Genomic DNA, 111009 nt, shown 5'->3' with positions numbered 1-111009 from the left:
TGCAGAAAACACTTACTAGCCTATTTTTAATATGCTTCAATGAAATGCTGAAAGTTTATTTCAAATTATTTGCGTATCAGTTGCCACATTGTTATTTGAATAAGGTAGGGTGGGCTATTCTTTCAGGTAGTTCAATAGAAATTGTAATGCAAAGCTGCAATAAGATATTCTAGGTGTTTAAATGTTCTTGCGCTGAAAAAGTCCATCCATCCATCTTCTGCTGCTTATCTAGGGCAGAAGTCTAAACAAAGAAGTTGGGACTTCACTCTCCCCAGCCACCTTCTACCTTTGGCATTCCCAAACCAGCTGTGGGACATGATCTCTCTGTAGGTCTCTCACAGACCACCAATCTAAATGCACTTATGCTCAAATACAATGTTTTTCTTTATGAGCAAACTGTTGTTTAGCACAAAAGTCCAACAAACCAAGACCACTTGATCAAGCCTTCTTTGCCAGTCACACTCCACAGGTCACACTGTCATTGCTCACATGAGTGCTGAAGTCCTCGAGCAGGACAGTAGAGTCCCAAGCAGAGATGCCTTCAAGCATGCTGCCCATGCACAAGTCATGGAAAGTGCTGTTTAGAGTCAGAGTCACACGTGTGCACCATTTCTCAAAGGCATAGAAACATTGTCAATGGTCGTAGGGAAGATGTGTCATCGTGCTTGTATTGTCCTTTTTCCCCACTTTACTGGGAATCCTTAACTGCTTTCTGGAAACTTAAACTTGGTTGCTGTATAACCTGTGATTGTTCTCAGAGCTCGTATTTGTCACCTTTAGCCTCTTTACCTATATGCAAAAACAAGAGAATAATATTTAACTTTGAAATTCACTTTAACCTTTCAGGTTCATCTGACACAATCATCAATACATTTTGGAGTGTTGCCAAATCAAAACTAGGACAGGGATTTCTGCTGCCATGGGGAATTTTGGTGTCTGAACATCCAAAGCAATGGGAAAAGAGGAAAGAAAGTACATCTTTGTTACATTATAAACCTTTACATCTCAGGACACAATAACAAAATCATCTGTTTCCCACCAGATTCTAAAATTATTGAGATGCCAGATGCTGCTAATCAAATACACTTATTAACTGACCTTCAGCAGTGTTGCTGTCCATCACTAATGGGTGTAAGGATATGTCTAAATAATTTGAAGTCCAGCACATGGTGAGGAAGGTTATTCAAAAGTGGAAAATATTCAAGACCGTTCCCAGTATTCCCATTAATGGAAATCCCAGGAACTTCACCCCAAGGTCAGACTCTGCAAGTGCAAAAAAGCAAAAAGACTCTACAGACCTCAGTTAGCGTGCAAATTTTAAAGGTCATGACATTACAATTACAAAAAGCCCAAACAAGTGTGTTTTGTTTGGAAGGGTTGCCGGGAGAAACCGAACATGGCAGCACAGCTTATTTTTAGTCAACGTTGCATCTGAACGATGTCATGTTGACAGACAAGTCCAAAGTGGAGACGTTTGGCCGTAACGCACAGCACCAGATCTGGAGAAAATCAAACACCTCACACTGTCGGCACGGAGGTGGGAGTGAGGAGTTGAGCTCTGGCAGTCATTAAGTGCAAGGCAAGGCAAGGCAAGTTTATTTGTATAGCACAATTCAACAACAAGGTGATTCAAAGTGCTTTACAGAGACATTAGAAACAAGAACAAATAAAAAGCATGATTTAAAATTGAATAAAACAAGCAAATAAACTAACTAACTAATTAACAAACAAACAAACAACAGTATATAAAATCAAAACAGATAAAATCAGTAGTTAAATGTAAGTTTTGAAATTTAAGCTTAAAGTGTGGATTTGGTGCTTTATTCAAATGCAGCTGAGAACAGGTGAGTCTTCAACCTGGATTTAAATAAACTGAGTGTTTCAGCTGATCTGAGGCTTTCTGGGAGTTTGTTCCAGATATAAGGAGCATAAAAGCTGAATGCAGCTTCTCCGTGTCTGGTTCTGACTCTGGGAACTGATAAAAGACCGGATCCAGATGACCTGAGGGATCTGGATGGTTCATATTGGGTCAGGAGGTCATTGATGTATTTTGGTCCTAAACCATTCAGAGCTTTATAGACCAGCATCAGAACTTTAAAGTCTATCCTCTGACGGACAGGCAGCCAGTGTAAAGACCTCAGAGCTGGACTGATGTGGTCCACTTTTTTGGTCTTAGTGAGGACTCGAGCAGCAGAGTTCTGAATGAGCTGTAGTTGTCTGACTGATTTTTTAGGTAGACCTGTAAAGATGCTGTTACAGTAATCAAGCCTACTAAAGATGAATGCATGGACTCGTTTTTCCAGGTCCTGTTGAGACATCAGATCTTTTATCCTTGATATATTCTTGAGGTGATAGTAAGCTGACTTTGTTATTGTCTTAATGTGTTTTTCTAAGTTTAGGTCTGCATCCATCACTACACCCAAATTTCTCGCCTGGTTTGTGGTTTTTAGATGTATAGATTGAAGTTCTCTGGTGACCTGTAATCGTTTTTCTTTGGCGCCAAAGACTATTACCTCAGTTTTGTTTTTGTTTAGCTGGAGAAAATTGTGGGACAACCAGTCATTGATTTCCTCAATGCATTTACCAAGAGCCTGTACAGGGCCTCGGTCTCCTGGTGACATTGTGATATATATTTGTGTGTCATCTGCATAGCTGTGATAGTTTATTTTGTTGTTGTTTATAATCTGTGCCAGTGGGAGCATGTAGATGTTAAACAGAAGGGGTCCCAAGATGGAACCTTGGGGAACTCCACATGTGATACTTGTCTGCTCGGATGTGAAGTTACCTATTGATACAAAGTATTTCCTGTTTTCTAAGTATGTTTTGAACCAGTTTAGTACAGTTCCTGAAAGACCTGTCCAGTTCTCCAGTCGTTTGAGTAATATGTTGTGGTCAACTGTATCAAATGCTGCACTGAGATCCAGTAAAACTAGGACTGACATTTTTCCACTGTCTGTATTCAGACATATGTCATTAAACACTTTGGTCAGAGCGGTTTCAGTGCTGTGGTTCTGTCTAAAACCTGACTGGAAGGCATCGTAGCAATTATTCTGTTTTAAGAAGTAACTGAGCTGTTGAGAAACTGCTTTTTCAATGATCTTACTTAAAAACGGGAGATTTGAGATCGGCCTGTAGTTGTTCATTTGTGTCTTGTCAAGATTGTCCTTTTTCAGTATAGGTTTGATTACAGCAGTTTTTAGTGGTTCTGGAAACACACCTGATAATAAAGAAAAGTTGACGATCTGTAACAGGTCTGACTCTAAAGTCTTTGAGACCTTTTTGAAAAAACGTGTTGGCAGGACATCTAAACAGCAGGAGGAGGAGTTCAGTTGACCTAAGATGTCCTCCAGGTCTTTGCTGTTAATAGGTTGTAACTGTTTCATGGTGTTTAAACAGTTTTTCGGTGGACACAGTACATATCCTGGATCTGCTGTTGATGTACCAATTGCTTGTCTAATTTTTTGGATTTTTTCAGTGAAGAATTTGGCAAAGTCATTGCAGGCCATGGTCGAATGAAGTTCAGCTGCCACTGACACAGGAGGGTTTGTTAGCCTGTCAACTGTAGAAAATAAGACCCGAGCATTATGGCTGTTTTTAGTGATGATGTCAGAGAAGTAGGACCTCCTTGCATTCCTCAGTTGTAAATTATAATTGTGAAGTTTCTCTTTATAGATGTCATAATGAACCTGGAGGTTTGTTTTTCTCCATCTGCGCTCAGCTTTCCTACACTCTCTTTTTTCATTTTTCACCAGTGTGGAGTTTCTCCATGGAGACTTTTTCCTTCCAGAGATAACCTTCACCTTAATGGGAGCAATAGTGTCCATTACATTTAACATGTTAGCATTGAAGCTATTGACGAGCTCATTGACTGACCATCTGGGCAGGTCAGGTGTTAATGGGAAGACCTGGTTAAAAATTGCACTACTGTGTTCAGTTATACACCGTTTTGTGATCACTGTTGTTGATATATTTGTGTGGGCTGAGATTTTACTTTCAAAGAAAACACAGTAATGATCAGACAGGCCCACATCAGACACAGTAACCTTTGAAATGCTCAGGCCTTTGGAGATCAGTAGGTCAAGAGTGACCTACTGTGCACCGTGAAGTCCTCTGCATAACAAAGCATGTTAGAGTCAAATGTCAAGCCTTCTGTCTCACAGTGAAGGTTTGACCCAAACTGGGTCACACAACAAGTTAATGATCCCAAGCACAGCAGCAAATGTCCAACAGAATAGCTGAAAAATGAAGAAAGTTGCTGCAACGGCCCCAATCAAAGTCCAGACTGTAACCGACTGAAGTGCTAAGAGAGCTGAACTGAAGCAAACTTCAAATTCCTCCACAGCAATGTGAAAGACTGATCAAGTCACGCAGGAAACAACTATTTCAAGTTTGTGCTGCTAAAGAGTTTCTACAAGCGACTGAATCCAGGGGTCGTCTATGATTTTCACCTGCTGCTTCTGCAGTTTGTCTTGAACAAATGTTGAATCTGCTCAGGACGAGATGTTTGTTTATTTGACCAATCAAATTAATCAAAGATCTCTGTGGATTGTTTTTGTGGCTGATTATGCTTAATTATTGTTTTTAATGTAAAAGAAAATTGTTTTGCCACTCTAGTGTTACTTTTTGACATCTGATCTGAGTCATCCCTCTCATACATGAATCTGTCAAAAGAGCCAATTTTAGCTTTCTTTATTATTTTTTACACAAATCATGATTATTGAAACCATGCAAAAGCAATAATTGTGCATGCTTTGTGTTTCAGTGAACTAACTCTTTACTTTCTAATTTTCTGAAGAATTTTCAAGACAAACATCAGTTTGTAGAAGAATGTGAGTCAATGATACAAGAGTCTGATGTTTTCACTGAAGCTACTTAAATTTTCCAGAAGTTAAAATTTGTTCACAAAACATTGTTTTATGTTTTTATTCACAACACAAAATATTGTTAAGGCTAACATTCATACAGCATATCTCAGACAAGTTGGTATGAGAAGGGCTTTCTCCCTCATGATTGTGTGTATGATGCAGAACAGCTGCTGTTTTACACATTTACAACCACACACGTGTCAGCGTTTCGATGTTTTTCCCTCATGGACGACGAGTTTCATCCAGAGGAAGAAAAAAAAAGCAAAGTGGAGGGAGACGAGAAGCCATAATAACATGAATGTCGTGGATGTCTCTGTTTCATGATCCTCCAGCTTCAGCTCACTTTACATTTCATAAACACAAAGCCTATTAAGTATTTGACTTGATTTTCCCTTTAAAGAAGACTTTGAAGGGTACTTGCTGGGCTTTATGGATGCTTTGTAGTTTGAAGGTGTTAGGCAACCATGCTGCTGTTTTGATCCATGTTGTCTTTATCTTTCTGCCAGCTCCTGCCTTTGATGTGAAATCCTTCCAGGAAATCTAGTCCCCCTCCTTCTTTGACGTCTAATCCTTCTGTGACGTCAAAATGATAAAAAACAAAAGCAGAAGCTATTTATTTCCCATCATAATTGTATAATATTTCTTAGAATACAAAGGTTCTATGTGACGATGTATGTCATTTTAAATAAAAGGAAAAAACCTCCAGTTATTTTCTGAGGGCACTGGCTTGAGTTTATCCAACATTATTATCCCATTTTGACTTGAATCAAAGTGATGAGGGTTTACTTCTGTGATTAATCTGCTTTTTTTCCACCCATGAACCATTTTATGCTGAATTGTTGAGATTTTGTGCTTCAACGTGTTTTCCTCACTTTCACCCTGAAGCATATCTGGGTGAGATTCTGTTAAACACGTTATTGTCTTATTGTATTCCTTATTTGCATGTGTGTTTGCTTTGAGCTATACAAAAAGTGACTGACTTCAAGAACATTTACGCTGATGTTTTCAGAGTAAAGTGCATACAAGCCTGGGACTGAACTGCCAAAGCATCTGCCTCTGCCACCTCCTGCAGATGGAGGATGAATGCATGTAACTCACTGGGGCTGAGCCCAGTCAGGCCTCATGGCTTAGCCTCTGAGCCCCATCCTTCAGGCCTGGCTCCAGGCTGAGGTCAGTGTTGCAGATCCGGGAAAGGTTCTTGGTGTCCTCTTCACTTAGTCTGATCCCTAAAGGAGGACCAATTTGCTTTGCCCCTAACAACATATTTCTTGAGATCACATGAGCATAAATCCCTCCGGGGCAGTAAGGTGATGATTCACACTAGTGATGTGTCGGTCGCGAATGAAACGGCTCTTAGAGCCGACTCTTTGAAGTGAACGACGCGAGCCGGCTCCTTATTGGGAGCCGTGGGTTTTGTTTTTTTTTCTTTCTCTCACCCTCTCTCGCACTTTTTTCCCGCTTCACTCTGCACGCGAGCCTTGTGCTTTACACTGGGCAGGGGGGCGGTAGTTACACTCTCAGTAGCACAGGAACAGAGCGGGAGGAAGAGACAGAAAGAAAGCCAGGGACAACAACGCCACATTAGAAAGGTATAGTAATCATCCACAACTACTTTCAGTTTTGGATGATAAAGGATTCAGAAAGTTTATTCATGCAGGCCCATATGACAGAGAATATGCATCTTCTTTTTGTTTTCATATTTTAACTTATATTTAATTGTGTTGTGGTTTGCAGTGTTTTGTGTTGTTTCACTTTAAATTTGTTTAAAAGGAAAAAGCTGAAAATTTAAATAGTTAAAAGTTGAAATGCAAATAGTTGGTTTTTGTATTATATGATTTATTTATTACATTTTATGTGGAGTGAATAAATAAAAGTATATTTACGGTGGCCCCTAGAGACAAAGCACGTAAAAACTTCAAAACACTAGAGGTGCTAGAGGCAGTGTTGAGCTTTAGTGGCTACACAAGCCAGCAAGTGCCAACGACCGGATTTGATGTGTGGTAATAACAGGTAAATGAACCTTTTTTATTATTATTATTTGAATATATATGAGTGCTTGTGTATAAATACACAAACAATACACATATGCTTTCAATTGTGTAATTTAAGTGATCTAGTAGCTCTGCTTTGGAAGTTCAGTTAATGCTAGAAATGTGTTTTGGAGTTTGTACGTGCTTTGTCTCTAGGGGCCACCGCATATATTTATATATGAACATATATACATAAAACCACTTCTTTCTTTTTTTTACATTAGTAATTCCTTTTGTGCATAATTTTATATTATTGTTAATAATAAATTAATTAAAGCAACAAAACAGACGTAATGCTCCTCCTGAACACCTGCAATGTGAGACCCTAGTTGGAGAGGCCCAGACCCAGTACAGACCCGGAGCAGACTCAGGATACACCCAGGGTCAGACCTCTTCATTGTTTTGGAAGCATCCCAAGCACCAAATCATTTTTTGTTTGGGGGTGGGCAACCTTCTGGATTGGCTGGGAGGAATGGATGTGGATGACTAAAAAAACAAGAGTATTAACCAAAGATTAGGTCCAAACATTCCCAGTTTATCTTTTAATTTGTTTTATTTCAGCTTATCAATCTCAAAAAGGACACTGAAACAAACACACACTGAGCATCATCTCTTCATTCAGACAAAATCTCTTCACATACTTTCTGTTAGAGTTAGAGTTAGAGAGATGGCACAGTCTGAAAAAACAGCCAACTAGCAGACGACAGCAACAAGTTCTGTAAACATCAATAACCTCTGAAATAAAGCAGGGGGGCAGAAATGCACAGCTGAGGGGGAAAGGAAATGGAGATGGATTAGGAGCAGACTGAGGACATAAACAAATATGACAAGACTGGAGAGCAGGATTAATGTGTGTAGTGATGGTGGATAAGAAAACTTTGAGTTATTGAAGAATTCCGTGCGAGTAAGCATCTGGAATTTCCTTAAACTACGTCACAGGACAGTCTATGTGATGTTTGATGGAGTTATAATAAGGTCATGAATACATATTGTTCTGGTTGGATTTAACGTAAATGCACAGTGTTTATAACATTTTGTCAGCAAAGAGGTGAAAAAGCCTTGATGTGCACCAGAACTGGTGGGCAGATGTTCTCGTGCAGCTGTCTGTGAGGGCAGAAAAGCTTTGGGAGGATCCTGCTCACCAAACTGAACTGACCCCACAAACACAGACTAAACCCTGTATTTCAAATAATAGTAGTTTTAACTGCCTTTTAACATAAAAAAAAAAAAACACCTTTCGATGTCAAATATTTCTGATACCTAGATGAACTGTTTAGATCACCAACAGAGCCTTGGCCAGGGGTCTCAAACATTCAATTCAATTCAATTCAGTTTTATTTACACAGCACCAAATCCCAACAACAGTCGCCTTAAGGCGCTTTATATTGTAAGGTAGACCCTACAATCATACATACAGAGAAAAAAACAAAATCATATGACCCCCTATGAGCAGCACTTTGGTGACAGTGGGAAGGAAAAACTCCCTTTTAACAGGAAGAAACCTCTGGCAGCACCAGGCTCAGGGAGGGGCGGGGCCATCTGCTGTGATTGGTTGGGGTGAGAGAAGGAAGACAGGATAAAGACATGCTGTGGAAGAGAGACAGAGGTTAATAACAGATATGATTCAATGCAGAGAGGTCTATTAATACATAGTGAGTGAGAAAGGTGACTGGAAAGGAAAAACTCAATGCATCATGGGAATCCCCCGGCAGCCTACGTCTATTGCAGCATAACTAAGGGAGGATTCAGGGTCACCTGGTCCAGCCCTAACTATATGGTTTAGCAAAAAGGAAAGTTTTAAGCCTAATCTTAAAAGTAGAGATAGTGTCTGTCTCCAAATCCAAACTGGAAGCTGGTTCCACAGAAGAGGGGCCTGAAAACTGAAGGCTCTGCCTCCCATTCTACTTTTAAATACTCTAGGAACAACAAGTAGGCCTGCAGAGCGAGAGCGAAGTGCTCTAATGGGGTGATACAGTAAGATGGGGCCTGATTATCCAAGACCTTGTATGTGAGGAGCAGGATTTTGAATTCTGGATTTAACAGGAAGCCAAAACAGGAGAAATCTGCTCTCTCTTTCTAGTCCCTGTCAGGACTCTTGCTGCAGCATTTTGGATTAGCTGAAGGCTTTTCAGGGAGTTTTTAGGGCATATTGATAATAATGAATTACAGCATGTGACATGTGGCGCAGAATCAGTCCACCAAAGTATCCAGTTTGGCCCACAAGATGACTGTAATTGAAATTGAAGAGTGGAAGGTCATTATTTTTTGGAGTTTGGGGTAATAATCAGATCAAAGCTGGATCACCATCGGTTTTAAAGCAACACAGAAGAGAAGTAACACAGACATTAATAGCAGCACTTATCAAGGAACACAGGAGAACTGAGATGTTACCACAGAAATGAGGCGTGAGGAACTGAAACCAATAAAAATCAACTTGAACCAAAACACAAAACTACAAAAGTGAGAGTCATGGCTAGAACAACCATAAACCAAAAGCAGGGGTCAAACACTTCATATTATTACCAGAAATAAAACTCACAGTCTGCTAAAAATGTAAGGAAACCAAAACCAGAATCCAAAGTTCAATAAACAGAAAAACTTCAAACACTAGAATAACAATAAAACCCAAATAGAAATCAAATATACTGACTGAGAATTCTAAAAGCCCTCAAAAGCACTAAATCCTGACTGAGGCAGGTATGTTGTTTCTTAGCCATGTAAAGAACAGGCTCGAGCAGGTTATACAAATATCAGCTTCAAAGTACTGCAGAAACTATCATTTTATAGCCTGCCTAATGAAAAGGTTTTACACTACACAGGGGACATGAATGGTGTGATCCATCCTATTGCTAAATTTAATATCCATAATTTTTATGTTTCTGGCTATGTTTTTTGGTGTTTTAAACTCATTTGGAATCTGGAATCACTTGCATCTGGAAATTGTTTGAAAAACCAAGAATTCATTGATTATCTGGACTGCAAGATGCAGCTTTCTTAATTCAGATCATTCTGATCCAGATTAAATCCCTGGTGATGAGGAATATCTTTTATATTCTCCAGTCCCTGGCAGTTTTATTGGTCCCTAGTCTCCTCCTGTTGTCAGTTATGGGTATCACATGTAACAGTGCTCACCTTTCTTTGTATGAGAACTAGCAAAACATCCTCACGATAAACTTAGATCCTAAATTTAGAGCTCAGACTTTTGGCATGGAGCGGTTTGTTTCTTAATTATCTGACAGTTATTGTAAATTAATCTTTCCTTTTAATTTCCTTTTAATTCTTTCTGATGGATTCCTTTACAAAGCTCACACAGTTATGCCCACATATTACTCCGCAATGCATTCTGCTTATTTACACATTTTCACTGGGATACAACCTTCAACAAGTTTAAGATAAGATGAGATAAAATGTAGTTTATGTATCCCAAAATGTACCCAAAGTTGGATTTTTAAAAAATTTGTTACAGAAGCTAAATAGAAAGTATGGAGCTAAATAAAAATGAACCAAAATATGAAAAAAATAAGGTAAAATCTAATCTGAAAATCAAGATAAATTAAGTCAAAATTTAAACAAATATATTACTAAAGCAGAATTATCTCACATTCAACAGAACAGCGAAACAATATTAAAATGGCTGAGTGTAGTAAAAACAGGGTACCAAATATTAGATAACATTAAAGTGGATTAGCAAAATAGTGTATCATGCTATTATTTATTACTATTATTGTCTGTGAAGGTTCTCAGTCATCCAGGTCATCGTAGTCTAAGGAGCTTGGAAAGAAGCAATCTTAAGCAACTTAAAGAAGTCCAGACGCTTTTCTTTCCAAGCTATTACTATTATTATTTGTATTTATAAAGCACCATATGACTATTGCTTGTTCTAAACAGTAGAAGCATTTTAAGAAAATATATAAAATATGTGGAAGGTTTTTCTTTCTGTGATTCATTCATTCATAATTTGAACCACTGTACAGCTTTCAGCTATAATCCAGCTTTTGTGTTTTTAGGTTTTAGCTGCCACATCAGTGTTAGCTAAAGTCTTTGTTAGTGGGGAAAATTACAGTTTACTTTTTATCTTCTACAACAAACTGCGCTATTTATACACCTAAATGCTTGCAGGGTCCATTTTTAACCCACTAAGATAAAAAATAGAGCACAGAAGAGGCTCCTTTAATGCGACATGTTTCGCAATGTATCATGGGAAACATAGGAGGACGTTCCCAGTCGTGCTTCTGCTGCTGGTGTCAAATCTTGCTTCGTGTATGGGCTCTGTGTATGTAAAAGACAGCTGACACAGCGCCTAAACTCTCGCGAAATTGGCAACAAATCTGACCAAAATGCTGAGGCTTGGCTATTTCCGGGTCATGGAGAGGCCGTGGTGGACAGGACGAAAGGCGGAGTGATTACTAGAGAGGCTTTGCTGGCAAGTGAGTCACTATCCAGCTGTTGCTAATCACCTCAGTGCATGTCTGCAGAAGCTAACCGCAGCTAACTAGCTTGGTACTGCCCGACAGCCCCCTTCCCCGGTCACATGAGACGAATTTGACCGAAGAGAGGATGGCGGAGCGGGATATGCCGCCGGGAGATCTTCCTCTGCGGTCTTCTCCAGAAAGTTCCGACAAACAAAACTCCTCCGATGAAAACGGACACACTGACAGCCCGGACGAAACTCTCTCCCCGACCTCAGTGATTTACTTCAAGGAGGCTTTAAACTCGTCCAACCTGCGCTTCGCAAAGGCTGGATCGCTGCCGCCCGCTCCGCTTCGACAGTATGACTTCCAGATTGAACGAATCGAATCGAGGCGACGAAGTAAGTGCTGACCAACTTCAAAAAGTACACCTTTCCCTGACAGCTAACACTAGCTTCCTAATACACTGAGAATACCAACTGTAACGCTGCAGTTTGTGCTGCTAGCATTGTTGGCTAACTTTCCAGCGTCCGTAAACAAACACCTTGCTGACACATGAACTCAGTAAAGTACCAGGAGTTATCGGAGCTAAAGCTGGGGAGAGGATAAGCTACATCACATGATTGTTGATTCTCAGCCTCAGATTTCTGTCTGCAAAGTAAAAGCCGCTGTGTGTTCTTCTGTGTTGTTTCTCGGCTAATGTGTCAACATGTGTCATGTGTTTTGACAGGCTTGGTTGACTCACCTTGCTGCTGGTTATTATTGTTGTTGTTGTATAGATTTATCATTTATCTGATTTGGAGCTGCAGAAAGTGACCTCCTGGCTCCTTTCCTAACCACTTGAAAAAAAAAAGTAGAATTCCTAAGGAGTTTTTAAGGAAAATAAGATCGCTCAGAGAATCCAGCTGCCCTTACACCAGGCTGTTTAATACTGTGACAGTGAGTGTTGTTTACATGGGTCTGCTGTGTTGAAACTATGCCTCAAAGATGTACTGCAGATGGCTCATCTTTGATACCTCCTCTAGTGTCTTTGTGTCGTCTTTCATGCAATTAATACAGAAGAAAACTATCACTTCCTTCCCAATGTCCGAATTAAATAATAAAAAGGATGAAAACTTTCCAAATCCTTCCATCCAACTTCTGATACTTATCTGGGTCTGGGTCACGGGTGCAGTAGCCTTCTTTCTCCCCAGCAACCTCCTTTAGCTGTTCTGGGGGGCATTGAGACATCCCCAAGCTAAATGAGAGACATAATCTCTCCATTATCCCCCTTGGTCGCCTCTCAGTGGGACGTGCCCCGAATACCTCAACTTTGAACCTTTTCTGAATGACCAAGCTCCTAACCCCCTCTCTAAGGGAGAGCTAAGGCACCTTTTCAATCGCTATCTAAAGCTGGTGGTTATAGGTCAGGGGGGGATGTAGCTCTACCAGTAAATTCACAGCTACGCTTTCACGTTCATATCCACAACACTGGTGATGTTGCATCAGTCCATCTTTCAACGTCCTGCTTTGTTCCACCCTCACTCATTAACAAGACGATCGAGATATTTGAGCTCCTCCACTGGAAGGTACATCCCATCCCCAACCCGGAGTGGGTATTCCACTCTTTGTTAATATTTATTAACAAACATGATGAGCATCACTTAAGGCTCATGTTGATGATTTAATTTTGTGTGCTGTGGTGAGCTTCTGGGTGGTGTTGTGTACTTTCCTTTCATAAAGGGATTGTCCAGTGTGTCCTCTGTTAAAAGAGGTAATAAAGGAAGCACTCAGACACCTTTCTTTAGTATTTACAGGAACTCTTAAAAGGAGTGGATGTATGTCTTATAGCTCTTATTCTGGCTGCAGATACTTTAGGGTCACTTAATTCAGTTAGAAACCTTCCTGAGGTATTGAGTCTTTGACTGATCCTGTCGTTGGTCGTGACAGAGTTAACCTGTTGTTAAAATACCTGTTTGCTTTCACATCTTCATTCTCTATCAGCACACAGGTCTCTGTGGCATTTAAGATATATAGATCCTTTTTACTTTTAGTTTCCAAAGCTCTTGCAGAGAGACCTTAAATAAATGTAGGCAATAGGTCAGTAATGTCTGTCCATAACGTTACAGTATAAAACTTGAGTAACATCCTATTCTTAATTCATAGGCTTTAATACTATGTTGGCCCACCCTTTGCAGCTATGAAAGCTGGAACTCTTCTAAGGTTTTCCACAAGGTTTAGGAGTGTTTATGGGGATTTTTGATGGTGGTCTCACAGTCTCCCCTCTAATTCATCCCAAAGGTGTCCTATCAGGTTGAGGTCAGGACTCAGTGCAGGCCAGTCAAGTTCTTCTACACCAAACTCTCTCATTCATGTCTTTGTGGACCTTGCATTGTGCAGTGGTGTGCATTCATGTTGGAACAGGAAAGGGCGTTCCCCAAACTGTTCCCAAAATGCTGAGAGCATGAAGTTTTCCTAAATGTCTCGGTATGCTGAAGCGCTAAGAGTTCCTTTGGGCCAAGTCCAGCTTCTGAAAAACAGCCCCCGGCATAATCATAGTAAGTAAAAGTAAGTAAGTAAAATTTTATTTATATAGCACATTTCTAGATAGAGATCACAAAGTGCTTTACAAGATATAACAGATTAAAAAGACAAAATACAAACAAAGTTAGCAAAAGGCAGTTTTAAAAAGATGTGTTTTTAGCTGTTTTTTAAAAGTAATCAATGAATCAGCGGATCGTAAGTCCTGAGGAAGGGAATTCCACAGTCTGGCGGCCACAGTAGCAAAAGCTCTATCACCCCTAGTTTTCAGTCTCGTATACTGAATGACAAGTAGGCCCTGACTACTCGACCTCAGAGACCTACTAGGGGCATAGGGCTGTAAAAGTTCAATGATATATGGTGGTGCTTGTTGTTGAAGAGCCTTGAAAGTTAAAACCAAAATCTTAAACTGGACTCTAAATTCAACAGGAAGCCAATGTAACTGCATGAGCAACGGTGTTATATGTGAAAATTTAGAAGCTTTCGTCAAAAGTCTTGCTGCAGCATTCTGAACGATCTGCAGACGCTCCAAAGAACCTTTATTTAAACAAGTAAACAGGGAATTGCAATAGTCCAGTCGTGAAGAGATAAAAGCATGAATAACAATCTCCAGTTCGGTATAGGATATAATAGAGCTCAATTTAGAAATATTTCTTAAATGATAAAAGCAAGACCGAACAAGAGATTTAACATGACTATCTAACGTAAGAGCAGGATCAAGGATAATCCCTAAGTTCCTGACAGATGGTTTTACAAACGTTGAAAGAGGACCAAGAGCATTTATTATACTGGGTATATGTCTATCTGGGGCACATAAGAGGACTTCGGTTTTACTTTCATTTAGTTGGAGGAAGTTTTCAGCCATCCAGCCTTTAATGGTTTCCAAGCACACATTTAAAAGCCGCAGCTTAGAAGCCTCTTCCGGTTTAAAAGATATATAGAGTTGGATATCGTCTGCATAACAATGGTAACAAATATCCTCAAAAGGGCTCAAAATGTGCTGAAGAGGGAGTAAATAAACTAAAAACAGTAATGGCCCTAGCACAGAGCCTTGTGGCACACCAAAAGACAGGGACGCAGAAGATGATCTATACTTAGAAACTGCCACAGAAGAATATCGTTCAGAGAGATACGAGGAGAACCATTTCAATGCAGTCCCAGAGACACCAACCCAGTGTTTCAGCCTGTTAAGTAAAATATAGTGGTCAACAGTATCAAAGGCCGCCGTAAGATCCAACATTAAGAGAACAGAACATTTACCTGCATCGCTTTGTAACAAAATGTCATTAGAAACTCTAAGAAGGGCTGTTTCAGTGGAATGAACTTTACGAAAGCCAGATTGAAATTTGTCGAAAATACTATATTTATCTAAAATAGAAACACCTCTAAACTTTACACTTGGCCCATTACAGTCAGACAAGTACCACTTTCCTGGCAACCGCCAAACCCAGACTCATCCATCGCAATGCCAGACGGAGAAGTGTGATTCACCACTCCAGAGAAAATGTGCCCAATCCACTAGAGTCTAGTAGTATCCTTTATACCACCGCATCTTACATCACTCGGTGATATAAGGCTTGGATGCAGCTGCTCAGGGATGTAAACACATTCCACGAAGCTCTGTGTGCACTGCTCTTGATCTAATCTGAAGGAACGTGAAGTTTGAGGTCCTACCGATTAACTCTGGAGAAAGTTGGCGACCTCTGTGCACTATGTGCCTTAGCATCTTTAAGCTGCCCCCAAAATACCAATGCAACATGGTAGAGAGGTTCAGTTTGGTTACGCTGTAGTCACCTGTGATCAGATGGCTGTCAATCGAAGTAGAAAGCGTATAAAATAATCGTCCCCATAAAGTTGTTACAATATGGAAACTAAGCTGTTTACTGTACATGCTATAAACATGTTTGTTTCTGCTGTAAAACTGAAGGTTTTAACACATCTGTGAGGATTGACTCACTTTTCTAGCCTCATGTGAACATTAAAGCAACTGCAGTTTTTGACTGTATTATACTGAACACATGGTGTTACTTTCTAAGAGAAAACAGAGGTTCGTTTCAGACAAACAAAGCAATCGATTAAAAAAAAAAAAAGTGAAAACTTTCTCAATTAAATTTGTCACATGTTTATTTTTGTTGTCCTCTGATGGCACGGAGTGTCATCCTCTAAAGATGATCTGATTGTCAATATCCAGCTCGATGTTTAAGGTGTTAGGCCCAGGGAAGCTGTACCAGAATGGGTGGGGGATTTAAAAAAATAGATGGCCCCCGCTTACATCTGGGACCTTTGGCCTTATTGCCCTTCATGCTCACTGCTGCTGCTGTTTTTCTGCTGCAGCCAGCTGACAGGCCTGTGTTCGAGACTGGGAGGAGGGGGGATGTTGTTGATGCTTCAGAGAGACACAGGCCCTCTGCTGCATCATTAGCCTTGGTTGGTTACTCCGGGGACCCCCCTCCCCCCCTTATTTTAGCTTCTTTTTTTTTACGCATGCACCATCTGCTCACGTGACAATGTGTTGCTGTACCCAGCGCTGCCGTCAGCCATCTTGGTCAACACCCACCCAGTGCATTCACTGCGGTGCGCAGGCAGTCCAATCACAGAGAACCGGTGCTAAGCTGACCGGAGGAGGGCTGTGATTTTTCAGCACGGTGCTCTCTGTTGCATTTTAAATCCCCAGTCGGCACAAAAGGCGATAACAAGAGGCTGAAGAGGAGGAGGCGGTGGAGGAGTAGAAGGCACAGACAGCAGCCTGTTTCACTCAGTTGTAGCAAGGAGGAGAGGAGGATGCATGCATAAAGAGGAGGAGCACCCTTTCTAACACCTGCTGAAGGCTGCTGTGGGCCTTTCCCGTCTTGTCCTTTTTGTTTCTTCCTCTGATTCTCTTTTCATCTTTCATCCTCTTGTTTTTCTGGCCTTCTCTGGCTGTTGGAACGCAAAGCTCCTGCATCTTTTGTACCTCCCCCCTCCCTTTCCCCCTTCGGTGGTGTTGGTTTTGCCTCGCACAAGCTGAGTCATCATGTCTGATCTGACGCCTCAGAGCGAAACCCCGACTCCCACCACAGACAAGATCACCCAGGCTGCCAGGGAGACCATTTATCTGTGCAACTTTCGCGTCTCTGTCGATGGCGAGTGGCTGTGCCTCCGCGAGCTCAACGACATCTCGCTCACGCCAGACCCCGAGCCGGTCCATGAAGGTAACGTGACAGATTAGCTCAGCGTTTGAGGAAGTGTTTGTGAGCACATTACGTTATGTGTTAGGGCGTGGTGGTGTGCATCGCGGACACCAGAAGCAACATATTTCACCTGGTGAACGGTGTGAGCTGTGTCACGACGGGTTTGATTTCATCGAGGGTTACGCAGCAGGATGACGCCACTTATAAATAAGCCAGGGGCGGACAACAAAGCAGCCAGGTCCTGCTGGGAGGCTTCAAGTACTTGGTAGCTGTTGCTCCTTACAGAAGATCCCAGTTGCACAGAACAAACATGTTTGTGTGCTGATGATTTTCATTTAGTTTCTCCCACTGACAAAGCGGAGTGCAGCCAATTATAGATTTGGCAGCAAACACAAGCCTGCCTGACTGTAAACAGATATCTATAACTGTGTGCTCTGTTTTTATTGTTTTTAAAACTGCCACACCTACTCTCAGCACGAGCAGGCCAGCTGGCAGGCACTCGTAGGCAGTTCAGTTGGCAAATGAAGCGCTGCAGCTTTCAGCCTACACCGCTGAAGAGTCCACTTTAATGACATTACAGAAGCCCATTAACAGACAACAGAAACATCTGCTTTAGGCTTTAGTTCTCTCTCCTCTTCACTCACTTTGCATAGGTTTCTGAGGTTCTTGTTATTGATAACGACAACATGCACAATTTTGTTGCTTAAATCTATCATAGCACTGGTAGTGTCAAACCTTTTTATGGGAGACGTGGCAGTTTTTAATGTTCATACAGTTTATCCACATGGCTTAATTTAACAAGCTGGGTAATCATTTCCATCCTGTTGAACATTTTCTCAATCAGACTGATTCAGATCCACAGGGACAGATACAGGACATCTTATATTTTAAACATATGCACATAATATTTTTATTGTATAATAACTGTTCATGATATGTTTATTATTATTATTATTGTTAGTAGTATTATAGTTACTATAGACTGTATAAAAAGATGGATGTAGCCAGCGTGACGTCACATATTGGTTGGCGAGATCCTGCCATGGGATTCCACCACCGCTCTTGGTGGTTTTAAAAACTGGAGGTAACAAGTGAGGGCTGGGTCTGAAGCTGAGGGACACTGCACACTTATCAGCCACACAATAGAGCATGCTCTGCTTTATCCACCTTTTTAAGTCTTAATTGTAACATTAAAACAAATGAGCTTCATGTTGTATTTACTAAGACCTGAAACTTGTGATATATCCCATAAGGTTGTTAGAGAAAGAAAGATAAAGGAAGGTTGTTTTCCTACAGACACGTACAGAGTCAAAGACCTTATTACAGCCGCTGGTATCGCCCCCTGCTGGCTGCATTAGGAAGAATGCAGCTTTAAGGAGCTAAAGCGTCGGCGTCACTTTTCAGAGGTGGAAGCTTATGGATCTGTAGTTTCCACTGAAAGCGTTATAAAAGTTCTTCTTCTTCTTCTTCCTCTTCTTCCTCTTCTTCTTCTTAACGATAAATGACAAAGCTTGGCTCTTTGTCATTTATCGTTGGAAGGAAAACACCAGATAGAGATGGTGGAGAAAATGGTTTTAATCAAGCAGACCAGTACCCACTATAAAATACCCAGATAAGTCAGGCCATCCTCCTGAACCAGCTCAGTATTTCTCAGTGTCTCGTTGTTTAGTTGCCTAAATTTTTTCCCCCCAGTTTTCTACAATTTTCTATTTTACTTTCAGCATTAACATTATAATACAAATTTATACAGTTTTAATACCAGCATGCTGAGGATCTCTGCTAATTTGTTTACATTTTGCGTTAGAGAGAATAAGATGAACATGCTGCACTGCAAATGTAAACTTTAAATGTGTAACTGTATTAATAATGTAAACAAATCTGCAGGGCAGCATAGAGCACCTCCACTAAAAACCTCTCTGTGTTAAATGCTGACATAAATAATAGATCAGGCGTGCAGAACGAGTGGACTGTATTAAACTTTCACATTCTCTTAATTGAGACTATTTCTCTTGCAGACACATTTTATAGTTTTATATTAAAACTGTATATAATCTTCAGATTTACAAGGTTTTTCACAGTAAGTCCTGGAGTTTGTCTTCTTTTAGCTATTTGTAATGATGGAGTCTTTGTTGTCTTGCTGTGTATTCTTTATTTCACCTTCCTGGAAACTGACTTTTTTAAAATTTCTGTTTAAGAAATACAGAGCTGACTTTCAAACGAGTTTAGTTCCTGATTTATTTGTGCTGTTAAATTCTGAAGGTGAGAATTATAAGTCTGTTTCCTTTTCTCCGTCTTTTAGATCCCAAGGATCCCATCGCAATCGAGAGGCTTAACTTGATGAACATGGCCAAACTGAGCATCAAGGGCCTGATCGAGTCTGCGCTCAACCTGGGACGCACGCTTGACTCTGACTATGCACCTCTGCAGCAGTTCTTTGTCGTGATGGAGCACTGTCTGAAACACGGGCTGAAAAGTAAAAACTGCATTCGTGTTGTCTTTTATAACTCCTTACAGTTTTTGACAGTGAGATGTGAGAGATTAAAATGTACAGCTGACATAGCTGTAAGGAATATTTAGTCTTAAACTCCTGCTTTAGTTTCCTTTTAACTGTATTGAGGCCAGTGTGTTTTTGCTCTTTCTGTATGCACGCTCTCAGTCTGTCCGTCTCATCGTTGTCTGTCAATCTTCAGCTAAGAAGACCTTCCTGGGGCAGAACAAGTCCTTCTGGGGACCATTGGAGTTGGTTGAGAAGCTGACGCCTGAGGCAGGAGAGATCACTGCCAGCGTAAAAGACCTGCCCGGGCTCAAGTGAGTTTGTTCAAAGTTTCCTACAAAAAAAGGCTCTTCTGCTTGGATTTTAATTATGTCATCTGAGCTTTAAACAATGCCAGAACGTGGCTGGAGCTTCTTTGCTAGCTGCCTTAATCTTGTAAAGGCTGTTAGTGTGTGCAAATCTCACTCTTCCCATGTTTGATACCAGAACTCCTCTAGGAAGAGGACGCGCCTGGTTACGACTGGCCTTGATGCAGAAGAAGCTCTCAGACTATATGAAGACCATCATCAACAGAAAGGACCTGCTCAGGTGTGTTTGGATCGTAATATTCACAGAGGCGAAGACTTTATGTGAACAGATGAATGTGGTGTCTCTTGTTGACCACTGCAGTCACAACATCTATCAGTTGGCAGTACAGTCATTAATTATAACAAATGATTATGATTTATCAGGTAATTGCATTAAACTTCTCCAGAAGGCAAAAACACCACAGATATGAAGGAAAGGTTCAGTTCACTGACTTTACTTAGCAGATGAGGAGGCGAGCAGGCAGCTTGCAGCACAATCTTCATTCACCTGTATGTTTAAGCTGCCACACTCCTGATAATGCACAACTTTAACCTTTAATAACGAAGCAAACCTGGTTGCTTAGAGCAGTTATCACCTCGATCAAAGCTGGCTGTGGTCAAACTCAGTCACGGACAGACAGGTGTTGAGGCCCAGACAGCAGCTTGTATTACTGGCTGTGCTGTTTTATGTAAACGCTACTACATAAATCTACATGTAGATTCTGTCTTCTTAGTTTCCCTCCAATGTCACCATTATAATCCCGTGTTCAGTTTACCGCCTGGTCAGCTGGCTCAGGAGGATGAGAGTCCGGCTCCAAAGCGGTGGGTCAGGAGTTTGCGGTGCACTTGCTGCTCATCTTATATCAGCCAGTGGAGCAGTCAGATAGTTCACCTGACCCTGAAATAATAGCAGCTGGTCAAAGTCTTTTTTAAGAAGGATGCTTCAGTGCTTCCTTCATATGATCTCCTATCCAGAGGATGCAGTGAAGCATCCTTTATGAAAGGAGACAATGTTGTCCCACAGTTCATACCACACTCTGTCTGCATGACATGGATCATGTAAATCCTCATTTTAGTGCATTCATTATTTTTATGCCATTTGTTAAAGGTTTTGAATTTTCAACAACAAGCTTTTGAACCTGCAGGTTCAACTTTGAACTTTACACTGTGGTAAAAAAATCTTATAAAGTCTTATCAAGGTGTTTTATCTTGATGAGCTCCCTAAATCCAGATTGCGAGCTGTTTTAATCAAAGTGTGTTTAAGGTGTGTAATCAGTCAGTTTGTATTAGTAATGCCTGTTCTTGGACTTTGGCATCAGCTGGGTCTGGTTCCATCCCTCAGCCCCTGACCCCACCATGTAGCCTGTCTCAAGTGGCCATCTGAGGATCTGCAGTTTTTGTTTTGGTTTGGGGTTTTTGGTTTGTTTGTTTTTGGCTCCGGTAGTATTATATACAAACCTAAAACCCTTCCGCCTGACGTTGTAGCCCTTTCTGTCTCTTCTCTGTAGTGAATTTTACGAGCCAAACGCGTTGATGATGGAGGAGGAAGGCGCCGTCATCGCCGGGCTTCTGGTTGGATTAAATGTCATCGATGCCAATCTGTGTATGAAGGGAGAGGACTTGGACTCGCAGGTTAGTCTGCTTTCACCTTCACCTCTAACTCCACTTAGAGCAGCTCAAACTAAATGAGAAGTAAGGCAGAGGAAAAGTCATCACACTCCCTGGTGTGGCATCGTTTTCTCTCAGCCCATGTAGAACAAGCGCGTCAAATTCAGTTTCACTGATCGCATCAAAGGCCAGACATGGACTTTATGACATGTGTAAAATAGCTTGTTATTTTCTGCAATAACGCCAACAACCTGACATGATACAAGTTCATGTTAAAGGGAAATAATCCATCATTTTATTTGTAAATGTCTAAAGTGGCCTCTTTCAATGATTGAAGCATGTGGTGTGTACTGGCTAGAAAGAGTAAACGAATAAATGTTTGGGAGATCTGTTTATGTTTTCATTTTTCTGAAAGACAAAAAATGTTTCATGCATTAGAATATCATTTTAAAATCACCAAATACCTGTGTGGTATCGGTCTTAAAAATCTGGTCTGTGTCGGCCGGGTTTGGTCCAGATTTGGCAGATGTGGTGCAGACAGTGTCTACACTGTGGTGTGGTTATTTAGAATTATTGAATGAAGTTTGTTTGGCATTCAACTTTTGGCCAGATGGCATTTATATATCTGTATATTTGAACTCTCACTAATGAGTTGTTGTTTCGTTTTTTTCCTACAGTCAGTACTTTCCCTTAAAAATGCCAACAAAAGCCTTTCGTTAAACCAGGCGTGGGGAACTCCAGGTCTCCTGCAGGTTTTAGATCTCACCCTGGGTCAACACACCTGAATCAAATGATTAGTTCCTTACCAGACCTCTGGAGAACTTCAAGACATGTTGAGGAGGTCATTTAGCCATTTGAATCATCTGTGATGGATCAAGGACACAGCTAAAACCTGCAGGACACCGGCCCTCGAGGCCTGGAGTTCCCCACCCTGAGTTAAACCATCTGTTCAGATCATTTAAATATGAAGTACAGCGATGTTTCCTTTACACAGCAGCAGCACAACTGAATTAAGAGCAATGTAAAGGGGCGCAGCGATTTGGGCTCTGAGGCCTGTGTCCCCGCTCTGCTTCATAAACATTAAAATGTTGAGCAGTGCAGCTTCAGGTTGTTCTTGTTTCAGCAGCTCACAGCTTGTCAGTCAGGATGTTCAGCTCTCAGGTTGGGAGTCCAGAGTGACTGTGAGGAATGTTGCAGCTCTTTGTTCATATCCGCCTGAGCTTGGAGACTAAAATATTTCAGCCTGCAGACTCTACACACATACTTTGAATTGTTTTACATACGAGGATGGCTCCTGTCATTTGTTTTTTGCCTTTTTCTTAAAACATCTGCAGGTTGGGGTGATCGATTTCTCCATGTACCTAAAAGACGGTGGACACAGCAGCAAGAGCGTGGAGGGGTGAGTCCTGGCTCCTCTAGTCCCATCAGCAGTAGCTGTGGGCCTGTAATCGGAGCGTGTGTTTTGTTTTTGCTTCACTCCTACCTCTGTCGACTGACAGCCATTTGTCTTGAACTTAATTGACAGAAAGTGTTCTTTTATTTGGACGGCTGGATTGAGCCCCAGCCTTCGGACCATATTTTTCCAATGTGTGGCCTTTAAACTTGAATATTGAAAAAGATTTCCGTTCCATGCCTGAAACACATTTTAGCCTCAACAGTTTAAAAATACTGCACTAGAATGAGATTTTCTGTCAGATTTCTATTGTTTTGTTTGTGTTGCTGTGTGTTTGTGTGCCTGACGGCTAACTGCACGTTTCTCTTTGTGCGTTTTCAGGGACGGTCAGATCACAGCGATTCTCGATCAGAAGAACTACGTGGAGGAGCTGAACAGACATTTAAGGTTTGTCGGGGTGGTGCGCTCACTTTGCTCTCCTCACCTTGTCGAGCTCGGTGACTCACCTGCTTTCTGCCTGTTTACAGCGCGTCGGTAAATAACCTGCAGGCCAAAGTGGACGCTCTGGAAAAGTCCAACACGAAGCTGACAGAAGAGGCGAGTCTCACAGTGATCATCTTCAAAAACTGTCTTTAAATGTCAGCCTTACATGTTTTTAGCCCGGCTGCAGGGACTTCCTGTTTACCAAGCTGCTTTGTTGATTTCTGTCCTTGCAGCTCGCAGTGGCGAATAACAGGATCATCACTTTACAAGAAGACGTGGAGAGAGTAAAGGAGGAGAGCTCGTATCAGCTGGAGTCCAGAAAGGTGAACACTGCTTATCTGCCAGTTTATGCAGCAGCTGACTCGAGCATTTGGAAATTTGTAGTAAAAGCAAGCGTTCCTTTTTTCTTCAGGCATTAAGAAGTGATTCAGCAGCAGACGGACAAGCGCTGGGGGAAACACGCAAGCAGCTCAAAGAGGAAACTTTGCTTCGACTGGTGCGTTTCAGCTGTTTGACAGTCTTTGTGTAGCTTTAAGTCGTTGAAGCGTTGATACCAGCGAGAGATTATACATGTAGCCGTGTCATCTGCTGACAAAGTTTGTAGTTAATAGTAACAAATGTGCTTGGCCTGTTTAGTGTTTTCATTTTTAGCTGCCATTTACACAGAAATACAACAAAGCTTATGTGGAGAAAGACAGTCAGCCCAGTCCAAATTCAGTCCATTTAGCTTAGAGTTTAATTATGACATTCCTGCTTATATTTTTCTAACTGACAAAGTCTGACTTGTGTGCAGGATGTGGAGAAGGAGCTGGAGGTGCAGATCGGGATGAAGCAGGAGATGGAGCTGTCCATGAAGATGCTGGAGAAAGACGTCTGTGAGAAGCAGGACGCTCTGGTGGAGCTCAGACAGCAGCTGGAAGACCTTCGTGCCATCAACCAACAGCTAATGCACAAGTCACAGGTGAGGCGGTGCTTCTCATGTCTGATTATGAGGACACTGCTTTTAAAAGGCTCACATCCACTTTTGTCTCTCAGGGCTTCACTCGTAGATTTCAGCTTTTCCCAGAAACTTGTAGGTGTTTAATTTCACTATTAGCTCTCTGTGAAATGATAAAGCATCACTTCCTGTCTAGAATAACTTGCAGTCAGCAGTAGATACTGACTGACAGTAAGAACTTGGCTTTTTTTTTTTTTCAGTTAAGGCAGAAAAGAGGAGGCCACTTCAATGAGAAAGTTCAAAGGTCTGCTTAACTGTAAGAAGACTGAAACTGTTCCACAAAGCAAGAATAAAATGGACGATAGCAATTAGTTTACTGGAACACATTGAAAATATTAGGCGGAAAAAGTTTTCAACCTGGCCTCAGATTAAAAGGTGCACAGGTGATCTTCACTTTTGCTCTGAGTTTAGTCTCTTAATTTGGATTTCTTGCCGTCTGATCAACTAGGGATGGTCGCATTTATCAGATATTTCATCCGTCCACCTGTCCTTCCTTTTTCGGACCCCTATCCTGGTCTTCACAGCCGCCTAATCCCAATCCTCCACCTGCTGTTCTAGGGATGACGAGCAGGTGGAGGATTAGATCCCCAAAAATATCTTTTCACACAAATCCGAGTGTATATGGAGGAAAGACATCAGTTGACTAGTTTGGATCATCTTCTGCAGAGTGCCGATGCCAGCTCGAAACAGAAGAGTGAGATCATCGTTCGCATGGAGGAGAAAATGAACCAAATGTCAGGGACCATAAAACAGCTGGAGACCAGGTGAGGCTAGTTTATTATTACAGCACGATATGTATTTGGTGCTTCCAGATGACATTTCTTATGTTCATGGATCCATTTTCTCTCTCTTCACTTTCTTTTTCTTTAATTTTTTCCATCATTTGTTCGTCTGTTGTTTTGAAAAAAAATCAGTGACAAACATTTGGCGAAGCAGGCCCGGAGCCTGAACTCTGCAGCGGGGAAGCTGCTGCAGCTGCAGCAGTAGCTGCCTGCTTTCACGAGTCTGAAAACAAACATACAACCCTGCCTAATATAGAAATAACCAAACTAGGATGTTATCTTTTCTGTACGATGCTCCCTTGTTGTTACAAAATAAAAACCATCTTCTTACAACCTCCTGCAGCGGCGCTCCAGCATCAGCTTTTAGTGTGGACTGAATGGATCCTTTAGCAGCCCCTTAATCCTCGTGTTTTCTGCCAGATGTGTTCGCCACATCAGATTTCTACTTCAGATTTCCGTTTCTAAAAACTGCCCCGGTAATGCTTTAGTCAGACATAAGATGAGTAGAGGTGCCTGATGGACTGATGTGCCAATAAACCCATGCTGAATACTTGACAGTTGCTGTAATGTGATTCGTCCTCAAACCTGAGGCTGTCAGATATTCTCAACTGACAGAGAGAAGTGGCGTGTGGCGCCAGATATCAGAGGGGTTTGTTGAAGTCGAACGTCCAGCGCAGAAGAAGGAAGGGGCAAAATTAATGAATAATTTAAAATTGTATGTGAACATAAGTTTGGTGTCAACTGTAGTAATCATTAGGCTAATAAAACGCTAAACAAACAGAGTCTGCTTCATGGTCTTTGGTCACAGTGTCCCAGGTTGCTCTTACATTTTAGTTTGAGTTGATCTCTCTTCCCAGCCACGTTTCCCTTCATCACATTTTTATTTTTCCATGAGTTTATGTTAACCCGCTCACCCCAAACCAGATGCAAGCAGGCGGAGAAGGAGAGGGACCTGGCTTTAGAGGCGAACCGGCTCTTCAAGCAGGACTTTGGAGACAAAATCGAGAGTCTGCAGGTGGAGGTGGAGCAGCTGAGGAAGCAAAGGTAAAGTCTGGCGCCTCACTACTCCTGCTCCATCTGAAACACTGAGATGACCAAAACAAAGAGGAAGAGGACAAATCGCTTCCTTATTACTAAAACAGATTCTGAAGTACGATTTCACTACCTCATCTACACGAGGCGTTTTGTAGAAGCTGTGAGCCGTGGCAGTTGGCAAATCCACATTTTGAATTTATGCTGAAAATGAACATTTTTTCTTAATGTGGCCCTAATACTCCTTTCTATTTTATCACTCTTTCTTTGTTAAAACAGTCAGACTCTCACTCTGTGGTCTCAGTGCTCTCATTGAGATCTTTTAGAAGTTCATCACAGACTTGTGCGAGCACATTTGTAACCATAGAAACGTACAAATACTAACGATATGTAGCCCATCAAACCACATCGATACAGAGAGTGGTTTCTAGAAAGTTTTGAGTAGCGACGTTTCACACAGATTTCAGTTACACAGGATGTATAACATGCAGGTTCTACCTGACGAAGGGACAAACACAGGTCAGAGGCCTGGCAGGAAACTGCTGGATGCACAGCTGTTAATCAAAGCTGCCATCAGAAGAATCTTATTTCTACTGTAACATTGGGCTTTCCTACCTCTTGGAGGTTCCCCTTTACCATAAACGTTGTTCCTTTTTCTCCTCCAGATATGTTTATTAATTACTGTCGTCACTGAACTATACGTTTCTATTCTTTGGCTTATTTTGCTGTTTCAGGTCTAATCTGGAGCGTGAGCTGAGAAAAGGTCGCGATCGAAAGAGCGAGCATCACCTCAGTGCCTCCTCGGTACCTCAGTCCAGCACTCCGCGGACCGACAGGAGACAACCAGGGGATGTACCAACAGTACGTGGATTCTCACATTAACGATATGTCCGACGAACAGCTGTCAGCTGTGGTTTGGTGGCTTATGACTGTGTTCTTAACAGCAACTCCCAGAATCCCCGTCAGTGAAGGAGAAAGACCAGTTCCAGAGTGGCCTGGAGGACAATACCAGCCTGTAGGTATCTCAGAGTTTCAAAAAATAGTGAAATTTATGGAAAAATAATTCACTTTTTCATGTCCCGTCTTTAACTTTGAAGGTCCCTGTCGCACCACGAGGATGAGCAGGTGAGATTTGACTTTTTACCTGTGTGAAAGTTTGGCCTTTTAATAAGTGGATGCTGAAGCAGTCAGCATGTACTGATGGCAGTGTGTCTTTGCACTGTTCAGAGACTCATGCATTTATTTCTTTTTGTTGTTCTTCCTCAGGAGTCGTTCTTGGAGATCAGCGAGCCTTCCATGTGTACGATGTGTGAGCAGGCCGACTCCCTCCTCAAGACAAAGGTACAAATTACTGAGGATCATTTTGAACTTGAGTTATCAAGAATATTTTTCTGTTTGGCATTGAAAGTTTACAGCTTCTTTAAATAGTTGACTCCTGTTTTTCTTGGGTTGAACTTCCTAAAGCTGTTACGGCTGTTCCAAAACTTATTTTCTGTATCAAAAAAAATATCAAACATATGCAAATAGTCTGGTTCAAATCCTGATTGTAGGGGATCCATTCCCATCTCATCCGTTTCCAGGCTGAGCACAGGTGGTGGAACTCCTCTTGTCCCCACACTTTTTAAGGACTGCCCACATCAAAGATCAGCATGATCATCTCAAAGGGCAAAGTGATTATTAAGACTACAGATGGTCAGCATTTTGGATCAGTGGTCAGTAAACTGCCCCGATCTCAAACCAATCAATGATTTATGGTCAGGCTTTAGAAGGCTGAAGCGGAGTCTTTGATTGGCCGGTTCTGGCCCTCAGGGTGGGTGCTGAATGGGGAGCTAACGTGGACTGCACCAAAGCCCAATATGAGATGAATATGATCTGTGAGTCATGCAAAGCTACTCTCATAGAACCAAAAAGTAAAAATAAGGCGCTGTAAATGAGCAGAATGGAGGAGAACTCGTGTCCCCAGCTGTGGTTTCCTTTAATGGAGTTTTTCTTCTTCTCTGCAGAAACAGTGTAAGAACTGCAGCGGCGTTTTCTGTGAGAGCTGCGTGTCCAAAGAGCTGCCTTTACCTTCCTCCATTCTCCCAGAGACTGTCTGCACCGCCTGCTACTCGCTGTTACTCCAACAATACGCTTCATCACCAACATGAACCCACAATCATCACACACAGCAGAGACGCGCGAGTGTAACAATGGCACCTAAAAACCAAAAAATCCCAACTTCCTGAGACATCCTAAGAATCACGGGGTCTGTGAGCTATTTAAATCAGTCGTGTGTGTGTGTGTGTGTGTGTGTGTTTGTTTCCTTAAAATAAAAACAGCTGACGCCATTTATCTTCCTTTTCTGGTTCGTGTTGGTGATTTAGGCTTCTGTCGGCACTTTTAAGCTAAACTTGCTCTCCCTCACATGGCTGGATTTAAACAAATAAATAAAAGAATCATCTCGTTTATGGACACTAAGTGATGAAAAGTTTAACTGACATTTTTATCCCCAGTGTTAACAGATAAAAAAGGAAAAACTGGAATTCAAGGCTCGGTGTTTCGATTCAGAGATCAGGATAAGGAGTTACTCGTACCTTTATGCACTTTTGTGATTAAACTGGCGTCACGTTCAGGGAAAATCCTGACAAACTCGGTCAACAAAATGACCAAATGCTGTCATGTTGTGTGTCATTACTTCCTTAAAGACGGTTTTAAATAAAAAATAAAAATTCATGCAATATATATTAAAAAAAAAGTTAGTGTTTATTTCCAGAGTGGAGCGGATTCTGGGAATTATAAACTGGAATGAAAAATCAGATCACTAAAAATCCACAACGATGTTGTGAGACTTAGAAGCAGTTATGATTATTCCCTGCTTTCAGAGATAAAAGATGAAAACGCTGGTATCTATTGTCTCTATTTGCTTAAATATGACTGTTAGAGTATTAGCATAAATAACCAAATCCACCATAAGAGGTCAACATGCCAATTTGAGTTTACAGTGTTGTGTGCTGGAAACTTGGACATTGATTCAAAGTCATTCACAATAAAAATCAGTATCACCATTAAATTCTTCATCTAAGAAACTCAGCTTCATAGAAGCTGAGTTTGTCTCTTGTCTTAATATTGGTAAAGCTTTAAAAATTGGAGACCAATTTAAAGCCGTTCATGGAGACTCAACCTCAACAAGTCGGTGAAAACGGCAAGATCAGAGTTTTGATCGAAGGTTTGCACATTTCAGTCCCGGTGCTCTGTTCAGGAACAGCTGCTCCCGTCAGCGCGGGGAGCTTTAGATGCAGTGTTTCATTTTTGCAACGTTGTGTTAGTCGGCACTCGTTTCCCTTCTTTATGCTAAGCTCAGCTAGTTTCATGTAATGAGAAATAATAAATGTATTTTGCAAATGATCACCTGATTCTTAAGGTCACAAAGCTGCTTTTTCTTTCCTGCTGTTGTGTATTAGAAGTGTCATTAACAAAAAGGCTTAAAATCAGTCATGTAGCATGAAGTCACATCTGAGTCTGGTGTGTTTTAAACTGTAGCAGGTGAATCATACATTTTTAGACCGAAGGCTTTTTGCTCTGGATAAACTGAATGTGTTTCAGCACTTTTGATGCACGGCTCTGCCTGGCTGAGGTAAAGTGAAGACAGGTTTATAACTTATGTTCTGTTGATTTAAAAACTAAATCTTTATTTTTTTTGTGGCTGATGATGATTAACAGGTGAAGTGGAACAGCTTCTTGGCTTACAATAAACATGAGCATTTACAAGTGTTCGCCTCTTTCTTTCATTTTAAAGTGGAGATGCAAACCTCCAGAATAAAATCAAAAAAGCATTACAGGAATATTACATTTGATTAAATAAAGACCGACTGCTTTGTCTTTGACACCAGGAATGTTTATTCGATGTCCACGTGAGGCTGGAAAATAAATATGGGAATCCTGTGTGTCAACGTTCACCTGCAGAAGAGGGAAAAACAAAACGCGCTCAGTCAAGGCAGCTTAAGTTTTTCTCTGGGTTACACTCAGTAATACGTGTTTAACCTCTTTATATTTTCTAATATTAGTTTTACATGTAAAATCAGTCGATCCGTCCATGAATAAGAAACAAGAAGAGGGAAGGATCGTTGTACGGACCTCAGAGCAGTTTGTCTACGACACATTTGCATCCTTTCCTCTCCAAGACTTTGAGACCAAATATTTTCTCAGAAAAAGGAAACGGCACTCTGTTGGACTCTAGTAATTATTGGTTTACACAAATAGGGCCACTCCACTGTTTTATGCATAACTTGGTCTCTTTTAAAAGTAAATTAACTGATGGTAGATGTGTTTCCTACCTGCCGTCACCGTCTGCAACAGAGTTGAGAAATAACTCGATGTATCGCTCGCCTGAAAGAGAAGAACCAAACAAAGTCAATATGCCACCGATCAGTAAGCAGCAAAGACACGCTTTAGACATTTAGGCCAATATTATTTGGATCACAGAAAAATATATAAAGAGCAGAGAAGACTCAAATTATTCTTGTTTTTCTGATTTACGACGTTATCACAGACATTCAGGAGAGAGAAAAGGGGGGCATGGGGTGTACTAGACCACATTAATTTCAATACTTTCGTAACATTTTTCATATTGAAAGAGAAATAATATCAAATACTGTGTTAATTAATTATTGTAATATTTAAACATGTAAAAAGAAAAGCTTTTTTTCACAATTCCATAAAAATGCACGAGGGCCATTAAGCTCGCTGACCTGAGGGTTGTTGGTTTGGACGCTGAATTATTATTAATATAACATCTGTTTTCAGCAGCACAAAAACTTGCCTCCTATTAACGTCAGAAGGTTTTCCAAGAAGACTGAGTAAAGATAACGTTTTTATGCCTTAGTTTAGATTGCATCTATATCTTATTTCATTCAAGTTTGACATTTGACTCGAGATCATTTCCAGAGTTTTGCATTTAAAAATGTTTTAAATGTAATTTTAATACGAGGCGTACGATCAAAGAGTTTATTTCGCGGTTTTGACAGATGTTGTATGCAGTTAAACTTTAAAACATTCAAGTTTCTAAAATGGAAATCAATGAGAAGTTCATTCTGAACTCATCTTTTGAAAATGTATTGTGGCTCATTTATAAGACAAAAGTATTTCTTATCCGATTACTCAATTAGTTGATAAATTACTCGATTACTAAATCTATCGACAGCTGCTGCCCTGGTAAAGAGTTGAACTAAAAGCAAAAATAAACAACGCTGTGAAAAGCTCACCAACGGGCTCACCTATGTTCATCCTGTCTTTGGACATGGCGGCCACGGCGTCTCTGTGGCAGTGGAAGTAAACGTCAGCCTCTCCGCTCGGCCTGCCGTCGGGACCGCATTCGATCAGGATCTTACACACGGCCAGAGGACAGAAGAACTGCGAGAGAGAAACACCGACACGTGAAATCACCAAACTCAGCTTCATTGTCTCAACACGTGAACAGCTTTACCTTCACTATGTCTTCCCCAGAAGCCTGGAAAGGAAGTCCCCTCACGTGGATGTAGTGTAGCGGTACGGTGGAGCTCTGAAGGTGAAGTGACGGAGGAGGCGAAGCAGGTGATCTGTTTTCAGGGGCTAAAACAGGACCCATTACACTGCTGTCTGTTAACCAGGCTCATGTATCATTTGGGCTTGAACTTCCATAAATGGCTGAAATATCATCAAATATTCACTGGAGCTATTAAAGCTTGAAATGTATGTCAGAACATTCACATTACACATGCTGGGAAAGGAATGTGACAGTGACACTGAAATACATTTAATCTATACCCCCCTCCCCCGATGAGTCTTTATCAAGGTAGCAGAATTAACACGCCAGAGGGACGGGCCACTACCAGCACCTGTTGCACCGTATTGAACCCATAGAGGGCGCCAACTGTGTTGTATATGTCAGGTCATTTAAATGCTTTCTACCCTATAAAGCAGCGGTCTCCAGCATTTTTTGCGCCACAGACCGGTTTATGCCCGAAAATATTTTCACGGACCGGCCTTTAAGGTGTCGCGGATAAATACAACAAAATAAAACTAGTACCGGTACCGAAAAAAAAGATTTATTCATAACACACGTGAACAGACCCAGGAAAACCGAGTTAACGATAAAAACGATAACAAAATAACGCTGGAAACCGATAAAAACCCTGAAAACCATACATTTCACACCTGAGCCTCTACTCTCGCGGCCCGGTACCGGTCCGAGGCCCGGGGGTTGGGGACCGCTGCTGTAAAGAACAAGAAAGTCTTTTTTAAAATATGGCTTCTAACATTGAATTGGCACGTGTAAGAGTTGTCCACATGAAGAGTTTTAACTCCTCTCTGTGTTACCTGTTCGTTACATCCTAAACTTGTCTTATCACATCTTAAGTGTAATTTATTTTCCCATAAATGTATCCGTCTACCAAATGCCGACTGATCGACAAGTAGGCTGGGATTGGGAAAGGAGCTAGAGCAGAGTTCACTGGGAAACACTGGTCAAACTAACACGTGTACACAGGCAGACGCATTTCCAGAACCATAAAACACGCTTTATTCCCACCAGAGATTTGAGGAGAGGATGTGAGGCGAGAGGGTGTTTGGCTAAATGAGACACCGAAGCCTTTGAGCCTCTTTTCAAAACAATGTTAAATATGATATTTTGCAGAGCCACATCACAAATGTTTTGTTGTAGCCACTCCTGCTGTGCTTCTTTTTATTTGTTTTATGTTTATATTCATATTTTAAGTGTAAGATTTGCACGTTTTTCCAATTCCAATTAAAATTCCTCACCACTCCTCCGGTCCACTGACTGAGGCCCGGACTGAGACGGAAATGGACTCGTTCTCTTCCTCCAGGTCGAGTGAATCTCATCTCTTCTGCTGGGAAACACCTCGATGTATCTGCAGATATTAGAAACAGCACAACAAGCAACAAACATGACAAAAAATAAAAGAGTGCACTTCTTGGTCACCAGAGAAACATCCAGGTGAATTCGAGAGTCAGTGAAGCTTCCCACCTGCTCCCTATGATCTCTCGGTCCCTCTGCAGCGCTTCATCAGCTGCTTCCTGAGACGTGAACTGCACATAAGCCACTCCAGACTTTCTTCCCCTGGAGTCTGTGACCATGGTGATCCCGTTCGCCATTATCTCCAAACCTGTGAAACACAGCTTGTTAAGATAAAGTAGTTATAATTCTTTTCCCCTTGCATACTTTCACCTTTTCAAAAGGCTCAGTGCCAGTTTTCTAACTGAAAGCCGTGTGCTCAGCTGCTCATGTTGGGAGGTGAAACAAATGAATCCTACGAATGTGATTTACCAAGTTTACCAAATCATGCATGAATTTATTAAAAAATAAATAAATAAGCAGGACACTGCCAAGACTGTAAGTGATAACATTTTATTTAGCCACAGACGATGAGAATTTTACTTTAGTTTTCTTGTCTTCAGACTAATAAGAAACCAAAATCATTACCAAGCTCTACTTAAATTCAATAGCTAACGTTTATTTGGGGTTTTTTGCAACTAAATCTACTGAGTTTACACTGACAAGAGTCCCATACTGTAGCAACACAGTGTACCTGAAAAGAAGTGGACAATGTCATCCTCAGTGCAAGTGAAGGGGAGCCCTCTGAGCAGCACCACGCCATCAGCTCCTAGAGGCTGGGTGGCTTTCTTCAGGATGACTTCAGCGTCACCGTTTGTCACTTCATACACTGAGACAGGACAGGAGAATGTGTTCTTGTGAGTTAAGTAAACATGACTGCTTCTTATTTATTATAAATAAATGTCTGTTGTCAGGACCCTGAAACTGAGTTTCCCTTCAAACCATCAGTCTTTGTCAAGGACTTCCTGTTTGGAACAAACCTTCAACATATCGTGGGCCGAGGTACTGCCGGTGCTTCTCCAGTGCTTTGCTGACGTCCTCCTCGTGCTCCATCTCGATGAAGGCTCGTCCTGACGGCCTCCCCAGCCTGTCCAAAGTCAAGTGGATGCCTTTCACCCCATCACGTATCCTACACTCTGGTACATGGTAATTGCAAAAAATAATAATCTCATTTAATTTATTCATATACTGTGTAGTTACAAAGTAAAGGTGTGCCACTCCTCAGACTCCCACCTGAGAAGAACTGCAGAAGGTCCTGAGTGGTGCAGGACCATGGGAGACCTTTCACCTGCACGATGTAAACCTCCCTGGACTCTGGTTTTGATTCAGGATGATAGGCCGGCAGAGGTGGGTAGTCATCCTCATAGGTTCCTCCTGTCTGGAAGATGTAGAGTCAATTAAATCAATATATCAGTGTGAAATGATCATACATGCTCGTTTTATCCACTGATACAATTTTAACTGTATGTGATTTTATATTGTAAAGGACTTTGTCACTTCTGTATTTGCATCTTTCTGGTCACTGCTAGGTTAGGTCCTACCTGCACCAGGATCAACTGTATTATATGAAAGAGATGCTGCAGTGAAAAAAAATTAAAGGAACCTTTTTGAGAAAGAAACGGTGGTGAAAGAAACAGTGGTGAAAGAAACAGTGGTGAAAGAAACAGTGGTGGTAGACGTCATTTGGATGAGTGAAAAAACGTATCTCCCAATGAAAACTCTACGTTAAGATGACCAGAATCAGTCTTTTGGGGTTCTGTACATACAGTTTTTATACCCCTTTTAGTGAAAGGGAAATGAAAGTTAATTTAGATAATGCTTCAGGATAGCTGCCCAAATAAGTGCCTGGATGTGTTTCAATGACAACGACATGCTGCTAGAAGGACCATGTAGTCATCAATTCAAGTTGATGCTGCTCTTCAGTAACACCTGTCAAATCCCACAATTATAGCAGCTTTATAGTGACTAGGAGTCGGAAAGCAGCCACGATAGCTCAGGTAGAATAATTGTATGTACTGTAGAAGGCAGGTGGTAAACCTCAGAACCAGCTCAGGTCAACTGACCATAGCCAGACCACAGAGACATAGCTCACATTAGAAATTACTTATTCTTTTTTTCTGACAGTCATTTCCTCCACTGCTCTCCTACGCCGGAACTAAGGAACCCCCACACTAGCCCCTGCCAGAGTGGGTTTGGTACAAGTGCTTTCCTTTACATGAACAGGGATATTTCTGTCCTGGAGTTTCGCATATAAGGGACACATTTCTAGATGAAAGTTCATAAAAAGCACGAATTTAAGTGTCTGATGCTCCCCAAACAAAACATACGCCCGTGGCGTTAATAAACTCTTCTAGAAGCATCTTCAGAGCAGTTTTAAAGTATCTTCTCGGTCTTTAACCGTCTCTAGTTGCCTCTGTGACCCAAACACATGCTAAACCACGCGGGGCTGCTCTGAGACTAACCTTAGTACAGAAGCGGCTCTGGCTGCTTCTAACTGCGGGCTGCAGCTCGCACAGTCTCTGGAAACAGGCTGTCCGGGCCGCCGAAGTCAAAGTTCGCTGCTGAGTGAAGCCGCACATGCGTGAAGCTGTCGGTACCGTTAGCTGTCTGACTGCGACACACCGCCGCAGTAAAAACCACAGAGATTTACCGCTGCAGGACATCGTAGCCGAACCAAGCCGGAAGTCAGGTCAATAACAGACAGTCTGTTCTGCAAAAGAAATGAGGCGCCCGAACGGTGTGAGACCGGGTTTCTCTTAATGTAGTCGGTTAGCTTAGCTAACTACCGGCTTAGCATCACGATAACCTGTAAATGAACACACTCACGTGGGTCGGTGACAGTCAAGGGCAGAGCTCGAGAACGTGAAACTGATAGTTAACAGTTTCACATTCTCAATATCCGGTTTGGATTTTCGCAATAAAGGTCTATTTCAAGGGCAGGACGCTGCTCTTTCGTCATAATTCTATTGTATGGTTAAAAAAATCTTCAGCTTTGGTTTACTTTTTCTTAGTTTCAATATGGTATCTGACAGGAGAACCTTTTTTTAAGATAAGATAAGATAAGATAACTCTTTATTGTCATTGCACAGTCATACATAGTACAGTAGTACAATGAAATTGGAAAAACTGTCCTACGTCGGCACTACATATAACACAACACGACACGATATGACACATCACAACGTAACAAACAACACAACACAGTATATTAACTTAGTATAAAAAAGAAGAATAAGTGTATTTGTATTGCACACTGTTATTATTGCACATTAATTATTATTGCACCTTGTTATAAATATAAATATTATTGTTATTATTGTTATTGTTTAGAAATCACAATAGAAATTACGACATGAATGCAGCTTTTCAGAAAGCAGTTGACTTGGCCATGTGGACATCTCAAGTCTTTATTTTATTATTTGTGTTAGTGGATTTTATAAGTTTAATAATCTGGCTAATAACTGTTACAACTGTTGTTGTGTTTTTATTATTTTTTTCAAAATGTATTTTTTTTAAATTAAATGTTATTCATATAGCACTAATGCACAACGAAATCACCTTAAAGCACTTCATGCTTTATGTTAATGACGTTAAAAATAATAGAGAGAAACAACCATAAACCCCCCCTATTAGCAATACTTGGTGAAGGTGGGGAGGATAAGCACACTTTTATCAGGAAGAAAACTCTGGCAGAACCAGGTTTTGGTCAGTTGTGATGCAGCAGTAAAAATTTTAAAATATTAAAATAATATTTGTCATCATTCATGACTGAATTATAGAAAAACAAGTGCAAGGGATGATTAACATATTAGTAAGACCTGCTGTGATGTATGGTTAGGAGATGGTGGCACAACTGAGTGGCAGAGTTGAAAATGCTCAGGTCAAATAATCTAGAGACCACAGAGGAGATTCAAGGATGTAGTGAGAACATGCAGAGGGCTGGCGTCACACAGAGGAGGATGCCAAGGAGAGGATGAGATGGAGGCAAGTGACCCACTGTCGTGTCCCCTAAAGGGAGCAGCCCAGATAAGAAGAACAAAACATCCTTGATAATTAAGCAGATCTGATATCTTTTAAATGTCTAATTGCTTGCTTATGTATGTATGTATTTATTTAACTTTATTTTTAGATTCTTTCACATGGATTGGTTGTGATGGGTGCAAACTGCTAAAGACTGTGTGACAACAGATTCATCAGTAGTTATACAAATGTGCCACAAAAAGAGAAGCTGAATTTTTCACATTTATATTTGTCATTATACATGAATATTGCTGTGGTTATTTAAAGACAGTTCATTTCCGCCTTAGATATTAAATAAGAGTTTGTTGATCAGAGAAGCAGACTGGGCTTCTTTTGTTTTAGTGGGCCAAAATGGACGGGATGTTATTGTGAACTACTGCAAACTTGATGATCTTAGCAACTTCTGCCTTGCAGCGCTTCCTCTCTCACATAGTATTTAACCCACACTGCCATCTAGAGGTCTGGGTCGTTGTGGGTATTATGAAGGGCCTCATTCACGAGTATGTGCGTAAAAATCTTCTCACTCTGTGGAGATAATGAGGAAGTAGTGGTTAGTCGTGGTTTTTGGTATTTTCATATCTTCTAAACAATCTGCTTCGAACCTTCTGTCGTTCAGCACTTCTTCTTTTTTTAATGTAATGGTTTTTCATTCTTTTCTCTCACTTCTTTTTCATTTAGTTATTTATGCTTTAAAGGTTTGTCTAAATAAGTTAAACAATTACAAACTAGAGGGAACTAAAGCTATTAGCAGAATGTAAAGAAACCTATGACTTTATGCCCAAAGCATCAGTGTACTGTGTGGAAGAGATGCTAGCTGAAGCTGAATTATACCTGAGCTGCACTTTTGCATAATACAATTTGCTACCACCAGGTGGTGCAGTGTGTTAATGTAACATTATTTAACCAGGTAAGTCATTGAGTGCACATTTAAAAGGTAAAAGAAAGCAGCTCATGTTTAAAGCACATGACAACTTACTTTTTTAAGGTGTCCCCTATGGTCCAACATTTAATGAAATTCTGCAGATGGAAAGTATTATATGCAAAATAAAAGTGTTTATAACCTTCCAAAATTAACCAGTGGCATCAACTAAATGCGTAGAAGCTGCGTCATTGATATTAAATCCGCTTTTCTTTCTTTAGAGATCGAATAAGTTTTTATATTATATTTATGTTACAATAAATTAATTCTAAAACTTCATCATCATCATTTTATAGGTAACTTTGATGTGAAAATTCTTATTTTTATAATCTATTTTAAAATAGCTAAGAAGGTGATAATTTTCCTTTTTATGTAAAAACCTGAAATAAAAGGGTCTCTATATGTAGACAAGGCTGCATATGAAATAATGTATAAGTTATTATACTTTATGTCCTTAAAACTTTACTGAATTTATTTACAGCTCAGCATGCCAGATCAGATCATAATTTAGAAATATTGTGACATGGAGAAACACCGATTTCATCAGTTACAGAGAAAATTAGGACATGTAGATATGTCATTTCGTCACTTGACTACATTTTTGTCTTTCAATATCTCCACAACCAAAGTTATTTAGTTATTGAACAAACTTGCAAAGGTCGAATTCATAGATAGATAGATAGATAGATAGATAGATAGATAGATAGATAGATAGATAGATAGATAGATAGATAGATAGATAGATAGATAGATAGATAGATAGATAGATAGAATTTTATTTTGAATATGCAAATATAACTGAAATAACAAGAAAAAAAAACTTAACAAACATCAAGTTATCATGTATATATCTATGTCTTCAGAATGTGTGTGCTCGAAAAGGAGTAGGATGCAGTTTAGTAAGATGAAGTTTACACTTCATGCATTTAAAGTAACTACTTTCATCGGGAAAGTGTTACTTTGGGGTGTTTTTTCATGTTTTAAAAGAACATGTAATCTTGTTCTGCAGCTGCTAACAGATAGATCAAAGCCAACATCAGAGTAGAGGTAAATAATAATAATAAAATAATATAATATAGTATATATAATATTACAATTGCATTTATAGCCCACTTGATAAAGTTCCAAGAGCCCAGTTTCTTTTTTTAGTATTTGTAATGTTTCAAATGACGTAAATGTTATCTGAAGTCCTCTCCGTTACAGCCTTTCTGTGGCAGAATAAAAATAAAGCTTTTTTTCTTTTAAAGTAAAATAAATAAATAAAGACCGGAGTCACGTGACCGCCTCCGTTGATGTCTTGCAGCAGCATCCTCTGCTGCGCGCTCCTGCCTGCGACAGCACAGCCGCGGTGTGGTCGCTCTGAACGCACGTTAACGGAAAGGAAAAAAAACACTCCACACGTCGGGAAGGCCTCCGCCACACTCTACACCCTGTTGCAGTCACAGCGGCGTCGGATATAAGCACAGACACGCACGTTTTTCTGATCCTAGTCGCTCTTTTTTTACATTTAAAAGCCCTTTTAAAAGACAGTCCTCGTAATGGCGACAGCTGCGGTGTCTGCCCCAACTGGCAGCGGCCCCAGCCCCGGGCCGGGAACGGAGCTGGTCCGCGGGCAGGCCTTCGACGTCGGGCCTCGGTACAGCAACCTCTCCTACATCGGCGAAGGCGCCTACGGGATGGTGTGGTAAGTTGTAGCCGAAGTGTCTCGGGCTGACACTTTTTGATTTTAGCCCGACGTAAACGGCGGCTAACCCGCATCTTTTCCGTTTCTAACTGTCATGTTTCGTCTGGCTAGCAAGGAACAGCGAGAAGCCGATGTTGCTTAAAGGAAGACGGCAGTTAAATCCCGGCCGGTGGTCGCTGACTTCATGGCATTATACTAGCCTGGAAGTGCATTTTATGTGTCTACTTTTAGCTGTTATCAATGCTGAACAGGGTGGACGATATCTGAGGTATCGATCGCTTCAGGCGGACAGAGGCGTTTCCAGGATTTCTTTTAAAGTGGGGTCCGCATAGGGGGCCCGCGTGGAATCGGAACATTTGATCAGAAATAAATGCAGAGTAGAAAAAGTCACTGGGTGTGATTTTTCAGGCTCGTGTGAAGCTCTGTGCACATGGAAAGTGATCGTGCTTAAAGGTTTAAGGCTGTTTTTACTAAATAGCTGTTTCGCAAAGAGATGGAAAAAAACTGTTTAGATTCTTCACTCGGCTAAAGATCGTTATCCTGTTTAACTAGACAGATGCTGGAAACATGTTTTATATTCTTAAAGTTCCTAAAGTAAAAGGAAACTCATACATTACAATGTCACATCAAGAATATGGATTCATTGTTGTGTTTATCAGTTTAATATTGCAGCCATTAGCGACTTAATTGTTTGTACTTTATGTGTACTAACACAGTGTCATTTACTGTTATAATTGTGGAGAAACCGAGGCTTTAAAATAACTGGATTGAATAACAATTAGACTCAATCAAAAATGCTAATTCCATTTATTCCAGTGGACAGAAATACAAAAGTGTCTGCTTTAAAACAACCCTCAAGTCACTAAAACGACCCATCAGTGTCAGTTATGCCTCCCATTATCTTTATTTTAATATTTATATTTATGTTTGTCACCGGTTTTCCTATAGCTATAGCAGATATTCTAAAAATGCATAGTTTGTTTTTGCAAACCCTCATTAACTATACTAACTTTGTGTGTTAGCTCTCTGCCTGAGGCTTCTGCAGCAGTGCTACTCTGGGTCTGTTAGCCATGGTTCACTGCACAATGTAGTGATTAGAAGTGGAAAATTACAATAAACTCAAACCTTGAATGTAAAAAAAAAAAAAAGGACTCCACTTAAAGGTACCTGGAGTCATGTACTCATGATGCTCTGAGAGCATAACTATTGATTTCTTAATATGAGTAATGTCACCTTAGTGTTTCAGCTGTAAACAGGTTTTTAATTTCTTTCCATTCAAAAGTAGTTGAGTAGAAGCAGAGAGTAGCGTGGCGTCGAAAAAATAATGTAACAGAAAATAAGAATGTCTCTTCAGTTTCTGTAACATGCTGCGTGTAGTCATTCAGTGACATGTGCAGTAATTTAATCAACTCTAGTTTCTATATGTGTCTTCATGTCTTCAGGTTTATTTCTGCCACATTTACTTAAACATTTACAGAAATGCAGTTTTAATCTACTACATTCTAGGTGCTAATAATGTAATTTGCACCCCACATGATTTATCTTGAAGCCTTGGGTTCTTAATATTTTAAAGATTGTAATATAAACCCAATAACAGCTTTCATGTATACATGAAAGCACCCAGACACATTTAAATAATCTCCAGCTGCATTATTAAAGTGATCATCAATGATTATGATTTGATATTAATTCTGCATTTGCTTTGTTAATGTTGCTTTGAAATGTAAAGTTTGTTTTGGTGCTGTGTTAGTACTCTCAGGCTGCTTAAGTGAGACTTTCACTTAAGTAAAGAGTCTAAATACATGCGTTGCAAAAACACTGGGTAAAAAAATATGTTCAGTCTCATGTGCAGCACCACATTCCCTGTAATATCATCTTAATTATTGCACGGGGCTTCACATGAGCCTGAAAGTCATACCTAATGTTTTCTAGGCCAGTTTTCTCAATCAAATATTCAGATTTCCTGTGCCACCTCATTTAAAGCATCCTGGAAATACCGCTAGTGTGTGGGCTTTATAGTGAGCTGACATTACCTCATTAAATTTTTCTTTCTTTCTTTTTCTTTTTGTTCCTACATGAGGTTAGTCCTCTGTTTAAGTTGCTTGGTGTTGCATAAAATGCCTGGAAAATGTATTGTGGGAGTATCTCAAGGGGTTTTCCTTGTAGCTGATGGCAGATTACAAGCAGTATATGAAGGAATGTGAAGGAAAGATAGACCACAGAAGCATTATTTTCTATCCACTTTCTACCTAATGGTATGCGATCAGTAGTGCAGTAGAGTGTAAACTCAAATTATTCACCATTTTATTTGTGGTTTCTCTTAGTAGTGTACATTCCCACACAGGAATGGCAATCAAAGGTAACTTAGTTTTGTCCACATTTCTTGGTGTATTAAATCAAACCCTACCCTCTACTTTGAAAAACACTTCTTGCATGTGTTTCTTTAGCCTGAGGAGCTGCTTCTGACCTTAAATGTGCACACTGTACTGCATTACATAATATATTGTCCTTGTGTCAAACAGCAGCAGTGTAGTTCTTTTGTCTTCTGTAGTTAGAGAGAGGAGCAGGCTTTTCTGAGAACAGGCTTTGACACACAGTCTGCCCACGGTGTAGATGCACAGCAGGTTGTTTTAGCACCTTTTCGTCTGCAAACTGGAAAACCCACCGAAAGCACACAGCTACAGTTGTACGAGCAAAGAAATGACTCGTAGCTCAAGTCAAGCCGAATTGAAGTACATTTTTCCATGTGAGGATGTTCACTTGTAAAGAGGCCTCTGTGCTTTTACAGTAATGCTTCAAAGTACGTGTTGCAGTCTGCAAAGATAGCATTATTGCAGAGCTGAGCTCACATTAAAATTACTTTCAGAAGTTCACCTGCTTGGACAACTTTAGAAACACTATTGCATGAAAATATTACCGCTGATATCCAGCTAGCTTTTATTTGTATGTTTGCAACACTTCAGTTTTAACCACACACTGTGGTCAGGAGAGCTAACACAACTGAAAACCAATGATGATGCTTTGTCTTGCTCACCGCTTCAGCAGTTTCTTTATGTTAATTGTAACACGTGTTTGCAAGGTTTTACTGCAGTTTACAGCAACCTAATGTTCTACATGGATACATCACAGAAATGGAGGTAACGGCCGCAAGGACACAATTATACACTGTATCTTCAACTAGGCCGCAAACATCAAGTTGTGAGAGGTGCTCAAGCAGCTGAAAGAACGCCACAGCATGTGTCAGCAAAGTGATGTCACTTTTGCTATGTGCTGTCGTTCACAAAGGTGACAAAGTTTTTTTTGTGTTTTGTTTTTTTTTTTTTTTTTTTTAAACCAATGTTTTAGTGAGATAGTATAGAAGCTCAGGGTAAACGGAGGGAGATGTTCCCACAGTTTGGAAAGATGAGACTTTGTGGAAAAACCTTCTTTGCTTCCGGTTTTGACAACTTCTCCTTCTACATCACAGCTGCCTGAGTGGCATACTGTTTTTTTTTTTTGTTGTTGTTTTTTGAAGAATACTGCAATGGCTACTTGCGCTACAACTCATCAATGTGATTGTGTGACGATTATACTGGTGGCACATGAAGAGACCAATGCATCGAGTGTACTGGTGCCTTAATAGTTCAGTGGTGAGCCTATGGGCAACTTTGCAGACCATCGTCCGCATGTTGTAGCTGTTTTACCAGGGGGAAGTGTCGCAAGCAGCCAGGCTGTGGGCTATTCTTGCATAAGCAAGAGTAGCCCACAGTTGCAGAGGACCCTGAACTTATAACGTTGCAAAGAGCTGAGGTGAAGCAAGAACATTTAATGTTTGGAACAGGGATCCAGCCCAGTTTTGAACAATTTAGCATTTTACTTATGCACAACATCATTCATGGCGACCTTCATGCTGTCTTTATGGAAAGCGAGGACTGCACACAAGCATGTTTGCATAGGTTGCAAACACCTCTGTGTAATCAAACCTACGCAAACTGACAACCAGTGTGCCATAAATTCACCATAATGTCTCTCACACTGAGCTGTTGTTTATTATTTTGATTACAAATACCAGCGCAATAAATAAATATTATTGGATTTATTTATTTGCCACATTGATTTCACACAGTTTGTAAAGCAGCATACCTTAACCCTGTTGTTGTCTTAAATATGAAGGAATGACTTCCAGTCTCTTCCCCACAGTAAGGACTAGAGCTTGGTCGTTTAACAGTGTTAGTGGATCGGTTCTTGGTATCAGCGTGGCTTAGGGTACGCTATCTATAGTGTGTCGGTTTGACACTGACAAAAGTTAAATGCAGTGCATCCCTGTCCATCTTATTACATGCTATCTTGTTTTATGAACTGTTGTGCTAACTATTGCGCTAATTGATGAACTGTGTTAAATGGAGGATTACTACCAAACAGAGCAGTTATGCTTTTTGAGATCTCTATCACTGTAACGTAATTTCCAGGAAGGCGGATTTAGGTAGAACTGTAAAATGTACATATCAGTGCTCTAGGCGTCGTCTTGGCAAGCAGTTTATGTTAATTTACTACAAGTGATGACTTGCTTAAAGTTTTGCTTCTAAGATTTGGATCTCATCACTGTGGCCTTTCCACACCTTCCCTGTCCATCACACTGCCAACTGGGTGAAAGGTTTGAACTTTTCTTTAATGAACTTTGTTTCCGTCACCGAAATGTGGCCTCTGTCAGTGTGGTCTCTGCAGGTGCCACTTCCAGTAACCATCAAAGTTCATATTTTCCTCCAGAATTGGGTTCTTATTGATGTTAATGATGATGATGATCTTCTGTCTGTCTGGAGCTTTGTCATCAGTATTTAATGGCTGTAGCTGTAATAGTATTCTTTTAAGGGCCTTTTCAGAGAAAGCATGTTGTGACCAGTTTCAGGAATGTTTCAGTCCATTTGATGAATGATGATGAATCTGGGCAAGTTTGAACAAAACCTTTCAGGTCGAAAGGGAAACTCGAGGGATTTTTGCTTCGTTCAAAACTCTAATTTCTTTTGTTAGGGTTTTTTTTTTTTTAATTTCCAGTGATAGAAAAATCTCTTGGCTGATCAAAAAAATCACAGGTTTTAAAATGTATGGCCATTAGGTGTTATTTTAAATGTTTTACAATAGAACTTGTGCATTATTTGTTTTTCTTAAAAATATTAAATAGATGTAACAATTCTAATCTTGTTGCAGATTTTCCTACAGAGAAAAATTAATGTGCAAAGCTTTTCACTTCATAATTTATACTTTTAGGAATTTCGAATGCTCTTTTATTTTCTTCTGACTCAAATTTTTAAATTCTACCCTTGGACCCAGTCAACCTTAAGCACTGTGCGGAGAGTAAAGGTACAGCTTTAGAGTGGTATATGTTGCAAAGATGTTTTAATGTCAGTCATCTTGCTACTCTGTGGAGTTCCCCAAGGTTCTCTTTTGGGGACAGTTCTCTGCCCACTTCCCATCTGATCTATTGCTTTTTTAAAGTTAGAGCATGTCCTTCCACTTCTATGCTGATGATTCCCAAATCTACCTGCCCCTCACGCAAAATAAAGTGCTTGTTAAAAAGTTAGAAAGTCTTAGTGACATCAAAACTTTGACGACCATTTTAATGAGAGTAAAACCAAGGACATGATTCTTGGAGCTATTTCTTGTATTTGTTCATAATTGGACTGGATCCTTATCTATTATAAATAATCCTGTAAATCCTGAAAATTGACTTAAAATCGGGTAAAGAGATTAAATCCACTGTAAAATCAATAAACTCTTTCCAGTTTATGCTTATTTCTATGGCCAAGTCCTTCTTATTTTGAGAGAGTTACATCTGCTTTTATTGCAACTTGACTTGACTATTGTTACACCCCGTTGGATTGGATCATGCTTCCCTTTTGGATCTTTAATTGGTCCAAAATGACGCTGCTCGCTTATATACGATAAAGCATGTCCCATGTTCTGGCCTCTCTTCACTGTCCTCCTGTGCTTTTTAGGATATTATTGCATGTTTTTTTTTAAATCCCTTAATGGATTGTCACCACCAACAACTGCACATCTCTTAACACCTTACGTCCCGTCAGCATCACTGAGAACGGCTGACCAGTTATCCCCCATATCCTGAAGATTACACTGAAGAACGGGAGGGTCATGTCATAGCTTCTAAACTGTGAGTTGCCTCTCCATATTAGGCTGACCTTGCAATTTTTTAAGTACACTTCAAAACTTATTCTTTGTCCCACAATGACATTGGCAGGTATTTGGACAGCTGAGCTGTGTCATCTTGGTTTTCAGTGTGTCTGAACGCTCTGCTGGAGACACACTCAGCTATAGTCCAGACACTCTTGCTACTTCTAGAGGTGGTTTTTATTGTTCCGGACTGTACCGACCGCTTCCCGTAGCTTTATTAGCCATATGTTTCAGGGTGCGTTGAGCTTCAGATTTCAGCACTAGCACTGGCCCAAACTGTGCACACTAAGTGTCAGAGGATCTAATGACTTTGTAATAGCAACAACAATAGAGAAACGGATACATGTATGGTGTAAGCACCTGATGTTGTCACCATTAACATCTTTTTGCTTTGCTCCTTGTATTTGTGCTCTTGTCACAGTAAAGCAGACTGTATGGGCCTGAAGGAGTGACACAGATGCCGTCCCATGATGGCTTCTTCAGTTTCGCTTATATTCACAAATCGGTGATCCTTTCGCAGTCCTTACTCAGGTTCAGGTTGAAGCCCAGTTGTTTCACTGACTCTGGTAGCGTTACTGTATTTTTGGCTGTGTGTGCTTCCGAGTCAGAGGCGGTTGGAGCGAGTGCTGTGCGAGCCTCAGCCTCCTTGCACTCCTCTTTCTGCGTTCTTTTTGAGACCTGTGGTTTTCAGCCAGTTGGGCATGTAGCTTTGATGTGCAGCAGCCAGCGAAAGTGTTGCAGGGTGTACTTCAGACATCCCTCAGTTTGCATCTGAAATATTTTTAAATACCATCAGTCAGTTCTTTGTCAGGCTGCGCTGCTGTATGGTGGTGTTGGGCTGCAGTCAGCTGGCCTTTATGAGTCAGTAAAGCAGGATGCACTGTTCTGTTGTTGCATTTTCTATAGAGATTAAACATGAGTAAAAGCCACAGATGCACAGTGATACACTGATTGCTTGTGTGATTTCTTTTTTTTTTTTTAAAGATTATGAAGAACTATGTTTCTACAGCTCTACTGGGTTTAACTCCTTTGGATTATTTAAACCAAATTCACATTGAGCATTTAACTGTCACCATCTTGCTGTTTTGAAACCAGACATGACAAGCTACAGGTTGATCTGACTATTTTGTTATTGACAGTTATATACCAAATCGGTATACACGTTATTTCTCCTTTTTGGCTTTAATAATGATCGTGCTTCAGGTTTTATTCACTGTTACCCAAAATGAGTGACTGAGCCCATAAAGTAATCAGAAAAGTGTTTACGGAGGTTCTATAAGATCAGATATCGCTGATGTAAGCTTCTGCTTAAAGAGCGTATTTTTGGACCAAGAATCCCACTTCTCTTTCTGGTCGCCCACTGTACAGCAGGATATTCGTTTTCTGTGAATTCTCATTAAATGCACATTTTGTTTATTTTTCTACAAAAACCCTGAAACATGATGCAGATTCTTTGTAACCTAAGTTGGTAGGCTGCATGAAGACATTTGCTTACCAGTCGACTGTGAGGTATGTCTGTGTCATTTTCAGAGCAGGCCTATTTTTGCTTTCAACAACCTCTTGTTGGTGCCTGTTGAGGCTGGAAAGCCCTGACATGAGCAGATGTACAACCACAGATTGGTGGTACACTGAGCCTCTTAACACTGTATGCTTACACAATCACAAGATACTGTATCACCCTCTGTGATAATATTCAGAAGCTGCCATGGCAAACTCTGCCTTTTTCAACCCGCCCACATGAGCAGTTAGATCATGGGGGAATGCTGCTGAAGTGGCTCGTGTTTATAAAAAGTTTTACATCTGAAAAGATGGGTGATAGTTGGTCAGATTCCACTTTTTTTTGTTCATATCACACTGGAACAAGGAAAACGGCAGGAGGGGATAAGTCGTATGCTTTTATATTAGCTAGTATGCAGTGGGGATCGCTTAGTGAAGCCTGTTTTAGGAAAGAGACTCTGTTTAATGGCCACCAGAGGATTACTCCTGTGGCTGCAAAAAGACTTGTAGTCCTACAGAAGGCTGCAGAAAAACAGCAGCCAGACACCATGTCTATAAATGGATTCTGGTTAAATACATGGGTTCATTCACTCATTTCAGGTCATATTGAATAAAATATTAAAGTCCATTTTGTAAATTTTGATCACTCTAAGTGTCAGATTATTCAGAATATGCTGAAAATGCTCAACTCAAGGCTTCAGAACTGGACTTGACTAACCAGTGGGTGACGTCACGGTGTCGGCGTTTATCTTTTATACGGTTTGTGGTAAAAACAAAGCAGCACACTGAAACTGCTCCAGTGCTATTCGAAAAGAGCTTTTTTTGTGTTGATGGCTATATAAACAAATAAAGGGAAGAAATTAAATAAATTAACCACATTAAAGCGCACTTGCGCAGACATGTATAATAGAAAAGAAAGACATGAACATGACTCCAGATTCGGATTATAGTTAATTACAACTAAATAAAAACGTAAAGTTAATTGTGAAGAAAATAGTTCTTTAGTTTGTCACACAAAAAGCATCAGAATGCTTTGGGATAATATTTGGTTTATTAAACTGACAAATACATGGAACTAAATTTTTCGCACTCACCAAACAGGTGGTCCGATGCTTGGCTGCTCCAGTCTGCATGCCAAATATCATCGGGCAAGATAGTAACCCAAGGTTGCTCTGCGATCCATCCGGTGTGTGCAAATGTTAGATAGAAAACACATACATGCATGGAAAAAACATGAAAAATGTGGTTAGCACAACAAGTGTATTCAAATCATAATTCTGATTGTAAAAGCTGCCAGACAGGATTTATAAAAAAAAAAAAAAAAAAAAAAAAAGAGCTCCTGTGTGAATGAGGTAAGTTGTATAAAGTGTTTTGAGTGCCCAGTTAGAGTAGAAAAGCCCTATATAAGAACCCGCTGGACTAATAAGCACCTCTGATATCTGGCATCTCATAATGTGAACCTGGCTATCATTTGAGCTTTGGTATTGTGTAGAAATACAAAGTTGTGTTATCACAGCAAACTCTTTGGTATCACTGACATCCAGCATGGGAAACACTTGTTGCTTGTAAACATTTCATCCTAAATTTATTTGTCATTCTTGTCCTCTGGTGATTCTGACTCCGTCTCGAGTCCTTGACCTGCCTGATTCTTAGCCACCGCCGATGCTCTGCTTCGTCCTCTCGAAATGCCACTGTGGTGCCCATCTCCATGGCAACTCCTCTGCTTCTGACATCAGTACCACCACTCCACAGCCAATGAGAGAGGGGGGGAGAGAATGAGAGCCTTGACACTCTGAAATCCTGTTGTGCAATTCAGAAGGAGATGTAATTTGGGTAATTTGGGTGGCTGCGCCTGCCAAGACGAGCATGACGACTTCTGGTTCAGAAGGGCTGTAAAACATTCAGGCGCTGCTCTGCTGCGTTGATGTTAATATCTGTGTTGATCATCAGGACTTAGAGGTGCATGTTGTTGCTGCTTTTACTGTTGCATCCGCATTTCTCAGAAACCACAGTGCTGAGCTTACATTAGGACTTGTAACCTAATGAGAAAAAGGCAGATATCGAGTTCATGCACAGTGAAATATGCAGAATTAGCTTTGATTCTATCACCTGCCCTCATTTTTATGTCAAGGTATGCTTACGAAAGTTCAACTTGCCTTAAAATACATACACACACACACACACACACACACACACACACACACACACACACACACACACACACACACACACACACACACCAGTGTTATAATGAATACTTTTTTTTTTTTTGGGCTTGACAAGCAAAGTTTTGCTGAAGGAAGGATGTTTATCACAATGAACAGTGGAAGATTCTTTTTTTTTTTTCTCAAGAAAAGTTGCATGTTTTCATTCAGAGATTTTAAAACACGCCTGTCTTTGAATTACCTTAGGTTAGCACCCTTTCGGCTGAATAGTCTAAATTATCTGCATGAGTTACAAATCACAAGTGTGCTTCAATAAACAAACAAAATGTAATTGCCCTAAAATAAACACTTGTGACAAACTAAGATATATTTTTTGTTAATCGTTCCGTATATGAAGTGACATAAAGAACTAGAAATCCATGAAAATGACTCTGCTAAGCCCCAGAAATATTTAATTTAAAAGCACAAAATTGCAACATTTTAAAAGCTACGGTCAGAGTATTTGCTGTTTTTAGGACTTCATTATAGTCTTCACTCCCACAGTGGAAAAATACCTTTTTACAATTTTCAGTGTGACATCTTACTTTGGTTCATTTATCAGTTTTTAAACCAAAAGACTGAGTTTTCTAACCAATAAGTCACAGTAAAGTCCAGATTCTCTGAAAGAAGTCTAAAGGATTCCAACTTTCTAATTACAGTTCATCATTATGAAATCTAAATGCGCTTTAAATAACTATGAAGCCACTGACAAAATCCTTGTGTTGGTCAGGTTGAGTTCTGAATTCTAGAGACTGCCGATGCTTTCATTTGCACAATTTGTTGTCTATGAAAAATGTCTCCCTTGAGCTCTTGTATTAATTGGTTTCCCTCATTCAGAGATGCGAGAGAGTGCTTCATTTAAATGAAAGACTTTGAATTGATGCAAAAAAAAAAAAAAACAGCATCTGAATCTGAGGTTCAAGTGTTTGGTCAAAGCCTTGGAACTGGAAGGTATGCTGTGGCTAAATAGGAGAGAAGCAGCAGGCCTATGGTCAGAAATTAAAACATGAGTGCTATCTGTAGGAGAGTTCCTATATTAAGCATTTATATCAGTGGTTCTTAGCAGATGCCTAAAAATGGGCTGCAGGGAAAAGTTTCAGTGAGTCACATGTGTACAGTTTTTTGTTTTGCTGTTGTGCTTTTCTCTGACTTGACCTCTGTAAATTACTTGATGCATGCTCAATCATCCAGGTGAGTAAATCCCCAAAAGTTGATTCTGTTCATCTGGAAGTAGCGTTTTCAGCGGGAGAAATGTTTTGTGACTCATCCAGGTGACTTCTTCAGTCTCAGCTGACTGCAGGTTTCCCCAATCCTATAAACAGTACATTTGCATAATGACTGAAACCAGCCCACTGAAGGAACAATGGGCTGGGTGGGCTGGGAGGTCAGTTCCTTAATCTTAATTATGGAAGTTTTCATGACCATTGATCAACACCCACTGATCAAAGCTACTTTATCAAAGATCACCATTCACAGAGAGTTGGGGAACGGCTGCAATCACAGCATTGTAAGATGGTGACAGATGTACCCTTAGGCCCCCTCCTCGATTCAGAGACTGTCTTTCCCTTTTCACGTAAATGGCCTCCTTGACTCCGCCCTCAAACCAGCGTTCCTCCCTGTCCAGGATGTTACATCCTCATCCTTGAAAGAGTGTCCACTGGCCTGTAGGTGTAAATAGTCTGCAGAGTCCTGGCCTGACGAGGTAGCTCTTCTGTGCTGTGACATCCACTTCGGCAGAGGTTGTTTGGTTTGGTATCACCCTCTTCCTGTAGCCACTTCCTGGGTCTCGTTTCAGAGGCTCGTAAGTATTTTCGTCACTGAGCGACAAAATTTTCTTATGATAGTCTTTCTGGTTTAGCAAAACTGTGCATCTACCTTTGTATGCCGGAAAGATGATAATGTTGTGGTCAGTACTAACTAGCACCATTGTTCCTTCAGTGGGCTTGTTTCAGTCATTATGCAAATGTACTGTTTATAAGGTTGGAAACCAGCAATCAGCTGAGACTGAAGAAGTCACTTGGATGAGTGATGAAACTGAAAACACTACGTCCTGATGAACAGAATAAATTTTGGGGACCTCTGTAAACACCTTCCTAATGGGTTTATAAGCTCAGTCACCCATAGCAGGTCATACTGAATAAAACAGAGAGTCACTTTCGGTCATTCTAAATGCCAGAAAGGTTTTTTTTGTTTTTTAAATTTGTTCGACATGCTTTAGAAAAATCGGGTTGTGACTCGATGACTCAAAAGAATGACAGCTGTAACTGATGGTAACAGGTGGAGATGCACATTAAGACTGATGGCGAGATTCTGTGCATTCAGGTTTTGCTTCATTTGCCTGATATTAGTCTGCTTTATGCTTTTAGGTTAAATAAACTATATAAATTTATTTAGATGTCATGTTAGCAGCTGTGATCAGAGAGTGAAATATAAAAACCTAGAAAGAAGTCAAGAGTACGTGTGTGTACGTATAAAGTATACTTTTTTTTATTTGTTTGTTTTAAATGTATTTTTTAAATACATTTGGTTGTATAATCCACTTCATATGTGAAGAAATGAAAGCAATGAAATGACTTACAGTATCAGTAAAAACAGATGTTCCTGGCATCTAATTTACCAGTTATTGTACTGGTAAAAGAAAATAATCGACTAGTTTTATAGTAAGAAAAATTAGAAAATAAAACTGAAATAACATAGAACTGAATGAAATGCCTCAGTCCATAGGTTGGCTTACTGACACCAGTATTGTGCCTTCCTAATAGCTGGCAGCTAACTAATAATAACTGGCGTTATTTTATTTATTTATTTAAATGCAAAAATTTGTGTTGGTTTCAGCTTCAGCTGTTGGGTTTTGGTCTGCTGGACTCGTAAACATTTTATACTCAAAAGGATGGGGACAACAAGCAGCAAATTTAAATGTTACAGTAACGTTTAAGCCTATAATGGTTAAAATATTAAGGCTATCATAACGGCACACCTAAGTATAGAGCTGGGGTTATGAATGACTCCATACAGTCTCTTGGAGTTATATATGTCTCATTTTCAGTCTGAAATGACACTGGAAAGTTAATGATTTATTCCACGTAAATGGATTCATTATTTTTTTTATGATAGTAGCAGAGGTGGCTTTTATTATAGGAGTGGCTTCTCCCCTATGTAAGAATAGACTCCACCAGTCACTAATGCAAAGCCTGTGACGAAACCCTGCAGGCCACACTGAGGCTGTACAAATATATTAGAAAACTGCGATGCATACTGTGTGAGGAAATGGCTTTGAGGAAGAAACTTTTCTCTGCTCATGCTCTTCAAAGTTTCTTTATCATGTTTGTGCTAAATAGTCTGAATTGCTGCAATAAGGTTACCTGCTAATTATTACTTATAAATGTGAACAGTGAGTGAAATGATATTGTTGAGCTCCACGCACTATAGCGCTTTACCTCTGAAAACAAACTATAGGTATGTTTCAATGTGGGCATTTTGCTGACGTCAGGGAAACAAATGGCTTATTGTGCAGAGCTGAATATTTCATACACCCATGTAAGCTTGATTGAAAAGCACCTGCAGACACAAACACCATGCTGGCATGTTTTTATAAATGGGTTATTGTGGTTAGTGTACACAGAAACAGGAAAGACTTTTTTGTTTTGTTTTTTTAACTTTTTTTCTTTCTTTTTTTTTTAGTAAGCATGCAAATGCAGTTAAATCTATGATCGTTCCCAATGATAAATGCTGGAGGGTATAAATCTCAATGAACTTGAATTAAGCTTTTGCAGCCAATGGTCAGTGTCGCCCGGTTATCTGCTGAAGCTTCTCAGAGAGCAGCTCAAAAAGATTAAACTTAACTGATCTCTGTGCAGAAATAAATCAATGTTACAGGATGAAATTAACAAAAATAAGATTGCAGATTACGTGTTCTGTAGGCCGGACAATATACCAGTGGTTTCTGGTAGCAGTGCAGTCGTGTTAAGGAGAACAGTTTTCATAGTTGTTGCAGATGCACATGTCAATTTATTTCACTGTAGGTTAATTTTGATATTATTGTTAGGAACTCATTTAAGCAGTTTAAACAGGGGAAACCAATGACGTGTTTAAATTTATGTGTGGCTTATTCAACTGCTATGGTCCAATCACTTTTCTTTTTTTCTTTTTGTAAAGTTATTTTTCTCTTGGTTCTGACTAACATTTGTCTATTCAGGAAAAATTCCATGAGTAATCTGCGATGTGACTGATAAGCAGTTATGACTTGCTGTCGGTCTGAATCAGTAACTGCAGGCCACAGCAGTAAATTGTAAATGGCAGAGACGCTCGAGTCCTACTGTACCACCTCTTAATGCAGCAAACCCCCTCACAGCAGCACTGAGTGTGGTGTGAAGCCCAACCCCACAGCTATGGTACTCACGCTGCCTTTTTAAACCTGTGACTGTGATGTCAGTCCACATTCTCACCATGGGTCGCCCTTTAAGCACAGTGAACTTTGCCCCCCCCCCCCCCCCCCTTTTTTTTTTTCCTTCCACTCTAACCATGAATATTGTCATGGTTACAGTCCTATTGCATAACTGAGAAAAGCCTTGTATTCTTGTCTCCATGGAAATGGAGGCACCCCACCCCCCCTACCCCCACAAAGCTTCTTCCTGAGCAGTGAGCATGCTCAGAAAACACTAAGTGCACAGAGGAAATAGGAAAAACAAGATTTCACTACAGAGCAACTTCATTAAAATAATGATTGCACAAGCTGTGTTAAATTTAGCTTGTAAAAATATTATTGCATAATCATACCTAGGCCTTTTTTCCCCAAATTCAGGAAAGTACACAATGTGGATCGAAAATTGGTCCTATTTGATTCACCTTTTTTCCTAATTGTAGGCCCGTATAACTCAAAGTAAAGGAGAATTTAAGGATTTAATACAACTTTTATGCTCTGTTTAAAAACACTGATTGGTTGACTTTACAGCTGATTCTTAATAAATGCAGTTACATGTAGGGCTGGGCCATATTATACCGTTCATGGTAATACCGGTACAATGTTAGGCAATGATAAGAAAATGAAATATCGCAATAGAATATGGGTAAAGCGCGCATGTGCAGTGCCTTTGTTTTCATACGCACATGGCTGAAAAGCATGGCGGCAACGGAGAATGAGAAGGGAGAAAGCGGATCATTGAGTGAAACGGATGAATGAGAATTGGTTTGTAAAAATGGTGCCACTTCAGTGATGTGGAACTGGTTTGGTGTTTGTCCGTCAGATACACAACAAAGCACTTTTTTTTTTTTTTTTTTTTTTGTAGAACATGCAAGCGGGCCTTGTTATTGACTATGTGCACGAGACAATGCTAACTTCCTGGTTTGAGACCGGATGTGGGGTTGTATATTTCCGGTAGCTTTACTTTGCGGTCAATTGCTACTGCGAAGATATACTCCAAAATCATGTCCAAAACTCGAAAACGGAAAGATTGCGTTAAGTTACAAAGAGCAGAACGTGGGAACACTCACCGCTGTTGTGTCATAAAAAAATCTAATGATCAAGCGTTTAGATCGATCAGTTGTTTACATCACTCAACACAAGCAGAACTGCATCACTGCAGCAGAAGACACATCGTCCACATTCAGAAGCACATCTCTGTATAATGACTGGTCTTATGAATTAAACAGGCAAATGTTCAGCATTCAAACTACAGGTGAAGAATAGTCAAACCAGATGTTTCCCCCGTTATGTCGATATCAGCTAGTCAAGTACACACCTACACAGCATATTAACAAACCGTGAAAAAAGCCACACAAAAAATGAATGATTGCTGGTAATGGTTTCTATACATTAGTATGTAGGAAGGGTATGTTGTGACTTACCTTCAAAATTACAGCGGTCCCTCGCTATAACGCGGTTCACCTTTCACCTCGCTGTTTCAGATTTTTTAGTGCAAGTTTGCATGCTTATTTTACGTCACATTGTGTCCTGCGTCCTGATCGCTGCAGACGATCTCCTCCGTGACGCCTCTCCTGTACAGTACAGAATCGCTGCATTGATTGTTAACAGTGTGACTCTGAAGTGTCCCCCAAACGTTTTGCATCGTCAAAAATAAATTTGGCTACTTGATTTCACCTCTCGCTGGTTATTTTTAGAACATAACACCCGCGATAAACGAGGGACAGCTGAGAAATATAACATTTGAATCCCTTTTCTCTTTTGCTCTGAGGTGCGGGGGAAAAATATCGACAAGTCAATGAACATCATTTACAGATATATTGGGTAAATGCCCAAGACATCTATAGAAATGTAAATCGCCACTTGATTCATTTGCTTAACTTGTTTTGGACCGTAAACCAGGCGCGAATAGGACACCGGAAACAAAGCTCCCCACAGGAGTTTCCGCACCGGAAGTAGCATATGCTAACGTGCACATAGTCAATTGCAGTATTTGTCGGACTAAGGTGCTCGTAAATCTGGGAGTAATCTGGGTCCTAAACTCCGTCATCTACAGGTCCCAAAGTCAAACGAACACTGCAGCATCACTGAGAGTAAAAATCTGTCTAAATTCTTTCATCTTTAATAAAACGATCAGCATTGCTGCTTTACCAGGTGTAACTATGAAGTTTAGCATCCAGGCATCCATGAAAACAGAATTTATTACTTTTAACGGAGGTAGAAGTTAGCAGGAAGTTAGCAGGAAGTTAGCTCGCTAGTTTCGCTAGTTACCTCAGCATGATATAGCATGTTCTGACTGAGAGATTTCTGAAAAAATTCAAATGTACAGCTCTGCTATCACTTCCAACATAAATGAAGTTAGAAAACTAAACAGCAGTGATGTTTGTAAAGTTACTGAAGTTGGGCTAGCTGGTATATAATGATGTGCTACGTGATCGCTAGCGACACAGCTATGTTAGCATAACATAAACAGTGAAGCTGGAGGATGAACGCTAATTTTTTTCCACTCGATAAAAGTTAACGTGAAGGTTCCTGATGGTTAGAGACAAATACAGTCGCATGGCAGGATGCTGTAAACGGACCAAACTTCAGTCAGAAGAACAACTGAGATAATCCATCCACAATACGAGGTTAGTGATTAATATACTGCAACAACATGGGAATAGAGCAGCTGTGATAGAATACAGCATTAATGAATCAATGGTACAGAAGTGGAGGAAGCAAGAAGAATGAGTTTAATAAAGTTTGATTTATCTGACTGCTTTGTTTCGCTTAATGTGCCTTATAATCCCATGCACCTTTATTGTCCAAAAAATACGTATTTGACTTTTTTATTTGGCACACTGCAGTTTAATGTTGCAAAGCACCTCTTTTTAACTTCAGTGGATATTATACATGGTTATGCTCTGGATATGCCAGCCCATTTCTACTGGAAATGCCTTTTGGTTAAACTTTCAGTAAGGAATTTGCATTTGCACTGTTAAATTTTTATATAGCTTCAATGCACATAAAAAACAGCTGCTTGTTTAAGTAAAAATAAATGGATGGGGGGGGGGGGGGGGTTGCACTAGTAAAGTTGTGGAGTTGCATTTTGTCTCGCATCAATTATATAGTCAGTTATATCGTTATCGCAAATTTTCAAATATATATCGTGATAAATATTTTTGGCCATATCGCCCTGCTCTAGTCACATATGACGTTTAATGCTTTTTGATGGATGGATGTAGGTCAGTGAAATGGTCAAAAAAATTACAATAGTAAAATAAACTAAGTTAAACTATTGCTCATCAAAACAGGATAGCTAAAAAAAATGAGGGCTTTAAACCAGGTTTGATCTGCAGAGTAATAGCTTTCAGTTCAAAGGTCACAGGTGCCTGAGAGCAGCCCGAGTCCACCCTCCAGTGATAAAGCCGTGCAGCTCAAAACTGCCTTAGCAGGCAGAGATAACTGCATTAAAACTACTTGGTGAACTCTGTACTTTGTACTTCCTCAAAGTTCCTTCTGCATGCCAGATAAAGGGACAAGGAACTGCAGGGCTTGGCTCAGTAAATATGGTGAAATACAGTATGAACCAATACTTTTTGTTTGTCATAAATTCCTGTAGCATGGAACAGCATTTCAAAAGCTGAAACCAAAAAGTATTAGGCCTTTTTTGCCTTAGAAGAAGTTTTATCTTATGTCAGTGCGATCATTTAATAAATACTTTACAGTAATATGAACCACAAAAGCACCAAATTCTCTTTTTTGCAGCTGCAGCCTGAGAATAATAAAACAAAAGAAAATTGTGCACATCAGTTCAGGAACAGCAAGGTTGCTCATCTCAGGGCTTCATAACCAACGATTGATATCTGCATTCATCTTTATACCATCCTGGTCTTTTGCAAAACAGGAAATGGTCACATGATCATGAGCACAACATTGTGCCTGATGTATTTCACTAGAAGGTATATTTCTGCATCAGAAAATGCAGAAACGTTTCACCATGCCAACTAAGACACTGAGCTTTTTAAAAGAAGTTGCAACCAATGTTGTTTAGAGTTGGCTAAACCGTGATCCTTTTCTAGACCTGATCCAGTGATTTATGATGCCTCACCCCATAAACCTAATTGATGTGTGAAAATATGTGTAGTCTGATTGTCACCCTTAACCCCTCCCACCTCCAAATGTGGACTTTTCGTCTTTTAAAAGCAGAAAATATTCATTTCACATGCATGCACATGTGAATCAGAGCATAAGAGTCCAGACAGATGAAAATCCTGTCCAAAAATACAAATCAGTAGATTAGAGGTGGTACTTCAGACTGTTGTGTCTGTGTGTTACTCAAAGCTAACAGGAGGTTTTACTCAAGAAAAGTCCAAATGGAGATTTGTTTCACAGCTTTTTTGCACTAAAGGTTTGTCATCCAGAAATATTGCCATTAAATACTGGCTTCATCAGAAAGTGACCTCCAGCACTTACTGGGCCAGTGTGAAATGACAGGAATGAGAATTAACACCTCATAGTCTGAAGCCGTGGTTCTCAGCTGGAAATAAGTGAAATGCCCATTTCAGGTCAGGGAGGAGTTGCTGCCTCAAGTGGAGGAGTTCAGGTATCTCAGAGTCCTGTTCACGAACGAGGGGAGAGTGGTGCTGTACCGGTCTGTTGTGGTAAAGCGAGAGCAGAGTATTGATTTACTGATGAGTCTACGTCTACGTTCCTCCAAACACCTCAACAAGTTCTGGGTAGTGACTGAAAGAATGAAGTTGCTGGGAATGAGCTTTCCTCTTCCGGTGGCTCCTCACCGGAAGAGGAAAGAGAGGGAGAGAGGGTGAGGAGCTGCGCATCGAAAGGAGCCAGTTGAGATTGAGTTGACAGTTGACTAGAGTGCATCCTGGAGATACCCTAGGTGAGGTGTATTGGGCATATCCGGTGTGGAGGAGACCCAGGGCAGACTCAAGAGCTGCTGGAGAGAATACGTTTCCGGCTGGCTTGGGAAGGCCTTGGTTGTCTCTCTGGAACAGCTGGAGGAGGTGGCTGGGGTGGGAAGTCTGCACTGCTTAGACTGCTGCCCTTGTGACCCATACTGGATAAGTAGCAGATGCATAGATGGATTTATGCTGTGAAATAAAGTGAAAGCATCAAAGTCTTCCAAAATATACATTTTGTTATACCATCCAGTACTGCTGCAGACCTGCTGTTCTAAATGCTTCCAAAGTTAGGGACATATTTATCTTTGACCTTTGACATATTATCAGTTTCATGAAAATATTTAGCTTCTCATGTCTGCCATTTCCACAAACTAGGAGGAGGCTGTTGTACCATTGACTGTTTAAAAACAGTACGAGGATATGATGTCTGTGCCAAACTGCCTCTGCCCTGGATCGGATTGCAGCTTTGATGAATAACTACTGTCGTTGCCTGCTTCTCTGTACATGAGGGCATCTGCTGGTGTAGAACAGTTACATGGAGAACTATTTACTTACCTCCCACACACACACACACACACACACACACACACACACACACACACACACACACACACACACACACACACACACACACACACTCCTCTCACACAAGTGGAAAGGAAGGTCACTCATATTTCCCTCACAGAAGGCTGGCACACTTGTGTTTACATTGCAGTCCTTACACCCCCATCACTATAGCAACTCATTTTCTTATTTTGTCTGACTACGTGGGTGTTTTTCAGTCATTTCTGTTGTGTGTAATGTGCCGAAATAAAACAATGCTTGTGTAGATGTAAACGATGAAGCTGAGGAAGATGATAAAAGCTGCAAATTCTCTCAGTTTGTCATCCCGAGGTGCAGCTGCGTTGTGCAGTTTTGCTTTTCTGGTTGTACCAAATGGGGTGAGATGAGCTGGCAGCAGTGATTTGCATTTCCTGGCAGTACTAGGTCAGCTGGACTTGGTTTGGATGTGTCATCTGAAGATGTTTGATCATTTCGCACACCCAACACCAGGCTGTAAATTAATCGTTCTCCATGACGTATGTAGGCGGGCTCAACTTCTGTCATTATTATTCAGTTTTTAAAAAAAAAAACAAAAAACTAGAACATACAAAAAAACAAAGTGCTTTTATAGTCAAAATTGCAGTCATTCATGCAGACTAATAATTGGAAAAGATTAATTGAAGTCGACTCCTGCATATCTTCTTATTTATTTTAGTAAAGTGTGTTTGCTTTTGTTTTGGGTTTTTTGGTAAGGCTGTGAGATTTAGGTTGAGACCACAGCGTGGGTCTGACACAGCCATTAAGAGTGAAAAAAGCCAGATATTCAGCAGTGGACATGTCTGTACCTGGGGTAGTGTGGAGGAGGTGTTTCAGCACAGGCAGGGCTGGATATTTGAGTGGATGAACACTGAGCCTGTTGGGTGCGAGCATAATCACCCACATTTTTCCACATAATCACTAAAGATACTTTTTCTAAATTAAAAATGTTTCCAAAATAAGTTACAGCTGTGAGCAGAAACTGAAGAGGAAAGTACTCTTGATGTCCAACATTTATATATTGTGTTAAAAAGCTGATTCTAGGATGTAAAATAAAGTCAATGAAAGCACTAAATTTGTTGGATCATTTTATGATGAATGGAAATGTGATGGCAGTGAAGTTTAGATTTTGTTTTCTAAAAGGCTTAATGTGTCCCACATTCAAAACATCACATCTGCTTTCTGCTTTGGAAATTATGGTCTCTGCACAGTTGCACAAGAGAAAATAAGACAAAGTGGGCAGACTAAACAAAAATCCAGCCAACATGTTTTTACTAGTTAGTACAAATAAGTGGTGTCATTCTTGGAAGTAAAAACCCTGCAGAGAAAAGTGCTGATACACAAACCCTCTTCATGCCAAAGGGTGTGCTAGTGTTTATTTTTCCCTTTCAACATCTAATCTCACACACACGGTGTTCATGTGCTGTGGTCCTGTCTTTGTTTATGGCCGCTGGAGTTGCATGGTACATAAAAATATTCCAGCACCTTTGGTCAGGGCGTCTGTCAGTGTCTGTAGGCAATGATTAGGATTGGGTTTTCTGCTTAGCCACATGCGAAGTATGACAATGAAGTGTCGTAGACTAATTTTGGAGTAAGAGTTTTGAAAAGGCTTGCAAATGTTTTTTCCAATATAGTAACTGATAAGCGTATTTATTATTTTTCCCTGAGCCTGGATCTGCTGGAGGTTTCTTCCTGTTAAAAGGGAGTTTTTCCTTCCCACTGTCACTAAAGTGCTGCTCATAGGGGGTCATATGATTGTTGGGTTTTTCTCTGTATGTGTTATTGTAGGGTCTACCTTACAATGTAAAGCACCTTGAGGCGACTCTTGTTGTGATTTGGCGCTGTGTAAATAAAATTGAATTGAATTATTTTATTATTATCTATATTTTAATCATACATGTTTGTGTAATGAGCCTTTACCTTAGTGAGGGATCTCTCTGCTAAGGTTGACCTCTCCTGTGAAGAATGTGTGATATGAAAGTAGCTAGCTAAGCTTTGCATGTTAACTCCCTGCTCCTTCTCTAAATCTAGCTTTAACTTTAGATCCTCCATACCCGGCATGCAAGACGGCTTCCTAATTTCCTGAAAATGTTTTGTCTTTATCACATTCCAGATATGGTTTGGTTGAAAGCACTTAAACCGGTTGGGTTTCTATTAGTGGTGCAACGGATCACAAATCTCATGGATCGGATCACGGTTTTAAGTCACAGATCGGATCAATTTTCGGATCGGCAAAAAAAGGAAAAAAGAGAGAATTTTAACATTTACTTATTAACTTATTTAAGTAATTTTTGCCTATTAAAACCTTCAACTCAAGACTCATTCCATGGAACTGTATAAAAACAAATTAAGGTGCAGTACAGGGCTTTGTATCTACCACTCCGCTGTGATATAATGAGCGGTCACGGTCACGTAGCTTTCCGTTGACCTGCAGCTCCACCCATTTTTAGTTGGGCAACAGAAGATGCCTGGGACAGTTCAGCCATAACTTTAATCTTTTCCTGCTCATACATGCCTGGAACGATCTTGTCACTGAAGTGGACGCGCAACGGGATATCATAGCGTGGCTCAAGCACGTTCATCATTGTTTAAACCCCTTGTTTTGCACAGGAGAGTACAGCCTCATGTCTGCAGCTAAACACCCCAGTAGCTTCTGTAATAGCTTTAAGCGGTCGAACTGGGCAGCAAAGGGCTGCTTAAATACCTCAAACTCCTCTGCTCCTCCACTTGGACCACTAGCGCTGACCATAGCTATCGCTTGACAGACTGACCACACTCATACTTTTTTTCCTTCTTTTTCGAATCTTCGGATCACGTGTGTGCCGAACCGTGGAGTGGGATCGGTTTGGATTATGGATCAACCGTGATCCGCTGCACCACTAGTTTCTATATTGCTGTAGTAGTTCTCGTGTAAAAGCTAATGTGCTACACTTATCTTTCCATTTTAGTGTGTGCTTACTGTTTTACAATACTTTTAATTCAAACCTAGCATTTCCTGCCGATTTGACTTAACATGAAAAACTTTTCGCTTGCAAACCACAGGAAGGAAGTGGCATTTGTCACAGAGGTTTGAGCGGGTTTGATTCACACAGCAATGTTTCTTTATTTTTTATCTGCCATTTTCATTTGTAAATAATAGTTAAAGTAACGGTTAAAGGTTTTTTGGTCAGTTGTTTTTAAAAATTGTATGGTACCTTTTTCATAAATCCTTATTTGGGATTATACGTGACTTTTTGGTGAATGAACATGTGGTCTTTTTGTGGAATAGGTTTTATTGTTGTCTTCTAAAGATAGTTATTAGAAGTTAATATAAGCTACAGTATCGTGCTGGTATGTGACATGTGTGGTTCTTCAGGCTGCACTTGTTGAACTTGCTTGGCCCAGTAAGCACAGAAGCTTAGAGCTGGATATGGAAGAAATTGATTATATCAAGTGTTATTTTGTGCGATATTGGTTATAGCTTTAATATTGATTACATTGACTACAGTCTGCACAGTCTCCACCAAACATTGACTTAAGGCAATTAAAGGGGGAAAAAACCTTGATTCCAGGTGTGGAAGAGAGGGAGAGTCCTGAGCAGTTCATCTTAGTGAGGTGTGCTCCATCAGCTCAGTGACCCTTGGTCTGTATTTCTTTGATTGATTCTCATATTTACCATCCCAACTTGAAAACATGGTTTTCAACATTTGGATAATGGCTGTGCTCAGTTTTGGGCACAGCTGGGCATTCACAGAGGAGAGAGTGTGACTCACTTTCACCACAAAGGCCATGTTCTTAGCTATGTTAGCACCATCACCACAGCGAGAAAGTCTTGGTCACCTGCGGCCTTTCTGTCCTAATAAGTGGTTCTGAATCGTAATTATAAATTAATGCAGTTATTGCACATATCTGGCATTTGAGTTTTATGGATTTAAAAGGTTTGCATTTTTGTCTTATTTTGGGGTTTTTGTTTTTTTTAAATACAGCTCTGCCTACGACCGGGAGAACAAGATACGCGTGGCCATCAAGAAGATCAGCCCCTTTGAGCACCAGACCTACTGCCAGCGAACCCTGAGAGAGATCAAAATCCTTCTGCGCTTCAAGCACGAGAACATTATCGGAATCAACGACATTATCCGTGCACCGACCATCGAGCAGATGAAGGATGTGTATCCTCACTGAAGCATGTTTGAGTGTAAAGCGTCTCATTCTTGTGTTTGATGGTTTTCTTTAGCTGCTGGTCAGATTGGTATTACCACCAAACGTTTGTGGTCAAGAGGTTTTTATTTGTCTTCCATTACATAATAGCCACCTGTCGCCATACAGTTGGCAGAGATGCTTTTCGCTGTAGCCAAATGGTAGCAGACTATCAAGCCTGCAGGCACTGTGTATAGTTTTACACTGCGTCTGTGACTGAAGCCTGCAGCTGCTCAGCCTGGCAACACAAGCATGTGCCCAAGAACAAATACTAAATTGCACTGGCTTTCTTTCACCAAGAGTCGTCAGGGAGGTGGAGTCCACCTGGACCAGTTTCAGTACATATTGGCCTCAAGAGCACCAATCAGAATCCTCATGCTTAGGGACTTTGAAACTTGACTAAAAGTCCTAAAAGACCCAACAACTGATCAGATAGTTTTGTATTTTTGCAGCTGTGCATCCGCCTTTGCTCTTATCAAGTCTTCCTTTAACAAAAAAAACAAAGAAACGTAAAACAGTGAATAGTTTTACTGAACTTAAGTGTCAGTGAGCTTTCAGCATGATGAATACATTTACCAAAATTTACCATACTGACTAATAATGGCCTCGTAAGTGAGTCATGACTATTGACTGTCTGTAAATGATGTACGTAGTCACTCTGACGCCACACGTTAGATTGTGAAACTCTGTTTTGAATCCTCAAGTGTTTTGTGTGTGTGTGTGTGTGTGTGTGTGTGTGTGTGTGTGTGTGTGTGTGTGTGTGTGTGTGTGTGTGTGTGTGTGTGAACATCTTTGTGGGGGCCAAAAATTGTAAGTTTACTCTACTTGTGGGGACCAAAATGTCGTTTTAGTGTCAGGGTCACGATTAGGTTAGGGTTAGGCATCCATTTTTGATGGTTAGGGTAAGCGGCCAGGGAAAGCATTATGTCAATGAGATGTCCCTGCAAGGATATAAATACACACGTGTGTGTGAGTGATTTTTTTCAGTATAAAAGCCGACTTTCCTTAACCTGGAACCGTGCAGATATATTGTCCAGGATCTAATGGAAACAGATCTGTACAAGCTCCTGAAGACTCAACACCTGAGCAATGACCACATCTGCTACTTCCTCTACCAGATCCTGCGAGGGCTCAAGTATATCCACTCTGCCAACGTACTACACCGTGACCTGAAGCCTTCCAACCTTCTGCTCAATACCACCTGTGATCTCAAGGTAGCGTCTCAAGCAGATGCTGGCTTCATTTAAATGCTTGTTTTCAGGCACTTACCCTTAAGGCCCCATTCAGATATTTTTCTTGTCACGGGAAAGACCTCCTCGTATGGTGGTTTAACTAACACCAGACATATTTTCATCATGATTTCATGATTAAATAACTTAATGTTGTCATAAATCCTCACCAATACAAATCTGCTGTGGAGACTCTCAACGTTTTACAGCCTATAATTTTTATGTTGTGTCCTCTAATGTGACAATTTCTTGTGCCTTTCTCATTTTTTTGTAGATCTGTGACTTTGGTTTGGCTCGTGTGGCTGATCCCGACCACGATCACACTGGTTTCCTCACAGAGTACGTTGCCACTCGTTGGTACCGAGCTCCTGAGATCATGCTCAACTCAAAGGCGAGTAGAGTAACAGTGGAGTATGTTTAGTGTTTTTAGGTTTTCCCAACTTAAAAAATACTTTGTGCCCTCCATTGAAACGTGTTGATTGGAAAACGACGACCCTGTTAGTGATAATATCTTTAAACTTTGTATTTCTATTTCAAGTCTTAAACTTTAATTTCTAAATACTAGTTGGAATAATTTAAAATGACTTGCAGCACTTGATAGGCACATGGTATATTAATGCTGTGTATAACTAAGTTAGTTACTGTAATCATGATTATGTCTGTTCTACTTGATTTCAGGGCTACACCAAGTCCATAGACATCTGGTCAGTGGGTTGCATCCTGGCTGAGATGCTGTCCAACAGGCCAATCTTTCCGGGGAAGCATTACTTGGATCAGCTTAACCATATTTTGGGTAAAAATAAACTTTGCATGCAGTAAACATGTAGAACTTTCCATTTTTAAAAATTCAAATGAGTTGTGTTGATGTGTAAGTCCACAGAGGCTGACATTTAGCCCATAGGCCACAAAATTAAAGCCTCCTGCAAAATGAATCTGCCAGAACGGATCAGAGATGTTAGGGTTAGGTTATGGGTCTATAAGTCAAACACACATCTAGATGAATCCCATGATCCCCACAAACCGCACACACCTGAGTCACTTCTATTGCTCCATTGTTCAGCTCAGGTGGTGGCTGGGGTTCAGCTGGGGCTCTGTGGCTGTGTAGTGCATTGCTTTGTGGGTCTATCATAGCAAGCATTGAGGTTTTCTCCAGTTTGAGCAACAGTGGCCATGTAATCAGTAAACGTCTGCACCGGTTACTGGTTATTCCAGTTATTCCCTCTTGGATTCCTTTTGCTTGGTACTCGCTGCCTCATACTGGGAACCTGTTTTGTTTTGGAGATGGTCTGACCAAGCCGAGTCCTCCATGATGAACTTTGTTTTTCCTGATAATGAATTTGTTTGGTCTGTATTTGTTTGGTAGTACAGTGTATCATTATGGTGTGACTCAGCTGCGTTATTTAGTCTGTAAGAAAAACTTTGATACCTTTAGACTTCACACTCAGTCGCAACAGCTTCCTGGTGCCAGTCCATAGATACCGTAGACACTAATATGTCCTTATCAAGTCGGACTTTTTTGTCTCTTGGTGCTAGACCACATGTTGCTTCTCCCATCTGTCCGTTCGTTGTGCGGTCTGAATGTTTTTGTCCGTTTTTGAGAATTTTTCCTTTCAGTATAAACTTTTAGCGGAGGCTCTGCAAATTGTTACATATCATATCATTTATCATTTTACATATCATTTATTTATCATAAAAGAACAAAATCTGATTGTCTTTATGATTTTCTATTTGTCCTCCAGGAATTCTGGGTTCTCCCTCACAGGAGGATCTCAACTGCATCATCAACATTAAAGCCAGGAACTATCTCTTGTCACTGCCTTTGCGCTGCAAAGTGCCGTGGAACCGTCTCTTTCCCAACGCTGATCCAAAAGGTAAGAGGTGGAATCTCACCATAACCGCAGTATTTGGTCATCAGGGGATTAGTAAATGTTAAACATTTCCTGAGAGAATTTCGTTTTATAGAGCGGGGAGAAAAATGATTGCCTACACCTGGCTCACCTCATACACATCACATTACATTCATGTTGTGTCTACTTCTTTGATGACCTGTGCCCTGGCACAACACACAGCAGTCACAGTAGTCACAACATCTGGACTTTGGGGCTCAAACACGCTCACTACACTCTAATGATGTTTTTGCAGGTTCAGTTGGTTTTTCTGTGCATGATGGTTTTCTGTCTCCTTCACTGCTGAAATTAAATCAAATCATTCATAAGAACAGTGCTAATAAAGGCAGAGTGCCATTTCAACATAGTGAGAAAAGCTTTAGTAAAATCTTTGGTAATCACAATGTGAGTCCACCAACAGGCAGCCTGAAGCCAAATTCAGAGAGAAGCTGATGATAATATTTACACAGTGTAAATTTGAGTTTACTTAAGAAAAACGTCCTCAGAAGCTGTAAAATTCACGGAGAGAAGCTGAATGATGGATTTGGTCAAACTCAAGAACTGTGGCCAAACCTTTACTCAGAGCACAAAAGCAGTGCAGGTGGATGACGCGATATTGCTCTTAAATCCTTATCTGTTTACAACACTTCACAATGAGTCACCACATATTCACCGTATCACCATGACATCTTCCAAACTGATATCATGCAGTGACACAGGCTAACACAGATGTTTATTAGAGCCATTCTGCAAATTCAGTAGGCTGAACCCCTCATTGTCACACAGTATTAAGGTTGGATGAAGGTTGGATGAAGAGATGCATCAAATTCGTGTTCAGTAAAGAGCTGATCAGAGGTGGACTGACAGACTTTGGTGTCAAAGGATGGTTTAAAAAAATGATAACATGTTGGATGTAGACTAGGACCTCTAGTGGACAGACAAGGATATTGTTGTTGTTTCAGAGTCACCTACAGTAAGTCCATCTTTGTGTTACAGCTCTGGACCTGCTGGACAAGATGTTGACCTTTAACCCTCACAAGAGGATCGAGGTGGAGGAGGCGCTGGCACACCCCTACCTGGAACAATACTACGACCCCACAGATGAGGTGGGTCAGGCATCTTGTGCTATATGGATCACCTGGGTTCAAAAAAACAGCACAACTTTTGTTATTTTACAAGATGATTGAAGAGCAGATTTCCAGCTTTAATTCAAGGAGTTCAGCAGAAGTATTGAACTGTTTTAGCAGGTGCTGTATTCCAAATGCAGTTTTTTATATATATATAAATACTGAGTCCTCCATTTTCAGAGGCTCATGTTCAGTTCAGGCCTGATCCTCAACATGAGGTTCAAAGATAACGATGGGAGTGAAGACCGTCAGAGGGTGAATGTACGCTTAAAAGTGTAAGAAAAAATATTATGGCATGAATTGTGCTTGTAGTTAGAAATTGTTTTTAGGTGTTCAAATAAAGTAGAAAAGCATCTTACAAGAACCAGTCGCCGCTAAAACGAATGAATGCACTCGTCAGCAGATGCATCTGAAATACCACAGCAAGCAACTGAAGTGGATGACTGCCAAATTATTTTCATGGTTAATAAAAACAGTTTCAGAGAATTTTGTCACTCTTGAGTAGGTAAACATATCAAAGTCTGCAATCACGAGCCACCAAATGCAACCTTGTACACTCAGGACCAGGAAGGCCAGATTAGACTGGCAGCAAACGTCTAAAAGAGCCTTCAAATATTCTTTGGAAAGATGAAATCAAGAGAAAATTGAGGAGGAGAGAAACGGCTCATTAACCCAAAGCACACCACATCCTCTGTCAAACATGGTGCAGGAATGTAATGAAACGGGCCACACAAGATTTCCATTAAATATTAAACACAGTTTTTATGTTTAAAATTGTTAGTTTGTTCAATTAATTTTGAGGCTAAGAAAATGGAAATACAAATGTCTGTAATTGCAAAACAGTTGATGCAAATTTCCATTGAGCTGCTTGAATTAAAGCTCAAACGTGCACTTCAGTCATAACTTTGATCTCAAAGTGATGGTAGTGGCGTTGTCCAAAAAGCTGCCTGCATGTTTCTCTGATCTAAAAATGTTCTTAATTTCTTTTGTGGTTGTTTGTGACTTAGCTGCTCTGTTGGAGCCAAACCTAAAGTCTCCATGAACATTTACCTCACTCTGCCCTCTTTGCTCTCTGTCTTTAGCCTGTTGCCGAGGCCCCATTTAAGTTTGACATGGAGCTAGATGACCTACCCAAAGAGACGCTGAAGGAGCTCATCTTTCAAGAAACTGCACGTTTCCAGCCCAGCTTTAGGTCCTAACATCCCACACAGGTAAGTACACATCACTGCAGCCCAACTTATAACCCTAAACTACTGAAAAATAACCTGCAGGGGCTGGTGACACAAAACTATGAGCAATTTGTTAAGAAGTACACAACAACCAACTTTTCCAAGGTCATAAAGATCAGGGAGATCCTCATGACTGTCCCACCTCCGCTGCTTCAAAGCGCGGTGGAGTGAGTCGTGTTCCCGCGTTGAAATCTGCTCAGGATCACTGGGGTTAAATTTAACAGCTCATCTGTTTAAGAGCTGTAGTCAGGACCTCACAGAGTAAGTTTAAATTTTGCTTTTGTTGAGTATGAAGCCGAGGTACTGGACAGGATAAAACCACTTAAAACCATCCATCTAAGCACTTTAAACGTAGTGAGTTGTGCTTTACTGCCATCAATTTGTATCCAAAGCAAGACACAAAAATTGTTCTGTGGTATGAAATTTAGATTTTTCAATATGCAGCATTTACCATGTATTAAGACTTATTTTTTCCCTATTGCCAATGTGTGAATTGATTGTAACGCAAGTTAAATTCAGTATAGTTTAGTGTGAAGGGTGTGGGACAGATATTCCAAGAAACTCTAAATGATAAGACTTTAATGTTCCTTAGCTCATGCCTCGCTTCGGTGCCTCTGTTCTGCTCCCACACTGTCAGCAGTGAGCAACACTAGTAATAATAATGGATTGGATTTATATAGCGCTTTTCAAGGCACCCAAAGCGCTTTACAATGCCACTATTCATTCAAATGGCTAACCTGTGTTAGCCATTTGAAACGGACGAACGTTCTTTGGTTTTGGGAATCAAACAAACCCTGAGCTAACGCTGGTTTGCCGGTTACAGGGTATCTGATGTACTGTCTTTAAGTGGCTGAGGTCATCAGTCCGTCCTCTCACACTAACCAATGGCACATACATGAAACATCCTGAAGTTGCATCTAGCTCCCTAGCTCCAGATTCTGCGGTTGCTAATGTGCCATCTGACCCACCTTAGATGTTTGGTGACTGGCCAGTCACCCTCACTTATGACTGATTATAAGCTGGTTGGAGTTGTTAAAGTAAACCTCAGGGGACTGCAACAAAAATGCTCCTAACAACAAAGCTAATCAGACTCCTTCAGCTGAATATGGACATTTTACAAAAGCTAACAAAAGGAAAGTGGCTAAAGCTACCGTGAGCTGTGAGTCAGCCTCTGGCCAGCAGCTTCGGTATGAGCAAAAGATTAATTATGAAAAAGTGAAAAAGGCTCATGTCCTGTTATCTGGTGAAGTCATAAACATACTGGGAAGTGACGCAAGTATCTGATGTTTGCTGTGTTATAGAAATCTGCTGCACCTTCTTTTGTTTAAGATACAACATCTCAGCTAAAGGTGTTTTTCTGTGATTACTATCAGGGCATATACAATGCCAAACACTTTGATATTTGTTTTCTTGTTTCTATGACAGGTGATCTGACAGGTTTGTTAAGCACCGTATGAAAGTTTTAATAACTGAAACTGCATCAGTTGAATATAAATGGCATAGAGGATCAGAAACCGGCATCGCTGGCCTGGGTGTTTGCTCCGTTTTCTGATGACTTGTGTGAGAAAACCTCCAAAAGTACAGTCAGATAGAAAACCTCAAATTCGTGTTTTGCTGATGAAACTGTGATGTGCATCACGATACCGATTCTCTGTAATCGTGTTGATATTCTTGGAATGAAGGTGAAGAGTCGCATGGCGTCATTAAATATGCAGACATCATTGTGCAAATACAATCAGCTGATTGTGAGGGAGTCAGATGGGAGACGAGCTGTCTGTGCAGCGTCTGACAGTAATAACTTTGTCATATCAAGAATTATTATTATGTAGTTCTAAAAGTTTCTTTAAACAATGTAAACTACCCAGTTTATTGTTGCAATGTAATTCTTTATTTGACAGATGCACTGATGCTAAAATGGATACTCACCACTCTTAACAGCTAAAGTGTCATTTCCTTCAGAAAGGATTTTGGCAAATTATACAGTTAAAAACACGTCTGGATTGAAATGAAAATTTGGAGAGATTGTTTTTGTTTGTCCCCTCCCTCGCTGATCTCTGCTCACCACCAGCTGCTTCCTGACAGGCCTCCTTTTGTGATAATAGCTATCAGCTCTACATTTTATAGCCCATCATCCTCTTTGTGCACAAGACGGGCTGTGTGTAATTACTGTGTTTCCACTGTGCATGTCTTGAAGCATAACACGAGTGCAGTGAAAGTGAGTCTGTTGTGCGACACCTCCCAGATTAGAGCACTGAGCATGTTTGCATTTTTTTAGTTCCTTGTTTCAGTATCTGCAGATCTGGTTATCTGTAAAAGTGCTGCCTTTCTGCGCTGCACTCATCTCCTGGGGCCTGGGCTGTCAAGCAAATGCATCATAGCCAGGGTAGCTTTCCATTATGTAGCTTTGCTTGATCTAACATCAGCAATCAGGCTAAAGGGTCACGTGAACACAGTTATCAGCTGCATAAGTCTACCCGGGGTTTATCTATGCAGCACGTTCACATGAAAGAGGAAGAGTTCAAACATGGACCGGGGTTAAAAATAAACTCGCTGTGAAACGTACAGGAAAAGTATAGCATTATAAAATTGACTGATTCTTATATAGTGCTTTATACAACAGCCTCATTCGCCCATTCATACAAGCACTTTCTTCTATGTTTAAGTGATGTGGGGTTAGTATCTTGCCCAGGGATATGTGGCTTGCAGACTGGAGCAGCCAGGGATCGAAGCACCGGCCTTCCGATCAGTAGATGCTGCTTTACCTCCTGACCTACAGCCTCCCCACAAAGCTACTGTATGACTGTGTGCAGGCGTCAGCACTAGATCTGCCAGAAGGTTCGTTTTTGCCCCCTGCTGCAACAGCAGTAAGCGCCAAAATATTATTTTTGTAATTATAGGCGAGATTAGACTAAAATAACTATTTAAGTGTTTTATTAGTATTACAAATGATTTGGAGTGATTTCATCACAGATCAGAAAGGGAAAATATATTTCGAATCTACAAATAAATGGTACAACAAACACAATAACACAATAATGTGATTATCTTTGGACGTCGATGAAGTTTAAGACTGAAAAAGCACCATTATATTAAAAAAGTTTGAAGCCAGGATAAAAAGCTGTTAAGTGACTTCTCAGTATCACAGCTCTGTTATTAAGACACCTGCTGCTTCATTCATCAACCCTTTGAGGTCTTGCTTCTGCATTTAATCTCTATATTCTGCTACATAATGGTGGGCACGGTGAGCATGCTTCATTTTCTCTCTTTGAGTTGATCCGTTCTCTTCCGTTCGTTTAAAAAAAAAAAAAAAAAAGCGTCAGAATAAATAGCTGCACATGCGAAGGAGGAAATGGCGTGACTGACAAGCCAATCAGTCGTCGCCTGTACCTACATTTCTAGGGAGTTGCATACATGCCAGGTCACAGCATAGGGTTTGATTTATGATGTAACCGATGAGATTTAAGGCGGAAGTATAAATGATGACCCTGAAGCTGTGATATAATAATGCTACAGAGAGCTTTTTAAAACCATCTTTCTTACTGTCCCCACATGTTAAACTCTAAGTTGCCCACAGGTGTAAATGTGAGTGGGAATGGTTATCTGTGTGTGTTGGCCCTGCAACAGACTGGGGACCTGTCCAGGGTGTGCCCCGCCTCTCGCCCTACGACAGCTGGGATAGGCTCCACCCCCCCTCTGCTGGATGCTCAGTGTTATGAGTCTTGGGTTCAGTATGGCGGCTCATCACGGCGTCTCTGTTTCCTTCTCCTTCCAGATGATTCTGCGGACTGGCTCCTGCGTTGCCACTGCTCCTCCCCGCCTCCACACTGTTGCTGTGATATTTTATTATTCATTTTTATTTTATTTTTTTTAGTTTGGGTTTGTTTTTGTTTGAATGCTCCTCTGCCGATGTCCACATCTCCTGGATTCCTTGGGTCTCACTCGTCAAATCCACTTTGCTCAGGAATGGCGTCAGGAATCAATCAATCAGATCATCCTCCGTTTTGCTTTCTTTTTCTCTCGTTCTCTCTCGGAGGTGAGGACAGGTGAGGGGAGGGCGGGGTCACATCACAGCTTACAGGGGTGGTTGGGGTTGTGTGTTTTAAGCCAAGTTAAGCATTTTTTTTCTACCTGTGTGTCTCAAACAACAGGGGTTGGGGGGGAGTTACTATTCAAGACCTTTAATGTCCAGTTGAATGATGGTCATAGACTAGCTGCTCTTTTCTCTGCCTTCATTGCACAAACAGCAGAGGGTTACATCTAAGGATCATTGATCGGAGTTTTCTAATGCTCGTCGCAGTGTTACAGGGGATGCAGTCTACGTTTTTTCTTCTATTTAGAAAAAAAATCCAAATTTAACAACCTGATTTATGCAATGAAATCACTGAATCAGCCAGAGGGTCTGCAGGCAACAAGCCATCAGTCAGTGAGGACCTATGTTTTATCAAACGCTGTATTTTAATTAACACACACAAGGCCCGAATGCAAATGTATACCTATAAAGACATATATAAATATATGGCCTAAAGAGTCTTAAGATATTTTAAAGGTGAGAATTAGGATTTCCTGTCTCATCAGCTGGAGGAGGAAAGTGTCCACCTTAGCTGTGAGGAATTTCCCACACGTCTGTATGTACAGGGTGGTGTTTTTCATGGTGGGTTGGGGGAGCTTTACCGCATCAGGACAAGAATTCAGTTACCGCTCAGCGCTTGTTTTGTCTGGAGGAAATGTTGTTGTGCCTCCCCGTTTCTTTGTCTTCTTCTCTTCTTCTTTGTGAGTTTCTGTTGATCTCTCTCTGTCTCTCTCTCTCTCTCGCCTTGTTAGAATAAAACTGTGCCCTTTGCATGACTGTTAAAAGCTCTGTATACAAAGACGACGATGTTAAGTGCCACACAAACCGGGCGGATCTGCCGGGAGAGCGCCCAGGCTCTGTCCATTCTATCTTTTGTGGTATATCACACTTTACACACTCACGGTGCTTTTTGTCCTCTTTCTTTCTGTCGCTTTCACAACCTCTCTGTCCATTTTTCTTCTGTCTTGTTTTTTCTTTATTTCTTCAGATTTCAACTTTTTGTTTCTTAGATAAACTCCATCTGCATGCTGTGAGACATCTTGTTGTGGTTGCAAATAGGAGAATAACCATATAACTGTATTTATGCCAAACACACACACACACACACACACACACACACGTACGTACGTTTCCTGAACCTGACAAATGGGATCCAGGCATTATAAAGTTAGAAATTATACTCAGATATAACAGATCATGCTTGTTTTGTTGTGGGGTTTTTTGTTTTTGTTTTTTGTTTTTGCTTTAAATTGCACATTTTAACGCTGATAGCCGTTAGCAGCGTCAGCGCCAGCAGCCGACTGCAGTAAAACTAAAAAAACAAAAAGAAATGCAGCAGAAGTCAAGACCATAATTCCACTTTTTGTCAGTAACTGCTGATTAAAGACTGTTGAATTTGAAGGTTTTATTTCAAGTGAGAGGAGCCTAAAAATAACACATATATCTGTGTGTGTGTGTGTGTGTGTGTGTGTGTGTGTGTGTGTGTGTGTGTGTGTGTGTGTGTGTGTGTGTGTGTGTGTGTGTGTGTGTGTGTGTGTGTGTGTGTGTGTGTGTGTGTGTGTGTGTGTGTGGGTGAATTTGGAAACTTTTGGGGAGCAAAAGCGGGATGAAATCCCCAAAGCTTCAGCTTGTTTAAATCTATTCGGCTTTAATGGCACACCTGACCTTAGGTTGGGTTGCAGAACTGCATATTCAAATTGAAACCTCTTGGTAAGGTGTGCATGACTCGTGTTAGTTACGATATTAAAACATTTCAGAGTACATCAAATTTAAAATCTACCTGAATGGATTCTTCAAGAATCTGACTCTGCTGCACTTAAAGTACAAAATTGAAATCTTTTATTAAAAGATTTTTCCTTTTTCCCCCCTGCATGTGGTCAGTCGCAGAGGTAAACTCATGATTTTTATGTTTCTCTGAGGAGACGAGCCAAGTTTAAGTCGTTTTAAAGTTGATCTCCCCGAGGGCGGAGCTGCTCTGGTCGATAATAAATCACAGAGCCAAAGAACCTCAGTTTTACTTTTTTAGTTCTGACCTAAATGACATTAGACTGAAGCTGAGCGGAGCCACGACAGGACGCCAGAGCTCTGCTGAGATGCACTCAAGCCATAATCGGTCAGCCAGCCAGCCCATTGCACCTCTGACTGTGATGTCACGGCGTACTGACACCTCCCTCGAGTACACGTCAACATCACTGCAGCCACGTGATGTTACGCCAATGAAAGTGGCAAAAACGAACGTTAAGACTCGAGATTAACGCGCTGACTTAAGACGAAAGCAAATGTTTTCTGGGTCTGCTGAGTTTTCTGGAAAGAACATGTAACTTTGCACAAACTGACGGATAATTGGAGTCGTCTTTAGAGCGAACCGTTCATTGAGAAGCAAAGATGGCAAATTGATGAGAATCCATGAATGGACACAAGCTTCAGGTAATAAATGAAGTGATGCAGTTTTAAAGGTACTTTCTGCAGTGACCCTCTGCAGAGTTTAATGAACTTTTACCACTAGGGGCAGTGTTACCCATCGACGTGTTCAGATAGTTCCAGATATGTGCCCCTTTTCTCGTAAATTTAGTTTTAGCCCTGCCCTTTTCCCTAGAGGCCGGTTCGCGACCTCCTGTCAGTGTCTGTTTAGATCACGGTTTTTACTGGCTGGGTTGCTGAGAGCTGCAAAGAGGGCGATGCAGTCACCTGTAATTTATCAGGGAGATGCTGACTAATCAGCCAAAACTTGGAAAAAACAGCCACTGAGTAAGTTAGTAACTTGGTCTCATTGTCACAGGTGTTTGCAGACGAGTCGGCATGTTTCTTGCAAACTACGGGACTTGCCTGTCACAAGGTCTGAAACTACTTTGACTTAATAACAGCACGCAGCTTCCTGCAGCCTCTCACCAACCATTGTTCTACCACAGCATTACTCATCAGTCGACCTTACAGCAGCCGCTCAAAATCGTAACCTGATGAGCTGCGGATGCTCTAAGCCTGTGTGACTGAAGCCCTTAAGCTCACCTGGTTTCATTGCGCCATCTTGTGGTATAAACTCAGATGGCAGTACAGCTGGCCCCCAGTTCAGTTTCTGCTGATATTGCATAAACACGATAGGAAGGTGTTCTGAACGTGAAGTCAAAGAAGCTGATTCTTCATTCTGCTGACAAAAAGTACCTTTCAACACGTTTTTCCACCAAGACAAACTTTATTGTAGTTTTTAAAACAAAATCAAACAAATCAGCATCAGAGGAAAAAAAGAAAAATCCACATAAAGAGGACACACCTCAAACCTTGACTGCTTTACAGAAGAGAGTAAAACTTTGTGACTTTCAAAAGTTCAAAAAAAAAAAAAAAAGGTCCAGCTGAACACATTTCCCCAGTGATCAGGGTAAAACTGCGTGGTCTTTCGGTAAACTCACAGACCTGTACAAATAAAGTTTGCTTTGTAAATGTATACTTTAATCTTTTGGATCAGATTTCCCTCTTTGCTAACATCTGAAAAAATATTATTTTTGGTTCAGTTTGCAGAGATTTACCTAAAAAAAATATAGTTCATGACCAAAACTCTGATGCAGAAATGACAGTTTTTGCACTCAAATTAAAAGACGCTGAGATTCGTCTGTCCCAGTGCTCCAGCGCTCGCTGCATACACCCGTCTGTCACACGATTATTAAATGCACTTGCTTCTACAGTACTTGGGATGGGACTTGTAATCCGAGGTGCCTGCCGGGACTTGACTCGCCTGTAGATAGCCTTTTTTGGGGGGGCGGGGGGGTTAGCGAGAACATTAAGGGCACTGGAAATCTTACTGGGATTAGTTGTATAAAACAAAAAAAAAGCTTCTGCTGAGTTCTTTGTGCAACCTGTCTGTTTGTGCCTTTTTTGATAGTCTTGATATCTGAGATTTGATGTGCAGCTTTCGTTCAGTCGGGAATCCGTTGTAATTGCAGTATATGCGCTTAAAAATGAATACAATCAAGTCTGGGGGGTGGGAGGGGTTCGGGGGTTATCCTTACCTTTCATTTCTGTAAATTTTAAAGAGATTTGTTGCCACAGCTGTGTGATTTGTGACTGTATTGAAAAGATGAAAAGCAAACATTTTATTTTATTTTTTTGCGTAACACTTTTTTGAGATTTTTTTTTCCTTTTTGGGGGGGGGATGTTTTTGTGCAGATATTTTTATTGTAAAATGAATGTTATGTTTCTATCAGACACTAATCTTGTTTGAGTTGTCTCCAGTGGAACTACTTCACTCTGTATGTTTTGATCAGTATAAACCTTTAATTGTGTAGTTAACATTTCTGAAAGGAAAATAAATAAATAAATAAATAAGATCCTTGGTTGTATTTTTAAGGGTTTCTCTTCAACCTGCCATAGAAATTGTTCTGAATTGATTGGTCAGTTTTATTTTGCTGTCGTGTGAAGGATTTGACTTGAACGAAGCGTTCACTATTATTAAAGACTGACTGCTACTTTGAAAGATCTGTTCTTTAATGTTTTTCTTTGCAACTCTGCCATGACAATTAAATAGACATTAAAGTTTGTGCTGCGTTTGAGGTGTTTCCTGCCAGCACGTATCAGTCCTGGATTCTAATTGGTTGTTGGACAAGCAGAGGTACATGCGGCTGCAAGTCAACTCTACTCGGCACCAAACCAAACCCAAAAAAGTACTCATGGCCGAAATGTTTGACAGCATTACTAATTTAGTTTCATCTGCTTTTATGCTTCAGTTTGTTTTTAACATCGTTCTTCACTTTATCATTAACTGATAAAAACAAACAAAAACAGCTCTGCACACTGACTCCAACTGATGATTTAATCCTTACAACTTTTATTTAAAAGCAACATTTCCATCGTGCTGAGGAGGAGACATGTTTGAGGAAGATCAACTGGATAAAAAACTTTGCTTTAACCACAGAAAACCACTGGAGGCGCCGTCTTCAGCTAAAAGGATACTTTAGGTTTATTTTGTAAGCTGAGTGGGCCCCAAAACGGAGCGATGTCCCGGTGTCTGGAAAAACGCACAACCAGTCCGAATGAAAAGGCTGGAAATCTATAAATACCTGAAATACGGAGTACAGCCTGTAGAGGGCGCTATTAAAAAAAAAAAAAAAACACACACATGGCAGAAAAACTTTCCAAAGGGAGAAAATCCTTAAAGATGTTTGGTTTTTTTGTTTTTTTTAAATGTGGTGTTTAAATGAAGCTCTAATGCATCTTATACAATGAAATATTTTTCTAGTATAAACAAAGACATTACTTTTTTGTATAATTTGGGGGGCTTTTTCATTTCAGTTAAATAGTTTTAATACAAATGATTGATTACAGGCTGATTGACAAATACTATCCCAGTTACCCAAATACCATCTCCCTGGTCCTGATCTCTAAACCTACTGATGGTGAATTCTACAATTTTAATGCCAAGTGTGGCGTAAAAATCTGATGGAATAAAAATGACGTATCCACAATCACTAAATACTGGATTTAATATAAGCAAGAGCCCCCAAATCCAAATAACACCTGTGACTGACACCTCCCATCACTCACAGCAGTGTTTGCCTTGCTCCTAACACACTGCCTGTAAGTGCATTCCAGACTCAATAATGACATTCCTGACAGTTGACAGGCTGTTGTTACTCTTTCTAATGGACGTTTTGGTGCTTCAGAGGGCTTTTCAAACCAACAAATGATACAAAGAGGCAGAAACGTTCAATAAAAGCACAGAGCATATGGAACATGTTGGAGTCCACATTGAGGGATTAAAGTTTCCTTTGAAACTACATTCTTTCCTGTGCCAGGAACCCATTTCAAGCACAGCCCCAAGGTGCTTCTGTCCAGTCACAGGCTGGATTGGCTCCCTTTAATGAAAGTAGGCTGGATGATTATTTCCGCCTGAAGTCTTTACAGTGTCAAGGATGAGGTTTGTCCTGTCACAATGTTTAAGAACGCATTAAAGCAGTATCATCTGCATACATAAAATACTCTTTAAAATATTAAGAAAAAAGCAGATTAATAGTCCACAAAGTGTGTAGTACATGCAGCAGAGTCGGTCCTGAGTCTTCCACCTACCTACAGGGTTGGTGGGCAAATTGCAGGGGGTCTATACGATGCTCGTTTTGTGAGACCATGTACCTCTCACCAGGTGTTCAAAGCACTTTGTGACCAGTGATGTGTGACTGCTCTAAAGTCTTTGTGGACTTTATGGCAAATACTATTAATAGTAAATAAAAATGACTGATCATAAGGACAGAGATGCTATATTTTATTTGAAGATATATTTTCCCAGCTTCTTCTGTTTATTTTCATGATCTTATATGATCATCATTGTATACTCATCGTTTTCTGTCCCAAACTGTTACCTGTGTTTTCTTTGAACTTCAGCTGGGATACATTGGTACTTTTCTTTTCTTTTTTTGTAAACACTCGAAATATGTGTCATCTTCTCATTAAATGAGTAAGAGGGGTCACATCAGCATAAAAGTATTTACAAAGATTTAAGCATGTTTCTCAGATTCAAAACCTAATGGCATTTGAGGATTTATTGATTTATTTATTTTTAGTAGCATAATCTTTTTTTTTAGAGGAAACAACAACTTCAGCAGTTTTATACTGTCTTTAGGAAAAAGTCATCCATAGAGAATTTATCACCTAAAGCGGGACCAAACCAACTTCAAAGGGGACCAGAAGTATTCACGTTTTAGTAGTACTCAGTGTGTCCGGTAGGTGGTGCTGCGGTACAGTTTAATATGATGTGCTGCGGCATGTCCCGTGACTGATTCATAAATTCAAAACCTCATTCACTTTTTTTCAGCTACAAACCAAAGCAGGTCAGAAGTTCGAGTCTTTTGCTTTTAATTTTGTAGTAAATTTAAAAAGCATCTTCGTTCATACTTATTAATATATTAATATCGCAGAGAGATGTAAATTTAACCCATGACATTTACGAAGGTAAAAGCAGATTTTGCTGTATGAAAGCAAAAATATATTCAAAATTATTCAAACCAAAAATAACTGCAGTGAAGACGTCACTGAGCAGCGATCAGATGGATTCATTTCTGACGGCTTTGTTTACCAGCTTTGTTTCGACCACGTGCTTGCAATGTGTCCACGCATGCGCACTAAAGTATTGTTCTTATGGCACGCGTATCGGTGGCGCGCGCAGCCAAAAACAACCACCAGCCACGCGGGCGCGCAGCCACTTCCCTGCCCTCGAGTTGATTGGTTGTCATCGCGTCTCCCCGCCCTCCGCTGCAGCTGATTGGGTACATGGAGATCTTTCTCCTCGCTGATTGGACTCTATTTGTAAAGCAGGCTTTGTAGCTAGGCTGCTGTTGCCTTCACGTACCTCTCCAAACAGCGAATTTTAAGGACGAAAAAACACAAAAAACACGTCTTTATTTGCCTTTGTGTGAAGAGTAACAGCGAAATGTTCCTTGTCACAGTGCTGTTTGACTGGCCCGGTAAAGGTTGTATGACATGTAACATATGAAGAGTCATAACACAAATGAAAGGAGAGGGACGATTGGTTAGCCAGCAAAGAGATGCAGGAGTGAATTGTGGATACATATTGTAGATTTTACTCTCTCACTTTTAAGCCACAAATTATACAGCTAAGAAAAAAATAATAATTAAAACACCAGAAAACGAATAACGTGAAATAAATGGAAGACAGAAAACTGTTTAAGCTCCTGTTTTTTTCTTGGATAGTTCTAGAAGTTTGCATTTGTGCGTGTGTGTGTGTGGGGGGGGGGGGGTCTTTCATTTCTCATTCTTGTGCTGAAGTTGGATTCCGCGTGGTTTTCTCACGGGCTGTGTCTGACACCCGCCATTTCCTGCGACACTTAAACGCATCACCGATAGATGGAGATAAAACTGCGCCTTTTCTGCACTTTTTTTGCTGAAGTTTTCCTTCTAAGCGTGCGGCGCTGACGCTAAAGAGAAGCTGCAGACACCGAGGCGACGCTTATAATTGACAGATCCGCGGCCGTGAACGCGGCTGTGCGCGCATCAGAGAGCTAATTAGGATTTCAGTATAAAAAAGGCCGCAGTCGGGACAGCTCGGCCTGTCCTGCCGCTGATGTCGGAGAGCTGAAGGTACAGAGGTGCACCCCAGCATGCACTCGCTCTGATCCCAAACAAGCGGATGGGATTTGGGGATTTCGCCCACGCTGCACTCTTCACGCTTTTGCTTTGTGAACGCATTGAAACTCCAACGAGGACACTGATGTTTCTGGAGACTTTAATGGCTCTGGGCTCGACCTAAAGAGGCTGCTGCTGCCTTTATGGGACGGTGAAGCTATCCTCATTTATTTTATTTTATTTTAATTTATTTCTTTTGTTTGTTTTCTAAACTGGTATCCACACTGCTGGTTCAGAGGGAAAAGCTTCGATTTCTTGGCCGGGTTGTTTTGGTTCTCTGACGGGGAGGAAGGTGAAGAGTTTTTGGGGTAAGTGCAGAAGCAGTGACCTGCTGGAGGACACGCATGTACTGGTCAGATACACCCGTGCTGTGGTGCTTTTAGAAGAGTGTGTGCAGATCTTGTCACACTCTATTTCCTGTTGCACCAGAGGAGTTTTTCCGTATTTAAAGCCTGCTCTGCGTGTCTGTGGGGCTGGTTTAAACTGTCTGACGCGTCGGGGAAGAAATAAAAATCAGGTGTCACCCTCTAGAATTTGAGATGATATCATTTAGTCCCCATTGTGGAAGTCCGTGGTCTTACAGGATGGCAGCTCGGGTGGATTTATGTAACCGTGGGGCTTTACCAATCTGCTTACATTAATTATAAGGTTACAACATCCTCTCCTTTAATGGGACACGTTTTGTAATTTGATCTCCAAGTTGTGTTCAAGAGCAGAAAAAAGCACGGTTTGCCGCTGCTTTCAGCTGATTATCTGCGCTGCCTTCATCACCACCACCATCATCATCGGTGCGCTTTTTTGGCTGCAGATCTCGGTCAGATTTGTGTGTGTGTGTGTGTGTGTGTGTGTGTGTGTGTGTGTGTGTGTGTGTGTGTGTGTGTGTGTGTGTGTTTATAATGCCACGTGAACAGGCGACAAAAACACAGCGAAAGGACGGATTTCATAACGTCCACGCGCATTCTGCCTGCACCTCTTGAAGGAAGCTGCAATATTGTGTTTACATGCATCATCATCATCATCATCATCATCAGCCGCCCTCGTGGTGAAGCAATATCGCCCCTCAGGGTTTGTTACAACACGACAGTCCTCACGATACAGTTCATTATTATTGTTATGAAACACTTTAAAAATAAACAAAAGGAGAAACATGAAATGTTGTTTAAGGTAAGCGCGCCCATGACGCCAGGAGCGGAAGGGTAAGAAGAGGACAAGCTGTACTATTTAATATGAGACCTTTGTTAATGTTTGGTGTGATCATTCGTGGCGTCCTGTTCCAGATGTGATGTCCAGTGACAGGATGATGCAGCGCTGACACATAAACAGCGCAGCAGCAGCAGCTGCAGGAGGAGGAGGAGGGTGAGGAGGAAGGCTGCTGTTTTTGTGCCTCTTATTCCATAAAAACATCTTCATCACGTGACAGAGCATTGAAGGAACCTGCTGGTCTTTGTCACAGTGGTAGGCTTTGTTTTATCGCCTATGTTGTTGCCTCTTAGAAAAACGACCGTTAATTATTTCGTTATTACTCAGTTATGACGTTTCCGGATGATGTAAGTCTGACTGTTTAGTTGTAAAGAACATGAAAACAATCATTTTCTTAGTTCTATTTGGTTAACTCACAGATTCATTATTATTGATCTTGAAATAATTAATCATCGGGGTGATTGGAGGGAACGCAAACGCATCATCTTCTTCATTTAACTCGAAGATCCGCAGGTGGGGAACCGAGCTGCACACACACGAGTGTGTCTGATTTTTATTTTGCTTTGTGTGTGAAGTAGAGGACAGAATCCAGATTCATATTCTCATCTTGTATTTATTTACACATCCGGGTGTCTGCGCGCTCCCACCTCCCTTTTGTGGTGCGTTCAAGCCGCATGGGAAATAATCTCGACAGTAAAAACAATAACATGTAGGGGGGGTGTTCTCCCTCCTTTGTGTGGTCTCCAAGCAGAAATATGCGATTGTCTTTTCTGGGAAATAAGTAGATGACAGTCTGTCACAGCAGAAACACAGACATCTAAAGAGTGATACAAGGAAACCGTGATAATGCCATTTATGACCAATTTCAGACTCGCAAAGAGAAAAACTCTGGCTGAACATGTGGGTGGAAGACTCTGGGAACATTTTGTTTTATAAAACCAAATTAAGCAGCATAAATCCATCCACAAAAACAATTTCTACTAATCATTTAAACAACGATTTAACAATGTAACCTAAATAACAAGAAAAAAATTGAGGCACCAATTTTCATGGCTCTGCAGTTATCTCCACTGGCATGCAGCCTGCCTCCTTTACCTCTCACACAGTCCAGCAAAAACCTCTGACTGCCTCTGGCATGTTTGGAGGGGACCAAATTTGTGCTTCTTTAGCTTGCTAGCTGTCATGTCTCATAGATGTTGTTGCACTTTGGCACATATTCCAGCTGAAGCCATATGCCAGATGGCTTTCTGCTGGTATTGAGCTAAAATAAGAAAGTGATTCTTTCCCTGTCCAAGCAAAAGTCAAATCTGATCCTTTCTGTGTGGTGTTTGCGTGTCCACTCCAGGCATTTCGGCTTCCTCCCATGGTCCAAAAGCATGTTAGGTTAATTGGTGATTGGAAATTGGTTGTAAACTGCCTGAAGGCAAGGATAAGCTCCACCTTCCACATGACTCTGAAGTGGATAAGCAGGATAAGAATAAAGCAAGGATGGATCGTTGACTAAAAATTCCAAGTATGGCTTTCCAAAAGGATCCAAAAGCATTTAAAGTTTCAAAAGAAATCTTGTAAATATGGATATAAATACTAATTAGTGGAAATCACATTTTTAAAAAATAGTCGAAAATACTTTGGTAATCTAAAGTAAATGAAGTACAAATGTACCAGTAAACAAAGACAAATATTTACAAGATTAAAGTTTACAAATAAACTTTAAAACAGAGTTGTGCTTTTTATAAAATAAGAGTTCTCAAAGGGTGGATTTAAAGAGAATGGCAGGCATTAAAATCGCACAAACACACCATTTTACCTTGAATTGCGCTCTTAAACTGGAATCCATCTTTCCCAAGGGAGCCTGAAGGCAGCACAGGCATCTATTGGTCAGCTGGGCTGTTAATCAAAGCTCACGCTCCCTCCCACGTGGTGACGTCCTCGTAAAGTAACCAGGCCAGTCCATTGCGCACACAAAAGGCACAACAAAAGCCCGTGTGGGGAAAAATGAGAACCGTCATCACCCAAAGGAGGCAACAATAAGTTCCCATCTGGCAGCATCACCCATGGACCAGAGCCTGGGACGCCGACAATCATTTCTTTAAGTCCAAAAAGCAACAAGAAGTGCAAAAAACCCCCAACAACAACACCTCTCTGTCTCTTCCTCCAGCAAGCAGTTTTCCACCGAGCTGCGCTCTGCTCAGATCTGATCCAGGTGGTGAGTACAGCAGCAGCTGAAGCGCCGTTTGCCTAAAAACTGAAAGAAAGCAGCAGCCGAGGTTCTGTGTGCGCTGGATTCAGAGACAGCGCCAGGCTCAGAAAAACAAACAATGAAAGCAGACAGCAACACTGTTGCGCCTGAGCTGGCGTCGTGCTCTTTGTTGGGCATAAACAAATTTAGAAGAGGAGCAGGAGGAATTGGGAGGGCTGCAAACGCGTCTAACGGTCAGATTAACTGCTTTGGATCGTAAGACTTTCAGCGAAAACGCATGTTATCGGCTTGTTTTGGTTGGACTCAGTGATGAAGGGAGCGAGTCTTTTGTCTGGACACTCTTCCTGTTAGTGGTTACCAGAGACGCACACTGTGCTGCCTCTTTGTTTTCACTTTGCTCAGTGCGAATGTCAGCTGTTACCTGTCCTCTCCACTCACATTGCCACCCTTTTAAAATATCTTTCTGCTTTTAATTTTTTAAAAGCAGAAAGATATTTTTGTTTAATTAAAAAACAGAAGCAGAAGGTGAGATGGCAGGCGATGGAGTGCATGGACACAATAGGAGGAGGAGACAATGTTGCAGGATTCAAAGCGTCGTGTTTAAAGTGTTTTATCAGCACTTTTATCTGCAAAACTCCAGAAATGTTAAAGTTTCATCAAAGAAACAGAACATGTGGTTTAAATGGCCTGAAGTCAGCAACTTGGCTTATAAAGTGTGTGTGCGTGCGTTTGTGTTTACCTTCATTGTGTACGTGCCACTGGGGTTAAACTGAGCTAGTTCAGAGGGGATTTTGTCCTTTTCATGCAGGGATTAGGCCTCGGCACCTGTGCAGATTATACTGTATGTATGTAAACGTGGCTCTCTGCGTGGGGCCTCTGTGGGCCAGAGTGTGTCTGCATGTCAGGTTTTTACCTGGCTGATTGTGTGTGTGTTTTTGTGTATGCATACGTATATATTCGTGTGTTTGTGTTTGCAGAGCAGCCATGCTTCATGCTGCTTCCTGTTGAGTTGCGGAAGTTCCTTTGTTTTCTGTCTGGCTGCTGGCTTCTGTCTCGGTGCTGCTCTTCCTGTTGCGGCACATTGAGCTCAATTGGAAACTTCTCGAGCCTTTTTAATTGTTTTCCCTCGCAGGGCCGCAGGGTTATTGTTTTGAGGGGATTTCTGTCTAACGGGGCAACCTTTGCTATGCAGAGATTATATTAAGAGAGGCGTGTGGTGGATTTTTCCTTCACTTAGCAACTCTTGAGAGATAAAAGTGAAAGTCTGAGAGTTTGGGTGTACAATGTGCTGGTTGGTGTTTGAATGGGGAAATATGATCCACAGAGTCGGATTCACCGTATATTTCAGTCAACATGGGAAATGTGAGCCAGAGAATTTGCAAACTTCAGGAATCCTCACGCTCTGGTTTCATAGGGGGCGCTGGTGAGCCCGAACATATAAACATTTCATATTCTTCATCCAGTTTTCAACATGATTTTAATAGGCCAGGGTGAGAGAGGGAAACACATCTCTGTGGGTATCAGGAACCTCACAGCACCATGGGTCCCTTTACATCCTCGGCCATTTTTATTTGGGAGAATTTTGGCTTCCCTGCAAGAAAAACAGAAGTGTGTGAATGTCATTTCATACCCGTTTGGAGGTGTTGTTGATATGCATTTGTCTCAGTCATTTAGCACAATTTACCACCATTTATGGAGGATGAGCTCACGATGCGCCCCCTACTGCACCCCAACCTGAACTGCAATCACATTGCAATGGGACAAACAGGAAGGGGAATGCATGTCCTGGATCTATAAAGGCACCGTTTGTAACATCTATGTAGCCATTAACTGTGTTTATCCATCCAATTATGGTAACCATGCCAACCCAACTGACATTCACAGTTTAGTCAGATGACGTTAAAGCTGTGTAGTTTTGGGAAATCTAATCTAAAGTCCTCAAGATTTATCAAGATCCAGCCGGGTGTGTTTACCACGGTTAATTTTATCTCCCTTAACCTAGTAACCTTAGTTAACCCGATTAGCATTCCGTTAGCCCTGCATGTTTAGGGGCTGAGGACTTTGACTCTCTGGTAAAGTTACTGCGTGTTGCTCATTTCCTGAAAGTCAGTAGTTCAGCAGAAAAAGGCTTAAAAAAATCCATATGAGAGAAGATGCACTTTGTAAATCAGTAACAAAGTTAAACACAAGCAGGCAAAGATGACTTTTCTCAGCTGTCGGTGGAAACTTAATCAGCGCTAAAAGCACAGCAAATATCAGGCGTGCATTCAACAGGTGTCCAGAAACTCGACACCAGTGTTCAGGTGCTCTGCGCCTCCTGGCTGCTGATACACTGCTGCAAATCAATACATGTACCTTCAATCAGCCAATCAATCAGTCCGTCACCTGTAGCACCTTCAATCAGCGTGTGCTCTTCACATGCAGCAACCAGTAAAATAGAAAATGACACAAAATATGATTTTTAAAAATGAATACAATGCTATTTTTAGCACCATGCACAGCAGTGAATGTTTGTCTGCAGAGCTGAACAGTGAGTGGGTCTGAATGTGTTCAAATCGAATTCTGCGTGAGTTCCACTGCACCTTTAAAAGTTACAGCAGTGATTCATTTATTTTGTGTAAATGTGGAGAAATGCCTCAGTAAATAAAAATGTGTTTTCTGGCCTGGCTACAATGCACAAACCTAACGATTAATCATGATTATTCTGAGAAGTTTAAAGGTCAGGACACCGAGTGGGTGGGGCTTTGCATTAGCTCTTCGTGGGTTTACTCGTTGCAGTTTAGTTTGCAATGTTTAGCTTCAGGTTAGTTTTATTTTCTGAATTTTATAAAAGTGCGGGTTTTACTAAGGGCCAAGATACGATGCTCACAATAGCAAAATGCAACAGTTTGTGAAGGAAGTTGAGTCACAGTCCGGTGGACATCCCAGTAATCACACACTCCAAAGCCTCGTGAGGCTGGTTGTGTCACAAACCCGACCACACTGGGGGGAAAACTAAAACTAAGAACACTTCCTCAGTTTTTCTATTTGCTTTTAGTTTGGCGAGCACAAAATATCCTCTCATTTTATTCTTTTATCCAAGTCTGTTTGTGGGATGTTTTTAACACCTACTTTTAGTCTTTTCTTGATTTAGATTCAGTCCAGGATCACAGCCTTGGTGTCTGGGATGGGGCTTCTTCAGGCATGTCCGTGGAAGTTTGAAATCTGGGGAAAAGTCTGCATGCTGTTTGGATCTGGTTTAATAATTAAATGCATTTTAAAACATTCTTGCAAAGACCTTTGCAAACTTTTGTGATCATATTTATTCATTTTAACAAATGTGGGGACACAGTTTGCTGTGGGAGACCCCTGCCAACACAGACTTCTGATTGTGTATGGAGAAGCGATATGTGTGGTGGTGCTGTTAGCAGAAAGCAAAAGATGGAGCAAACCAAATCAAAGGAGGCAGAGGGGGAGAGATCGATTACACTGAGCTTATTTAGGCTCGGTTTCTAGCCTGCACAGGTGCGCTTAAATGAATCTAACAACTCCCCCTACCTGCACAGTCCCACAGGAAGCGCAGAGTAACCGTAGCAGTGTGAAAGTAACATCTGCATGTCAGTGCAGTTCCAGGAGCCGACGAGTCCCCGCAGGACATTACATCCTAACGAGATCATCAATGTCACTCACTTCACCTGCAAGTGGTTTTAATGTTGTGGCAGATCTGTGCAGGTCTGTCACTCCGGGCTCTCTTTTTTTTTTCTTTTTGAGGTTAAAAAAAATTCCACATATGCATTTTTATGTGAGCATTAATCTCTTATTGGTCAGCTGGGAGTCGCATGCTTGCAAACAGGAGTAGGAGGAGGAGAAGGAAGACTCCACGTGGGTGGATGTTTAGCATCTGTGTAGATCTGCAGACGTGTTTTTCGTGAACCCCTTTCAAAGCTCGCACCTATTATCGGGCCTCTGTTTCATTGTCTCAGCAGCTGTGCTGGTGTGCAGTTTTTACTGCGGTGCTGCAGGCGCCTGCTTTCACTTTTACCTCTGAAACCTTTGCAGACAGTCGTGCCTCTTTCTTCTTTAAACGCCACGTTCCAAGATAAGGCCAAGAGATGTGACTAATGGTATCCTTTGACATAAAATCCCAGAAAGTTGATTCATATAAACAAACGTTTCATCAGTCAGCCAAGTTCATTCCAGACTGAAGAAATCACTCGGCTGAGTGATGCAACACTTCTCCTACTGAAAACACTGCCTGGATCGTTCGGCGTGCATTAACATACTTTGACGTCAAGTGTCCAACAAAAATGATTATGAGCCATTTGTTCGTGTAAATTAATGACATGAGAGGAAAACTTATCGAGCTACTTGAAAAACTGACATCTGAGCAGCATTTCCTTAAGTTTCTACAGGCACAAGAGTTGGTGCCGAGTTTTAGATTCGAAATCCTGTATATTTTTGTCTTTTGAACAATTTTTGTTTCTCCTGAGAAATTCCTCTGACTTATCTCCAAGCTGCTGATCTCTTCTCGCATCTTTCAGTCTAAAGAGACAAAATGAAGACAGGCTGGTTTCTATCATGTGCTGTGAAGAAGAAAATAGTTTGAGAGCAGGTGAAACGTGTTATGTGGCTTCTGACTCGTTGTCATATTAAGTTACATAACCATGCAGCCGTGTTGGTCGGGGACAACATGCGACTGTAATCACTTAATAGATGTTTCTAATCAAATGATTGCTCCAGTGAACGAGCCGTTTATATTGGAAATGCAATTAAGCTCACGAGCGCTATAAATAGGAAGTGCGGAACGTGCCGCTCACCACATCATCTCTTTCCTTTTCCCACTTATCCGCAGGTTTGATTTTCTCCCGTGGTGTCTGTGTGGAGCGTGCCACACACCCACTCCACAACAACGACGGCTTTTGCTTGCATCTTCCAGTGTTTCTTCTGTCAGCAAGTCCAGCAGAGCTGCAACTCTTCCAGTGCCAGCCCTGACACCAGCGAGGAGCCCTGCCCCACTGACATGGTGAAGATGACCAAGTCTAAGACCTTCCAGGCTTACCTGCCGTCCTGCCACCGCACCTACAGCTGCATTCACTGCCGAGCACATCTGGCCAACCACGACGAGCTCATCTCAAAGGTATGACGGCTCCACGCGAGCTCGCTCGTCCCTGCCCTTCGTATAAAGCCACCCTGCAGCACTTCACATGACTTCAGCTGCTCTGTTTTATTTATGGGGGAAGGAAAGCTTCAGGGTTTTGCACTTGTCTCACAAATCTCACAGCAGCTACCCTTGGTGCCATCCCGAAGGTCAACTAGAGAGAAATATTACATTAGTGCAGCGTGCTTAAAACACCCTGATCAGCAGCGAGTGTTGGCCCTCTCCTTAGAGCTATAAATAAAAGCTGCGAGTGTCGGCCCATTCTGTAAGCTATAAATAAGCGTGGATAACGTGATGTAGTCGAAGAAGCAAATGTAGGTTACTGTGGCACAGTAAACTGTTTTTAGCCATACTGTCTGTTTGAAGACACGTCATGACGTGAGAGCAGAACAGAGAATTAATCTGAGCGAGCGCCAGCAGGCTGCTCCGCGCCGCACACTCGTGTTTGTTTGACTACTATGGTGACCAGCATGCCGCAGGAACTTCTCGTAATCTGCCGTGCTCGCCTGAGCTGACAGAAAATTTTAGTTATATAAAATCTAAAATGCGAGTTTGGAAGAGCTACGAGACGGGAGTCTGTCGATAAATGGGTCTCTCGAATCCCATAAACTGGCCTCGCTTCCTGAGCTCATAGCCTGAAGCCGGTGTGGAAGTGCATAAACCTGCAGTGTTCACGAAGGCCAGCAGGGGGCGAGACATTCAGTTGCAGGGTGAGTCCACCTTGTTATTGACAAACCGTTACCGTATGAGTGTGAGGTGTCCTTTAATTGATCGCATCTGGTTTCAAAAAGCTACCATGGCGATGGCCGAAATGTGTGATGTCACTATCGCTATGTCCGTCTTTAATATACAGTCTATGGTTGAGCGTTCTTTAGCATAGTGACTAGCGCAGTTCACTCTGTTATAACCTAATGTTGTGGTATTAAATGTATGTTTTACAACCAAATATTTACTTTCAGCCAGCTCAGCGAGCGGGCGTGCTCACGTGAATTTTGGGAGCTTTTGTTTTTTTTCTATTGTTCCTTCAAAATAAGAGCTCAGCTGCCTCGTGTTAGGAATAAGGTGGATCGTGTGCTTTAAAGCCTTAACAATGTGCTACAAGAGATTCACTGTGCAGTATTTTATAGACTGTATATCAAAAATGGTGTCACCTGCTGTGAAGGCTCAAGCTTTAGCATTGTTGATGCCGCCATGTTTATTTTTCCTTCTTTGGAGCTGGCGATGAAACCACCTTTAACCAAAACGTGGTTATCCATAACATGTGTCACATAACTTCATTATAAATACTTCTGAAGGCACAAACAGCACAAACATGCTGAGGAGGTTCAGTGACTCAGTCAGATTACCTAAAGGCTCACAGGCTGCGAGTGGCTTTACCCGTCTGTGTCACAATCCACCTGTTACTCAAAGTGGGTCACCTCCTAGTATTGCATAACTTAAACAGCTGACATGTGTAAATAAAAACCTTACGGGTGTCATTGAGGGGAAACTGAAACTGCTGCGTGTTTGTTTAATATCAGGCTCTATGCTGTGCATTTAGGCTGTTAATCCTGGCAGTGCAATTGGGATTGACTCGCTTTTTGACACTTCATTTCTAACCCTGACTCTTGAGCCCTAATCAGTGGAGATTTTAAATAAGTGATCCTCACTAGATGGAACTGAATTAGAAGCACAAGCAACACGCATGTGAATTTGTAAAGTTAGAGCTCTGAAAGTGTTTGTGCTGATTTATGCAGCTCACGGTTAAAATCGAGCTCTGATAATTATGCAGACTTATCTGCAGATCAAAATGAATGGCATGTTTTCCTTAGTAACCATGGGGATGACTTTCTCAGGCAGTCATATTTGACAGCATGCTCGTTATATTTTGTGGTGAATAAATATGTCTAAACTGTGAAATCCCACTCAGCAATATCTGATATCAGTTCTGGCAAATGACACAGATGAAATTTTATGTGATGCTCAACTTGCTGCATCTCCACAGCTCGTGTACCTGTCCGCTCGGGCGTCTGCGTCTTGTTACTGCCCATAAATTCTCCGAGGCTGGGATGCTGGGCGGGGCTGCTATTATCACTGACGCTGCTCGAGCATGAAAGAGCTGGTCGCTCTATTAAAGTGTTACTGCTGTGGCTATTTTTGCTTCTGTGGCTGTTTTTGAGTTAAAAACGTCAAAGCTGAAAGAGCCGCTTTGGTTCGCTGAGCATCTTTGGTAACCTCGTACGTGCTTTGAAAATCTGAGATGGAAAAATCAAGACAGTCGAGCTTCGTATCTGCGCCGCTGGCCTGGGGACGTGTTTTTGTTTGTGTTAGCTCATATCGTATATTGTCATGATGTAGATAAGTGTGGCTTTAAAGAGCTGCATATTGCAAAATGTCAGAGATAATGTCTTCAGATTCCATAATCTCCATGAACAAAAGTTTTAAATAAGTCAATGCATGGATGGCAACACTTTAGAAAGCCACAAAAATCATTCAATCTCAGACGTTCATTGACTGAAAGTTTGAGGCTGATGAGCATGAAAACCTCAGCGCTCTTCTACTCACCTTACCTGTCATCGCTGGGCTGGTGTGACTAATATTCCTGTGATTGTGCTTTTCATTCTGACTTTACCCTTTTTTTTAAGGTAAATTACCTTCATCATCATCCACTCCTGTCGAGTACGAACAGCGTAAAGGTGCTGGTAGAAATGATCCAGTGTTGCCGTCAGACTATTGTCAGAGAAATTCATCTCCGCGAGTCTGTGACCTGAAGCGAATCTAGACGACACATTATTATAAGCGTCATAAAGTGTCCGACGGTGCCAGTCTGGATTTAAAGTCGGGAATCTCAGGGAAAATCTCTGAAAACGCGAATATTAGGACCACTAATTTCCGCACAGTTTTCACAGTACCTGGTGGTGGGACTGGTTTTCAACTGGTCGCTGGTATCAACTCGTGACCCCTCCTCTGTGATGTGTCTGTGGAGTCAAATGTCTGCGTAGTCCTGTGGAAAAAAGCCTCAGTATTAACTTCCCATCATAAATGACTGCTGATCGTTTTGTTGCTGCCTGCACATAAATCCTGTCTTCACTAATGATCAATTCTAGCAGAGACCAAACCAAGCAAAAAACCTCATTTTACAGTCAGAGCACACAGCAGGACGCTGAAGATTCAGCCAATTTCCCAAAATGAAATTGTCCTGCCAGGGCTGGTCATTCGTCAGCCCACAGAGAGTGACAAATGTGAACCTGAGTCAAATACAAAGAGCTCTGTGGCCCCTTAAAGTCTGTTTATTACACGATTTCTGTATCGAAGTCCACGCTGGCATTTGGGGGCACAAACGCGCAAAGGTGTGAAAGCGTCGCTTTAACGCCGGTCGTGAATCGGCAGCTGGAGGGGAAAGTTTCAGAACTGTGAGATGAAGCAGAGCAGAAGTGGTGACCTTTACGTGTTACGACGGCGTGCTCCTCTGCGTTAAGGCCTTCCCGAGCGCTAAGCTGATTATTTAAATGGAAAAGTTGATCAATCTGAGCTTGGATCGACTGTGTGGAGGCTGCGCTGCTGTAATGACCTCACGTACGTCATGTGGTACTCACTTGGAAAAAACTGAAACCAAGTACAGTCGAGTAAGGGCTGGCATTTATTTTTACATTAAACATAAAGTATGCATAAGATAAAACAAAAACAACAACATGAAATCCGACATACCTGATAAAAAAGGTAAAAGAAAGAAAGACCTCCAAGTAAATAATTTGCCCACTCCAGCTCCGACGACCAAATACAAACAGTGGGGAAGAGGGTTAGCTCAACCCACCACAGCTCCCAAGCTAGCAAGGAGTATATATTCATGCTATCATTTATGGCGCCTAAAACACATTTATGATACACACATACTACACACTTATAACATCTAACAAAAACAGGCTTAATAATGACAATAACTGAACTAACATCGCAATCAGAAACATCCAGGTGGCTAAATATGCATTATATGTGTGTTTTAAAGTGTTGGAAAGAAATGACACCCACCTCTCCCACAGGGGAATTGTAGAAAAGGGGAGAGGCAAAAGGGGTACACTGTATTTATAGGATTGCACCAAAGAAGAAGAAGAAAAGAATGAGGAGGGGCTCTAACTGATAATGAACATAACTACAGGCTTGGAGGTCCTAAAAGTCAGGTATAAAAGGAGCAGTTTGGGAGTTTAGAGCACATTTTGGGTAATTATAACAATGTGATTTATGACCCTGATACATGGGTACTACTGGAACAGCTATAACATTACCACTGGCCCCTATGTCAAAAATCCAGTGTTTAAAAATTCTACATATATGTGCTAATTCTCTCCTGAAGCAAATGCTGATAACTCTGTTTGTTGGTGCAAGCACAACAGCACGCTCAGTGAAAAGCTTTACCAGCAGCCTCTCAGAAGGTTCGGAGGCCTCGAGGTGGTAAGTTTGGAGTTGCAAAGTCTGCACAACGACAATTTCACTGGGTTTTAATTTTTAACGAGTGTCATAAATCATGAATGGATGTGCCTTTGGCCTGAGAGAGGGGGGGGGTGTCCTCATTTATCTGCGCCTCACTTAACCTGTCGTGAGCCATGTCAGATATGTGGATTTATCTCCACGCGCAGCAAAGACTGTGACAGGGGAGAAAGGAGGTTTTATGCAGTGAAGGTTTATTGGATCCTGCGCGGGGAAATTAAATTGTTGCTCCAGCAAAGTTGAACTGAAACCGGGTGGCTGTGGGTGGTGGTGGTGGTGGGGGGGATAAAGCAATAAATGAAGAGAAGTTTAGCCGATGTGGCTCATGCAAATAACCTTCAGTTTATCAGCAGAAGAAAAGTGTAGAGGGAAACATTATTCATTCATGGGATGTTATTTAAATCGAGGCACCATTGCTTGCTCTTGTAATTAATACATTTCTTTCGCGCTTTTGCAAATAGGAAGTCGATCGTGGAAGAAAAAGCTATTAAATGTAACTTTTATGACACGGCTCATCCTCAATGGTCAAAGCTGGATTTAAAAAAAAACGTTTAGTTTTCATTACGATGGATGAAAGTGAAGCTGAAACAATAATAACTGCCCTGTTGCTCAGTCATTCTCTTATCAGCGGCTCCTTGTTTACCATCAAGTAGCAGCTTGTTGTAATCTCCTTCATAACCTCTCGCTCAGTTGACACAGCGGCTGATGACGGCCGATCGGTGACTTACTGGATCAGGGCCGGTCCGCATGCTTTGAGGTCAGTTTGACTTTCTCTGTGTGACTTGGAGAAGACGAGCATGTAGCAGGGAACGGAACAAATGCTTTTACACACTCTTGGCTGCGATGGGCCGTCTCCGATTCAAACGGTGCCAAAACTAGAGGTCAGCTGCTGTTTTCCAGAGCAAAGTTCCCAGAGAGCTCTTTTTAAGGAAAATATGCAATACTGTGTGTTACTGAGTACAGGCCTGTGTGGTTAAGGTGCTGCTGAATCTGATCAGGCGTAATTCTGCATTGAAATGTCAGCCAAAAGAAGCCGCCTGTTTGCCTTTTGAAATATTTAATCTGCAGTTACACCAGCACTGCACGGCTCGAATGGCCGGTGTGGCAAATGTCTCACCGCGGTCATGTGTTATTATGAGCATCAAACCCACGTTTCCTGTGCTGCAGTCATTCTTCTTGATGTTGCCTCCCGTGTGACAAACTGTTAGATGGAAGCAACACAATAATGACGGTCAGAGCGGGAGGAGCTGAAGGTGTTGAAGGTTGTTGAGCCTGTCTGCTGGCTTTATTAAAGTCACGCCACATTGTTTCTCAGTGTTCCTCAGAGATGACACTGGAGCAGGAATGCTGGAAAACCAGCAGCACCAGAGCGCTTCTGTCTGGGAGCTGATTTATGACTTCACATTAGCCACGTCCGTGCTGGCCTTTGTTTGGTTTGTGGGCTTTATTTCCATGGGAATAAATTAAACCTGTCTTGTTTTCTCATGAATTATTGAGGAATCAAACCGCAGACATCCTGCTGCTGTGTTTACTAACATATAACCAGAGATGGTGTTGCTGTGGTTAAAGCTGAGAGGCGATGTTTGCGTCAGACTCCAGTCAGAAACGCCAACGCGCTTTAAAATGCCCCGCGCTGTTGTGACAAGTGCAAACGATTCAAGTAACAATTAGCCGACCAGCAAACTGGTGAATAATTACATTTGTTTAACTGGTCAGGAACACCAAGGCAACATTCACGAAACTCCCCGAACAATAACCGAGCTGGTTGGTGGTTTATGATGTTAAATAGTTATATACGGCCATAAAAATCTCTATTCTCCATCTGTTTCTTAGGAACGCGATTAGTTGGCAGTGCTAAACAGTTCCCAGTACACCACTGGAGTAAAGAGTGAAGTCACTGGGTTGTGTTGCTGTGTTTACTGGACTAATGCGACTGATGACGGACGACCTCTTTAAGCCAAACAATCCACGTCTATAATAATTGGATTTCATTAAGAGCGCTTCCTCGGACAGGCTGTTCTTCTCCGGCAGGTTTCAATGCTTAAAATGAGGCTCTTTGCTCCTATTCTGCCTTCATAACACTAATATCTATGTAGCATGTTTTTTTTTTTCTGTAAATCCTGACCTGAAGTGCACGTAATATTTTTATTTTTCCCCCCAACTCACTTCATTGTTAGTTTTAATTAAAAAAGGTAAAAGGCGTCCAGAGAGATCAGATGCTACAAAAGGCTGCGTGCACTTCATTTGGATGCAGATATTTCAGCTGAAGTTCAATTAGCAGCCTTTCATCGGGGTAAGTGTCAAAAGGGTTTCTCAAGGCCGCCGTGCATGTGCTTCCTCCTGCAGCCTCGCAGGAGATAATTTCACAATCGTAGCTCCTGCAGTTCAAGCGCCGCATAATTAATACAGAAAGCAATCAGAACACGGCCAGAAAAACTGCAAATGTCAGGAAAACCTGCGACGCAGCGCAGCAGTAAATGTATTTTGTTGCATAATGCTGCCACGTGGACTCACAGCCACAGTAACAGACGCTTTGCCTCCTTCATACGAGTGCAGGAATGCATTTTCAGTCTTTTTCTATTGTTTGAGAAATTGTAATTGAATGATTTTATTTTTAAAGTAGAGATGTCTCTCAAAATAGGGCAACATACGATTATGTCTTTGACCACCAGTATGTCACCTAAAGTAGTATAATCCATGTAACTGTAGAGAGGCTAATTTTGAGGATAATTATCAATAACATGAGTGCTGATTTAAATTTCCTAGCAATCATTTCAAAATAAAATAACCATCGTAGTTACAAAATAAAAGTTCTGCCCATGCTCAACATCACCTGAACCCCTTGTTTGACTTTTGAGCTAAAGAAAGTTTGTATTCAGCAGTTTTTTAAATATTGTCATGTGATTCAAAATAATGAAAAAGCTTTGAAACCTGCGAGTGACTCGACCCGCAGGCCTCCTGTTTACGACGGTGACGTCAGGGAGCAGAGCGCTGACGGATGTGACCGTTTAATATGTTTCCAAAATTTCATTTCAAGTGTTGTTAGATCACATCAGGACCCCTCCGAATGTTCTCCTTGCAGCACTCTGATTGGTGTTTCTCGCTCCGCTTTATGTGGAAGCGTCGTTGTTTATTGTTGACCCGGTTGTGATCTTTGTTGATGGATAAAAAACACAAACGTGCATTTTAATGTCTGATTTCACACAAATGCATCGTACCGTGAAAACATCCATCTGGAAATCATTCTTAATATCTCGATATTGATTGTTGACCGTACCTCACACTGATCTATTAATAAACTCCTCTTTCTGCGCCACACCTCGCTGCCATGTGTGTGTTCAGTCCAAGGCGGCATCGCTGGACCTCAGCATCGAGCCTTCTAAGCCGATTATGTTACTCAGGAGAAGATGACACCGTAGTCTGGTGTTTTCCACTGCATGGTGCCAAGGACCGCTCGCCTTGTCCATGTTTGATTTTCATCTCGAGTGAAAGTATCTCGCACCGGTAGTGCGTTATGTGGGGTTTTTTCATTGTACGTGGTCTAAGCAGAGGAGAAAGTAGTTCCTGAGCCCTGTTTAAAAACAAAAACACAAAGGGAAGTGTTGGAGGAGATCTGCAGGTTCTGACAGATTTCTCTCCATCGCTGCAGCCTGGGTGCTGGAAATCCCCTGAGTCAGGTATAAAAAAAGAAGAGTGGGGGAAAAATGTTTCGTTACCGAGCTTGTGCACAGAGTCTTCGAGGCATGCCAGGCAGCGAGGGAAGATGCAGATGGAGCAGCCTGAAAGAGAGGATTAACCTGAGCACATGGACCAGAAGGAAGTATGGCAGGCACAGTGGCCTCCCCCCTCCCGCTTCAGCCACTAAACTAAATATGTTTATTACCCCAGCCCTGAGTGGAGATGGTGATGTATGTTTTTTATGGTGGAAACCTGATGAAAATGTTTGAGGCAGTCTTGGGATTGATGTGCATCAGCATCAGTTAATGTGCAGATTATATGTTTCATAGAACACTGATGATGCATTTAAATCACTTGTACGGCTGTTTATCAATTAAAAGAGGAATTAATCAAACAAATGCAATATTTATAATATTTTATGTCTGTTTATTTCCTGGGCTGATTCCTGCAAACTGCTGCAGCAAAGCATGCAAAGTAAATAAACATATTTAAGCTGGATTTTAAGTTTGCCAGCAAACATGTTCCTCGGGAAATGATGCTAGATTGTTGCTGTAGGATATATATCTATTTTATATTTATATTACAGCAGACAACTTTTTAAATATATTTCTCACTGTTCTGATTGAGTTGAGGCTAAAACTGTGCCGATATCCAGGCCTGACTTGTTACAGTTCCTAAGCTCTGATTCTATGGTCTGTTTTTGTCACTGATTTGTTAACATGAAGGGCAGCTAGACAATCAATGACACGGTTTAATTTCAGTCAACACCTTCAACCCAAACACGCTGAACACAAGACGCGCAGGCACAAAATCTGATCGGACACGTGTTGTTGTTGTCATCCTGAGCACGCAGCTTCTTTTCAGCATCGCTGTCGCTTCATATTTTTATCAGATGCGGGTTACAGATAGCGATACGGCATCCTGAAATCAGAGCAGCGGTTAAGAGCAGAGCGTGAAGGCCTGCAGTGTGAACGTGGTCCTGGAGCGGGAGGATGCCGCCCGAATACTGACGAGGAGGCTGAGTGTCTCATTCAGCACCTTGGCCTCGTCCCACCCATCGGGCTGATGGAAGTCCCTCTAATGGATTGATCGCACTTTTCATTTCTCACCATTAACAGACGCAGCTCCTTTTTCGTCTTTCTTTTTTAAACCATCTTTAACTGGAAGTTTGCCTGTGACAGAGAAGTCAGTTTAATATTGCTCTTCTTTCTCTCTTCTTTAAAAAAAACTCCATTTGACCAGGAAGGTTTTGTTGAACCTTTTCGCAGCAACATCAGCGGTGATGTTTAGCGGTGATTGTCTCACTTATAGACAAAAGTCCTCACCTACAGTACATCCATCGCACCTGTGGGTTACAGACAATTTCAGTTTTATTTTAATGGCATCACTTCACAACAAAAACGATCTCATGGAGAGAGAGAAAGCCCCAATGATTCAACAATCCCATATCTGCAAACACTTGGTGACAGTGGGAAGAAAGAACGGCATATTAAGAGAGGCAAACAAAACTGGATGCCTCTAAGAGGATCACAAACCTTTAGATGACCAGATATCCTGTAATGATCACGCCAAGAGTGCAACATGGAAAAAGGACTAAAACTTTAAATGCGTCCACTCGCAGGAAAACGTTGAGTGGGAACACTGGAGTGTGTCTCAAATATTTGGATGAGCCACAACATTTCAGGAAAGATGAGATAAAAGTTTTAAAGCCTCGTCCTGACTGTGCAGCACGGCGGAGGAATCATCGTGGTTCAGCGCTGCTTTTGAACCAATGAATGCAAAAGTTTAGCAAGGTTCACAGGCGGGTTTGGGTAATGCAACAACACAGAGACTCAAAGCAGCAAGTAAACCAAAAACTGCAGTTTCAAATAAGAAAACTGAGGTTTGGAGGGATGACATGAAAAGGACAATTTCTTCTATAATCAAGTTCAAACTGCGTCTCATTAGTTCATGTTGAAGTTTCACATAAGCTCTGATATGTCCCGTCGGAGCATATCTGTGAGTGAACGCTACAGGACTTATAATAAAACAGAAGCCAACACAAACTCTACAAACACCAGATCTACTTTCCTTACAAACGCTGTCTAACTGAATTTATACAGAGCCTTGGGATTTAAGAAGATTAAGTTGGAGCTGAGCTTCACCTGCAACAGCCAACATCTGTTCAAACAGATGGTAAAAGTTGACCTCAGCGTGTTTGTTATAAGAGCTCTGAGTTAATCTCTTTTCTTTCCTTTTTTTTAAACACAAGTGTTTGTTTCACAGCTTCTCTTTCATTTTTATGGCGTCATTTTAAGAAGAAACGCCAGTGACACAGCACACTCACTGCTCTCACGGTGGATTTGTGTATCGTGTGTTTGGCTGAAGGAGAAGATTTCTGTGTGCGAGGTCTTGTTCCCTTTAGTCCCATGTGGTCAACAGGATATTCAGGGATTTTGAGATTTGCTTTGTAGAATTTATTTCTTGGGAACAAGCGTTTTAAAACAAGTGTGATTGCAGCAGCTTAAAGAAATGAGCTTGGTAACCACACTCCAGTTTTTGTCATGTTTTATTAAGCAGCAAAAAAACAAGCTGTGTGAATATTTCCAGCTGGTATCTGATTCTTGCTGCATGGTTAAACAGTCAACAGAGCAGTCCCTGGGATGTCTAGCTGGACCGCTGGTAGGCTGGAGGACGCTCGGGTTGCCGCCTGTCTCCCAAAGCTACTATCCGAATTTCTTTCTCTCTTTTTTTCTTTTTAATCTTGTAGGATTTTCTGTTGCTAATGTTTTAGTGAATGTTGCAGCAGCTCGAGAAAAAAACACAAGCAAAGTAAAAATAGACTGTGGGAAACAGATAAGGGCAGCAAGAGATGGAGCCTTTTGCCAGTTGTTCAGCTGATGGCGAGCCACAGAGCAGCACAGATATGACAGAGTAACCCGCCACCCTCTCTGGCCTAAACGCTGCCGAGGACTTGTTGTTAACTCCACGGGGACCGACCCAGTTCTCTCTCGCAGCTAAAGGTCGCATGTCTTGTGGCGCTGGACTGCACTGCATGTGTGCATAGATTTCCCTTCAAACACAAACACCAAAGTTAAGGATGTGACAGTAAGAGTTCTGCAGAGAGAAGGGTTTCCTTTTTTGCACCTCAAATTTGTTGCTGGGACGAACTGCTAACGTCTGAAATTCAACTTTGCCGGTTTGGACAGATGCTGGGCAGTTAAAGATGTCCCCCGGGCCTCAGTGCTGGTTGTGGCTGTGGTCAGTGAAGGAGGCAGCTGGTGCTCCTATTAGGCGGTATTAGCTCAGCGCCCTCAACCGCAACAACAAATGTATCTGCCACACTCATTTGCAATGGAAAAAGCAAAGCCGATCGAGGCCTGTCGCCCAGCCTGGGATGACGGGACCAGAGGATGGAAGCCTGGCAGGCTCTGTTGTCACTCACTGTGACGGCTTTACTGCGCTCTGTTTACATTTTACAGAACAGTCGTGTGTATGTTTAATGGCAGGCAAATAGCAGGATAGTAAAAAAGGCCAGTTTTCTTTTTATTACCTCCAACAGCAATCAGGACTACATATGTGAGTGAGTGTACCCTCCAGTATTACTGAAACAGCCCCAACAATTGGCCACTCCCCTGTAAACAAACTTGGTGACTGTGGGGAGAAAGAACTCCCTCCCGGTCAGCAGCAGGCGTCGGCTGTCCCTCAGGGACCTGCTGGAGCGACACTACCATAAGTTGTTTGTGCAAGCGTCTTCTTAGGACCTATAGTCAGATTTTAAGTTTAAGCGACCTCTAGTGGCTCTGTGTGGAAATGCAGTAACATGTGCACTATGTGCGTTAACTTTAAACATTGTGGATTTGCTTTTTATTCTTTTTAAGATTGTGTCTCTATTTTAAACCAACTCCTGATCTGTAGCATACTACTGTAAAGTATTAATTTTGAATTATCAATGTAAAATTCTCTTTAATTGTGTCTTTGGTTTATTTTTGGCAGATGCTATCAGACTCACATCTGCTAACGGCTAAACGTGTCATGCCGATATAATATGAACCTGGGTAGTTCTGTCTGTGATAGTCCCACTTCCCACAGGTAAGGCATAGCAAGCTTTATCTGCCTCGACAATAATGGGAACCATGATTTACTAAATGAACACGATGTTATATTAAATGCAACATGGAACTAGTGATTGAGCCTATAAAGTAATCTGGAAAGTATTTACTGAGCTCATGGAGGAAGTGAGAATCAGGCCCGTTTTCCCATAGATTACTATACAACCAGACATCTTTGCAACAATAGGAATCACCCCTGCTGGACATTTGAATGACTGCAAGTTTAAGGCACTTTCTTGTTTGCTTCACGTTCTCTCTGTAAACAGCTCAGCAGGCTCATCTGTGCTACTCTCAGACAAAACCTGCCGCTGTCATTGGTTTGTTCTCATCATTTCTGTAAATGAAGACTGAAACACCCCAAAAATGTTATTTGAGTACTTGACTCAAAGTTTCTTTTGTTTGCAGCAGCATGTAAAGCGCTATACAAATACAGGCCATTTACCATGAACACATAGGACCCTCGGTTACCCACATCATCCTTCTCTGCAGAGACATTTTTAATTCCAGCCTCATAAGGAAGGCTGTGTTTGATTTGCCTCAAGGAATCCCTGCTTATGCTATTTTCAGGGATGTAAACATAACAGTTCCTGTCTAACGAGAAAACTCCACGGGGTGCGTTTAATAAAACTGATGCAGGGTTTTCAGCTCATTTTGGGGGTGATGATGATGATTAAAGTAGTTATTATTAGCTGTGTGTGTGCGGGTGTGTGAATCCCTGTTAAACTGCAGCATTCCTCAGGCATCAGTCTTCTATCAACTGCTGTGAAAGCTGCTTTGTTGTTCAGCAGATGCACTGAATACCTGGAGCTGCATGTCAACAGTGGAGCTTGAAATGTTGAGATTGCAGGCGGAAAAACTGTAAAAATGTGACTCATTAGATTTTTACCTTGATTTTATATGATCCATTTATTCAAAACAAACTTTCATCCGTTTCCTCATAGCCCTACTTGTACTTTAATACTCTACTTTTGAGTAGAGTATTGACCTCTTCTTACATGACTGTCCATGCAGTACTTAGCAGAAACTGAAGTTTGTGAATACTGAGTCATTGTTTATGTGGTCTAATGTTTTTACTGCTCTCACGTCCACATTATTCATAGACCTGTCTGTGTTGTTTATCTGCTCAGGCTTCTGCATTTTTGAGCCTCATTTTATTCCTTACCTGCAGCCAAACTTGTGCAGGACTGTTGATAAGGTGGAAGAACAAGAATGCACAGCAGTCGAGGGGGGAGAAGCACCCCGGGGCGTCAGATGCTGACATTCTTGAACTCAGCGGTGCGGCGCAGCTCTTTAATGTCAACTTACATGATGTCTTTTTCTCTCTCTCTGGTTTCAGTCATTTCAAGGCAGTCAAGGAAGAGCCTATCTGTTTAATTCAGTGTAAGTATGAATCTCACACCTCCAGCTCACCCTCCTTGTTTCTCATATAAGCAGTCTGACCTATAGCTTAATTTGGCTTTAAAACACAGTTCAGTTATCTGAATTCTTCTTTCACTCCACTTTGCTTTCAACATTTGCCACTTTCATCAGTTGAAACACCATGTTAGCTGATGAAATGTTGAAAGCACTTTCTTCTTAACTGCACAGGCCAAAATTTTGAACTGAAAGAGGAACGATCACCTCCACTAACCCCGTTCACTTCTGCAGAATTTGCTGGAGTAGCCATTTACAGTTATTTTGATAAGTTCTACTCAGCACATGCTTTATGCACGCACATAATCACTGTTCAGGAAAAGCACACTTAAAGCAACCCATCCTTTAATTAATAGTTCCCACCCCCATGTCCTCATAGATGCACACATTCCAGTGATGAAGGTTCATAGGAGGAAATGTTGTGCCGGGATGCTTCTTTGTACACCTGCATCTTATCAGTGCACTGCTGCAGCCAGAGCTGTTAGCATGAGATGCACATAAATTTTCATGCTCTCGGAGCATGGATCTGTCATGCATGCAGACTGCACCACAGTTGGCTTACAAACACCTCCTTTAGGTGGCCTCTGTGGGTTCATAAAATGATATTGCATGCCAGAAAATTTAACTACAAACACTCAAAGGAACTGCAGATTTCTGGCACCATAGTGACTCAGAAACAGTCTGGTTCCAGTTTGCAGCAGCCAAGCCCAGCAAGCGCTGATTTATTTGGTGTTTTGCAGGTCAAACGATGTCAAAATAATTGTAGTTTTCAGTTTAGATCACACACACGACCAGTTCAGCTTTTGCACTATTTCTAATCATGTTTTAATGAGTCCAGTCATTAATTTATCATTTGACCTGGAAACAAACAAATCATTTCTTACCGGTAAACACAGGACGAACTTCCATTCTTTCAGAGTTTCAGTCCGTGCTGCAGAAAAAGCTGGTTAGCATTCATCTCTTTGAACCTGAGAGCAAGTTTTACCGGTCTATTTCTTGGTTGGTTGGTTTTTGGGACTCTGCTCTCAGTCTTAATGAACCGCGCAGAAGCCGCCCCCCTCTCTGCCCCCCAGAGCCCCGAGACATTTTGAGACAGTGTTGCTTTTCAGCAGCTTCGTGCCACCCGACTCTGAATTACATTGTTTCACCTGTCACAATGAATCGAATGAGAGAAGCAGTCTACGAGCGTCTGAATAAATGATTCCGAACAATGTGAAAGCAACCGAACCCCTGAGACGAAGCTTATGGTGCGCTGCAGGTAAAAAGACATTTAGGCTGAAAAACAGAAACATTTGTGGTGGAGGGAAAAAAACTAAAGGTTTGCAGACATCTACCGGTTGCTTGGTTACATATAATAATTTCAAAAGGAGTGTGTTTCTTATGACGTGTTCGTTTAATTAAAACGCCACTCAAACTTCTCTGCAGCGCAGCGTTTTTAAAGGGCCAGTTCACCACAAAAAGCAGTCCAGTCAGTCTGCCTGGATTGTTTTGCTGTGAGTTATCAGACGTGTCTGCCTTTCTCCTCATGAGGCTGAGCATCAGGCGCTTTTCTTTCTTGTGTCTACATCTGCCAACAAATCCAAGCGTGCAGCTCGCTGACAGTACAGGTCAGCCGAGGTAGACGTGAATGTTTACATATTCTCACACCGTCACAGGTTGCTGCACCTCTGCGCGGCAATACCAGTTCGTCAGCAAATTAAGTAAGACGCCAAGGTTCGTGGTATTTTCAAGGAAAGGCTGACGTCTGTAGAGCTGATGTGTCCCTACCTGGTAAATTTAAAGCAGAGGATTTAACAACACAACAAAGATTTTGGGGGCAAACTAAGAGCAAAGTGTCAGCGTCGAGTCATTCTTAACACGTTTATCTTTGCGTTGCTTTCACTCCTGAAACTTTCTGCAAGAAAATAAGATTCGGTCTATACAAAATGGTTTAGGTAGATTTAGGCGCGATCGTGGCTCAAGAGTTGGCAGTTCGTCTTGTAACTGGAAGGTTGCCGGTTCGAGCCCCGGCTCTGACAGTCTCGGTCGTTGTGTCCTTGGGCAAGACACTTCACTCGTTGCCTACTGGTGGTGGTCAGAGGGCCCGGTGGCACCCCAGGGCAGCTGTGGCTTGCCATCGCCAGTGCGTGAATGTGTGGATGACTGAATGTAGTGTAAAGCGCTTTGGGGTCCTTGGGACTAAGTAAAGCGCTGTACAAATACAGGCCATTTACCATATTTAATCACAGGGCCTCTATTTATGCTCTGCTTTAATTTCCTTGACCCTTGTGACCTTTCCTGATCTCCCTGCCTTCCTTACAGGGTGAATGTCGGCTGCGGGCCAGCAGAGGAGCGGGTTCTCCTCACAGGTTTACATGCTGTGGCTGATATCTACTGTGAAAACTGTAAAACCACCCTTGGTTGGAAATATGTAAGTAATTTGCTATTTAAACTTTCCCCGTCTGTCTTGATGGATCACTTAAGGCTGCTGCTTTGTTGTTTTGCATCTGTGTGGTTTTTCTAGTTTCTGAGAGAACACATTATGCTGTTACAGGTCAGAAGAACGAGGTTGCTCTCATTAAAGCAATGCTCATTAAAGAAACTGTGACACTTTTTCTTTTTTTAAATACTCAGGTTTTTGTTTGGGCTCAGAGATTGAACACTCTGTGGTATCCAAGTGTGCAAGATAATTACAGTGCCGAAAGGTTGGCTGCAGACAGCCAGGCTGGTACCTCTGAGAGTCTACAGTGATTAAATGTCAGGCCGTTTTGAAGAGGCTTGTCCTGGTAATTGTGTGAAAAGAGTATAGAAGGGTGTAAAATAACTAAACACGGTATAAAGACAGGGACTCACTTAAAGCTGCTGCTTCAGTGACAAAAACAATTAGAGATTCTCCGAAAAGCCCTGCAAGCAAAGCAGAGCAGGACTGGTTTACAAGGCAAACCAGGCTGAGCAAATATTCACAGAAGCAGACTCGCACGAGTCTCCCGGAGCTCAGCAGGGCCGGGACATATGCCGGAAATCATACAGCACTTAACGAGATGCACTGCCGGTCTGGAAGTTTAGACCTTTGAACGAAGCGATCTGGACACCGGAGGAAATATTTCTCATATTTCTCTCTGCGTCTCTCAAAGCCCTGCTGTTCTCTGACGGTGATGTGATAGATGGTGATAGTGCTACATCAATGTGTTCATCTTGGATGCTTGAATGCTGCCTCTACGCTTCCCATGTTCTCCATATAAAAAAGGGCTGGGACAAAATCGCCAGTCTTTCTGTCTTTTTGTGTGTTTTTATAACTATTTTAAAACAAAAAACGGAAGATGTAAGCGTGCCAGATTTTAGCAAAGCTGCTAATTTACATCAGCAGTCCCTGCAGAGCACGTTAGTCTATATGATGCACCGGTGATGGTTACAAAGATGCACCGATATAGGAGAAAAGTAAAGTGAGCACAGATGAGCCACTGAGATATGAAGAGCAGCTGTTTATTGCTCTTTTTCCACTTGTATTCCCACTGTCACTCGTTTTGTTTGATAATGTGTTTTTCTTTTTCCTGACTGATTCTCTGATGTTTTTCCTCTTTTAACAGGAGCACGCGTTTGAAAGCAGTCAAAAGTACAAAGAGGGAAAGTTCATCATCGAGCTGGCTCACATGATCAAGGACAACGGGTGGGAGTGACGCTCCGCCTCTCCGTTTGTTTTTCTTGTTTTTGTTGTTGTTTTTCTGACCTGGGAATGCTCTTTATCGAACTACAGGGGGAGGGCGCTCGTCCGGCCCTCCCTCCACCAGCCCCCACACTTTCCTAACAGTTAAAAAAATCAAACACCTCCACCTTCCCGCCTTCTCCACGTGCACACGCACCCACCTGCTCATTGTGAAAGTGAACAAACGGCGACCGCCGAGTGGAGCGACTCGTTGAAAAACGACGTCATGTGAGTCCCGCCGTTACTTCCCCAGAGCTTTTGGGATCGACCCCGCCCACTCTCAACCCGCCGCCGCCCCACCGAAACACGCTTACAAGTGATTGTGGTGACGTGTCGACCACTATGCGAAGGAAGAGAGAGACTTCACCGAGAGGACGTTTCTTTCTTTTCTTGATGGATGACTTTGGTTATTTTAATGTTATTTGCTTCAGTTTTAACGTCGGGTTTGGTAAAGATTTGGTTTGGCAGCCGATGGATGTTACTGGTTAGCATTATATTTTATTTCCCTGTCAAGTCTGTGTTTATTCATTTTGTCGGCTTGGTGTATCTCTGCCTCTAGCTGAGCATGCTTTTCTTTGCTAATGTCCAAATGAGTAATCAGGGATGGGTGAGGAGCAGAGGGGGAAAGGGAGTTTATCGTAGTTGCAAATATGTAGCAGCATCTTGCTTTCTTTCTTTTTTTCTTTTTTAAAGAGGCAAAGAATGAGTTTGCAGTATTGTGGAATTTTATACCTGATATTTTTCTGTTTTTACCCTTTTTTTCGACTTTCTTTTTCCCTCTTTCTGGTACTTTTCAGCACCCAAAAGCATTGAAAGCAGCACCTAGTATTCGTTTGACATAAATGGGTATATATATACGTATACATAGATCTATAGATACATATTTGTAGTGTTTGGCTAATTGCGATTGTGGCTGGTCCCAGTTTGCAGCAGTACCACGAGTGAAAGACGAAAAAGGAGCAGAAATGGTTATTAGACTGGGGATCCTTCCATCAGTGCCCACACATCATAAAACACGATGACAGAGTGTATTATCCCATTGTCTGGTAATGAAACAATAAGAGACACTTACATATGAATATAAATACACATACTATGATTACATATCCATAAATACTATGAAAATGTTCGTAGTACGTCGATATTGGAACATGGTTTCTATATATATATATATATATATATTTGCTGTCACGCACATATGTATATATGCATATTACTGTGTGTATATATGCATTTTGTGTGTGTGTGTGGTCATGCATTATACAGTGGCATACTTGAACGACTTCGTTTGCACTTTGCAGAGGCGTTTGGTCCATCGCGGTTTGGAGGCAAAATGTTTGTTCGCTCTCGTTTCCCAATGGCCTTCTCACAGATGAACGACAGATTGTTGGAGATGGAAAGGAAGCTGGAGCAGGAGGGCTTTGTCGACTCTGGTATGCTTAGCAGCTGCCTGTTAGATACTTTGAGGAAATTTGGTTTCATTTTGTTTAAATTCCAGGTTTCCTCTCACTTCTTCCACACCACAAAGTAGTTTCCAATTTTTTGCTGCTATCCTGGAAATCCCGCCGCTTCGCCCCGTTCTTCTAGATCTTTTGCACTTTACGTCCTTCTCTCTCTCTCTCGGAGCGTATGAATCGTCTCTTTGTGGACAGCATCTGTGATTTGCCTCCAAGCCGTATGAATCTTGTGCCTCTTCAAAACACGAACGGCCTCCCTCTACTTGTTTTCTTTTATTTTTCCTTCTGTTGTGCAGTGCATAACTCTGAAAACTTTCATGTGAACCGATGTGTCTTCCCCTTCCCTTCGCCCCCTTCCTGGTTCAAAGAAGTAGCCCTCGAAATAACATTTTTCACCAAAATCCTCAGAGCTCTATGGATAACAGAGACTTGGTATATATACACACATATATTTTCTACGTTCAGATTTAAAGGTGCAAAAACAGATGGATATTCAGTATATTATTTCTCAGAGTAAAGCAAAGAGGAGGAAGAGGTTGCCCGGGACTTGTTGGACTTTTTAATCAGAGGGATTAAAAAGATGGCAGCAGGTGATGGCGTGGGCAGGGTGGGACACGATGGGAGAGATTTAAAAAAAAAAAAAATTAAAAAAAAAAAAATCAGCAGTGATTGATTACTTTGCCGGCAAGGTCAGTCAGATCACACGACCTTTTAACCTAAAACTATGACAATGCAAACCCTTGATAGTTAGCAGTGATACCTACTTGAAATATAAATACATAAACAGCTAAGATATTGGCCCGTGTTACAGTTTTTGTACATAAAGTAACATATTTAAGGTTTTATACGTATTTCTACTGGGTTAGTTCTTTTACTTCCCCTACTTGAAGCACTTTTGTTCACCGTACCTCTGGCTGTGTGGTGTCTGGCGTGTGCGCATACATGCATGTGTGTTAATCCACATGCATGCCTGCACACCAAAGCGAATGTTTACCTTCTCTTCCTCAGTTTTCCCCTCTTTCCTTTTTGAGTTTTCCTGGTGTGTTTTTTTTCTTCCCTTTCACAGCTGTTTGGTTTCGCTGTCTCGCCCGCTGATCTGCGAGGTTGACAGCCAGGTTAGTTTGTTTGGAAGTGATTTATCCCCCGTTTGGTTTGTTTGCTTTTTTTTTCTGTTAGCTTGTTTATTTAGCTTGTGTGGTAAGAGCCCGTTAGAGGGCCGGTGTTTAGGTCTCTGCTGAGCCATGTAGACGTTGAGGGCGAGCTGGAATCTCCCACCATGTCGCAGGGAGAGCCTTTACCAAGACCCTTTGGCCACCGCAGTCAGTGTCTCCTGTGCTGAGGGCTTTCAGGTGTAGAAATGCACCCTGTGGCAGCTATGTCGGAGGTCATTAGTTTGCGGCAACACTGGCTGTGAATATCTGATTGTATTTTTTGAACGTATTCATTCTCGTGGTGTTTTTCTTTTTTTGTGTAAAAGTGAACTGTTACTCCCCTTATCTATTTGATCGAATGGCTTGTTTTGATGATAATAGCCTGTTTTAGTCACATCTCAGTTCTGGTGCTGCATCCTTTTGATGTTTTGCAGGACACGCAGGGCCTGTCAAATGCAGGCAAGAATTTGCAGGTCTGTCCAACAACTTAATGCATAGAGTGTTGAGCGCAGCTGCAAGAGTTAACCCCGTAGCATCGTTTGGGCGTGTGCTCAGAGGTGCAACAAACTTCTTTGCGGATGTCGTATCAAACTTTTAATGGCCTGTTTTTGAGTCCAAATTCTAAAGTATTGAAAGATGATGTGAAAGATTTGAGGTCCTTCAGCCAGAACTAGCTTGTCTTTCCATTTCCTGGTAACAAGCTGGAAAACTACAGACTGGAAGGCCATCGGATAAAACAGTCATTGCATTAAAGCCATGTCTTCTTCCACATGTCGTGAGATTTGGTCAGTTTAAAGCTACAAACATTAGATGTTCACATGAACGCATGAATGCATCGTTAGATGCTCGAAGGTTGCAGCTCCTGAACTATGATGAGCTTTTATTAAAACAGCAAAGTCTGATTGCATTAACATAACAATGCCACAGCCCCTGCCTTTAGGTTGGTTTACCTCTGTGAACTTTCCACACACTCAGTCTCACAAGACCAGCACCGGTAGCAAAATTTGGAAAGAAATCTACCTTACAGGACTGTTTGTGTCTATCTGAATCATTACTGAATGCACACACACAGTTGTACGATTTCCCTCTGCTACATGCACACAGCCAGTTTCTCTTGAGGACCTCCACATGGCAGCAGCAGCAGTTTCTGGGAGCGACCCGACTGCAGAGCCTCTGTACTCTTCCCTTCGATAAGTCAGTCAAAATTGAACCAACAAAAAGCAGCTGCCAGTGTCACCGCCAGTGCGTACCAAATAAAGACCCAGGCTCTATCGAATGCATCAGTGTCATGTGTCAGCGGGCA

At 41.3% G+C, this 111009-nt stretch overlaps 4 protein-coding genes and 1 long non-coding RNA gene across 9 annotated transcripts; 3 read left to right on the top strand and 2 right to left on the bottom strand.

Moving 5' to 3' along the window:
- The first annotated feature begins 11117 nt into the window (after positions 1-11117).
- On the top strand, positions 11118-28598 carry rufy3 (RUN and FYVE domain containing 3). 3 transcript variants are annotated; one of them, XM_026186609.2, is made up of 19 exons: positions 11118-11322; positions 11410-11705; positions 19294-19467; positions 19685-19802; positions 19975-20076; positions 21344-21467; positions 22778-22842; positions 23218-23283; positions 23364-23433; positions 23553-23642; positions 23732-23815; positions 24113-24280; positions 24983-25080; positions 26023-26142; positions 26865-26991; positions 27075-27145; positions 27228-27255; positions 27397-27471; positions 28134-28598. In XM_026186609.2, the coding sequence occupies exons 2-19, from the start codon at positions 11453-11455 to the stop codon at positions 28275-28277; spliced, it is 1977 nt and encodes a 658-aa protein (XP_026042394.1). In that variant the 5' UTR covers positions 11118-11322; positions 11410-11452; the 3' UTR covers positions 28278-28598. The 3 variants fall into 3 exon arrangements, with proteins under 3 accessions (XP_026042394.1, XP_026042393.1, XP_026042395.1); XM_026186608.2 differs by having other exon boundaries at positions 11124-11705; XM_026186610.2 differs by lacking the exons at positions 11118-11322; positions 11410-11705 and adding an exon at positions 15937-17015.
- Positions 28599-29982: 1384 nt separating this feature from the next.
- grsf1 (G-rich RNA sequence binding factor 1) lies at positions 29983-35933 on the bottom strand. Its single transcript, XM_026186613.2, has 11 exons — positions 35825-35933; positions 35461-35708; positions 34232-34376; positions 33979-34134; positions 33693-33827; positions 33131-33269; positions 32905-33014; positions 31592-31716; positions 31383-31518; positions 30444-30495; positions 29983-30066 (listed from the first exon to the last, which is right to left on the bottom strand). Exons 2-11 carry the CDS (start codon positions 35659-35661, stop codon positions 30063-30065), a joined length of 1203 nt encoding a protein of 400 aa, XP_026042398.1. The 5' UTR covers positions 35662-35708; positions 35825-35933; the 3' UTR covers positions 29983-30062.
- Positions 35934-39244: 3311 nt separating this feature from the next.
- Positions 39245-73574, top strand: mapk1 (mitogen-activated protein kinase 1). Its single transcript, XM_026186221.2, has 9 exons — positions 39245-39621; positions 63359-63541; positions 64594-64783; positions 65073-65189; positions 65477-65591; positions 66538-66669; positions 67681-67790; positions 68894-69022; positions 72813-73574. The coding sequence occupies exons 1-8, from the start codon at positions 39476-39478 to the stop codon at positions 69008-69010; spliced, it is 1110 nt and encodes a 369-aa protein (XP_026042006.1). The 5' UTR covers positions 39245-39475; the 3' UTR covers positions 69011-69022; positions 72813-73574.
- A 7804-nt stretch (positions 73575-81378) lies between these two features.
- ypel1 (yippee-like 1) lies at positions 81379-109243 on the top strand. Of its 3 annotated transcripts, none has more exons than XM_026186500.2 (5): positions 81379-81541; positions 89465-89749; positions 103340-103383; positions 105718-105826; positions 106983-107224. In XM_026186500.2, exons 2-5 carry the CDS (start codon positions 89633-89635, stop codon positions 107070-107072), a joined length of 360 nt encoding a protein of 119 aa, XP_026042285.1. In that variant the 5' UTR covers positions 81379-81541; positions 89465-89632; the 3' UTR covers positions 107073-107224. The 3 variants fall into 3 exon arrangements, with proteins under 3 accessions (XP_026042285.1, XP_026042286.1, XP_026042284.1); XM_026186501.2 differs by lacking the exon at positions 81379-81541 and adding an exon at positions 82511-82688 and having other exon boundaries at positions 106983-107804; XM_026186499.2 differs by lacking the exon at positions 81379-81541 and adding an exon at positions 84391-84639 and having other exon boundaries at positions 106983-109243.
- On the bottom strand, positions 83027-84414 carry LOC145419413 (uncharacterized). The gene is made up of 2 exons (XR_013900798.1): positions 84241-84414; positions 83027-83886 (listed from the first exon to the last, which is right to left on the bottom strand). It is a non-coding gene; the product is annotated as an uncharacterized LOC145419413 (long non-coding RNA).
- Positions 109244-111009: the final 1766 nt, after the last annotated feature.

This window comes from Astatotilapia calliptera, chromosome 12, assembly GCF_964374335.1.
Source record: "Astatotilapia calliptera chromosome 12, fAstCal68.1, whole genome shotgun sequence".
NCBI lineage: Eukaryota > Metazoa > Chordata > Actinopteri > Cichliformes > Cichlidae > Astatotilapia > Astatotilapia calliptera.
Note: the sequence above shows the minus strand (reverse complement) of the source record. Positions and strands in the feature narration are given on the sequence as shown.

Coding starts and splice junctions, on each gene's coding strand:
- rufy3 (XM_026186609.2), top strand. CDS start 11,453: ATGGCGGAGCGGGATATGCCGCCGGGAGATCTTCCTCTGCGGTCTTCT. Junction 27,146..27,227: donor CTGGAGGACAATACCAGCCT/GTAGGTATCTCA, acceptor TTAACTTTGAAG/GTCCCTGTCGCACCACGAGG. Junction 27,472..28,133: donor ACTCCCTCCTCAAGACAAAG/GTACAAATTACT, acceptor TCTTCTCTGCAG/AAACAGTGTAAGAACTGCAG.
- grsf1 (XM_026186613.2), bottom strand. CDS start 35,661: ATGTCCTGCAGCGGTAAATCTCTGTGGTTTTTACTGCGGCGGTGTGTC. Junction 33,015..33,130: donor CGAGAGATCATAGGGAGCAG/GTGGGAAGCTTC, acceptor TAATATCTGCAG/ATACATCGAGGTGTTTCCCA. Junction 31,519..31,591: donor CTGGGGAAGACATAGTGAAG/GTAAAGCTGTTC, acceptor TCTCTCTCGCAG/TTCTTCTGTCCTCTGGCCGT.
- mapk1 (XM_026186221.2), top strand. CDS start 39,476: ATGGCGACAGCTGCGGTGTCTGCCCCAACTGGCAGCGGCCCCAGCCCC. Junction 63,542..64,593: donor ATCGAGCAGATGAAGGATGT/GTATCCTCACTG, acceptor GGAACCGTGCAG/ATATATTGTCCAGGATCTAA. Junction 64,784..65,072: donor ATACCACCTGTGATCTCAAG/GTAGCGTCTCAA, acceptor ATTTTTTTGTAG/ATCTGTGACTTTGGTTTGGC.
- ypel1 (XM_026186499.2), top strand. CDS start 89,633: ATGGTGAAGATGACCAAGTCTAAGACCTTCCAGGCTTACCTGCCGTCC. Junction 89,750..103,339: donor ACGACGAGCTCATCTCAAAG/GTATGACGGCTC, acceptor CTCTGGTTTCAG/TCATTTCAAGGCAGTCAAGG. Junction 105,827..106,982: donor CCACCCTTGGTTGGAAATAT/GTAAGTAATTTG, acceptor CTCTTTTAACAG/GAGCACGCGTTTGAAAGCAG.